Source organism: Alosa sapidissima, chromosome 11, assembly GCF_018492685.1.
Source record: "Alosa sapidissima isolate fAloSap1 chromosome 11, fAloSap1.pri, whole genome shotgun sequence".
Taxonomy (NCBI): domain Eukaryota; kingdom Metazoa; phylum Chordata; class Actinopteri; order Clupeiformes; family Clupeidae; genus Alosa; species Alosa sapidissima.
The window spans coordinates 12,031,813-12,175,991 of NC_055967.1; the positions used below are offsets into that span (position 1 = coordinate 12,031,813).

The 144,179-nt window shown below is 41.6% G+C and overlaps 6 protein-coding genes across 12 annotated transcripts in view; 1 reads left to right on the forward strand and 5 right to left on the reverse strand.

The window, feature by feature from the left end:
* Positions 1-13,503: 13,503 nt before the first annotated feature.
* LOC121723441 (transmembrane protein 17B-like) lies at positions 13,504-16,118 on the reverse strand. Its single transcript, XM_042109109.1, has 5 exons — positions 16,094-16,118; positions 14,613-14,716; positions 14,046-14,159; positions 13,819-13,962; positions 13,504-13,655 (listed from the first exon to the last, which is right to left on the reverse strand). The coding sequence occupies exons 2-5, from the start codon at positions 14,682-14,684 to the stop codon at positions 13,557-13,559; spliced, it is 429 nt and encodes a 142-aa protein (XP_041965043.1). The 5' UTR covers positions 14,685-14,716; positions 16,094-16,118; the 3' UTR covers positions 13,504-13,556.
* Positions 16,119-18,643: 2,525 nt separating this feature from the next.
* On the reverse strand, positions 18,644-22,751 carry slc15a5 (solute carrier family 15 member 5). The gene is made up of 9 exons (XM_042109066.1): positions 22,390-22,751; positions 21,591-21,813; positions 21,138-21,307; positions 20,776-20,999; positions 20,390-20,576; positions 20,051-20,239; positions 19,818-19,949; positions 19,322-19,430; positions 18,644-19,233 (listed from the first exon to the last, which is right to left on the reverse strand). Exons 1-9 carry the CDS (start codon positions 22,742-22,744, stop codon positions 19,098-19,100), a joined length of 1,725 nt encoding a protein of 574 aa, XP_041965000.1. The 5' UTR covers positions 22,745-22,751; the 3' UTR covers positions 18,644-19,097.
* Positions 22,752-45,681: 22,930 nt separating this feature from the next.
* On the forward strand, positions 45,682-92,400 carry ptprz1a (protein tyrosine phosphatase receptor type Z1a). 5 transcript variants are annotated; one of them, XM_042109058.1, is made up of 31 exons: positions 45,682-45,902; positions 63,386-63,457; positions 68,513-68,692; positions 69,155-69,306; positions 69,588-69,683; positions 71,206-71,272; positions 71,414-71,571; positions 72,775-72,925; positions 75,058-75,242; positions 75,638-75,764; positions 77,723-77,763; positions 78,048-78,615; positions 79,492-80,004; positions 83,003-83,147; positions 84,492-84,583; positions 84,758-84,843; positions 86,662-86,682; positions 86,985-87,081; positions 87,166-87,251; positions 87,386-87,520; positions 87,876-88,010; positions 88,142-88,305; positions 88,519-88,654; positions 88,826-88,972; positions 89,125-89,218; positions 89,342-89,415; positions 89,638-89,766; positions 89,865-90,017; positions 90,645-90,787; positions 90,931-91,066; positions 91,323-92,400. In XM_042109058.1, the coding sequence occupies exons 1-31, from the start codon at positions 45,839-45,841 to the stop codon at positions 91,464-91,466; spliced, it is 4,491 nt and encodes a 1,496-aa protein (XP_041964992.1). In that variant the 5' UTR covers positions 45,682-45,838; the 3' UTR covers positions 91,467-92,400. The 5 variants fall into 5 exon arrangements, with proteins under 5 accessions (XP_041964992.1, XP_041964989.1, XP_041964990.1 ...); XM_042109055.1 differs by having other exon boundaries at positions 78,048-80,004; XM_042109056.1 differs by having other exon boundaries at positions 78,048-80,004; positions 89,638-89,757.
* Positions 92,401-93,111: 711 nt separating this feature from the next.
* On the reverse strand, positions 93,112-110,733 carry aass (aminoadipate-semialdehyde synthase). The gene is made up of 24 exons (XM_042109063.1): positions 110,382-110,733; positions 109,466-109,736; positions 108,970-109,146; positions 108,423-108,507; positions 107,853-107,920; positions 107,326-107,472; positions 107,035-107,113; positions 106,773-106,900; positions 105,963-106,111; positions 104,787-104,909; positions 104,467-104,578; positions 104,162-104,221; positions 103,736-103,803; positions 100,579-100,700; positions 100,254-100,383; positions 99,652-99,762; positions 99,354-99,462; positions 96,714-96,854; positions 96,396-96,563; positions 96,109-96,204; positions 95,713-95,828; positions 95,503-95,591; positions 94,986-95,162; positions 93,112-94,893 (listed from the first exon to the last, which is right to left on the reverse strand). The coding sequence occupies exons 2-24, from the start codon at positions 109,682-109,684 to the stop codon at positions 94,775-94,777; spliced, it is 2,793 nt and encodes a 930-aa protein (XP_041964997.1). The 5' UTR covers positions 109,685-109,736; positions 110,382-110,733; the 3' UTR covers positions 93,112-94,774.
* An 11,683-nt stretch (positions 110,734-122,416) lies between these two features.
* Positions 122,417-125,224, reverse strand: fezf1 (FEZ family zinc finger 1). Its single transcript, XM_042110687.1, has 4 exons — positions 124,057-125,224; positions 123,825-123,959; positions 123,419-123,551; positions 122,417-123,185 (listed from the first exon to the last, which is right to left on the reverse strand). Exons 1-4 carry the CDS (start codon positions 124,834-124,836, stop codon positions 122,923-122,925), a joined length of 1,311 nt encoding a protein of 436 aa, XP_041966621.1. The 5' UTR covers positions 124,837-125,224; the 3' UTR covers positions 122,417-122,922.
* Positions 125,225-128,310: 3,086 nt separating this feature from the next.
* cadps2 (Ca++-dependent secretion activator 2) overlaps positions 128,311-144,179 on the reverse strand; it is a 94,606-nt gene continuing 78,737 nt past the window's right edge. For all 3 annotated transcript variants that reach the window (XM_042109771.1, XM_042109770.1, XM_042109769.1), the window contains 3 exons: positions 137,831-137,938; positions 131,310-131,414; positions 128,311-129,016 (listed from right to left, as the gene is read on the reverse strand). In XM_042109771.1, the coding sequence (XP_041965705.1) occupies positions 128,846-129,016; positions 131,310-131,414; positions 137,831-137,938 (384 nt within the window). In that variant the 3' untranslated portion in view covers positions 128,311-128,845. The remainder of the gene's footprint in view (positions 129,017-131,309; positions 131,415-137,830; positions 137,939-144,179) is intronic.

The window sequence follows — 144,179 nt, forward strand, 5'->3', positions numbered from 1 at the left end:
TGTTGGTCTCAAGGGCCCACATCAACCTGGCTCATAATCACTCATTTGTGATTTGCACCCCCCCCCCGGTAAAAAATGAAAATGCAATATTATTCTGCTTTAATCGCCCCTATCTTCAGTTAAGATGTTCAGAACTGCACCAAATTTTATGTGTATGATTGACCTGGCATTCTCTGGGGGTATGCCCAGTTTCGTAGAATTTCATCCATGGGGGGGTCTAAAAAAATTAGGTTATGTGTACATTTAGTGACTGTACACTCATTGGCCTGTAAATGGCGGTGCACACATATACACATGCACACACACAGGCACCCACATACTATCGGTATTAGAATGGCCGATACATAATTACAAATTCAGTAGGATTAAAAGAAAGCCAAAATAAATATTCATCATCATCGTCATGGCTGCATTTTCAGTATTGGCGATAAGTAGTTGTTTGTCCACTAGATGGCGCATCGTTGCAGTGAGACGTAATTTTGTTGGAAGTTAAAAGTGGGTTGGAAAAACAATGGACGCTTCCTACAAGGACTGTAATTTACCGCAGCGAACATCTAATAAGGATAGGACGATGTTCACATGAAGTGTAATTCCCATTTCTTCTTGAAGCCGAAATAAATCTGAGGATGTTTATCGGACATGCTTGGTTTTTACTGCAGGTACGTTAATCTTGTAATATCAGTAAGGACCTAGGTAATGTTACCTTTAGCGTTGGTTGAGTGATGGAGGCCCATTTGATTGATTGCATTTGTAGAAAACTATAAATGCGGTTATACCAAGCAAATTGATAGCAGCACTGTTTGTATCTTTCGACTGTCATTTATTGCACGTGCTACAAAATCATTCTGTGCAATGGAAGATTTACCAACGTTACACCGGTCTGATACAGTTTTGCCTATACATGCGTGAGACTGAGACGCCTGTTTATTTTGTTTTAAGTGCGTGCAGGGTGTGAGCGGGGAATCGATGTGCTTTGATTCTAGCTTGGTAGTTGTAGTCTGTGAAATGTGTGTGTGCGTGTGTGTGAAGTATCCAAACAATGACACCTTCATTTCATTATGGCTGCTTTAGCAACACACCTTAAGCTACTGTGTAGTGGGTCCCATTTAGAAGTGGCTAGGCCTACTTCATTCGCGCTTTCCTTGACTCATGGAGCTGCGTGAATGTTATTACAACTTTTCGCCACGATATGGCAGTTAAGTCCGCTTGATACTGTAAGGCGTAAGCCATTGGTTTCCAAAGGAGATTTTATTTGTGTCGCCAGCATAGCCTATTGACAATTTATGTTGTAAATAGGCCTACCTTATAGCCTAATCATACCTGTAGCTTAGGGAAGCTACTGTAACAGCTTTCTATTAGGGACCGTTCGTTATTTATAAACGGGGTCACCGGAGGAAAATAGGGGAGGGTCATGTCTTTTTATTCTTTGTTAAGGGGAGGGTCACCTAACTTTTTTTTGTCTAGGAGAGAGGGTCACCCATCTTTTGTATTAATGAAAACAGCAAAAAATTGTGGTGGCTTGTTTGATTGTTGATTTCTGTCGCCATATAACGTTCTCTTTCGTTTCGTTGACAGAGCTATAACATTGAACAATGAAAATAAGGGAGATTTCCCGGGTTTTTCACGCAAAATACGGAAAATGTCAACATTCGTCCCCATTAACGTTGGAAGGGTTGGAGCCACAAAGTAGCCTACTTTATTCACGCCTAACAGCCTATATCCATTTGGTCAACTTTATCCAGCCCTAAAAAACTAAATTTAACTTTGGTTTACTTGTAGTTTACCGTGTAGCCTAATTTAAACAGTGTGCATGCTTAACATACTTGTGCTTCATTCATCCACACATCCAGCTCCTAACGTTTTGACAAGCATTTCTAATACCAATTGACCTCGTTCCTGCCCATCTCTAGCTTTGCTGTCTCCATCCTTTCTGTTTTTGTTGTTTGCAAAAAAAATATATAGGCTAGTAGGCCTATTTATTGGTAACCAGCAAAAAGTGCAATTTGTTAATCGCTGTCATTCTCTCTCCTGCCAACACAAATGTGTTACGTTCCAAGTAGCAGTGCGTAATTCTGCTTCATAAAGTTGAACAAATACATTTGGTCATATAAATAGTAGCCTGGCAGGTGCGCACGTAGGCATAGCCTACGGCCGAACACTGCAAGCGCTAATGAATCGTGTTCTCACGACAACCACGTCGTTAACTTAAATAGGCCTAGGTTAACATCACACTGAGTTCGCATTCAAGCAAGCAAAACGATGATTTGAATACATCTGTTTCACTGGAAGGGCAAGGGTAACAACAGGACAACACAGAGACAGGCCAGAATGCAGGACTAATGTTATGAGAGTATTACAGTAGGGCCTAATATGGGATATTCTACGGGAAAATATTAAAACGGCAAGACAGCGGGGAAACGTTAAAATGATAAACCCGGAAAAAGTTGGCATGTTAGGTATTTTTCGGTCCCTGTGATTATTTATGAAATTGTGCAAACGGCCTTTTCAAGTCATTTGAGAAGGAAGGAGTGTAAGCTCCCAAATTGACGCTCGTCTGAGAAATTGAGTTTTGGATAATGTTCAGCTTCGGCAGCTTTACAATGACTGAGGAAGCCTAGAGACGAGTCCATAGCAACAAGTTCATGTGTTGAATTTGTTATTACCCAGTGTGCTTTGTTGAATGGTCTCAATGCTTTATTGTTTTATTTCATGTGAATACTTACTAGAGGAGTAACTTTTCTCGTTATGCTAATGCAGTTGCAGGAAGTGTGCATTTAGTTTCCATGCTTATTGTGTTTCCACAACAATGTGGGTAAATCTACTGAAATGGCCACCATCTTGGTGAAGTGTGATGTGTAAGATCAGAAAGCGAGGTTGGTTTAAGGGCGGTAGCATAAGTTGATGTGCTCTCATAGCGCGTAAGAGCGTGGGCGGAAGACATCGACAATTAGCCAGGGAGGGTCATGTCATTTTTGAAAATACTGCTGGAGGGTCGTTGGAAATTACATAGTAGACAGGGGAGGGTCATGCTACTTTTGATGGAAGCACTCAAAATCCCTCCGGTGATCCCGTTTATAAATAACGAACGGTCCCTTAGGATCTAGTTTGTATAGTTACCGTTTTGTCATAACTCCCTGAAGCATTTTTGCATTTAGAATAGCCAGAGCGTGTATATCTCAATCGGAAAATTAAACAATATCGGGTGCCTATGGACTAGGCTGGGTGAACCCAGCCTGATCTGCCCGCTATTTATTTTTTGATTTCTTAAAAGATTGAGCTTGGTCTGATGAAAGCCAGACTAGCCATGGACCTCAGTTACACAATGCAAGGGAACATGAATCAGCCTATATTTGCACGGACAAAAGCTCTTCAACTTTGGCCCGTTAAAATGTGTATGAACAGTCTAGCGATGCATTTCATCAAGGCCCATTTGGACATGTCAGTTATTTGCACCACTGGTTAGATGTAAAACAGCATTTCGTTTCAGACTACTGTTACTTAATTTGTGCATTAACAATAACGTTTCAGACTACTGTTACTTAATTTGTGCATTGACAATAAAGTATTACATGAACTAAAGATGACTAAAATCTTATGTAGAAGAAGAAACATTCACAAAAAATCCATCCATCCAAAAATGACCTTTGTTTTTGATAGCTGTTGAAAACGGCATGGAACTGACAGAGATGTTTTTGTTTATGAATACATACAAAATAAATAAATAAATAACATTATGCTGATACCTTTTGCTTTTCCCAAATACAATGTAGCCTACAGGTGTAAGTGACCTTTCATCAATCCAGTTGCAATGGATGAACTGTGATGAACTGCCCTACTTGTGATTGTTTAGAGATTTTAAAGGTTTTATAACAATGCTACATCTTCTTTGGCTATTCTACAATCTATTCACCTTTTCAGCACCAGTAGGCTACTTTCTGTGCAGCCGCACACACACACTCAGGCATGCCAAACAAGCATACACAAAAGTTTCAAGAGTGGGGGATGGAGTAAAATATGGAGACAAATTGAAGTGTGATTTATTTTCGCGGAACGGATGTACAGGACTGAGCGGCGGTCATATTTTGTACCGCTATGCGGTACATCTAGTTATTATTTTTGTAGTCAGTAAAATAGTAGTTTTGTGTGATTAAGTTCTTTATTGTTTGTTATAGCTCATTTATATTGTGTGATGTTTTGGGCAATAAATTACCTTTAAATAGCCAAAGTAGGCTAGATCAAGGTCAGTGTTCAAATTACTGCATGCAAATCACTTAATGCTATGCAGAAGAGCCTAATCATTAGGCCATCTGATGTAGGATACCCTAGGCCTTCCTGTGTTTATGGGATTTCTTTGACAGTTGCAAAGGGAAAAAAGTGAAGATAGTCTTCTTTGCTCCCAGTGTAATTTTATAAGTACGTTTCAGCCACTCTTTGGGTCTTATTCAGATAGGCCTACACCATTATTACATTACATTACATTACATTACATTTGGCTGACACATTTTTAACCAAAGCAACTAACAACATGGTAACAGGTAAGTTTTAAAGCAATTCTCTCAACAATTTTAGGACAATTTAAAAATGGTAGAGTACAGTAAGAATACTGTAAGTGCATCAGTGAGTGCTGTTTTTAAACAGTTGAGTGTCAGTTTAAGACGGGTGGTAAGTGCTAGGATCAGCAAGACTTGTTGTAAGTGGTGCTATGAAAGGAGATGTTCTCTAAAGAGCTGGGTCTTCAGTAGTTTTTTGAAAATGGAGAGGGATGACCCTGCCCTTGTAGGAACTGGCAGTGTTCCACCAACGAGGAACAACAGATGAGAAAAGTTTGGATTGGCCTGAGCATATCTGTTGCAAATATCTGTGTGCATTCCTACATTAGGTCTATTTCTTTGATAGTCAACATCATTTGCTACCACATAACAAATACCAAATAACAATACAAAAGTTTCTTACAAACTTTCCTGCATACTTCTTAAATGTGCTGCAGTCAGATGGGTGTCCTAAAGACATAACTAGATCTTGAACATCTATTACCAGTGTTGAATGAGCAGTTTTTGCAGTGATCACTACTGGACATTCCACATTGCTAGACAACACTTGAGTGAGGATAGACTTATTTCCACTTCACAAATAACCATTGCTATCTGCAATAGCTACAGTACAGGGACATTAATCAGTTCATAGCTGAGGATTTGTCCTAGGTCCACTTCCCTTTCAGTAGCACTCTTCAGCAACCCTCAAACATGCACACTCTTCCATTTTTTTTGCATGGCTGGAATTTGAATGATAGGAAAGAGCACCAGTGAGATGTTTTAACTAGGCAAGCACAGTCGCCTTTACAGTAAAAAAAAAATACAGTGTAAATCCTCTGTAAAGACTCACAACTGCAATAGTTAGTGACAAGGAACTTTCTACAGAAAAATTAGCAGTCACCTACTATTCTATCAATTTATTATCAAGGAATCTATTTTGCTTCTAAACGTCATACTGAATTTTAGCTATTACTTCAATTTATATTTTAATTTTAGCTTATTTTCATTTGCTATTTGAGGGTCATTTGGGTAATTCCTGTCCTGTCCTACAACATATCTGATACATAAAGAATATATTAATGCCTTATTGTTTGCAATTCCTATGATATCTGATGGCAAAACCAAAAAGTATGTGAATTATGCTAATTAGCAAGCTTAAAACTCAAAATTGAGCTTGGTAAACAAAATTTTGGAATTCAGCACCCTCAAATTGTGTGAAATAGCCCCTTTACCGACTTTTCCCTCAAATTTGCCAACAGGACTTTTTCTGAACGTTCGTTAGCTATCTGCTCTCCCTCTAATGGGGAATTTGCCCCTTGGAGGTCTGCACTCACCCAGTGTCCTTTTAGCTGCATTTTGTTTTGAGTGCTTTATTACTAATCGATGCTTAGTCCTAGCTTGTTATGTACAGTCATAGTTTGAGAAACATGTAGCCAATTTTGAGAGCAGTTAATTTGTGAAATTGGGGCAGCTATGGAATAACGTTTCTCCCCCATGGTAACCACACGCAAATTGTCAACATTAAAATCATAGCATTAGAATGTAGTATTTGTTTTCTCTGCTAGTGTTAACTTTGCTCTTCCATATATGCCCCATTGGGGAAGTAAAACTAATTTGTCTCCCCATGTTTTTGTAACTTTTATCTTTCTCCGAACACTGTCTCTTTCCATCAAATGACCAGGCAGGATTGGGTATGATCAAGCTGGACACAGGAAAATTGACAGACCTGAGGGGAAGCATCGGTCAGAACATTCTATGAGTAGTCCCAGCACCATCTGAGAAAAGGTACTGTCAGAGAGCTTCCTATTCATCTGTCTGTGAATAGGTCCCTGATTTGAACACACACTGAAACTGAACCCTGGCCATTGTGCTCATGTTCTTATCCAGACAAATATCACAAAAGAAACCCAGATCACTATTTGGCTAAAAACAACTCTTCCATACATAATTAAAGCAGGGAGAGTCCAGTTACTCCGCTGCCGGCCATGCAGAATGACCTTGAGCCAGTCGTGAATTGAGGCTTGTGTATACAGTAATCAATATATATAGTGCAGAGCCATGTAAAGGTACCTTTATATGGCTCTGATATAGTGTAGTTATGGGTTAAGTACTATAACAACCGCCAAATATTTCAGAGATAAATGATAAAGGGTTAGACTTAATAGACTGGCTCTGTCCTTTTGTCAGTTCATTTTCTCACTGAGATCACAGTCTGGAACACCTATTCATAGTAGATAGATAGATAGATATATACTTTATGAATCCCCAAGGGGAAATTCAAGTCCCATCATTTATGTTTGGGCTTTTTTTGGGCCTGAAACCGCTGATACATACATATCAGCGGCTTCTGGCCCAAAAAAGGCCCAAACATAAATAATCACATTCATCTAATCTTTCCTAACGATCCGCTAGCTGTCTGCCCCGATAAGCAGGCCGTCAAAAAAACGTGCCTCTGTAGGCAGCCTAGGCTCCGAGATCTGTACACAAAAACAATTGCTACCAACAAGGGTTGGCAACCACTCAAAGGCAAAATAAAGTGTTTCAACAACACCGACGAGATGCACGTTTAGGGGAGTTTTAATTGCATGGGAGGGAGGGGGAAGGAGTAGCGAGCTAGCTCTCTGTTTTTTTTTAACATCAACAGAAGTGACGTATCCCCGCTATCGCTGATACAACCTTTAAGACACCACACACAACATACACTACAACATAAACAGGATGATAAAATAACAAATCCACATGACTAAAAAGAACAGTAAAAGATACTAAAGATACTAAAACAAGGATCCACATGAATGTACTAAGGATGTATAGCATGAGGCGCTTGCAGTGACAAGGCAGGGACTGACCCTGTGTTTCAGTATGCAGTGGTAAGGTGCTCAATGAGGTGTGTGTCATGGTGGTATGGCAAATAAGTCCAGGGTTAAAGAAAATAAATATAGACAATATAAGAGACCAGCATTAAATATGGACAATATAAGAAAAAAATGTACGCATAGTAATATAACAGTTATAGTTTAATTATATGGACAATATAAGGGGAAAATGTAAACATAGTAATATAAGAATTATAGCACCAGTGCAAGGATAGGTTTGAAGTAATAGGGTATCAGCCATTGGTCAAGTATGATGGAGGGAGGGGTTGTGCATGTGGGCTAATATAGCCAGTAAACAGTGTAGACAGTGTAAGCCAGGGGTCTCAAACACCCGGCCCGCAGGCCAAATCCGGCCCGCGTCCTGCCCAATTCCGGCCCGCGACGTATGACAAAATAATAATGTAATCCGGCCCTTGAGGCTATTAATTGCGACAAACAACAATACTGATTAAAATAGACGATAGATCCAGGTACGGTGACAAATCTCATTTTGCTCTCAATCACATTTGCTCCACTATGTGCAAGACATCCAGAGCTTGATTCAAACCCAAAATCGCTGCGCAAAGTTTTCAGGAAATACTTGTATTACACGCGAGAAACACAAAGACGTGCATTTGTAATGACGCGGAAGCGATGCAGGCCATAGTGTTGCAGAAATTGAAGCAGAAATTAAGCAGAAATAGCCAGGCCTACACCAAATGTTGAAAAACGTTCACGTGTGTTGAAGTCTTAGGTAAACTATGTTATTCACCTATTCTAATTCTAATTCTGAAGGAGAATATCCTTTTGGAGATTATGATCGATCGTCTATGACAGTGATAGTCACGGTGCGTCTGTGAATGGAGGTGCGTGTATACAACGGTGTCCACTAAGCATACCATGCTTGTTTCGACACTCTGCCCAACATAGCTTGGAGGTTGCAGTGGTAATCGTGATGATAGTGTCCGTAATGGATGTGGTACAGACAGCAGGGCTAGTAGAAATAGGGCTCTAAAGAACTACAAAGTCACCCGCAATATACTTCTGGGTAGGCTACTGCAGATTACCCGCGATAGGAACTGTTTGACCAGAAAACTTTATTGTAGGCCTATATTGTAGTAATCTATTACTAAACCACAACATCTTAGGTGTTGGTATACATCTTGTGGTGTTTTTCTGTTAATTTGTTATGTGGGTAGTATGAAAAAAGGAAAGTAAACCTGCTTAAATATGTTCATCCAGTATTTACTGAAAGGTGCATAATTTGAGGTGCTTGCCATCCAGTGACAAATTAGATGGGTACATTTACCCCCTTCATAAACTTTTGTTTTACTCAAAGATTTGTACATTTACAGTATAACTTTATCTCTGACCACTTTCAAGCCATGGCCTTTTAAATTTTGATATAAAAATCCAATGGTGTTGCTTTCTTAACCCTGATGCCTAGTTTGCCAGGTTTAAAAAAGTTATGAGAGGAATTATTTTTATTTGGTGTGAAACACACACACATACCTGTTTTTTTATGTTTTTCATTTATTTTATAATTTGTATTAATATTTATTTTATCATTATTTTATTTATAAGCTAAGGTTGCTAGCACAGGTGTCTAAAACTAGATAAAAACACGTGCACTTTCTGTTTGCAGTTTTGTGTGGTATTTGAAAAAAAGAACATTGCATTTTCAGAAATAGCCGGCCCTCCAATCAGATGACGTTGGCAGAATTGGCCCCCAGCTCATTTGAGTTTGAGACCCCTGGTGTAAGCAGTAACACAGTGGGCCAGTGGACATTCAGTACACAACATTGTTATAGGAGGTAGATAGATAGATACTTTATTGATCCCCAAGGGGAAATTCAAGGTCTCAGTAGTACTCAGTAGGGTAAATATAAGTATATACACATAACAAAACTCAACTATACAATAGAGACAGTAGAAGATAAGAAAAACTAACAAAACTAAATACTAAATATACTATAGAAATTCAATTGAAAAAAAATCCACAGTGTGCTTGAGGATGATCAAGAATGAGACGCTTCCAGTGACAGGGCCGGGACTGGCCTGTAGTTCTGTATGCATGGTAAGGTGCTGAGTGAGTGTCATGGTGAAGGTGCAAAAAGCAGTCCAACAGTAGGCTAACAGTGCAACAGTGCAAGAATAAGGTCTAGAGACCAGCATAAATAATATGGACAAATAAGAGAGTAATGTGTAATGTAGACAAGGTAATATAAAAAGTATGTAAAAACTATGTCAGTGCAAGAATAGGTTGAGGTAATAGGGTTACAGCCATTCAGTATTGTAGCAGAAGCCATTGGTCATGTGTGCTAATATAGCATGAAAAACAGTGTAGCAGTAAAACAGTAGTACAACATTAGGCTGTGGACAGTAGTAAAACAGTAGTGGGCAGTCAGTACTCAAACATGGAGAGGGTGGAGAGGCAGACAGACTATGCAGAGAAGTCTATCTCTCCTCTTCCCTTAAGTGAAGCATTGAACAGTTCAATGGCCCTGGGGACAAATGACTTCCTCAGCCTTTCAGTTGTGCATGGCAGTGAACGAAGTCTCCAGCTGATCAGGCTCTTTTGCTTTATAATAGTGCTGTGGAGTGGATGACATTCATTGTCCAAGATGTTGATCTGTTTGCTCAGGGTCCTTTTATTTGATATTGAAGTGATGCACTCCAGTTCAGCTCCCACGACAGAGCCAGCTCTCCTTACCAGCCGGTCCAGTTGCCCAGCATCCCTCTTCTTAGTGCTTCCTCCCCAGCTACCACGGCATAGAAGAGGACGCTGGCAACAACAGACTGGTAAAACATCCAGAGGAGCTTGCTGCAGATGTTGAAGGACCGCAGCCTCCTCAGGAAGTGCTTCAGCGTTGACTGACTAGCCCAGTTTATTGTCCAGATATATCCCTAGATACTTGTAAGTGTTTACCACCTCCACATTGACCTCCTCAATGGTGACAGGCAGCAGAGCGGGCTTAGACCTCCGGAAATCCACCACCATCTTCTTGGTCTTAGAAGTGTTGAGTTGTAGGTGGTTGAGTTTGCACCATTGCCTCCACCAGGCTCCTGTATTCCTCCTCCTCCCCATCCCTGAAACACCCCACAATTGCAGTATTATCCGAAAACTTCTGCATGTGGCATGACTGTGTTGTAGCAGAAGTCTGACGTGTACAGAGTGAACAGGACTGGAGAGAGCACTGTTTCCTGTGGAGTCCATGCCCACTTTCTCCTGGTATGCAAACTGTAGCCGGTCTAGTGCATGGCGTACCTGTGGTCTGAGTATCCCCAAAACCAGTCACCCCATGGTCTTCATCACGTGTGATGTTAGAGCGACCGGCCTGAAGTCATTGAGCTCACTTGGGTGTGGCTTCTAGGGGACGGGGATGAGACATGATGTCTTCCACAGTGTTGGGACTCTTCCGAGACTGAGACACAGGTTAAAGATGTGCTTTAGTGGCTCCCCCAGTTCAGCAGCACAGACCCTAAGCAGCCTTGGACACAGTAGTATAGTAGCATACACACCGTCACAGTGACCGTGATTTGTTCAAGTAAGAGTTGTTCCTGGACCAACATTCTAAAGATGGTCCTGGACCAACAACTCTTTAACCAATCACAGCCTTGTGATGTCATCAATGTGAGCCTTCTGCTTCTCCCATTGCCATTTTGAAATTTCCCTCCAGAAACAACCAGTGGATCACCAACTTTTATCTCAATACAGGTAGGTCCTTGTATATTTGTGTGTAAAATAATTCTGAGTTGAATCTATATGCACCTTAGATATTTTCGTTTTAGCCGACTTTGTTCCATGTTTGTCTAATGTTAGCTGCCAGGCTAGGGACCATACATTTACTGTAATACATTAGCTTCCTAATAGGTAATTCAGTGGCTATTAACATTGTAAACACGGTGCTGGACCAAAATTCTAAAGACGGTCCCTGACCAACATTGTAAAGACGGTCCTGGACCAACATTGTAAAGACAACATTGTAAAGTCGGTCCTGGACCAACATTGTAATGACGGTCCTGGACAAACATGACAATGTCGGTCCTGAACAAACATGACAATGTGGGTCCTGGACCAACATTGTAATGACGGTCCTGGACAAACATGACAATGTGGGTCCTGGACCAACATTGTAATGACAGTCCTGGACAAACATGACAATGTGGGTCCTGGACCAACATTTTAAAGACGGTCCTGGACAAACATGACAAAAAGACGGTCCTGGTCAAACATGACAATGTGGGTCCTGGACCAACATTGTAAAGCCGGTCTTGGACCAACATTGTAATGACGGTCCTGGACTAACATGACAATGTGGGTCCTGGACCAACATTGTAAAGACGGTCCTGGACCAACATTCTAAAGTCGGTCCTGGAGCAAGGCCAACATGGCAACGTCGCTCCAGGACCACGTACAAACAAAAGCTACTGCTTTACCAAGCTACATTAGTAGTCCAAAAGTGTGCTCCTTAGCAAGTGAACTAACACCTTGGCACCTCACATAAGTGCATGTTGCACTTATTAGCAAGCTAATTTGGTAGCATAAATTTATTTTCCCTAGCCTAGCCTCTAACATAATAACAGCTGCACCAAGATTGCTAAATGAGCTTCAAAGCTACTTTAACTACTGTATCCCTTCGAAATACGTTAAGATGCATAGCCACTGAATTACCTATTAGGAAGCTAATGTATTACAGTAAATGTATGGTCCCTAGCCTGGCAGCTAACATTAGACAAACATAAAACCAAGTCAGCTAAAACGAAAATAAAAAAAATCTAATCTATATTCAGATTCAACTCAGAATTACTTTATTTTACAACTATTTTACACACAAATATGCAAGGACCTACCTGTATTGAGATACAAGTTGGTGATCCACTGGTTGTTTCTGGAGGGAAATTTCAAAATGGCAATGGGAGAAGCAGAAGGCTCACATTGATGACATCACAAGGCTGTGATTGGTTAAAGAGTTGTTGGTCCAGGACAGTCATTAGAAAGTTGGTCCAGGAACAACTCTTACTTGAACAAATCACGGTCACCACTCAGTCACCAGGATGGACAAATCAGCGACCAGTGAGGATGCCATTGCAGTGAACAGTTCACACATTCAAATCAGTGGCGGCAGTGTTAGAGCTAGACAGATCAATATAACAGTAATAGGAAGGCAAACATCAAATAACAAGAATGTGTGTAAATGTATACATTAAAAGTTAAATACATTGTTTCCTTATTGCCAATGTGGGTTATCATCAGCTTGCAAGGTTAAGTAAGAAGGAACATTTGACTGAATCCCAGACTGATCAATTTGTTTGGTTAGGCTGGTCCAATGATTTCAAACACAACTTCTTTTTCTTGCAATAAAGTAAGCAAATCATAAGTGTTATTTCTTTACACAGGTTTACCTTAAGACCTCTGGCAGATGACCATAAAACATGTCTGTTATATCAGGTGATTCTGCAGGTCTCTTCCCCAGACATATTTGCAGAGTGTGACAGACCCTATAAACTGGACAAAAATGGAGAACAGCCACTTCCCAAGGAACTTTTTGCAGCACAGATAGACAAAGTTGTTAAGTACTGAGTTGATGATCAAGTTTGCCAGCATGGTCTATCTTCAGTGTACATCTCAGTCTTAGTGGTATTTTAGGTAAGTGTGGCAGAGATGGATGTGTGTTGGTATTGCCTTTACCAAGACATAAATCATTAGAGCAGGTAGATTTTATTTTATTTAAAAATTTGGGAAAATACACATTTGTATAATACACAGGACTTGTTTGTTGAGGTATGCAGTAGACTATACATGTTTGTTAATAAACACATAACCATTGCTTTTGAGTTTGTTGGTCTGTTTATTTAACATTACTATTATTTATTTATTGTATTCAACAAATTAATTCATTTATTTTACAATATTGAATTAAGAAATAAAACCTTTGATACTTGCTGGCCACTCAGATATTTACAATATGATTTTCTTTGGAAGCCATTCTGTTCGATTCCACTGAAATTCATTGGCAATATGACCATCTTCACCAAACTAATGTAAAAGCTCTATTCAAATGTTTAATGCATTCTCCATGAATGATTTATGTAAAAATGAAGAGGACACTTAATTAGTGCAGAGTGATCGTTCTGTTAGTAAATCTCCACTGCTGATAGTTCTCAATCATGTTCTCAGCTCCTGGACACCAGCGAACTGCTGAAGATGGAAATGGCTTTCTGTGTGATGTACCATTTCTCGAAGGGCCACAAAACCTGACAGAGCCTGCACAGATAAAGGGCAAAAATAAATCAATTATCTTTTACATAAGAACATAATTATTGTTTTTTTTCTGCATGAACACCATCAATCAAAAAAGTGAGTGAAATTATAACTTCTGAAAAAACTATCAACTTTTTGAAGAGTGAACTGACAAATCGCCTGTTACCTCTGTAAGAACGAACAAGGACAGCACTATATGGACTCCTCTTTCCAGTGGCTGAACAAGGATGGACTCATTAAAAAGTTGAAACAAAATGAGAGGGAACTGCAAAAGTAGACTCAATAACCAAAAGCCAGCCAGCTCTGATACCTGTAGAGGAAGCACCAGATGTTAAATGATTTGAGTTTTATTTCATTTGACGAACAATGTTTACTCTAGAGAAAGAAATGTACCTTCTCTTGTAGGTTTCCAACATAGCCAAGGTAAAGCCTAATTTCCTCAATAAGGGTCATCAATATTAGGACAGTCACCAGAATAAACTTGTAGTAGTCAGGAAGGGCTGGATACTGCATGGGAGAAACAAAGTTAGATGAAATTCAAGTAGGCCTAACATGGAGATACATTTTGTGCAGCAGGGTTCTCAACATGGGGGTTTGACCCACAGGGGGATCTCAGGTAGCTGCAAGGGAGGCCTTGATTTGAGATTATTAATTGTAGCACCAGATGCAGTCAAGCTGTCACACAAGGAAGTAACAAATGAGACCCTTTTAGAAAATTTCAAGCAGGATAATACACATAATCATACAATAGACAATGTCGATGTGGAAATTATGTCGTGATATTTGAAGATTATTGGAACCCGGAGAAAGTTGGTTTTGAATGTTTAACTAACTATATTGGACTTCAGAGTGTGCACAGATGGAATATTTCGGTGGACACAGCTGGTGGTGGCCTTGGAAACAAAAAGGTTGTGAATCAACAGGACAGGACTAACAAACAGACAAATAGCCTATCAGTACCTTTAGGTGGAGCATGATGACTTCACATACCCACCACATAGGGAAAAACCACAGGTTAAAGTAAAGTGACATCTGAAGAGGGAGACTGGAGATAACTTCATCGTCTAAGAAGTTCAGAACATGGGGAGTGCTTATTGTTAGGGATACCAATGAGCAATGTTTATCATGCTAACCAACTAGCACTAGTATAGCTTAGCTTGCCTGGTCCATAGGCATAGCTACTAGCCGGCTGACGCTACCCAACTTAAACGTTAACGTTCAAGAGCCACGACAAATAAATCAGCAAATGTGACCGGTCACTCTCAAGTTTTACACAAATCTGCCAGCTAGCAATTGCTATTTTGCAGCCGAGGCAGCCAATCCCCTCCAAGTACACCTCGCTGCAGCCTGCGGGAAGGCGAGGCTTGACATCAAGCCCCGCCCACATCCAACTCAGCCATGTTTTCTTTGCCTACGTCACTCCCCATACGCTTTGGCTTTACTACCGACAGCCCGGTAGCGAATTATATAGTATATTGTTTCATATTAGATGATAAACTGATGATGTAGGCTAAACACAAATGACATTTCATGCAACAACAGTGAATTTTTCATGTAGGCCTAGGCTAGTTACTGTAATTGGGTTCGTGTACTTTTTCGTTTATTTGATTTCCGGTTTTTAAGCCATAGCCATAGCCTATGCACATTCAAAAAATTGAATTTTAAATATTGATGACAATGTGTTCAAACGGAAAACGAGCCAACATTCATTTAATTTAGCCCTCAAAAGTAGAATGGTGTGTTGTTTCATTATCATGGACTATCAGTTTAACAGCAAGAATTCTCCATTACAGCCAAATGTAGCCTACAAGGGGCGATTTTGCTTTATTAACAGGTGAACCAGAAGCATGCATTGTGTAACGTTAACCGGTTAGACCAAGATAGACATATCCTCATCTCAAATATAGGCTACTGCCCAGATAGCAAGCAGATATCGGACCACCGGTAGATAGGCTACTTGTCGGCCCAGCCCAGCGGACCGCGGTAGAACCAATGTGCAAAAACTCAGCGGTCCGCCGGCGGCAGCGAAACCGGTGGGCCGCCGGCAGCCTCTTGCCATCTGACGAACGAGTAGTGTGACAACGGCGTTCTTATGGAAACGTTGGTGCTGTTGCGAGTTGTTGCACTGGTTTGAATCCACAGTTTACGTGTTGAATTACACAATAAAACGTGTTTTGCAGTAAGTTGCTGGTTTGTAGAATGTAGCAGCTCGCTCAGTCTCGTTGCGAGTCCTAGCTCTCTGCTGCTGACTGCCTCCCTCTCGCCGCCAGCAATTTTAAACTGCGTGACATAATACAAAAAACATGGCTGACTTGGATGTGGGCTGGGCTTGATGTCAAGCCCCGCCTTCCTGCAGGCTGCAGCGAGATGCTCCTCGCCTATCTGCCTAAGTTAAAGCGATTGTTCGGAGTAATTTCACCCTAGGGTCCTTTGCACCTAACCTGGCAATAGCCAGATGAATTTCGCTCCGCCTAGCTCCACTCATCCATCTGGAACCGATCCATTGAAGTGTTGCTTCAGAAGGCTGGGCCTAATCAAAAAATTCTTGCATATGATTGAATAAGCCACTTGTCCGTCATCTATTGACGTGCTACTTCAACCACTCACATCGAAGCCAACCCGTGACGCTAATAACAGACTCACAGTCGCTTCTACGCTATGTCACATCTATGAAACTCCCGCCCTGCGTCCTGATTGGCTAAACCATAAAGTTGGTTGGAGAAATCACTCTCAATGGAAGAGGTCCCAGATGGATGTGAGTGAAGCTAGGCGGAGCTAAGCGGAACGACATTCATCTGGCTTGGGTCAGGTTACTTTGCACCATGACCCCGAGCCAAACACCCTCCCAGAACCTTTTTTCCCTTGGTTAAACCCTGGTCGAGTAGCGCTGTCAGAAACTAATGATTTTCTGCAGTCGTAATGGTACCAACTTTTATCTCGTAAATTACCCCACTAATAATGCCCTGAATGGTACGAAACTTCTACAGTATGTTCTTTACTCATAAAACGAGGCATTGAAAAGTTTGTATATATACCAGGAGTTTATTTAAATAAGACTTGCCTGATGGATGCTACTATCTGCCATAGACGGATTATGAACTTTTGGGCCCCTGGGCCCAGATGTATTAAGGGCCCCCCACTAATTGTTGTATATGTGGGAGGGGGGGTTTGGGGGTCCTCCCCCAGAAAATGTTTAATTTGTTTGATGTGATTTCCTGTAGTCTGGTGCATTTTGGGGATGGCCAATACTAAATTCAATCAGATTCATAGCCTACATCCTGATTTGTTGATATTGATTCCGTGCAAAGGCTTGGACTTCAGGGCCCCCTGACCCCTTGGCCCCCTGGGCCTGGGCCCGGTAGGCCCGTGCAGTAATCCATCCAGGCTATCTGCTACTATACCGCTGCGTCGCCGTTACTTCCCTGATTTGGGAAAAGCCCGTAAAAGTCCTAGCACGGACTTCACGGAAGTAACGTCGACGCAGCGGTATAGTAGCAGATAGTAGCATCCATCAGGCAAGTCTTATTTAAATAAACTCCTGGTGTATTTACAAACTTCTATGAGTAAAGAACATACTGTAGAAGTTTCGTACCATTCAGGGCATTATTAGTGGGGTAATTTACGAGATAAAGGCTGGTACCATTACGACTGCAGAAACGTATTAGTTTCTGACAGCGGTACTCGACCAAGGGAAAAAAGGTTCTGGGAGGGTGTTTGGCTCGGGGTCATGGTGCAAAGGACCCTAGGGTGAAATTACTCCGAACCATCGCTTTAACTTGCGCTCATTATGAGTCCCTCTGCTGGTGAGCTGCAGTTGACACTATGCTACTTTCTTTTTATCTTTATATCGAATTGCAGTTACCTTTACTCAGAAAAACACATTGATCTTCTGGCGTTGGTTGCGTACTATTCTGGTCAATAAACACGGTTCTTGTGAGTCCTCCCAGTCGTTGCCTTAACGGCTCAGGTAGATCCATGTTTCCATCCACAGAAACCGTGGAGACAAACTGCAGACAGTTTTGGTCCGTGTAATGCTTTGCAGCGCTTTGTTCTATTTGCTCCATCCATCTGATCCAAATAAAAAATGTGTTCATTTTCATTTTTTTAACTGGTCAGCAAAATAGATAATTGCTGCTATTTTCTACATTTGTCATTAGTCACACAAGATAAAGAAAAAAACAGAAACTGGATTGGAAACAAAAGTAAAATTCAGTTAATATTGGATTTTTGCCTTTTTTACCGTTTTTGTTGGGCTGAACCACAAGCGTGGGGGGGGGGGGGTGACCTGATAACAGAGCGTGCGGTGTTGGTGATCACATTTTATCAGTGGATGTAGAGATGGAAGGCTATCAAACACAGTTCAGCTTGCATCAAGGTGCCAAGCGATTGATAATGTCAGCTCGAGACCAGAACTTCAGATGCAGAGGGAGACATTGCTGCGTCCTGACACTTATGAGTAGGCTAGCCTACGTGTTCTACTCATACCGTGTACCTACATGAGCATTACCAAGGACTTGAGCTGTAGTAGCCTACAGGCCAATGTAGGCTATTTGCTGTTGAAATTAATAAATTGATAAATTATTCACTGTTGTGTCTTCGTTTAATGAACCTAGTCTAGTGTAAAGTGTTAAATAAGCAAAAACGCCCCATGTCAAACAGTGCTTGGGGTAGCCTATAGGCCTGTATAGCCTAAACTGACGGATGGCAAAGCATTCTGCTTTGGGGAATTGTTTGCTATGGTAGGCTATGGCATGGCCATGGTATTCAAATATACTGTTCAACATAGGTTGAAAGTTATGTTTAACGTCCCATCTCCCAAAAATCGGCGAAGTTTTATTTATTAATCTCTAAAGTAATGAGTAAAAATCACGAACAACTTCAGGCGGCGCTTTCGTCCTAGATGGTGTTCTCCCCCCGGTGCTCGTGGTTCAGTCCAACCACAAGCGCAAAAAAGGAAAATTAGAAAATTGACGCATTATTTCAATTTTTAACTTTATAACAGATTTTAAAGCCTATTTTTATAATTTTTCATGTGAATTCTGAAAATAGAACACAGCACTGCAAAACGTTACACGGACCGGTTTTCCTTCGAGCGTAGTATGGATGATGATGGGGGCGTGTAGGCAACAGACTCCAGTCAGCTAGACGGATTCTCACTTGGAATCAAAGTGCTGTTGCCCTACTGGACTGTAGCCTATCATGTAGACTAGGCCTACATTTCCAAATGTTTAGAATAGGCCTAGCAGCTAGGCTATATCAGGGAAATAGGACGCTTAGATCTGTAAGCATTATAACAATTATATATTGTAATAGATTACCTAAGAAAAATACATTCAGAAAAAATATTTAATGGACTAATAATAACTTGTCCGTGTTTGGCTTGATGTCTCTGATTTTGTGAGTGCGTAACGCCAGCGTTACAGGGTCATCAGTCTCGAAACAGGTTTAAATTTCCACAGAGGGCAGAGTTCCAAAGTGCACTGTGTCATAGAACCGGAGGCACGCTTTGTACTGCAGCAGTTTTTCAGCAAGATGACTGCTCCTCACTCCTTTTCCCAACTCCACAGATAGGTCTGAGTACCTTGGTGATGAAGATAAGGCCATTACTGTCATAAAACTGGTGAAGGATATCAAAACAGATATAGGTCATGAGAAGATAGGGAACCTACCTGTGTGACAGTTTCCAAAAGACTACGGTGTTCATTGCCATCAGTATAGACAATAGAAAGAAAAAAACCTCCAGATTTCCATCACTCAGAATATTCGGGTAAAATCCACCTAAAAATAGTTTTTTAAAACCCACAATCAATAGTCTAACTTAACTGCACATTTAAAATAAGTATAGCCTAAAGTTATTAAAGCAACTGGATAAAATTCATAAAATCTAGGCCTACCACTTTTGAGATTTGTTTTTATAGGCAACTTATCATCTTCAAATTTATTTTAATGGTATGTGAAAGACAGATAAATTATGTTCCAACCAGCCACTTTTTCAGCCACTTTTGCACTACATGGAGTTTTGTGGTCTGGGTTAGAAACACTGTCCAAATGACAGTGTCAGGTATAGCAGCCAGCAAGCATTTACCAGAAGCATTCATGACAAATATTTTAAGGTCTTCCCCAATTTGGCCAATACCCTTAAAATATAGGCTACAGGAAGCTTACCGCCAGATACTGAAAAGACCAGCTGGACAATTAAAGCACCCAAGAAACATCCTCCTCCATAGGATAGAGTCAGAAAGTGCAGAGCAATTCCACGCAAATGACTGGGAGTCAGACAGAAGGAAATGATAGAGCCTGGATGAAGTTTGACAGGGATACAATTGCAAACAGAGTTTCAGTGTTATTTGAGTGTCCATTTGGGCCTGTTTCTAAGATGAGGGAAGGAGAGGACTTACATGCTGGAGTCACTAGGGCCTCTGCAACTCCCAGTAGAATATACTGGGGTGTGAGCTGGAAGCAGGCCATGGAGGACACCTGCAACACTTTCCCTGACAAGGTCTGTTCCACCAGGGGATATTCCTTCCTGTAGATCTCTGTGATGCCAGCCACCAGTGTAGAAAGAGTGGCACATGTATGACCCAGAGCTTAAGGCAAATAAACACAGTGACCATTGAAGTAAAACAACATCACTCATAGACACCGTATTTTGATATCCTCAGTCCCCATATTTGAGTCTATTATGACAGTGAATGCCTCTGTATGTTTATTTCACAGAATAAAACTGTAAGCCTTACTTATTGCTGTGGCTGGAGAGAGGGGCTTTTTATGCATGGACAGGTGACAGGTGCTCACAAACTCAAGTAGGGGAGCAAGTAACAGTAGTGGTAAGATGCTAATCACTTTCATGGCGGCTACGGGCAGCAGAAAGCCATTCAAATTCAGATTGGAGTGCATGGTCTGGAGATAGTAGCCTGACGGAATCTGTACACACACAGTGCACACATTGGTTAAGATATTTCTTCAAGGGCATCAGCTAAACACCTTACTAACACTGTCTAAATGAATGATAACCTCTACACCTCTCTAGAATCTAGTCTTTGTAGAGATTAAATGATGTGAGACGTGACTCATGACCTCTTAAAGGACTTGCCTGTGTTATTCAGGTACTTAAAGGACTTGCCTGTGTTATGCAGGTGCGGTAGAGGAGCTGGAGGACAAAAAGAGGAAACAATTTGGACAGGATCTTGACATTCTCAACATGTGTCTCACTGTATCGGCCACCATTGTTCTCCTTCGCCCGGTCCAACCAACTGGAGACGTCCCCACTCAAGTAACGGTAATGTAAACAACACATCTTTAGTGAGTTCAGGAAGACACCCATTGTGGTCAGTAAGGAGCTTCCTCCTAGAAAGAAGCAACAAATCCATTTGTTCTCTTCTAAATATTCTCTTACAGACCATTAAAACAAATTTAGATTTTAATAATCTTGTTTAAGTGAAGAGTCCAAGAGTAATTTAGCAGAAATATAGGGCTCATAACTACCTTTCTTTGGACGGAAGGTGAGTTTGCTTCGCACCATATGTATGGCAATAAGTGCAAGTAGAACCGATGTAAATGGAATAAGGAATCCTAGATTTTTGCCCACTGACTGCTGGATATAGGCGATTCCCAAGAACACCACTGTAGAATTCAGATTGACCAGCCAATAGAACCTATAATGCAAGTGATGGTCTTACATTCTTCTATTTTAAATGTTCAGTTTTTGTATCCAGTCACTGGTGATTTTGTTGATCTAGAAGTATTTATTTGCCCTCAAAATCTATTTTCACAGCAACATTTTAAATTAGTTTGCAAAGTATAATAATAAGAAAATCATAAACCCCCAGTAACATGCATTGATTGAATGTATACAGATTTTACCATTAAAAACTGCTGTTATGAAAAGCCTTGACCATTTCTACACAGCATATCAGATAGAGTAAAGGTGAAACCCACCAGTTGAAGAAGGATAGGAGCTGATGTTGGTCGTAGCCCTGCAGGTGGTAGGCACCCAGAGGACAGAGGATGGCACGAATGCCGCCTATTCCTAGAGCTGCAGCCAGGAGGCCAATGTAGAATAGAATCTGCTGCTCCCTGGGCTCTAGGTGGTGTATTATATTGTGAGTATCCATATAAAAGTCCTCAAAAGGGAATGCCACCACTGGAAGCATAGCAGTGCCTAAAAGTTTAGTTGAAAAAAAAATGACTGATGAGATGTGGTGTTGCAGCAGCAAGTCTGAAATGGAGTCGAGATGTGAGCAATAACTAGAGCTGATCAGTCTTAAGACAGTCTAGGTGCTGGTGAAGCTTAAATTACCTTGCTTTTGTTGATGTTTGTCATTATAATAGTGCAAGAAAAATGTCTGAGAAGAATGCACTGTAGTTTGTAAATTCCTGTGTAAACTCAACCATGGCAAGAATACATTTTATTTAGACATGATACAGAAATGCTACCATCCTTTCTGAGCCTAAGCTCATTTAAAATTCACTGAGGTAAAGTGGAATGGTCATGTCGTTTGACCAATAAAAATGGTAAATTCTTTTTGGAAATGATGGACTCATCTGGGCTAAAGAGGAGAGGGACTATTCAACTATCCTACATATCCAATTTGCTTTAGTGCTCATTTCAAAACCCAGCATCCATGACAGTGTGGAGGTGCATTAGTGCCTGGGCATTTTACACATCTGGCGAAATAGCAACTGCCACTGTCTTACCTTCAGATAAAGACAACTTTGAAAAAAAAAACATTCTTACCAATGAAGTGCATGAGGGCGCACATATAGAGAACCTTGGTCCTTCCTAGGCATGTCTCTGCAAACCAGCCCACCAGGACTGGAGTGAGGGTGCTAGCTCCAACAAAGCACAAGTTGACAATGGCTGCCTGGTGGTTGTCATATCCCAGTTTGATTGTGCAGAAGAGGATCATATTACAGACTATACCAAAGAAGGTGAAGCGCTCGCACAGCTCCACCAAGAGCACACAGATAATGACCTGCAGTTTCTTGCGGGTGTGCCGGGGCTTGCTGCTGTGCGGCAGGGCCATCCCGCTTGGCCTCCGTGTGGTGGAGACCCGGCGGAGGAGGTGAGCCTCCGTGTTCTCAGCCACCATGCTGCTGCTGCAGTGCTCCCCTTCTGACTGCTGAGAAGGAGAGGTCACCCTCCCTTTGTAAAAACTCACAGCATGTGTGGTCATTCCACACTTAGCTGTTACATTTCAGGGACACTGATGACTAAAGGCTTTATCTTTACTTGGGTGTGAACCCATCTGTGACCATGTAATCAATTTCTTGAGGTGCCTCATCGTGATGGCACCAGAAGGCACTGAGATACTGAAAATACACATGAAAATGATGTATGCATGGTTCAGCCCCCTTCAGACACTATCCAGAAATATTAACCTTTTGTCTGAGGAGACAGCTGTAAAGTCAAGTTTCTTCAGATCTCTTATGATTCTGTAAGTAAACTAGACATCAAAAAAAATCTTAACCAAACATTAGATAAGCACCAATATTAGGCTGGTAAACATTGTCATGTGCACTGGCAAGTTAATACGTTTAGTGTAGCATCTGGCACTCACACTACATCCTAATGAGGATGACTCAATTGACAAGCTAGTATTAAAGAAACTCTGGCAATAAGCGCAAATAAAAATTAATTAAGTCTAGTACCAGAGAGTATATAAGAATGTCACACTCATCTGTTAAAGAGGCAGTCGGTGAGGACATAATTGTAGGCTTCTTTTAACCAACCATGTGAGTGTAGTGTGTCTCACAGCTATGACTATAGAGAATTTCAGCTCATTTCCCAGTAATGACACCTGGGAAATTCTGTTCTCACTCCCTTTGATTCAAATGAATTTGAATGTTTCTATATTCCTGAAACTGAATGTCTTATTTTCTTTTCACGGTAAGATACAAAAAGTCCTTCTTTTGTCCTACATATTGGTGTTCATACAGTAGGCTATGTGTTCAACAATTGCTCTCCATGGTCAAAATTAGGAAGACTATGTGTTGATATGTGAATATATGAAGAACATATGTGTCTAAAGTTGAAACGTATTTATCTCCTCTTTCAGGGAGAGATGAACACTGCATGATTGTGTGGTTATTCACCTTTTACTGGCATCGAATTAAATGACATGGTTCTGTGACTCTGTGATGTCCACTCACTGCTCTGAATGGCTGCAGTGGGCTGGACCACAGGATTTCTGCTTGACCCCCCCCCCCCCCCCCCCACCCACCCCCCCAATTCTGATGGATAGAATAGGCCACACAGGTGGTAGGCTACTGAACCGTCCTGAATGAAAGTCTATACAAGCTAAACTTGAGTGAACAAAAAGCAAGAGCAAATGTGTTGATGGGAGGCCTGGCAACACCAACAGAAGGCTCAGCCTGTGTGGCATTCGATTTTGCCTTATTTAAGAAAAACGAAATTGCTCCTTTTGTTTCATAAACGAACTACAAAAGAATTCACGTGACTTTACCCTTCAACGTTACTCATGGTAGCATGGTTTGTTTATTAGCCTGGTTAGCATTGACACTTAACACTACAGCTAGCTCTTCATGTGAGTAGAAGCACAACACCAGTTATCCTGACATAAAGGTTATCACCACGCGGTTTACATCACGTTCCGTTATTACAAAAATATGTTAAGCCAGTTAAGCAAATTGCGTATTGATCAGTTAGGGATTAAGCGCCCAAACATGTAACGTCACATGCAGCGTAGTTCCTTATCACCGTTGGGGTATACTACGAAGCACGTTAGACATATCTAGGCTATGTAGACATAGCGAGGCTTGACAAAGCCTTGACTCAGGGGTATACGTTAAGTGATACTACGATAGCAGTTATGTGATATATTTGTCAAACTAGGCTTTCAGCTCAGATCTATGCGCGTTCTCGGTGTTGGGATGACGTTGGCCAATCGTGAAACGTGGAGACGCACAAGACCGCCTCTATTTAAAAATTACTTCCGCATTCATGAGCGGTAGCTTAATCTACACTGCTGTGATTTTTTGTGTCTAACCTATAACATCAAATAAATCAATTGTCATCAGTTGTTGTATGGTATGCACGTCCATAGGATATTTGCACGCACCGCCCTATTAAAGCGCATTCGAGATCCAAAATGTTAGTAGAGGCGGAGCTCCACCTGTAAGATATATGACAGAATCCTACATGTGAGATAACTTCGTTTTTAAGACAATTGATTGGTCAGCGGGCGGTAGATTACATGATATGAGCTATAACTTAGCCCATAACCTCCTCCCGACCAGGTTTGGTTGACAGCATAAGATACCATGGTGATATAGTGACATTAAAACAGATCCACTTTCGTGTCACAGCATACCCTGGCTTTGAGCGCAACATACCTCACTAACCCACTAATCGAGATTCGTAGTACACCCCACGTGTTACGACAAAAACTCAAAACAATTCATCTGATCCTAAAAATAAGGTATGACCACTTGAAGCAATAGAGGTGACCCCAGTGCCTAACATATGGAAGGCATTACATTAAGATCCCAATGTGCACCGAGATATTTTTTTTTTCTAAAAATAAAATCCCACCACTCCGCTAAACTCTAGGAACGCAACCACTAGATGGCGATGAGATTACTTTCCCTCCCTATAGCTTTGTTTACATCCACCTGGGCTGTACTACGACTTTCTTAGAAGCTGTGAAATTTGGCCAGAAAGGAGTCATACATGTCTTCCCTCTGAAAGTTGACACAAAATTAAACAATATTTGATAATTTAACGTTAACTTTAACTGAACAGCGACAGGTTTTGTTAGGCAGTCAGCATTAGACAGCGTCAGCAAATTACATTTGCTTCCAGGGCTAGTCTAGCAACTCTCCGTTGGCTTGTGAGCTCGAAAAATTAAACTTCTATCAGGCCAATCAAATCGTGTATAGAGTCGTTAGGCGGGCTTAACATAATGATTGATGGCAGAGTTGCAAAGGTTTGGCTTGAATTCCCTGCTACTTGAAAACAAAGAAGATGGATGTTGCTGTTGGCCAACATTGTGACACGATTTTAGCCTGTTTTAAGATGGCAAAAGTTTGAACTAGCCAACTAGCTCCGCTGGTGGGAAAACGCATGGGACTCAGCACTGTCCTATTGCGTGCAGAGGGAATTTGAAAGACAACCGATTATCCCGCCCCTCGGACTGAGCACTGCGAACGGTGAGTGCCCAGACCCTACATTTTAATGTGGGTCTGACTCGTCATCAGTCAGCATCATGTAGCCTAACATTAACATTAATGGCGTTAAAGCCATGAATCCTGTAACATGTTATAACATATATCAACGATAGCGTATTCGAAGACGATCTGCATGGATAACCACCCAGAAAAACGCAGATTGTGTGATTGTTAAAGTTAATTAATTGTAGGCCAATTTTTTTCCAACAATGGCAGCTAAGCCTCAAATAGTTCCTGGAAGTTAACTATTAATAATAGTAGCAGTGCAGTTACAGCAGTATAGACTGTTTGTAGCCAACATTTCAGACTCAGATTTACATTCCTTTGCCTCATCCGAATAATAATAATAATAATAATAACAGTAATAATAGTAAAGTAATAGTAGGCTAATAGCCTAATTATAATAATAAACAATTTATGTATCGACTATGACTTTTCTGCTGCTCAGTCTTTGTCAGTTCCTCATCACAAAACAAATTAAAAGAGGCTAAAAGCCCAATAAATGTGCCACACGTAATAGCCGAATATAAGATAACCCTGCCTATCCCATTTCAATTAGGCAGCACTACACCACCACGAACAAGCTGTCATTAAGATTTTGCGTTTAGTAGGCCTACAACTTTTATGACGTGACGTTTCTTGGGTATTTAGCTTCACCATCACGTCAAGTTGTAACGTATGTGCAATGCTCATCTAGGCTATGGATTTAAAGGAACAGTATGTAAGATTGTGGCCAAAACTGGTACTGCAATCACTTTCAAATTACTGTAGAGCGGTGTATCCCCCCCCCCCCCCCCCCCCCCCCTTCATTCCACACTTCATTGGTAGTAGCAGCAACTGGAATCCATGGATTTCCACGGAATTATTTTTGGAATCTGATCCCTTATCATACCTGTTCATTCTTACTCGTCGCTCGACTTATCGTGACTAAATTCAAGATGGCTGCAAACGCTAAACTTCGTGAAGATACTGTCTGTATAAATCGTCTTGTGAGTAAACTACCAGTGCTTTTTCAAAGTTCTCAATGTCTCGTTTTAAATGTCAGGGCCCTCGGAAGTCTACCAATGAAGTGTGGAGATACATTGAGCCTCGTAAATGGTGTAAAACAGTGATTTATTTGCATGGCTAGCCCGATGCCGAAGCACCACCATTGAAAAAGCTGTTGGTAGCATCGGCTAACTAGCGCCAGATTTTGGAGTGCAGGGGACAAGCCGAGATGGGCTATGAGACATACGTTCACACTCGGTATCATGTTTCAACACACTTTAGGTCAATATCACACCGGAATTCTCCTTTAACTGATGTTGATGTTGTGTTTTGTCATGTCATGTTGTGCTTTGGCCTGATGCGCCACCCTCCACCTATCTAATAATCACAAAGTCAGTACTGTTTCGGCATCTGGGTTGGCAACCTCGAGTAAGGGGGGAGGGGGAGGGGATACACCACTACAGTAATTTGAAAGTGATTGCAGTACCAGTTTTGGCCACAATCTTACATATGGTTCCTTTAAGTTCAGTTGTGTGTGATCGCGAAACAATTCATAGAGTTAGCCTACTGTAACTGTACAGCACATAGGCTTATTCTGTTTTAATTTATTAGCATTTGTTGTGATTATATAATCAAATGACACTCATGATAACTTTAAATAGGACAGAAGATAGGAATGACATGTGATAGATGTCCACAAGCACGAATTTCATGAGACAAATTAGAACAAACTGTTCCGGTAAAAATATTTTTATGTTTAAATGCTGCAATATTTCCCTTAATAGCTATCTCTGGCAATTCATTTCTGGATGACTGTAGATAGTTATTTAGTCTAGCCTACGTCTTCATAGATAGGCTAGGCTAGATTATTAGGCCACAGAATAAAACACTTCACAGCTGCTAACGATCATCCTCCACAACCATGAGGATCTAATGGTAAACGGTCGTTCGTCGCCTTTTTGCTTCTTAACATTATTGTAAAACCAACTGTTAGGGCCTACACAAGTAGTCAGCATATCTCGGCCAATATTTGATATTAAAATGTCAATTTTAAAGCTATTTGTAAGTATGTGTAGCCTATGCAACCCGACTGTGGTAGGCATGTTTGCCTACCACTCTGCAGTCCCTTGCCTACCATTCTGCCTACCACTCTAGTTGTAAACAAACTGTGACGTAACATTAGAACGGAGGTGCAAAACCTTAATTGTTTCAGTCACAGCCTGCACTTGTATCTGTTGAGTTGTTGTGTACTGTTTATTGTGTCGTGTTCTGATGACGTTCAGTGGTGTATCTTTAAACTGACATGCGAGCTAAGTTTACGGTGATTAAAGTTTCCCCGAGTTCGGGCTTTTAAACATATTCGCTGCGTCCGTGTCTCCTCATAGTGTCGACTCCTTTACAGTATACTTTATTGTCCCCAGAGGAAATTTGTCTTGGGCTTCACAATCACTGCATCACAGACATACACAGCTCATGCATAAGGCAATTAAAAAACAACAGTTAGACATACAGTCCCACACCACCACAGTTACAACAAAAGACAACTCAGTCAGAGCTGCACACTGGATAACATATAGACAGCTATCTATCATTGAGCATCTTTATGGCAGTTGGAATAAAGGAGTTTTTGTATTTATTTAATCTGATCTGCAGTTTAGTACTCTAAAGTGTCTACCTGAGGGTAGGAGGGCAAACTCCTCGTGCAGGATGTGTGTGGTGTCTTCTACAATTTTCAGTGCCTCCCTGAGGACTGACTTTTCATAGATGCTGTATGCAGCCCTGGTCTGGATGACCTACAATCTTCAGTGCAGTTTTGACCAAACGCCCTAACGTGGACTTTAACTGAACTGTCAGATTGCCATACTAGTTCTGCATGCCATACTGTATCACACTCTCTAAGATCATCTGTAAAAATAAAAACAAGAGCCCGCTACTGACACCATACAGTCTTAATTTTCTCAGAAAATACATCCTCTGCTGGAGCTTAGAGCAAAGACTTTCTATATGAACATGTATTTATATGAAGAGACCTGACGTATGGGAGTGTTATGGATGCACACTGGACTTGATTCGGAAACTGCTCTAGGGTCAAAGATCATTTCCTCAGTCTTCTTTACATTCACAACTAGATGGTGAGCATCACACCAATCTACAAACTGCTTGATTTCTGAATGGTAAGATGTTGTGTCTTGATCCCTATATAATAGGCTCAAGATGGCAGTGTCATCTGAAAATTTAACAATGAGTGGGTGTTTACTCACACAATCATTTGTGTAGATGGTAAAGAGGACTGGGGAACTCACACACCCCTGGGGGGGCCCTGTGCTTATAGGCTTTAGTTGTGAGACTTCTTTATTGACTCTTACATACTGCATCCATTTGTTAAGAACGAGTGTCGCCGGCCTCAACAAGGAGCCGGCCTAGTACCCAATGACGATCCCAGACACACACACACACACACACACAGAGACGAAGTTTACAAAAATACAACTACAAGTTTATTTATCAGTTCTTCTAAAAACACACAAGGCAGCCTGCTGGGGCAAATATGGGCAGTAGATAGGGGCACTGCACTCCGGGTCAGTTACCACTACAAGTCACCCTGGTGAAGATGATAATCCCCCTTACTGGGGCACGTCAAGCCGTAATGCAACACACAAGATACGGATAATGTCTATGACACAGCACTCAATAAAAATCATGAATATCAATCACGTGGATCACACACTAAAACTAGACCCATATTGCACAATCCCCCCTATAACACCATTCCCCCTTCAACCCCATGGTTTTGCCCCTAAGTGCCTCAATACAGAGACTTAAATACACAACAAATAGGACAATAGAAAAAAAAGAAAGAAAAATAATATTGTCCGTTGGCCGGAGCCCTACCCGGCCAAAAAACAAAAAAAACAAAGAATGGTCCCACTAGAAATGTTGATCGCAGGGCACTGGTGCTTTAAGGGTCAGTCTCAGCCTTCTGGGAAATGGAGTTCAGCCGCAGCGGCCTGGTGCTTGCAGTCGCGTCACAGCAAGGCAAACGGTGCGTGATGACGTCACCTCAGTCCCAGACACGGAAGTGCACGGCCGAGCTCCAGCTGGAAGTGGAGAACAACAACAACTGATCAGGACACAATAGGCTGCGATTTAACTCTCCAGCCCTACGAGGATCACCGTCCCTTTGGCGCAATCCCAGGTGATCGTTGGATTGTGTTATGGATATCTTCTGACTTCTCCCCGTCTCCAGATGATCCAACGCGTCGTCGGCGCAGCCACCTGAGAGTCGGACAGCGAACACCACCGTAACTATAAATGAAGAATAGATAGAACGAGCAAACAAATGTCCTTCCCTGCTTAGTCTGGAACGGTTGGCGTGGCTCTTCCTCGGCGATCCCGGCGGCCTGCAGCAGCAGCAGCAGCAGCTCGAATGGCCGATCAGTCAGAGGTCCCGTCTCCCCCAGCTCCCCTCCCGTCGGATAGCTTGGACTTTTTATGCACCCCATTCGCGCTGCCATGGGAAGCATAGCCAACCAGCGGAAAGCCAGCCGATTATCCCCAGCTGCCCTAGCTGATAGGCAATCATGCACAGCCCCAGTCCAGGTCTAAGGGCAAAACACTGTCCACTGTGCATGTTTACATACAGAACAATACATGTTAAGCTTCCTTTGGCTTCCACCGTGTCCATAAAATCATGAGTCCACATATTACCATAATGTCAATCACTCCCCCACAGGTAATAGTAATCTCTCTATATTAAGACCCCCCATCTCCAGTTACACAAGCAGTACACAGTCATGCCCACAACAGCACAAATCATAAACCCCCAGGCTACATGAGTAGTACCATATACTAACTAGATGTATCGCATAGCGGTACAAAATATGACCGCCGCTCAGTCCTGTACATCCGTTCCGCGAACATAAATCACACTAATCAATTTGTATCCATCTTCTACTCCATCCCCCACTGTTGAAACTTTTGTGTATGCTTGTTTGGCATGCATGTGTGTGTGCGGGCCGCACAGCAAGTAGCCTACTGGCGCTGCGAAGGTGAATTTGTAGCACTAGCCAAAAAATTTGTAGCATTGTTATAAAACCTTTAAAATCTCTAAACAATCACAAGTAGGGCAGTTAGACATGGAGGTGGTGAAGAGGCAGACAGACTATGCGGAGAAGTCTATTTCTCCTCTTCCCTTAAGTGAAGCATTGAACAGTTCAATGGCCCTTGGGTCTGTTGTGGTCTGTTGTGCAAGGCAGTGAGCAAAGTCTCAGCTGATCAGGCTCTTCTGCTTAACAATAGTGTTGTGGAGTGGATGATACTCATTGTTAGCCTAGAAATCTAGACACATGCAATTACATTTGCTGCCAGGGCTAATCTAGCAACTCTCCGTTGGCCTGTGAGCTCCAGAAATCGAAACTTAATCAGGCCAATGAAATTGTGTATACAGTCATGCAAGGTGGGCTTAACATAATGATTGATGGCAGAGTTGCAACGGTTTGGCTTGAATTCCCTGCTACTTGAAAACAAATAAGATGGATGTTGCTGCTGGCGAACAGTGTGACACGAGTTATTAAGTTGGCAAACGTTTAAACTAGCCAACTAGCTTCGCTGTTTGGAAACGCATGGGACTCATAGCGCTGCCGCTGTCCTATTGCGTGCAGAGGGAATTTGAAAGACAACTGATTATCCCGCCCCTCGGACTGAGCACTGCGAACGGTGAGTGCCCAGACCCTACATTTTAATGTGGGTCTGGCTCGTCAGGCTAACTCATTGTCCAAGATGTTGATCAGTTTGTTCAGGGTCCTTTTGTCAGATATTGAAGTGATGCACTCCAGTTCAGCTCCCACTACAGAGCCAGCTTTCCTTACCAGCCTGTCAAGTCGCCCCGCATCCTTCTTTGTGCTTCCTCCCCAACATACCACTGCATAGAAGAGGATGCTGGCAACAACAGACTGGTAGAACATCCTGAGGAGCTTGCTGCACACATTGAAGGAGCGCAGCCTCCTCAGGAAGTACAGCCTGCTCTGCCCTGCAGTTCATCACAGTTCATCCATTGCAACTGGACTGATGAAAGGTCATGTACACCTTTAGGCTACATTGTATTTGGGGAAATCAGAAGGTATCAGTTTTACATTTATTTAGTTATTTATTTATTAACAAACAAATCAATCCCTGTCATTTCCATGCAGTTTTCAACAGCTATCAAGAGAGGTCATGCCATGGATTTTTGTGAATGTTTCTTCTTCTACATATGCAAGATTTTAGTCATCTTTAGTTCATATGATATTCAACTTTATTGTCAATGCACAAATTAAATACCAATAGTCTAAAACGAAATGCAGTTTTACATCTAACTAGTGGTAGGCTACAAATAACTATGTCCAAAAGGGGCTTCATGAAATGCGTTGCTAGACTGTTCAAATTTTAACGGGCCAAGTTGAGAGCTGCGTCCGTTATTGTTTGTGGGGAAAATACTGATTCCCACATTGCAACTACTGAATCCATGGTCAGGGACCACCAGCAATGTCCTCACAGACCACAAGTGGGCCGCGGACCACTGGTTGAACCCCCTGGCTTACAGTATCAAGCGGACTTAAGCTGCCACCTCTTGGCGAAAAGTTGTAATACATTTCACACAGCTGCGTGAATCACAGAAAGCGCGAATGAAGTGGCCACTTCTAAATGGGACCCACTGTACAGTAGCTGAAGGTCTGTGGCAAAAGCAGCCATAATGAAAGTGTTATCATTGTTTGGATACTTAACACACACATGCTTTTTAATCGCATAGACTACAACTACCAAGCTGGAATCAAAGAACATCGATTCCCCTCTCACACCCTAAACACGCAAAACTGTATCAGACGTAACGTTGGTAAATCATCCATCGCACAGAATGATTTTTGTAGCACGTGCAACAGGTAGGCCTACAGCCCTGCCCTGGATACATCTCTCAAAGTGCGCTCTAAAACATTTGGTGGAGATGTAGATCATCACTGATGCGTTAATAAATCTACATTGTGACGAGTTGACACAAATTATTGACGAATTTATGTAGGCCTAGTCTAGTCAATTATGTCGTCTCAACCCTAGTTACTTTACATTGAGCCATGTTCTTCCTTACTTGAAACACCTGGGGATTGAAGGATTGAAGGATGGGGATTGAAGGATTGAAGGAAGAGGATTGAAGTAGCGGTGTTTGGGAATGAACGTTAGCTCAGATGCTTTTTGAGACTTTTGGTCTTAATCAGACCTCTCAAGTCTCACGCATTGAGTGTGAGACACACGCATTTCAATGACTTCACACGCTCACACGCCACACATGGCATTTCTCACTCCGAGAAATTATTAAATTGCCCGCACAGAAATTTCTAAGGGCTATATTTTACAAACGTGTCACACAACGTTGCTGTCTGTGCGCTCATTCAGCTCAGAGAGCTGCTGTTCAGTTACTAACCTATCAGCCAATCAGAAAATAGGATTTCTCAACCAATCAGGAAATAGTTTTGTTTTGATGTGGGTCAGCAACGTGGAGACTGTTGGACCACGGAGTCGTGGAGTGAAATTAGGCCAGGTGCTTCGTCTGATAATTTGCTGCCAGTTGATCAAGATACCGCGGACCGACAAAAAAAGAAAACAAACGTTTCTGCTATCGATGTCATTAAACATGGAGCCATACAATAAAGTGGTGGTATGAGCGTTCATTCAATGCAGGCGTCTGTGCGAGAGAAACTGAAACTAATCGATAACGTTGGTATCAAAGCTCCGCTTCAACCTGTTGAATGCTATTTAATTGTTTAACGACACTTAAAACAACGTTGATTTTTGGAACTTCCATAGAAACAGAGCAGAGACTGTACACTGTATAGCACTTGTATTGTATTGTATAGTGAAATTTGAATATAACGAGACCAAAAGCTATTGTAGCCTTCTTTCTATCTGTTAAAGATCAACAGATCAGTGATTTACGCCTATCTGCTCGCCAAAAAAGCTGGTATTGTGTTTCCTGAATTCTTACATTCAGGCATTCAAATTAAACTTCATTAAAAAACATGTTTTCTACCAATGTATGATGCTTGCATGAGGGAAACATCCCAAAACAATAGCACCCATTGTTGCTGTTTTGAGAAGCATTTCTTTTCTTATGCAAGCATCATGCAACCATACCCTGGAAATCCAGAGTTCTCGCGAGAGCACAATTTGAATTGTGCCCGCAAGATACTCTGGCCACGAGCAATGATCCAAATTTCTTCTATCTCTCGAGTGAGAGGGACCAATCAAATCGGTGTAGGCGGGACAAAGGCGAGCTACACTGATGACTGACACTGATGAATTGTTGTGATTGGTCGTAGCGTTATCCAACTGCGTGCAGTGAGAGTTTCAAATGCATGCTTGGTGCCGCCCCTCGAATTGGGCCATTTTCATTACTCGTGGCCAGACCCTAAATCTGAAAGATTCCAGGGTCTGGTTTACCAGGCTAATGCAACCATGCAAAAGCAATGCAACTGGGTTGGGTACGTGTAAATGAGCCCTATGACCCCAAAGTCTGCCATGACTGGGCCTCAGGTCAAAGAAGTTTGCGAAAGGCTGGTCTGCATAACCTGCACCCCTGAAGGCACGGGTTGAGGACCAAGTCAGTTACGTCACAATATGCACATTTGTTTAATTTCATACCTACGTAATCACCATGACCAAAATTGTACTTTTGTTTTTTTTTACTTTGAATCTTGAAAAAAAAATATTGACCTACATGTACCTACCGACCCATTTTTTTTATTTTTTTGGCTGTTTCTGCAAACAAGAATATTTTTTAAGGATGGCCTCATGACTGTGAAAATGGCTGACATTGAACCACAGTGCTTTAAATGGGAGCCCCCAGTATCAGTTATCAAGGCATCAAAATCTGCCACAAACACTTACAACACACATCACTCATAAACACACACACACACACGGACAGAACCACCACTGTTCAAGAGACCATTTTGGGGCTAAATGTGCTTTTTCTCATATGGTTGTTTTCTGTTTGTTTAGAGCAGATTGAGCCACTGCTGTTCAAAGGGCCCATTTGGGTGAAATTATTATTATAATTTATGTTATTATTATTTATTATTATTTACTATGTGTTTGTATTTGTATTTGTATTATTTACTATGTGAATGTGTTTGTGTTGTCTGTATGCTGCTGAGACCTTGAATTTCCCCTGGGGATCAATAAAGTATCTATCTATCTATCTATCTATCTATCTATCTATCTATAGGGTTCTAGAATAAATAAAACAGTGTATTTGAAATAATGAAATTTGTGCTCTCTCATGAAGCTGGGTCGATGGGACATGGAGAGGGTGGGTCTGTTGATCGGGGGGGGGGGGCTGGGGCATGGCGCCACGAGTAGTTCAAGCAGACGTAGGACTTTCATGTACTTCGATCAGGGGGGAGAGGGCGTGGCACTGTGCCAATGCCACGCCCCCTCCCCCCTGAGAAACAAAGTCTCACTCCTTGCAAACTTCAAAACTTGAGAGCCCTGGTCTTAATGCAGCATTTTACAAAGCACTGACAGGGCCACCAAGGACTGTTAGCGAATCAACAGCAGAAAAACCTATTTTAGCAAGCAGAAATGTCCCAGCCTGTTTAGGATGCTTCATAGACAGGTTATATTTCAGGTATATTTTCCATTAGAAAACCATCGCGTTAGCGAACGCATTGTGGCTAACTCACTTAGCTCCTGTTAGTAGGCTATGGTCAGAAGAATGAGAAGACAGTCGAAAGGTACAATTACACCGCTGATATCAATTTGCTTGGTAAACACATTTATGGTTTTCTACAAATACACCAATCAAATTGGATTCCATCACTCAACCAATGCTAACGGTAGGCCTAACATGATTTTACCTAGGCTATTGATATAACTTGTATAAGATTAACGTACCTGCAGTAAAAACCAAGTATGTCCAATAAACATTCTCAGATTTATTTCGGCTTCAAGAAGAAATGGGAATTACATTTCATGTAAAAATCATCCTACCCTTATTAGATGTTCTCTGCGGTAAACTACAGTGTTGTCCTAGGAAGCATCCATTGTCTTTCCAACCCTGTTTAGATTACGTAACCATCCTTTTAGGCAAGTCACTCCACTCAGCGGCCATTTGACAACGCTTTTTGGGCACTCGTCGGGCATCCATTTCGGCAGAAATGCGCGTGCGCAAGGGTTCACGACACCAATCTTGCTCCAGCGGCGAGATCACAACAAATGATTGGCACAATGTCTTCACAACACACCATATGATTGGCTCAATGTATTCACATCACAACACATGATTACCTCAATGTATTCACATGTCGACGTTTTGCCGAGGAAGGGGTGGGATATGTGTAGACAACGGCCATATTGGGGTGACAAACTAGCCCCATGCATTTCTATGGAGTATTTTTTGAGTGCTGTGTCTCCACATTAGAAAGTCTCTGGATTAACTTCCAACAAATTTATGTCTCACTGCAATGATGCGCCATCTGGTGGACAATGCCATGTGGAACACTCTTTGCCTGATCGTCACGTCTTTCAGTGTGGATTCTTGCGTTGTCTCATGTTCTTGCTGGATTTACTGTTTTTTGACCAAGGATTGTTTTTGGACTTTGTGATTTTGCCTGAACCTTTTTGGAAACCTTTGCTTGGACTTTGCCTGCTCTTTGTTACCGACCTCTGCCTGTTCTGACACGTGAGTCTTGCCTAGCCCCTTTGCTTAACTGCCTGCGGCCTACCTGTGTACCGAACTCTGCCTATTTTTTGCCACTCTGGAGATCTGCTTGAGCCCTGCCTGTACTGCTGCCTGTGTTTTGTCTGCCTACCTGTGTACCGAACTCTGCCTGTTTTTGCCACTCTGGAGATCTGCTTGTGTTCTTCAACATTAAAACCTAATTAACCTTTAATCAGCTTCTGAGTCTGCTTTTGGTTCCACAGTCCCTTACCTGGCCTCACCAGCCCTGACATTGCCATCATGAATGGTCTCCTTTTTTCAATACCTCAGCTTTTTGCTCAATAGCTGCCATATAAGGGGTCCTAGACAACACAGATCAATACAGAACTGTTCTGCTATGGGGTACTTCTCAGACACACCTCAATATGAAAAATGATTTGGCATCTACTATTATATGGAAGGTATGGAGAAAAAACAGTTTCCATAGGAAACAAATGGGTACTATAAAATAGTATGTGCAAAAATTATATTATCTTGAGGTGTGTCTGATTAGTCCCATAAAGGATATTCTGCATTGGTTTGGTGTCCCTACGTCACTTCCCTTGGGGGGGGGGGGGGTTATAGGAATGGTTATAGGAAGAGGTGTGTCTGATGAGTCCCATATAGGATAACTATTCTGCATTGGTTTGGAGTCCCTAGGTCACATGGCTTGGGAGGTATTGAAAAAAGGAGACCATATGGGAAATAATGTATTTTCTTTAAAATATTCATATACAATACAGCGTGCAAACAGTGACTATAAAAAGAGGTGTGTCTGATGAGTCTCATAAAGGATAACTATTCTGCATTGGTTTGGAGTCACTAGGTCACATGATGTCAAAGCTATTGACAAAAAAAACTATGAAGGTAATCGATAAGGTACTTTATAGACGGTCCCTAAGTAGGTCGGCTGGGAGCAAGTAGACAGGTCATCTGTTTGTACATTGTCTGAAACCGGCTGCATTTAAAAAAATTGAATATCCGAATATCAAATATCAAACTAACTTCACCTCGGTTTTTCTTTAAAGAATTCATATAAAATACAGCGTGCATACAGTGGCTATAAAAAGAGGTGTGTCTGATGAGTCCCATATAGGATAACTATGTTGCATTGGTTTGGAGTCACTATGTCATATGGCTTGGGAGGTATTGAAAAAAAGGAGACCATTCCTTATGGGAAATAATGTATTTTCTTTAACAAATTAATATAAAATACAGCGTGCATACAGTCGCTATAAAAAGAGGTATGTCTGATGAGTCCCATATAGGATAACTATTCTGCATTGTTTTGGAGTCACTAGGTGACATGATGTCAAAGCTATTGACAAAAATGACTATGAAGGTAATTCAGAAGGTACTTTATAGACGGTCCCTAAGTAGGTTGGCTGGGAGCAAGTAGACAGGTCATCTGTTTGTACGTTGTCTGCAAACAAGGGGTGAAACCGGCCGCATTAAAAAAAATGCGAATATCAAATATCAAACTAACTTCACCTCGGTATTCAATTTAATCATACATTCTACTGAAGGTTTTGCGTCCATGATCTCCCTACCCATTCATCTCGGTGGAATACTTCACGAACCCGTCTTTTAACACATGACAAACCATATATCAGAATAAACAGCAGACCTTACCGAACACAAAGATGTAAAGCAGTCCCCTTTATAGTTAGCCGTTCCAGATTAATCCGATTTTGAATTTGCAGCAAATTTCGACATGCATGGATGTCTCCAAATTTGGGCTCTAAGCTTTACAATGTGTTTAAATTGTTCTACATGATTTCATAACTGGCCAAATACAAAATAAATGTTACAAAGAGGACAGCTGACTAAGAGTTTGTGAAAGTAGCCTTAAGGATCACAAAATGCTAAGCATGCATCTAGGATATTTGAGTTTCTTAAAGCTGAGCTGTGCTTAAATTGTTTAATACATGATTTCATAACAGGCCAAATATAAATAAAATGTTAAATATAGCCTAGATATCTGTAAATATTAAATGATCAGATGAGTTCTATGTAATATGTCATGTTTCATGTTTGTTTGATGCAGGTCTACTGCTGTGAATAGGCTTAATACAACTTTGATCATTTATATAGCCTACTATTATATAGTTAACTTTGGCCTTGGTGCCCTGACATGTGGCCTTTGTGCCCCCCACCAAATATGCCCAACTGAAGGCCAAGTGGCCTTGCCCCTAAAATGGTGAAATTCTGTGTCTCATTTCACATTGTTATTTGTACACATTGTAAATACAAATCACAGCATGTAAATAGGAAATGTTGGAATTCTTTTGTCACTATTAGGAGGTGTAGACTAATGAAGCCAGCCACTTCGAGGCACTTGTGATAAGCTAGACAAGCGGTGGGTGCGTCAGACCGAGTAGCCTAACTACACGCACAGAGATTTATCGCACGTTCGACTTATCGAACTCTGGGAAACACGGTGAATGAGTCCCAAAAAGTCGGTGTGTTCCTTTAAAGTTGCTTCATTAGCATGAAAGTCGGGACATAATATTACATAGTGAACTCATTAGAATCAAAAATCCTGTATTCACTCGTACTTTTCCTCAGTAAGAGAACAAAGGATACTTTGTCTTTGGGCTTGTGCTTATAAGTGTTTTAAAACACTTCAATATGTCAAGTATTATATATTGATAAAAATGATATATATAGAAAGCATGATTGATGACATATAAATATGCGGTAATATGATAGTGACTTGTTTAGGACTCGAAAAAATAAGGAGTTGGACTTGGACTCGACTTGGCCTTGGTAATACTTGACTTGGACTTGCTTGGGATATCTCTGTCTTGACTTGGGACTTGACTTGGACTTAAGCGTTAAGACTTGAGACTTACTTGTGACTTGCCAAACAGTGACTTAGTCCCACCTCTGGAAAAGACTATATATATATTAAGAAAAGGTATAAGTGTGGCCACAAGTTATGATTATTTAAGAACAATATCTGTTTAATAGCAAGCCTTGTTGACAATAACATACATGTAGAAGAAATGCTATGCTTCTACAACATGATCCATAGGGAGGTATTAGGGTTGCTAGCATGACTATGAAGTCCCTGTCTGTTTTTCTTCTGTTAACATGACATTGAGTTGTGTTTCATCTAAAATATGAAATGTTTATTCATTGGTAGGCTGTAACAGTAATTTAAATCATTTTATTTAACTTCAGGTGGGGGTCTGAGAGGAAAGGAAAACTAAAAATATTCAGTAATCTCCAGATTTGATGTATTTCTGTGAGAAAAAGAAAACAAAATAATCCACAGAATTGACTTACTTTAAGGCAGTGGCTCAGTCTGCCTCATATGCAATAAATGAATAAATAAATTCCAACTTAATTAATCCACATATTTGAGATAAATTGTTTCCTAGACACAATTGTTGGCCAAGTTACCTCGCACTCCCCTGCTGTGTTTTGTGTTTCAAATCCTAGAACATGCATCTGCTTGATGTGTGAGGTTGAAATTATGTCACTAGGGGGCACTGTTTGAAAATGAGTGTTAAAATAGCAAGATAAGAGCAAAATGTGAAAAAGCACTAAATAGCCTCAGAGCAGTGCAACAGCAGTCTAACTTTGGACTTTGAAATATTTTTGTGATTTATCCATCAGGGATGAAAACTTGAGGATACTTTATCTCTGCCTGTCCACCTACACCCAGTGTATTTCAAGAACCATTTTCTCTCTTGCACAATGGATGTTTCATTGTAATGGCTATTGCTATGTTAATGTATTTAAGCAAGCAGAAAGTTGGATTCGAATCACATGCAATGAATATATCAATTGACTCAGCTGAGCAGGACATGGCATCCCTTTCTGTTCCAATATTGTGCCAGTCTTACAGAGTTTTGGACCCCCTTTTGGAGTCAAGGTTCTTCCTTTCCATTGTCATCTCTATGCCTACTCTGTGGGGTTCAGGCCGTGGGCTCTATAAACCACCTTGAGACAACTTTGTTCATTTCCGAGCTATATTAATGAATGATATTGTGTATTATGCTTGCAGTCAATGTTATAAGTTAACTAAGGTCTAAGGTCTTGATTCTCGCCATGATGCCCTAATCAGAATGACTATTGCCATGAAGAGACTGATGCTGCCCCAGATAGATACACAGGAAGCTCTGACCCTCTCAAAATCAACAAACCCTATCAGGTATTGATAAGACTGGAGGACTGGACTTAGCTACTTCTTCCAAAATCAGACATTATGAAAAGATGTACATTATGAACACAATGATGATCACTACTAAATGGACAGCTACATTGTCAAATATTTGAAAGGCTGTTGCTATAAATGGAAGATGATTTGATTCAAACAATTCTTAAAGTACATCATGAGGTCCTGCTGGTACAGCCGCCAGATCATCCCACACTGATAAGTTAAGGGTGTTCAGTTGTGATGATGATTATCTTGACTTTGTCCCATAGAGCCCCACACTGCAGTACATTACTGAGTGATTGGACAAAATGTGATCTAGAGCAAAATAATGTCAATAAAATGTGATCTAGAGCAAAATAATGTCAATAAAAACTATTTTAACTATAAATATGTTTTATGTTCCCAGGTGGACAAAAGTGGATGGAGAATGGAGACTGATACGGACATGTTCCTCTTCTCAGAGCAGCAGTCTTATTTCTGAGGCAGACCATTGGTTAAAAGACTGGGGGTAATTGGCAAGGAGGCTTTTGATTTGTGGCGTAAAAACGGCCTGTGGAGATGTACAGGGCAAAAGGATTATGCCGTTCCTTCTGTTGCGTACAGCCAGGCGCTTTTTCTCTCATTGGAGCTCTTGCCATTGACGCCAGTTTGCCCCAGGGTGTTAAGCTGCTGGGGTGCCAAAGGCGCCGTTGTAGTTAGTGACAATAGGGCTCCCGCAGATCAGTCTGAGGATGTGATAGGAGAGCTAATGTACCCGGTCCCAAGGGCAGTGGGTGCACTGAGATGTTATTCTGATGATAACCACAAAGCCCTATTGGGACCTTTTTATAAAAGGGGTGTTCATTTGGACTAAGGCAATGAATGCTTTACATTGCTTCAACTGTAACACCTGGATGTTTTGTACAACCACATAGTTTTATTGTTTCAAATGAAATTACACTGCCTTATTGTTCTGGAATAAAGTTTTGTCACTTAGACATGTTACTGCAGACATGGTCATTGGCCTATATGCATACTAAGGCATCTATCCATTAAGGCATCTTATCCATACTATAGCATATGTGTCATACTTCTGTAGTACATGTTTTTCCAAGGTTACCCTAAAATGTTGGTCCAGCTGCCCAGTTGAGTATGTGAGAAGGAAAGAGAGAGTATGCATTCTGGGTGTATTGTGAGCAGGAGGCGGGATAGGAATGCCATTGAATTTGGACTTTTTTATGCACATTCAGGCTCTTTTGTATGAGTGCTGAGGAAGTCCATTGTGAGGTGGGACCCTCAGAGAAAGGCGGGCTCTTAGGCCCATTGTCTCCCTGCGCTTCTTCTCCAGCTAGCCCAATAACTGGAGGCCGTCGGAAACAGTCCCCAAAGGGACAAAAATATTAGCAGGCTTTGAAGATTGAGAACGGGACATTTACAAATACAAATGTATTAATTATGCATGCCAAATCTAGGGAATAATATCAGTGACTGAAATAGTTTTTCCACCTAATTATTGAAGTGGATAGCTATCACCACAGAGGTGCTATCAATATTCTTGTAATCCAGAGAAATGGTTGATATTGTGGGAATGTGAGTAAATGAAATTCATTTTGTAGATGGTTATTAAACTAAATGTTCTTGTGTAAACCATCTAATCAACTTTAAGGTATATGTATAGAGTAGCTTGTTAGATACTAAATGCCAACTTTTTGGGAATGAGGAAGGTACTGTAAACATCAGTTTTAATTCTCCATGTAATTCTCATTCAAACCTCTCATTATATTTTTGTCAGGGTTAAGTCTGTGAGTTTTCCCAGTCTTAGAAACAGTAAGTGTGTGTGTGTGTGTGTGTGTGTGTGTGTGTGTGTGTGTGTGTGTGTGTGTGTGTGTGTGTGTGTGTGTGTGTGTGTGTGTGTGTGTGTGTGTGTGTGTGTGTGTGTGTGTGTGTGTGTGTGTGTGTCTGTGAGTCACCTCTTTATGGGCTCACTGGCCATGGCTGACACAGAAGTCTGGGCTGGGTTCTGATGAAAGAGCCTTCAATGCTGCCTCCCATCTTTTCTTCTGACACTCAGGGAACCTGATGTCATTTGTAAGCACTTTGATTTCAACTCCAAGTTTGGGGCTCTGGAGGGGTGTTTTGTTCTGGGACTGGTATGCTGAGAGCTCCACGCTGCAGTGGATACAGCTCTCAGAGCCCAGAAAATGAGTTTGGAGACAGGCTCACAATGCTCACAGAGGAGTGGTACATTGGAAGCCCACAATGACAGTTAATCTTCATAAAACATGAATGGTAACCAAGGCTCACAGACTGTTGGCCTCAACAATAGAGCAGCAGAGCTTTGAATATTGATGGGTCATCAAAAGTATGAGAGCCAAGTGCAGGGACTCTCAATATTGTTCTGAAAGCATTTCTTTTTCATATCTTATTCCATCAGTGATTCACTATGATTTGTAATTGCAATATTTATGAATACTTGGAGAAAGTAAAGGGAAAGAGTACAAATACACTCCTTTATAAGGTAAAGAAATAACTTGATTAATATTCTGTTCATGCTGTAAAATAAATATCTATTCAGTTTCATGAAAGTTAGTACTATTAGTAAGGGAGTATTGCTGCCTTGTTTGTGTCTTCATGAAATATTGATGAGAGAACTTCAACTAGCGTTAAAATAGGAAGTGGGCCATTTAATTAATTATGCCGACACAATCTTAATTATGATGCTTTTCTTCAACATTCTAATCTAAAGCATTTTTCCATTAGTATTGCTGTCACATAACTAGTAAGTGATTTGTAGTGAATGACCAGATCTCAAAGCAGGGCATAGCAGGTGCGAGCGGTCACCATTATCACCCACAATGCAGTTTGAGCCATTGATTTGGTCTACCACTAAATTGGGATTTGGGTGACATAGGTTGTTGTCAATAAAACTGGTGTAGCAAGCTACTGTAGATTGTAATGTGAAGTAAATAATTGAGCTAAGGCAGTGAACCAAAAACAGAGTTGATGCGGAGGCAGAGGGATCAATGTCATTTGTGAGGAAATGAGGTCATGACACAAATTGTTAGAACACTGAGATCTGACTGGTTGCTAATAACAATCTATATAAAGAACTGTGCATGTAGCCTATGCAGACTTTGAGGGAGAAATTTAAAAATGAAGTCCCTTTGGAACTATCATAAATGCACACTAAAGGATGGGTGGAAATATGTTTACTAATCTTCTATTCTGAGCAGTTAATCTTGAGACTTTGTTTCAGGTGTTCAAATTAATTTATTTGCTTGTCTATTGGCCAAAATGTGTTGCAAATAAGGCCCCCGATAAACCTGCATTTGAAAAGAGAAATGATGAAATTGTTTTACTGAAGGCTAATGATTCTTCTAAAAAGGGAAAGGGGTTACTCTTAGACTTATTTTCATACTGTTGGCAATCTCTAGAAATGATACAGAGGGGTTAGTTGAAAGTGTTTTGGTTGAAAGCTACACACACACACACACACACACACACACACACACACACACACACACACACACACACACACACAGTGTTTTGGTTGAAAGCTACACACACACACACACACACACACACACACACACACACACACACACACACACACACACACAGTGTTTTGGTTGAAAGCTAGCAATCTAATAACTGAAAGACATGCACAAACCCTACAAACACAAATAACAGCCCAAGTGGAAGTAAGTTTGCACAGTAACTCATGTTTTGGTGATAAAGTTGGCAATGTAACCTTGTGACAACTTGAGGCAGTTCAGCCCAGACTACAGAGGTGAATGATGCTTATTTGCAGCCATTTGGAACAACAGATGTGTTTATCTGTCCTTCACATGACAATAGATACATGAATCTAAGTGGTTGATTGAATACCATGTGAATCAATTGATTTGAAGATAGTATCAGAAGTAGCTGCACAACAATAGTCAAAAGAAGAAACAAAACTACAAAAAGTGTTTAAAAAAGTCGAAATAGAATATCTCCTTTCTTAAATGCATCCTGAAAGAACCAAACTATTTAAGTGCTCTCTCTCTCTCTCTCTCTCTCTCTCTCTCTCTCTCTCTTTCACACATCCACACACACACACACACACACACACACACACACAGATACACAATGCCTGTAATAGATGTAGATTCAGTTTTTCAGATTTAGATTCAGATTTTTTTTTCACTGCAGAAACATACAATTCAACAAGTGAGAAGCATGTGCATACATTACAGATAATCCAGTGATCCAGTGTAAAATATGCAAATGTATTCACAGGGGTGCAAACAGGGAGCATGGCAGAACATTATTAAAGTAGAAAAACGACCCCATCAGTGGACTGGCCATAAAGCTGTTTCACTTGTATCTACCTATATATAGGGAACAAATTAAATAAAATATGAAAATACATTTGGAAAATACAAAAAAAAAGTTGTTGAATGCCAGAAATACTCTTACTCAACTGCCCATTAAGAATAATAATCATATAGCCTAATGTACATAAAATCACTGCACTAAATAATTAAGGTATTCACTAGGCACCATTATTGTAATACTCTTATGGTTAGTGTGTTGTATTGTCTGTCAGAATGTATAGATGATCATCATTAAATGCAAGATTATTTATAAAAAAAATCAGTAATTTCTCAACATTTTGTTAAACTGAATGTCTGTGTGGTGCGTCTGCATGCACAAGTAGGATTATTTCTGCCCCTTTCCTGACACACTCACATACTGGCATTATCCCAATTAACCCACATTCCACAGCGACATTATTCTCGTATTGGACATCTCGTTACCTGATAATGATAGTACTGAGCATGATTTTTTCCCCAGAGAGAAAGGCATTTTACTTTTCTCGTGTGAGCAACTTCACCTCTGTACAGAAAGTAGCGCCCAGATTGATGTGGTCTGTGGGCGGCGCACACCGTAAAGCGCAGCTCTCTGTCTTGTTAAGGCCGTGGGTTGCATTCGCAACGGGGCGAGAGTCGCCAGCGCAGTGTGGAGCGTGGTAACGTCAAAGGTTTATCGGAATGAGACAAATGTAAACTATTTCTCGCAGTGGGAGTGTTACCCCCTATAACTTAATTCAACCCATCACCCATTCTGCGAGTACAAAGTAGAGAGAACATGGAGGTTACCAGCTTAAGGAACGTTCTTTGGTTTGGTCAGCTCTTGCTTCTCTGTCAAATAGGTAAGGACTTTGGAAACCTGCTTCTTTGAGTAGTAGTTCAGCTGCAGTGTAGCAATAGGCTAGAATGTGATTTGTCTGAAATAACTTTTCATTGGCTATACAGCCAATAAAACAAGATTTAAAATACTGAATTGAGGCTGTTGTTTTGCTGTTACGCAGTAACACCGAAGTTCAAGTACAAATAGGTTCGATGGTATCTATGTTGTACATCTTATTGAGGCCAATACACTGAACTGATTTTGAAACCTAGGCTGTTTGTTAAACTGACATGGCACTTGAAATTTAGTGTTCTGCAGGTCGCGCTACAAAGGAATAAACCTATTCCTATTCACTAAATACTACTGACCAGCATCCGTCTCAGGCAAGGACTTTGGTTTGGGCTTTCATTGAATCTCTACGTTCTGCTTGATCACATTTTCTGTTTTTAAATAAAGACAGCAAACACATACTCTCAAGAGACACCATACAATTACGCACTGGTTCAATTAAATCGTTCGCCGGCATCAGGCGTAAGCTATAGCATTTATTTAGTCCATCACCACAAAAAGGGACCTGTCACGCATGAAAAGGGGCTTTCGCTACGGTAGTCGGACTAGGTCTGTGTTATTATCAAGTCAAGCGCTATGTTTGTGCACCCAAACAAGAATTGATTGGTCAAAACTCGCTACTTAAATGAATAGTCTGGCAGCTGAGGTTCGTCTGTTGCTACTGATACCAAGAGGTCTTTTCATACCAACAACTCTTTGTGTGAGGGTGTGTGTTTGAGAAGGGGAGAGTGGGTGTAGGTCTACGTAGTAGATTTAGAGGTGGTGATACTGGGATTTGGCAACATTTTGTTGGTTCTAACATTTTTTGTGATCCTCACTGGTTAATGATGATGACTAGGCTACTTTTATTACTAATAGCATAAAATACCTGACATTTAACAGCGTTTTTTTCTTTTAAAAGTTGACATCATTATTTGCTTGTGACTGGCCTTGGTATTCCCATGGAGTGAACAATCATTCTTTTTAATGTGGGAAGGCATATTGCAAGGAGGAGAATGAGATGAATGGAGAGAAAGTTTGGAATCTTATGAGAAATTGATTTCTAATAGGCCTAGTGCTAGCCTACCTGCTTCACAACATCATTTCAATTCCAGCAGGGCGTTCAATCGACAAAGGTGGCAGGCATCCCTGAACAGTTGAAAAGAGAGTGGTAAAGGCACACAGGAGTGAAAAAGTGAATGAATGAATGAATGAATGAATCACCTGTGCACTGAAGTGCATCATTGCAAATCACTGTGTGGCTCAGTGTGTGTGCCCACCCTATCACAAATCTCCAGTGTTGTTTTCCTGTGGGCTGTTGCTGACAGATGGCACTTTTAGTGCATCCACCTGTCAGTCAGACGGTCACCCAGTCAACCGACTGCAGTCATTCATACTGACATTGTGTGTATTAATTTACACCTGCCTGACATTGTGGCTTCAGACATGCTATATTATTAAGTCTGATTTAAACAACATCTTGATTCATGAGGAAAGTTGACTACACTAATGTTCTATAGACTTACATTGGATTGTTTTTGAATTCCATGTTGATCAGTGTTAATGTGATTGTGTTACTTCTTGTAAAAAGCACATATAGCATATTTTAGTAGGGTTCCAGTTTGAGAACCATTTTAGTAGCTGGTTTGGTGAACTGAAACAGTTTTTAAAGACCTTAGCTAAACCCAGAGGGAGCTAATCACTTTTACGCTCTTTCTGTTTTCCACTGTGCCAGTCTCCCTCTTTTCACTTCCTGTCTTTCAGACTTTTCCTCAGTATTCCTCTCTTTGAGTGTGCTCAGAGTGGCTTGTGGGTGCCGACCCCCTGCTCACCATCCTCAGTACTCTCTGGATGGAGTGGGCTGATGGGGCAGTGGTGGGGAGGAGGGTCTGCTGGCGGGTCAGATTTTCAGTGCATGGCAGCAGGGCTACTTGATGACCAGATTAGTCGGTATTAGGCTCAAGCGCATTCATTCAGGCATAGAGAGGAACACACTGAGCTGGTGGGTCTGCTCCTGCCTCCTCCTGAGGGGAGCGGAGAGGAGACGAGGGGGGGGGGGGGTGCAGTGGAGGGGGGCCATCCTCAATGGGCCAAGGGGAAGCCTTAAGCGGCGCGCCAGCTAAGGCCCCACTGTGAATTATGCTGTCAGCTGTGTGATTTGTTTTGTGCATTAGCTGGCTAGAGGGGGAGCAGCCAGTGTTGATGGGCTATTTGATGAGGACACATGGAGCTGGGAGTGGTGCTGGAGGATGGAGGTTGGTGGTGCTGGACTTTGGGGTGGTCACCTTTGTGCTGGGCCATGTGAGTTGGACGCACATATTCTCTGCAATTTGTTCCTATGGTGCTGTAGCGGCCTGTATCTATAATAGGGGGACCTGCAGAGAAGTGAAAGTGTGTGTGTGTGTGTGTGTGTGTGTGTGTGAGAGAGAGAGAGAGAATGGTGTGTGCATTTGTGTGCTTGTTGATGTCTGTTACCATTTGTCAAGGGCCTTCACTTTTGTGTCCGTTCCCACCGGGGTTGGTTCCTTGTACGTAGCCCGTTCTCAGAGCTGACTCGTCCCACTCCCTTCAGTGTTGGTCCATCCTCTTTATTATCTTGCTCTCTTTCCCTCTCTTGCTTTCTCTCACATGCTCACATTTGTCACTCACTTTTTTCCTCCTTCATCACTGTCATGTTTAGTGTGATGGTCTCTGTGGGTGCCCCAGTGGCTCTGTGCCAGGAGGACCTTCGCCTCTGTGCTGCCACTTAATTAATGGTATCAGCTGACAGGAGTGGCATGTCTCATGCCAGAAAGGGCTGTTGCTGGTGGAAAAGAAAAGAACAAGGTTATGTGTATGCATTACAGAGTTAAGTGCATCACAAAGGCTATGTCTATGCGTCAGAAGTTTAGGGAATTTAGTAGGATCTAATGTATAGCCTAAGAATTTTATGTTAGTATTCTGGAATCCAATTTTAATTCACCTCAACAATAAAACATACTTTCAGAGGTTTTAAGCTTTACGAGATGGGCTGTGCTTTATCATCGCTGCCTTTGTCACTTTTGGAATATCATCTCAGTATGACTGTATATTGTATGGGAAGGAAGTTCCACGGCTGCTATAGGTGCAATGTCCATTGGAACAGAAAGTATTTGAAAGGATGTTGATGTCCAATAAGTCAGCGAGGAGGGGCAGTGCAGTTGGGGGTGGCACACATATGTCAGTAGCTAAGTGCATAAGTACTATTTTGAATGTATGTATGTAAATAGTATTTTGAACTTTATTCTGGAGGCGCATATTGGATGAGAAAATGTGTAGCCTACTGTGGCTGGTTGATTTGGGACATCAATGATCCATGCTGCAGAGTTCTGGATGATTTCAAGCTAGTGAGGTTCTTTATGTACAGGATGGAATTGCAGTTGTCAGTGTGGACTGATTTCTTTAGAGGAGAATTATCTATACATACACCTCTTATATTAGTATTGACTACCTTCCACCATCTCTTTCTCGCCAGTTACTTTGACTACCATCAGCTGGTCCTGTGAACTCAAACTCAGTAATGAACCTAACTATGCCATCTTTAAATGGCACACTATGTGGGTGCACCTGCCCCCAGCTCTGCCAGTTTTGCCCATTTGCACACTGGCACCATTACACATCTGTGCTCTGGATTGGCAGCTGGCAGATGCCCTACATCTGGAGTGTTAAGACCCAGAGATCCATTTATCAAGCTAATCTATCTTGGTATGATCAGCCTGCACATAGACACCCAGCATTGTCTTCTATTGTACTTCATTTTTTGTTTAGAATCTGAATACTACATAATTAACTATTAGTGGCATTATGGGCCTCTTGTGAGTGTGCTTTATGAGTGAAACAGTTATGTATGGCTTTTCCAGCATGGAGATGCACAGTTATGTAACTCTACTAAGTGTCAAATTGAAGTTGGTCAAGCTGTGTAAAGTGTGTTAGTGTAGAACATGCAACACTGGACACTTTAATTGCACTTTAGTTCAGTTTCCCAACTCTCTGACTCACTCTGGAGCGTGTTGGTCCTCTCGGACTAGTAGACAACATTTGGGACTTCATCTGAGGGTGAGTCAAGGACAAGTCGGCCTAAAGAGGTTAACCCACAACCCTATGGCATCCCTCCTGTGAGTATTCCCCCATCTGAAAATCTGTTCCCTTTTCAATTAGGTTATCACTTTAAATAGCTGCTCAAATGGGCCCCTGAGGCCGTCAAGGAAATAAAAGGAGATCTGGTGGGTCTTTAATTAGTCTGATGCAGCTTGTTAATCTCATCCACCCTTCCTGCTCCGTATGGTCCAGAGAAAATGGCTGTAGAGAAGTGGAGGTGAAAAGCAACTGGGATTTATGCAGGCTCTTTCAATTCACATTAACTTTGTCATTTGAGGATGAACACATTTCAGCAATGAATTAAATTCCATTTCTTAAAGAATGCATAAGAATGAGGTTTTAGTTTTTGTATTTATACATGTTTCGTAAAAGCCAGTAGGCCTACTCAATTTCTCTTACACATACATAATATCATATAAATGTCAATTTATTCTGTATTGAGTCTGAGCAGATTTTAAATACTGAGGGTAGGGAAAGGCGCTGGGGTGATGAAGGAAAAAGGCCGTATGGTAAGAGGATAAGGAAACCAGACTGGCTTGGGCTGAAGAGTATGAGTATAGGATAAAGAGGCATAAGGAAGCGTTTTAAATCCAAAGATAAAAAGGTGGCAGAAGGTCTCAATACATACAATTCCTTTCTGTTGTATGTTATTCAAGTCAAGTCAAGTTCATTTATATAGCGCATTTCATACACAGAGGTCATTCAATGTGCCTTACAAAAACAAAAGCAAACAGCTATAATGAAAGCACAGAAGGGCAATAGTTAAAGAATAGTTTCAAAAGTAAAGAATAAGAAAGAAAACATAAAACACACAAGGTAGGTACATAAAAAGTAGTACATAATAATAGTACATAAAATTATGGATGCGGGCATACTGATTTCCGGTCGTCTGTCTTTATGTCTGTGCATATGTGTGTGTGTGCATCCGTGCATGTGTCTGTCCGTGCGTGTGTGGCTCTGTCCGGCATAGCACAGTGTTAGAGTGATATCGCCCATGAGGAGAGATGGGTCTTCATCAGTTTTGCACAGTTAATCACAATAAAAGCCACCATCTTGAATTTAGTCACGATAAGTCGAGCGACGAGTACGAATGAACAGGGATCAGATTCCAAAAATGACTCTGTGGAAATGCATGGATTCCAGTTACTGCTACTGGAAGCAACTGGAATCCATGCATTTCCACAGAATTATTTTTGGGATCTGATCCCTTATCATACCTGTTCATTCGTACTCGCCGCTCAACTTATCGTGACTGAATTCAAGATGCCGGTGAACGGTAAACTTCCTAAAGGTACTGTCTGTATAAATCGTCTTGTAAATAAACTACCAGTGCTTTTTCAAAGTTCTCAATGTCTCGTTTTAAATGTCAAGGCCCTCAGAAGTCTACCAATGAAGTATAGAGCTACTTTGAGCCTCGTAAATGGTGTAAAACAGTGATTTATTTGCATGGCTAGGCCGATGCCCGAGGCACCCCCATCGAAAAACTGCGCCAGGGGACAAGCCGAGATGAGCTATGAGACATACATTCACACTCGGTATCATGTTTCAACACACTTTAGGTCAATATCACACCGGAATTCTCCTTTAACCTAAACCCGCCTCAAAACCAACACTGATTAGCCGTTCGTTTGGGGAACGGCTCCAGATTTTCTATATCGCAAGAAGCCAGACTGATCTGCGAGTGGAAAAATGGAGCTGGTGAGATCAGGATGGTCTCACGAGGCTAACTGTGTGTAGATCATCAGTACAAACTCTACATGCACTGATTACTGCAATGGACTTTTCACCGGCCTTCCTAAAAAGACTATCAAACAGCTTCAGGTTCTCACAAAAACTAAAAGAACTGACCACATTACTCCAATTCTTAAGTTCCTGCACTGGCTTCCAGTAAGTCACAGAATTGACTTTAAAGCACTACTGCTTGTTTATAAATCACTTAATGGAGCAGGACCTTTTAGGAGCAGTGTCTTTTATTTTGTCTTTTTAATCATTCTCTATTTTTAAATGATTTTACCTTGTGTTTTATGTTTTCTTTTTATTATGATCTTTACCTTTTGAACTATCCTTTGACTATATTGTCCTTCTATGCTTTTATTTGTTATTATTATTTGGTTTTGTTTATGTAAAGCACATTGAATGACCTCTGTGTATGAAATTAAATATATAAATAAACTTGACTTGACTTGATTAGGTACTCATGGTTGTGAGGTCAAAGGTCATGTGATCAGAGGTCAAGGTTTAGTTCATTTTAGGGCACTGGAGGTCACAGCGGCCCGAGATACTCATCCACTTTGGTTACATATGTTTTCAGACAGCAGAAATTTAGCTTTATTTTATGGTTCTGCTACAGTTAAATAGCCTGGGTGCCAGTCCGAACTTAGTCCCGCCCACAACATTTGAGGTAGGGAAGTTCGGTCTGGCATTGCTCCATTGTGGAGCAAGTATGCTCGCCCCAGATCTGGCGGACCAATCAAATCGGGCTTTACGATGATGGACAGGTGAGCAACAGCGCCTGGTCTATCACGTCATCTGAGCACGCTTAGATTAGGCTTACAAAAACGCTGTGGCTAGAAGGAGACATGGCTTTTAAGACCCCATATGAAAATGCATACTATTTAATGAGGTTTTATCACGATTATTTCTGAAAACTTTGGCCAAAGTTGAGATGTGGGAAAACTCGTGGTTTCACTTTCATCAAAGGAAAACAGTGCTGTTGCATTGTGACATGTTGTTCCCTCGTTCGTTTAAAATCTCTGATTGACCACCTGTTCGAGGGATTTGCGACAGCCTTTCCCAGCTGTTTAACATGTTTGTAGCATATCAGTGTTCAACAGAATTATTTTTAAAAATGGAGGGGATATAGGCTATCAGTTTTTTCCTAATAGCCTACCCTACGCATCTCTTAGATTTCGCTAATGAGTGTTGTAGGAGTTATTGACGGCACTAACTTTTACAAAAGACCAGAAAACAATCTTAAGGCATTTGTGAAGAAGGATGGTTCGTGTGTTTTCTTCCTACACCTCATGGTAAGCTATTTCGTTGCTCTGATTGCTTAGGTCTATCCAATTGAGTGCAGAGGCATCCCTGCTCTTCACTGCTAATTATGCCCCTGCTGGAAGTTGTAAGTCAATGAACCTTTTCCAGATCCACTCCCAATTGTGTAACTGTGAAGGTCTGGGTGTTCCTAGGCAAATTGCACTCCTCCCTTCGTAAGCATTGATTGAAATAGTGTAGGCTCCGAGTTACTCTGTTTCCTATTTACAGAGCCAGGATTGTGTACGAATGTTTATTTCAGCGTAAACAGAACAGACAGTGAGAGGACCATGAGAGGCCATTAAATGATCTAAATGTGTATTTATCTAAATGTGTTTTGGATTACAAATTCAGAACACAGTCCTGAGAGGCATTGTGTTAAGTTCTACCATAATTGAAAAAACATCTCCTTGTTGCTATCACTCCCCACAACAGACTAGCAACAATACAGTAAACACACTTTATTCTGAATTTGTGAAGGTTGTCTTGAGAGAGGAATTTGGGTAGTAAAAACTATTAAAAGCATGATTTGTGACCCTGTTGAGATCTCTCCATTACTGTAAAATAAGAGGAGAAATTTGGTCTGCAGGTGGGTCTCAAAAAATTAGAATATTGTGGAAAAGTTTAATATGTTTTACAATCATTACATAGAGTGACATATTTCAAGCCATTTTTTGTTTAAGTGTCGATGATTATGGCGTACAGCTCATGAAGATCAAAAGTTTGTTTCTCAAGATATTAAAATAAAGAGGTTATAATACAGAAATGTTGGTTTCCTGAGCCTTTAATCTCTTAGTCTAGCTCAGTAAACACAACCACAATCATGGGAAAGACTGCAGACATGATAGTTTGTCCAGAAGACACTCATTGACACCCTCTACAAGGAAGGTAAGCCACAGACGGTCATTGCTGAAAGGCCAGGGTGTTTACAGGGTGCAATATCAAAGCATATTCATGGAAAGTTCACTGGAAGAGAGACAGTGTGGTGGGAAAAGGTGTGCAAGGAACAAGGATGACCGCTGCCTTGAGAGAATTATCAAGCAAAGCCGATTCAAGAACTTGGGGGAAGTTCACAAGGAGTGGACTGAGGCTGGAGTTTGCATCAAGAGCCACCATGCACAGACGTGTCCAGGAAATGGGCTACAAGTGGCACATTCCTAGTGTCAAGCCACTCCTGAATCAGAGACCAGGTTAGAGTGTCTTACCAGGGCTAAGGAGAGACAGAACTGGACCGTTGCTCAGGGTATAATCAATGTCCCAAGAGTCTGGAGGAAAGGAGAGGCACAGAATCCTAGTTGCTTGAAGTCCAGTATGATGTTTCCACAGTCAGTGATGATTTTTGACATGAATTATAGACACCGTTGCTAATCTATCCATTATCGTATACAGCCCATCCAGATGATTTGATTGGTCCACACAGTTCTCAACTTTTCAGTCTTCTCAATGGAACCAGTCGAGACCGAATTTCCCGACCTCTAATTTTGTGGGCGGGGTTAAATTCGGGCTGGCTTCCAGGCTAGAACCAAAGATAATTAATGCGTCGCAAGATGGGTCGTCCTAGTTCATGTCTATGAGGGCAAAGTGGAGTTCAGTCAGAGACAGGCTCTCGTTCAGTCCCCGCCTGCACAGGGGCGTGTCACTGATGTATGACTGACGTTTGAACGCCTCGGTTCCACGCCAGACAGAAGCCGGAGTACAAAACAAACTTGGTGTACACCTTCATTAATGTTGATTTTCTCCCGACTGGAGGGTCATACTGTCACAACATTCTCCTGAAATGGGGAGGAGGGTTTGGAGATCATGATACCATGTCCGAAATGTGCATCCATTGCTCAGAAAAATAAGGCTTTGACAAATTCTGGGAAATTCTTGGATTCTGCCATAGACCTCAATGTTAAAAAGGGAGTCCGATCCGATCAGTGCATAAATGGGGGATAGTGCCCCCAACCCCCCCCCCCCCCCCCCATGTGGGGCATGTACTACTGCTACCCTATTTGCATACATGTCCGGGTACAGGAAATGGCCTCTCAGAAGTATATTCGTAATCAACCATCTTTGCTAGAACATTCTCTGCATTAAGTAAGAATGACTCATTTTTAGAAAATGCTCACGTTCAACACTAAACAAAAATAATTGGTAGTCAGTAAGTAAAAGGAAACATAATTCTGGCAGGTTATACATGTAATGTAATGTGGATTTAGTAATGCCATCAACTGTTAATACTTTGAAAGTTAGTGTGCTATGATTAACTACATGTTAATGTTCCGTGCTTTGAATGACTTGATTTTAAACCTGGTTTGTAGCCTGACGTCGTCATACTCACTTCTAGTCAGAATTAGAGTCTGATACTGCTCCATTGGGATGTGATCATCGAGCGTGTTTCAACTGATACAGGGGTTCTTCTTCTCCACAAATGCCTTAACATTGTTTTCTGGTTATTGCGCTGTCAATATCTTGTACATCTTACGTGATAGCGAAATCTAAATGTCTACCTTTTAGTCCTCTGTCAAACACAGTTGCATTTTCAGCTCTGAACAAAACCGTTGAGGACTTCTGGTCCGAACCATGACTCTGAACAGCTCTGGTTCAGGCATAGGTGCTCCACAACGGAATAAATCCAGACCGAACTTCCCGACTTCAAATGTTGTGGGCGGGGCTAAGTTCGGCTGGCATCCAGGCTACCAGGTTTGTTGTGTTTTGGTAGAATTGGTGTATGTAAGAAAGGGATTTAGCATTTTGAATGTTGTTTTGAAAACAAAACTAACTCTTTGGCTAGTTGTGTGATGAAGGTATATTGCAGTGTTAAGAGTTTAGAAAAAGTAGAAAGTATTGTTAGTGTTGTATTGTTGATTGTAAAAAACTGTAGTCTGCTAGCTCCACAATAAAAACATGTAGGCCTATATTGATTTAACTTGATAGATAACTTAACCCATGAGTCTATAGTAATTAGAGGCACATGACCTGAAGTTTGGGCTTTAATCGCTGCAGATATAATGCAGCATTTTCGAACAAACTCTAAAACAAGCAAAACCTAAACATTGGACCACAGGGAATTGCACACAGATGCGAGCAGATCTTGGTGACCGTGACAGCTCCTCAGATGTGGTTTTGGTCATGAGCTATTTGTGCTGAGTGTTTGCCACATAGTGCTGTTGAGGCTCCATTTGTTAAATTAAATTAGGATCTGTCTAGACCAGCCCATGCCAGTGCAGGCGACACGAGTCGCCATGTTTAGAGCAAATGTTGTATGTTAATGCCAGTCTGCTTAAAGCAATTAGCTACAGTTCAGAGAGCCACCTCTTTGTGGAGGACATCATCACATCAACACCTCCTCTCTATTGGTTTGGGTTGGACAAGCCAGACATGTGCTTGGGGCATCTGTCCAGCTACTAAAGCATTTAGCATTCAATTCCTTTTCTGCATAAATCTAAATATATATTTTTTTCTGACAACCTTATGGCACTCTGGTACCAGTTCTCTTAAAGGTACCCTTAACAGTTTTTTGACCTTAATTATAACACTTCCAAAATCAATTTGATGACACATAACCTCATAACATGATGAACGGCACTTCTGCCATTGTCTGAGTGATTAACGACTTAGCAACTTCCTAGATTCGGGTAGGAAAACTGCCTCCGAAATTGAAACACAAAAGAGCTGCTATGCTACAGGAGTTCGGAGATCTTTTTCTACAGACTGCTGTCAGTGCATTCCCTCTATGTTGTATCAGTTATGTTCATACTTTGTTGCAAAAGACACTTATTTAGTTTGTTTATTATTGCGCTTCTCAACTAGAGGGGGACCACGAGAGCCAATCTGGTTAATAAGGGTGCCTTTAAAGCACCAGTGTGCCACTTTTACAGGTATGCTTTTTAGTGTTGTTATCACCTTCAAATTAATTTTGATCGTCGTCTTTCATTCCACCATCTTAGTTCTGGTCCAAGATGGGCCATCCCATTAAAATGTAAGAAAATCTTCCACAGATAGACATGCCCAAATATTTCACCAATATTTCACTTATTCTAAGTAGTGAACAATATGGCTTGCTTACACTGTCTTGTTACCTCTTGATTCTTGACTCAATATGTATCTTAAAAGGAACACATACTTAATGTTCTTTTACCATAAAAATAATGATTTCACACTCATTCTGATGGTACACTGACTTGAAGTCTCTGACATTGCCAATGCACACCCAATGTTTGATATTGCATCATGTAACATGGTTGATTGGCTAGGATTGTGACCCTTTTTTTAGTATTTCACTTTCACTTCCATATTAAAGTTTGTGAGAGATAAATTGTATATGAAAGGCTGCAATATTTTTTTAATGGCTAAAAGATTTCAGTATTGGAAGCTTGGATACTACTGCATTTGTATTACATCTGTGAAAATCTCCTGAGTACAATACAAACACACTGAAGAGGAAAATCAGGACCCCATACTGGTGGTTTAGAAAAGTATAGTAAAATAGGACAGATCTCCTGAAATAGCTTGCTTCATCTAAACACTTGGCTCAAGTGAACTCCATGTTTAAACTCTCCTTTGAGTACACTGTAAATGTTTACTGATGTTTAACTGAGAGGGTCATGACTAAGCAAAAGAGTGGCATTGAAGTTGGACCTCAGTCACTGGCAATGGTGACTGTTGATTCCTTAAAACATTTTGTATTCATTGAAGTGCTGGGTTATGTTTAGCTGTTGCATGGTCAGAAAAAAGATGAAAGTGTGGATGAGAAACGGATATGTGGAAATGAAACTAATGTAAGACTGTAGCAGCACTGTGAGAACAGACGGCCTGTAGCTGTGTCCATGGTAATGGCTGCTAGATGGGGAGAAGTCAGTATGGCTGGAGGCCACAAGGAGAGCTGCTTGTTTTCTGGGCTCTGATGCCTCCTGCATGCTGATTCGCTGTAGCAGGGTTCCTGTCTGGACTAAAGGCATGCCCACTGATGGCTAATCGAGCTGATGGGAGAGATAGGGCCCTCAGGTGTAGACCAGGTTAAGGAGGGGCTTCACTCTGACCACAAAGTCTTGACTGTGATTTCCCAAGCCTGTGTTATGAGGAAAGAACAAGCCAAGACAGCCTAGACTGCCTTTCATTCATGTCTGTTTGGATTTTGGATGAAAATGCATTATGTAATAGAAGAAGATGAATCTGTCTTTTGTACCAAACCAAATATTCATGAAGTCTACCTATCACCTATCAAAATGCAAAGGTGTGTTATTACTGCAGCTCTTTGCTACCAAATGCATACATGCCCATACTCATATACATGTATATGTGTTTTTAACCAAACACTCATCGTCAAAGACAAACAATCTTGAGGCTTGTGTTTACTCAGGCATATTCAGATACAGTGTGATGTGATGTTAAATAGGCTGCTTGCTGATTGGCCACTGTGGGAAATCCAGGGCTTAAATTTCACTGCGGGATTGCGGGTATTGCGCATAATTTGTTCAAATCCCGCAACTCTAGCCATCATAATGCGAGAAATTCCCGCATACACTTTTACAGCCTGTCTGATGACGTTAATATAGCCTAATCATTAAGTGGCGTGAATGCGGTGCTATTGACCGGACTGATCAACTAACGAGTTGAATTGAACATAGCCTCATGCAGACGCACACACACACGGAGAGAGAGAGAGAGAGAGAGAGAGAGAACCACTTTGCGCTTACGCAAATAGGCTACGCTACCATGGCAAACTTTTACATCTGGAAAGAGCTCCTTGGTAACTATCCTGCTAGCTCAGGTCACGTCAACACTTGATCCCAGAAAGATTGTCTTCGACATGTCAACATTTATTGTATCTAATGACATAGAAAACACAATGATTTGCATACACATACCGCACTATGCACAACTTTTATTCACTAGCGACTACAGCCTAAAACCGTCAGGTTGAAGGGGGGCTAATTACTCCATAGAATTACTCTCAGGTATTTTCTTAAAGTGACAGGCACTCAATTACACCTACTCATCACCAATGTGCACTCAATTGGACCTACACACCACATTAAAGATATGCCTAAGTGTTATAGGTTAAACGTCAATATGAGGCATTCAAATGACTAAATATGTTTAGCTAGTAGTAATTACTAGTAAAATGCTATACTTTAAAAAATGCATTATTAAATAAATACACTCTATATGAATTCAAAAATATATGATAGAAACATATCACATAAGCTATCATTTTCAGTGTGTGTTTGTGTGTGTGGAGAGAGTCAAGCAGAATCTAGGATGTCCACTGTTGTGAACGATCCCACTACAGTATATATTACTGATGACGTCAGGGTGGTGGGGGCCCCAAAATCAAACACTTTTTCGTAGTATTGAAGTATTTTCGAAGTATTGAAATCGCAATTCTTGACTTGGTATCAGAATCGACCCCCCCTCCCCCCCAAATTGTGTAAATCCCCCCTACATGAATAACCTAAGGGGGGAATTCCCCCCCATTTTGAAAAATGAATTTTAAGCCCTGAAATCCCATACCTACAGCACAATAAATGTAACATCATTCCTGTGTATATCTGAAATATGTTTTTATATGTATTCATTATTAAGACTTTTATCAGGGTTGGTTTTATGTTCATCATAAGTTCAGCTTTAAGGACTAATTTATCTAATGTAATGCATTTCTCTGAAGCGTCTTTGTGATCCATATCCCAGAGGATTGAAGATCTCAGGCTTCTGGCCATGGGTGTGGTAATCTCTGTTGTGGCTGGCACAAATGATACATTAGTATATTAGTGTGAACAAAGACTCTCAACAAAGAACCTCTCTGGTGACCAATCACTTTCTCCCTCCTCCTCCCTAATTTCTAGGCCACTGGTAATACTTTGTCATAAGTGGATATTAAGAGTGGCAGATCACAATTCAGTGCAAAGAAGTCAAAGAAAGAGTACAGGAAAATATAGGAAAATCACAATAACTTTAACTCAACCTACCCGCCTCAGGACAATGTTCAAATCATATAGGCCATGTAGCTAAACACAGTATCATGAAGTAAAATATAATTTCCAGTTTCAGTGCTCAACAACTGGTGTGAAAGAAGACAATTACTGTGTTCATCTAGTAGAGCATCAAGGTTTTTTTTCCTGACCAGAGGCATACATCAATCAAATAGTTGACATGTGAAACTATGGTAAACTGGGTCACAATATCAGTAGACAGAGAAAGAGAACAGCATTCCTGATGAGGAATTTTAGCAAGGATCATGAGATGAGGCATTACACTTGCCATTTCAGAGCTTCTCCATCACCCACTAAATCCCAGTTTAACCCTTTGGCTGTAACCCAGTTCCATAATAATAGCTCATCTGACACTTACTGTAGCAACTTGGTTTGAACCGTTGTTTGTTTGTTTGTTTGTTTGTTTCTTTCTTTCTTTCTTTCTTTTTTTCTTCTTTCCATTTTGTTTCTTGTCATCAATTACAATGGGCTGATTCCTAACCCTTCAGAAGATCACCATTCAAGGTTAACCTGACTGCTCCTCTTCTGTTTGTGTGCTTGCACTGTCAGTGCGCTACCTCTCAGAAAGCCTGAGTAATCCTCTTACTCTGCCTGCAGTCTGTATGCCATACAGATGCAGGCTCCTTATTTATAAGACAAACAGATGTACAGTAAGCCTTATTGTATGTGTATAGACATGTTAACTGTATATCAGAATGTTTTTGACCAGTTCAGACAAAACAGACCCGTGACAGGAGACAATGTAAACAACAAAATAAACAGGAGAAAGTCATTGGAATGTATATTGAGTTTGTATAATTAGAGTTTGTAGCATTTTAGTAGTATCAGTTAGTGTAGCAACTGCCTGGTTAAGCCACAGAAAGGTGACAATTATATGTTAAGCTTTACAAACATGTCGGTGCCTTCAATATGTGTGTGTGTGTGTGTGTGTGTGTGTGTGTTGGTGCCTCTTTGATCACCTGGCATTACACAGGAAACCAGACCCCTTTCAGCAGCAGCGGTTCTAGCAGCACTGCAGGGCCAGCCTACTGATTGGATGAAACCCAATATCTTAGGTTTACATGAAAGAGGCCCAAGCAGCCTGTTCCTAAGATGGGCTGTGTTCTAGTGTTACCCAGTACTCCTCCTGGGTTAAGATCACTTCAGCTTGGTCCCTGCTACTGCTTAAAGAGGCACTAGAGATTGTTTAAAAACATAGTGAGACCTAATTTTGCATCAAAAACATGACAGTTAGCACTGTTTGCGTTTGGTGATAAATTGAACCAAATCTTGTTGTAAATGCTTAGATTTTTTTTAAATCACAAAACAATGGTATAATGAAAGTGTTTAAATCACAGAACTAGGGTGTAATGAAAGTGTTTAAATCACAAAACTAGGGTGTAATGAAAGGGGTTGGGTGGATGGAGCAGAGCCAGTGGCAGGTATGGAGCCCATTTCTCCCTCTCATGACCATATACTACCTTTCAGGTGAATTTGAGGAAGCTATCTTAAAGCATGTCTTTAAAAAACTCTTTAAAGAAAATTAAGGAAATTAAACGATCGGTGTTGCTGAGACTTCTTGAAACTTGAGCAAAATGTTCATCTTTTGGGATTCATCAGCATTTGTAACAGACACAGGGAGTAACAGACTTAGTTACAGCCTCTGCACATCTTTCTCCTAAGACTAGTTATAATCGCTAACTGAACAGTGTCTGCATCATTGTTTACGTGTACAAAAACTTCATGATGTTTGCTCAGGTGGGGTAGTCAATATGAGACTTCAAAGCTGAACTAACATGTTTCCCACCAGGTGCATTTCTGAAGATAATGTCATGTGATGTAGACAAAAGCCAGACAAAGCTATAGTAAGCTGACTCCAAGATGTAGTCCTCCATTGATACTGAATAGTGAAGAGCAGCTTTCTGTGTCCATCTCCCAGCAGGGAAACATATCCTCACCTCTTGAACTGGCATTGCAAATGGAAAAGGTTTTCATGTCATTGCTATTGTGCTTTACATCTTTCTCACTGATCCTAGAAGAGAAGAAACCCCATTTACCAATTGCACGTTAGTGTTGAAGGAAGCCAGATACAGTAGCATGGTAAATAAATGAAGAAAAAAAAACCGGATCCACGTGGAAACAAATAAAAGCGCAGTGAAGTGAACTTGAACTAACACTGATGTGTGTGATCTCTCAAGGAAGTAAGGCACAAAGATGTTTGGGCAGTAATGAATATGAACATTTGCAATCAGATGACTCAGATCATGTTTTTGTTTAATGATTATCATGGAGTAGGACAATAGGCTAGATGATTCTACTATAATGCCACTTAAGACCTCTAAGAAGGTTATGATCCCCCTCACCCATGAGCCACCCTATCATAAAAGCTTGACAAAAATAGTGGTGTTTTGTTTTTGAAAAGAAGGGTTCAAGTTCATGTCTGAGTTTTCTTGGAACATTGGCCCATTAAAACAAGTGCATGATCAGTGCAGCTCCACACCCAGTTAAGTGGTTCGGTTAACCTCTCCCTGGGGCTATTTATTAAGGCAATACGGCATTACCTCTCTTCCCTATGTCTCCTTTGTCAGCTATTGTTGTACGTCAAGTCAAGTCAAGTTTATTTATATAGCGTATTTCATAAAAGCATCGAGAGGAAATAGTCATAGAATAGTTTAAAAGGTAAAGATCATGATAAAAAAGAAAACATAACATTATTTAAAAATAAAGAATAATTAAAAAGACAAAATAAAAGACACAAGGTAGAATAATTTTAAAGGCATATTCAGAATTTTAACTCAGTGCAGTAGCAGAAAGCATCTGAGAACAGTTTGGTCTAGATTTAAAACTACAATTAGGGCATTTTTGATGTCATCCGAATGTTGGTTCCAGAGCAGAGCTGCATAGCAGCTAAAAGCTGCTTTACCATGTTTAGTTCTAACAGCAGGTTTTACTAACAGGTTTTTCTCCTGGGACCTGAGAGGATGAGAATTTGTGTACTACTGAAGCATGTCTGATAGGCATTTAGGACATGCTCCATTTACTGATTTATAAACAAGCAGTAGGCCTAGTGCTTTAAAGTCAATTTTGTGACTTACTGGAAGCCAGTACAGGGACTAAGAATTGGAGTAATGTGGTCAGTTCTTTTTGAACCCCAGCTGCTGCATTTTGTATCACCTGAAGCTGTTTAATAGTCTTTTGAGGAAGGCCTGTAAAAAGCCCATTGCAGTAGTCAACCCTGCTGGAGATAAATGCATTATGAGTTTTTCTAAATCATGTTTTATGTAAAAAATTAAATTACCCACTCAATAAAACAGTTAAAAGAGTTCTTAATAATATTTATTATGTTTTCCAGCTGACCTGGTGCAAGGATATGGCTTTAGATCACAGAAAAAATTCACAGAGAACATAGACTGGTCTTATGCAGGTGAGTGTTTCATTTATATTCCATGCAAAGTGAAACTCTTTTTTACAGATATTTTGAATGAGCAAATATCTGTAAGTGTTGTGATATTGTAATTAAACCATACTTCAAATCACTCCAGTAAAGGTGGAGTATTATTATTAGAAATATGATCAGGAGTTAAATGCCTATCATTATATAGCACAGGTCCTGAATCCTCCCCTTTCCTGATATTTTATACCAGCATATTATGATAGGTTCTTTTAATGCACACCTCTAGATGATAGAAACAGCTGTAAAATTCATAATTGTTAGGATAAGTCATTTGTCTTAAATGCCATTGTGAACTCACAAATTATACTTTAATAGAAGAAAAAGCAATGTATTTTAAAGTGTGCAGAGATACCATAGCATATTGTGTTTGACACAGATGTACAAACATTACAGTAAAAATGTCATGATTGAGATAAGGGTTTTGAGTTTCAATTTGTTGTGATTATGTATCAAGCTCAGTGTCAGTATTTAAGAGTGAGTGCTAACAGCTTTATCTAGCAAAGGTGCTGAGTGGTGATGTGTTGGTAAAGAGTTATCCACATGCATCCATTCTGCGCTGAGAAGGTCTATCACTGAGGGAGTGTGTGTGTGTGTGTGTGTGTGTGTGTGTGTGTGTGTGTGTGTGTGTGTGTGTGTGTGTGTGTGTGTGTGTGCTGCACTGAGAGGGTCTATCACTGAGGGAGGGTGTGTGTGTGTGTGTGTGTGTGTGTGTGTGTGTGTGTGTGTGTGCTGCGCTGAGAGGGTCTATCACTGAGGGAGGGTGTGTGGGTGGCCATGGAGGAACTGAAAGGACCTGAAAGTGTCTGTGTGAGCTGCACTCCATTAGTGGGAATATTTTCATCCAATTGTGTCTCCATGTGCAATGTGTCCAGGGTGGGCTCACAGCAGAACGTTTTGTAGAGGTATGTGAGGTTGCTGGTATGATGTGTGCTTTGCTCAGTGCTACTTAGTTATTATGAGCGTCCTGTTATTGTGAGCATACCCCTCAGCCACTACGTTCCTCCAAAGAACGCCATCTGGCCACCTACACACACTGCAACGTAGGACATCTCAGCATCTCAACATCTCAGCATTTCAGCTCTCCACCAAACCTTCATCATTTAAATTGAGCTAATATCCACTCAGTGCAAAATCCTTGACTTGACTCATCTTGTCCTTGTGTGCCTTTGTGTCAGGTGGGATTGCTACTGTGGTGAATTAATAGCATACAGTACATACATTTAACGGCAATGTCTGTAATATGTGATGAAATAAAAACGGCTGAAGTTTGGATTGTTGTATTTTCTACTATGCCTAGTCATAGTAATCCTTTAAAATACCCTAGTTATTTCATACGTCCCTCTGTAAATGAGTTTAAATGAGACGATGTTAGCAGTGCTCAAGAGAGTTGAGAGAGTTTTGAGGCTGGCTTTTCAGAGTGAAGGCTGTTGAGAGAGTTTTGAGGTTGGCTTTTCAGAGTGAAGGCTTTGGAGAGAGTTTTGAGGCTGGCTTTTCAGAGTGAAGGCTGTTGAGAGAGTTTTGAGGCTGGCTTTTCAGAGTGAAGGCTGTTGAGAGAGTTTTGAGGGGGTGGAGCCATGTCCAGCAGAGTAAAGTGTTTATTTACATTTTTCTATACCCCCTCAGGAAATCAAAGTGCTATTATGGTCCAAACGGTGCTTGGTGGTGACATTCAAAAGCATTTTCTAAATATTTGCAGTTGCTAAACATATATCAGTCGCATAATATTAGCGAGATTAAATATTGGATAATTATTTACTGTGTTATGACGGTTTGTGACACACTCAATATGGTCACCACCAACCTCTGTCATTAAATGCAGAATCCATGACAATTATGCATCAGAAAATATCTGACACATTTTTCTTCTGTGTATTTCCCCAAAGTTCTGTAAGTACCATGGAGAATTTCCTGAGTCTTCAGGCAGCTCTTTTCAGAAAGTAGGCCAGATTCGGTGCTGGCTCTTCGTTTGGCACACTGGTTAGTCACTGGTGTAATGCTTAGGGGTACCTTTTGCCAAGGCTGTTGCAAGAAATGTGCACATTAATAGAGGATGTGTTATTTAGTACTATTATACTAGTACTAGTAATGAAGGTGGAACATTCTAAAAGCTACTTGATAAAGAAATAACTAGATGATAGGAGGTGAACTGCCCCTTTCTTTCTTTCTTTCTTTCTTTTTTCTTTCTTTCTCACAGTCATTCATAAATTCCACTACTCCCTCCCTCCATGCCCCCCTCCTTCCCTCATTCAGTCTAACCTCCCTCAGCTTGCCTGCCCTTGCGTCACAACAAACCAAATCTGGGTGACACATGAGACTGGCAAAACAAAAGGGGCATTATAGGGCCAGGCTGCCTGCAGACGGGCGGGCACAGGGTGGCAGATGGGGCATTGTTCCTAACCTGTGCTTTGAATGCCAATTCCACCCCTGTTCCTCTCTACCCTGGCCCTTCTCAATGATATTGAATGAGTTCTGCAATGAAATATTGACTGGCGTTCCAGTGCTACTGTAACTCTGTTGGCTTTATTAGGATGAGTCATGTGAGGTCAACTCTGCTGTGCGTCTGAAATGGATGTGTGAGTCAAATGAAGCCAATGTAGCACGGAACATGAGTCACACCTCCTGGTCTTTAAGATATGTGAGATTTTTGTGGGGGGTGGGGGATGATGGAGTGGCCATCAGAGCTCGGCCAGGGGCTTGAGGTGTTTGTGGGGCTTGTGGCGTGCTGTCAGTTTTCCCTTCTCTAATTGGGGAGGAAATGTGACATCTGGAAAGGGCTTGCTTGTCATATTCTGTTCATTGCTGTGTGTGTGTGTGTGTGTGTGTGTGTGTGTGTGTGTGTGTGTGTGTGTGTGTGTGTGTGTGTGTGTGTGTGTGTGTGAGAGAGAGAGAGAGAATGTGTGTGTGTGTGTGTGTGTGTGTGTGTGTGTGTGTGTGTGTGTGTGTGTGTGTGTGTTAAAAAAGGCAGTGAGGCATGAGTAACTGAATTTCCATGTGAAAGAACACACTTCAGCATGAGAGCTGAGAGCGGCTACTTTAAAAGCAGAGAGGAGGAGCAGGAGGACAGAGTGAGAGGAGAGGAGGAGGAGAGAGACAGATGAAGAGAGGCCTTCTCTACTGACACTACTTCTGCACTTGATGATTTGACCCCTGTTTTGTAGAATGGTCACAGGTTACTTTTTCACCAGGTCAGCCTCAAGCTTATAAGTACTTTTGCTTTTAAAAGGTCTTTTAGGTCTTACAGCCTAAATAAAGAGATTTTCACACTGATTCTCTGAAGAGAAATTACACACTGTAAATGTAAATCTTATATATATATATATATATATATATATATATATATATTATGAAGAATAAGATATATAATAGATATAAATCTTTATTGTTGTTCTTCACCATTATCGATTTATCAAATGGAGGATATCCATAAAGGGACTTTCATCAAATAGAAAATGTTTAAATCATCTCATCAAATGGCTAACATCCATCAAGTCAAATCGAAAATGTGCAAAATAATCTCTTATGATGTTAAAAGGCTACGAAACTACTGAAGGTCACATGAGGACAGTCAGTTGGATTTGGTGTTATGCCTCTTATCTTAGCATTCCAGCTCCACCTGCTCTTTTACATAGATGTTATGGCTGTAATATGTATGTAATTTCTGTTTTTCCTCAGCCAGAGACACAGTTTTCTTGTTTGCTATCCATTTGAGCACAAGTACAACACTTCCTCTATACTGATACATGGTGCATGGTGACTTAAAATACCTTTTCTCATTCAGTGCCATAATTTCAGTTATATGTGACATCATACATTATGTGTATGTTTAAATTCTACTTTGGTATAAATGCTCTGGACATTTAGCTGTCCCTGTTCACATAAGAGCTTACCTAGATGTTGTTGCTCATGCAGTATTCTATTGTGGTTATGCCTACAGTGCTTATGCATTTCACTGATCCGGTGCATATCAGAGACAGAAACTAAAGACAGAGTTCTTTTTTCAGTGAAATGTATTAGAACTTGGAATGCAGAACTTGTATTTGCTTTTAAATATCGTCATTAATATTTTAAATCAACATTTCTTGAGTGTTATGAATATGTGTGTGTCATTTGAAACTAATTAGAGATTTGATTATGTGGTGTACCTTTTCATGTAGTATACTGACAGATGTGTGTGTTGCTTGGTGCAATTGTGGTGCAATGTTGTCTGGTTTTAGATGTATTGCCAACGGTAAAAAATAATTCATGTTGAGTGTCTCTCTTTCTCTGTCTATTTCCCTCCTACCCTCGTGCGCACGCACACACACACACACACACACACACACACACACACACACACACACACACACACATACACAGGCACGCGCGCCCACGCACACTCACACGATACACACACACACACACACACACACACACACACACACACACACACACACACACACACACACACACACACATACAGTACATAGGCAAGGTCTCTCACATCACCCTGCTCTTCAGAGAGCAGCTGGCACAGTGGCAGATAATGTATGTGTAATATCTAACATTACATCCCAGCCTCCTCTGCTTCACCCAACTGGAACTCTCTGAGGGCAATTGACATGCTAATGGCCTCGACCTAGAACTGAGAATGACCTCATTCATCTCAATTGTCTTTGGCTAAAGAAGCGTCCCTCGAGAGGACCCCCGGATTAAGCGTCCATTGTACCAGTAAATCTATCTAATAATGTACCTGTCATAGTGTGTGCGTTTGTTTGTGGATGTACAAGTGTGTATGTGAGTCTACGACTGTGTGTGGTTTAAGTACTTGAGGAACCAGATCTGTTGCTGCATTCAGTGTGTTGTTTTGTGATTTAAAGTAGTGGTGAGGTGACTCCTGTTACCCAGAACATTTATTTTGTTCGGGTTTTTACTTTTCCACTCTGCACTAACATCGCTTTCAACTTCTCTAAGTAGTTCATCGTGGCTCTCAAAACAAAACAGAAGTTACACTGAAGTTACAATGCAATGCACATTCTTATGTTCCAGGAACTCTGAACCAAAACAACTGGGCAAAGAAGTACCCATCATGCAACAATGCCAAGCAGTCACCCATTAACATCGATGAGAGCTTGGCACAGGTCAAAGTTCAGTTCCAAAAGCTAAACCTTCAGGATTGGGATCAGATGACGTCCAGCAGGACAACCGTTAAGAACGACGGGAAGACTGGTACTAGCTGTTCTCTATTCAGTGCTTCCTAACATCTTCCCACGGGAAGACTGGTACTAGCTGTTCTCTATTCAGTGCTTCCTCACCTCTTCCCACAAATCACTTGACAAAACAGATCCACAGAGGACCACATGGAGCCATTTGTCTAACATGTGAAGAGTGGTGTAGGGAGGGACAGTGTTACATAAGTCCTTGTTTACTAGTTCCAGTAAGATCCATCTACTCCCTTCCCATTCCTCCTTCTCTTTATCTCCTCTCCTCGTCTCTTCTGAATGAGGGCACAGACATGCCTGCTGTTTAGCCAGTTATCTGAAATGTGGCCACTGAAGAAATGTCTCCCCAGTCTCCATATTCCAATTACGGATGGTTTCATTTATTATTGTTCAAGCAGTTTTTCTCTGCTTGCCTTTCATATATTTGCCAAAATAGCTCAGCTGCACCATGCACTCTCTATCCTCACAGTGGCCATAGAAGTTGATGGAAATTTCCTCATCAGTGGAGGAGGCCTGCGATCCACATTTAAAGTGGGGAGGATCACCTTCCACTGGGGCCGATGCAACGCCACCTCAGACGGCTCAGAGCACAGTCTAAATGGCATCAAGTTTCCCCTGGAGGTACAGTACGCACACCCCCAGCCATGCACTGTATGGCTGTCAGATTAGGTTTCATCAGAGCACAGAGGAGCTTTAATGTGCCAGGTGTGAGAGGTATTATACACTCTGCACTCCATGATTATGACATGAGTGATGTTGACTCAACTCCCCATTCTGCCATGTCATCACTGTTAATAAATAAAGGTGTTAAATCTGTCTGTCACCAACAATGAGCATCACTGACAAGGCAGTAGCCCTGATATGTCTGTCCAGATCCTAACAGCTTTGTGTGGGTGGTGCAGATGCAGATCTACAGCTATGAGGAGGGGAGCTATAAATCCTTGGACCAGGCCCTGAGGGAAGGAGGCAGAATCACCGCCTTGGCCGTCATGTTTGAGGTTAGTGAGGCTGGGCTCCGTCTCCCAAGTGTAGTTGCTCACTACCATGCATTTAACGTGGGAGCGCCACTGCCAAATGTGAGCCGACCGTATTTGAGTCACCCCTACATGATGCAGAAATACGGTGTTGATATTCGGTAGTATTCCAGTCATATTTTAGTAAGAGCTAATAAATATGCTCTTATTTTTTAATTTTCCAAAATTACACTAGTGACACTACCAAGGTAGTTGCTATCATAGTTAGCAACTATGCTTTGGGGAAACGGACCCCAGATTAATGTGACTTCATTCATTCATTCATTCATTCATGGCCATGCTGATTTTTTATAGGCTAGTAATGTAAGACAAAAGAAATCCACCAATCCATTCAACAAATCCAAGAATGATAAATCCATCATTCTTCAGTCATTGAAAACAGTGTGTGTGTGTGTGTGTGTGTGTGTGTGTGTGTGTGTGTGTGTGTGTGTGTGTGTGTGTGTCGATGGTAGATGAGCTAATTAATGAAATCACCTGTGTTAAATGCACAGGTAACCAATGCATGGTAGGTCTGTTACTTTCTGAAGCCGTATTTGTACACCTCTGTGTGTGTGTGTGTGTGTGTGTATTTGTGAGAGAGAGTGAGAAAGAGCACAAATAGACTCCAGACCTGTCTGTACTAGCTCAGAGAGGTTAGGCACACCCTGCTTTCATGATCAGTATAGTTACCGGAGGCTACTGCTTAGTAATGTGTCACAATCTACAGTTAGCTGACCTATGCTGACCATGCAAACCTCTGCTGATGTCTGTGAATGTCTGCATGTAGCGTTGTCTGCCTGTGTCATTGTACAGTAAATATTTCTTAGGTCACTCATGCCTATTGATTGCTTTACTATACTTTTACACATTTATTTGGAACTGCCATTTCTGCAGTTTGTGGGTTCCAAGTTATATTGTAAGAACACTATTTGTAGACACAATGGCAAAGCATGTGTGTCCGGCTTTCTGAAACACTAATGATAATCTGAAAATGAAGAATGTGGACAAGAAGGATGACTTTTTAAGGTCAAAACTCAAGCTTAGTTATGTCTGGATTTGGAGGACATTTGGCCTCAGTCCCAGGTCTTTTGGCTGCCTCGGTAAGAAAGTGAGGGACATGCTTCTGCCTGTGACTGGGGGATTTGATGGAGTTAGACATGGATGAAGGCATGACTGCCCATACAAAAAAACTAACTTTACTGAGGAAGTTTCCCATATTTTCTGGGGTAGAATTCCTCTTTCATTGCAATTAAGTAAAACATCCTGCTGCCAGAAGCATTATGAAGCTTGGCATATTAACAACCTAAAATCACCATGCAGCATGCATTATAGTTTTGGACATTTAAAGAAACATTTTCTATTTGCTATGCTAATTACAACTTCGCAGCTGGAACAATAAGACATTCATAGTGTAGTGGCTTAACTTCAACCCAAACTTCAAACACCTCTCTCCTTTCAGTGGCCGGCCACTTGTGTTAATTGAAAAATGATCTGCTTATCCTCACAGACAAGTGTTGAAGACAACGACAACTATGTGGCTATAATAGAAGGTGTCAACAGTGTTAGCCGCTATGGTACGTGAAAATATGTTTGCACTCAGAATGCCTCTGTTTAATAAGAGATTAAAGTTAACTTAAATGTAATTAATTTATTTAATGTATTATGCATCTGTTTGTGGTTGGTGTTGTGATTCTCTTTTGGGTTTGCCTCCCCAGGTAAAAGTAGTGAGCTTAGCCCCTTCTCTCTGCTGGGCCTCCTGCCTAACTCCACAGAGAAGTACTTCATTTACAACGGCTCTCTCACTACACCGCCCTGCTCAGAGACAGTAGAGTGGATTGTCTTTAAAAACACCGTCGCCATCTCTGACATACAGGTTCAACAATAACACTTGTTTTCACTCAAGCTGTCTGTCACTCTTCTCCTACTTCTTTCAGTGTGTGTGTTTCGTGTCACGTGTGTGTGTTTGTGTGTTTTTTGTGTGTATGACTACCTGTCTCTGTGTGGATCATTTATTTGTATGTGTGAAAAGGTTGTGATCTGACAGGTCTTACATTGTGTCTGTACAGGAGTCAGTGTTTGCATTATTCTTTGTGCTTGCTCTGTCTGTCCTGGTCATGTTTGGGTATGGGATCTGTTTGTGTGAGGGGCCACCTGTGTTTGAGAGTCTTGTCAGGAGTATTTGTAGAATGTAATGACAACCTGTGGAGACTTGTCAGTCATCAGTGGAGAACTGCCCATGGCCTGACGAATGAGCACACCCACTCACTCACTCATCTCTCCACAAAGCCATTTGCCAGTCACGTCCTATTGATGCTAGTAACCGCAAGCTACCAGTCACGATAACATGTGTGCTAATGAGCAGGTGGTATGATACTCTCTCAGCCATTATTGTCAAAAAGGCAATTCAAAAAGAGCTAGTTTCTGTAAGTGTACAGTATGCCTATATGTTGGGACTTGTTGGGAAGCCAGTTGCACAATTGCTTGCTCTTATTTGAAAGTGCTCAAAGCACTCAGAGATTACGTCACATAACTTTACGTGTCATACTTCAAAGCAGACTAAACTCCTTAATTGTGTGAGTCAGAGGTAAACACACCACGTAATACTATGTCAGGCAGGTGAGGTTAGCCTGGGGTCCTTTTGGCATCTAAGCACTTAGGCAAAGAGTTTCATTAGTCACAGGCCGTCAGAGAGAGACAGGAAGAAGGGAATGGTGTCAGGAGACACACTTGTCACCCAACCTCTCTCACATCTTTGGGTGCATGCTAACGTGTGTTTGTTTCCAGTTCAGTTTGTTTCCTGATGTGTAAATGTTTAAGTAATAATTACAAAACTCTAGAGCAGTTATTAAGTCAGTGATGATAGATACATACTTGGCTAGCTCTGTATTGTTTCTCTGTGGAACTTGTTCCCCCAGTTCTCCCTGTACCAGTTCAGGTGTTCTGTGTTTCAACATGAGTTAGTCCCAGTTTGCATTTAGCCAACTTGTGTGTGTGTGTGTGTGTGTGTGTGTGTGTGTGTGTGTGTGTGTGTGTGTGTGTGTGTGTGTGTGTGTGTGTGTGTGTGTGTGTGTTGCAGCTGGAGGCCTTCTGTGAGGTGATGACTATGCAACAGGCGGGGTATGTAATGCTGATGGACTACCTGCAAAACAACTTCAGAGAGCAGCAGGAGCAGTTCATGGGACAGGTGTTCTCTTCTTACACTGGCACAGAGGAGGTGCCCACGCCCAGTATGTACCGCAACTACACCCCCCCCCCCCCCCCCCCCCCCCCCCACAGACACACACACACACACACACACACACATACACACATGCACCACATCATGGCATACAGCTCTGTGGACATGGTCACATTAGAAACTGACCGTATACTGAGTTGAATTGTGCGTGAAATGTGCCTTATTGTCCTCGTTCAACCTCACTCACGACTCTTTACAGTATGGAAGTCACATGAGCAAATCTTACCCATAATTGCCTTTGTCTACACAAATGCCCATGAAACCGTTTTTCTGTCTGTGCATTCATTATTCTGCAGCCCCCCTCTGGGCACTTTTGCAGTGTGTAAATAGCACAGGCTGTTTTGACCCACTTCCAGCATGCCACACGCAGAGTTGGGCTGGCCAGGCTACTCCCGCTGCACACGTCATGTTAAAGCTGCAGTGCAACATTGATAGGTCAATTTCAGTGCAGGTCAATATCATGTCATTACTCCTCTGATGTAGCGGATTATGGGCATGTGTATCTATGGAGGGAACTAGTCCCTTGCCCTAAAGCTAGCTGTGTGCGTGCCTTACTAACCCTGCCACCTGATTGACTGTTTGGCTGGTGCTTAGACTGGAAACTGTCACTGTGAACTAGTTTACTTAGAGCTTTTCCACTCCACATCCACTAATTCAGAAGAAGTTCATGCTGTCCTTCCACCAAAAGGCAAATGCTACTTTTTCCTGGGCTCAGGTGTTCCCCTCTTTCAGATTGCCTTGTATTTGTTGCATTTTGTTGTTGTGCATATATTGGCCTACATTTGACAACTGCCTCTGTTTTGGAGACTAGAGAAGTAGAGTAGTAGTAGTAAAGCACTTAAAACATGGCATATAAACATGGCATATACGTGTGACTTCTGTGATTCCTCATTGCTCTCCATTAGAGATGGCTGTTGGGAATCTTCAAAAAACGTCTACAGACTTATTATTCTGTTTAATTCTATTTGAACTGTTAATAATGTTGATATGTTTGGCTGTTAATTTGAATGTTTATTCTATTATTTAAAATGTTATTGATATGAGTTGTGATGTGATGTCTGATTTAGTGCACTACTGTCTACACTTCCATGGCTAATATTTGTACACTTTGATTGCTTTATATCTCTTGAGATGACAACAGTTTATATTGCTGCCAATCGGCTCCTGTCCCATCAGTCATCACCCGGATGGACACGTACAGTATCTCTGACATGCAAGGAAGGGGATTTTCCATGTAGACTTTCTCGCTGCCCTATTTTCTCAGGGGTCATGTTGTTCTGCTCTGAGTTAGTGGAACACGCAAACACAGATCTGTGGAGCATGTATACACAAAGTCTGTTGGCTTTGAGCCTCCTGCATCCTCCTGTAGAATTGAAGTCTGATTTGTCGGAGTGCCTGTGTCAAGGCCACACCCTCTGGTGGCCTGCACTGCCCTCCTGTGTTGAAAGAGGGAGGGTCATGTAATGTGTGTTTTAGGACCATTTATCAAAATCATGACCATGTAATGAGAGGATCCCTCAACAAGTTGACACATTTTCTTTTGCTCTTATTCAAAAAGCACTCCACTTCACTCACGCTTACATTTGCCACTTACTCATTCACAGGGCTTTTGACCAATCGCCCCTGAAATGTAGTTGGTCAGAGACAGCAGACACACACAAAGTGAATTTCCTCTTGGGGATCAATAAAGTATCTATCTAACTATCTATCTATCTATCTATCTATCTATCTATCTATTTATCTATCTATCTATCTATCTATCTATCTATCTATCTATCTAACTGCTATGGAGCAGGAATTGAAGTGAGCTGATAATGTACCAACCTTTTGCAGTGTGAGTCAGACTCCCAAGTGTTTTTCTGACTCATAGTGACCAGCCAGAAAAATACAGGTTGTTTGCAGATTATTGATCTTTTACACATGAAAATTATCAATGGGATTTGAACACATTAATCTCTACCTGACATGCCCTGTAGCACAAACTTCATATCATAGAACTAGAGAAAACTCTTCCCCTGGTCTTACTCAAACACAACACCACTGAGTACTCTCCCCCTGGTCTTACTCAAACACAAGCCCACTGAGTACTCTGAGGTTCTAATGGCTCTTGCTCCTCTCCAGTCTGCAGCTCAGAGCCCGAGAACGTCCAGGCGGAACCGCACAACTACACCAGCCTGCTGGTGATCTGGGAGCGGCCGCGAGCTGTGTATGATGCCAACATTGAGAGGTACTCTGTCACCTACCGCATGACACAGAGGGATGACACACCCGGCATAGAGTACCTGACCGATGGAGACCAGGATGTGGTAAGCATGTTATCTCCGGCTCTCACAACTATTCACACTTATTCCATGGTTTATGTGCTTAGATATTGTAACAACAATTATTGTAACAACATTACAAACAACAACAAACTACAAGCACACTGGGTAGAGCTCTAGTCAGTAACTCAGAAGAGTCCACAAAAGTATATAGTACCACTTCACGTGACTACCAAATTGATAAGTCAATAATTAAAGCAGGCAGTCCATAAATGCAGCATGTACAATGTAGTGTACTTCATGTTCACATGCTGTCATACCTGTGGCATGTACTGTATTCATCAGACAGGAAACTGTAGATGTTTTTGGTGGGGTGCCCTCTGTAATGTAGATGTTTTTGGTGGGGTTTCCTCTCTAAACTTTCTTCCGAATGCCACTAGGGGGCGATTCTCCAGGACCTGATGGCCAACACCAGCTATGTGATACAGGTTGTGGCGGTGTGCACCAATGGTCTATACGGCCGCATGAGCGACCAGCTGATCGTGGACATGCCTGTGGATGACCCTGGTAAGACTGACTGAGCCCACCAATGCTGTCTCAGTGGAGACTGATTTCATAACCCCTGCCTCTTTCCCAAAACCTTTCTTTGTGTTCAACTCTAAAGCAATATCTTGCAGTTAAGCATCATTACTCATAGGATTATCTGTTGCAAACAGTCTCTGTACCTTAGATCATGACTCCTGAAACTGACGAGCCAATGAATTTTAGAAAGCAGTTCAATGAGTGCCTCAAAGTTGAAAGTTTCATAAATACCTTTCATATGATCAGAAAAGGTATATGGCCAGATGGCTTTGATCCTTTGACCAAGCAAATGATATAATTGAAGACTACTAACTAGTTGGGGGGATCAAATTGAATGATGTGGTTCCCCGACTAGCACTAAGCATGTGAGATGTGCCCTGTGATTGCTGTCTCTAATTGAGCACAGACACCTCTTCTTTCACTCTCTTTTCTCCTCTGTTATCGAGTGCCACGTAGACTCACAGGTGCATGTGTACATTGCACTTGTTCTCGTACTGTATTCAGTCCTCCGTACTGTTTGCCTTTCAGTGTTGGTTTGCTCTGTAGTTCTTCCATGCGGGGCAGCACGCTTTCTGTAGCTTCTATGAAGAAAATATTGCATGCCCTTTATTACTGCTTTTTAAGAAATAAGGTTATTTTGAGCTAATCATGCCAATGGCTGTTTGCTTATTGTTTGCTTATATGTAGCATCTGTTTAAGTTGGGATTTGGTCAAATATTCTGTAATTTCTGTCTATTGCTGATAATAAACTAATATGACTTGGTAAAACTGCTGTGCATCCTATTTCAGTGTCCATGTGCATGGGTGTGGTGTTTCTCACCAGATCTTGTGGAGCATATTTTCTTTCGGTTCTAAGAAAGTTTGGCAGATGGTGGATGGGGTAGGTGTGCCTCTTGTGCACTGATAGGTTCCCCTCAGGCGTTGAGAACGTGGTCGTGTGCCATGGCACCTCCCTCCCTCAGACAGATATCTCCTGGAACTCTCGTCAGTCCATTTTGAGCGTGTCCTCCAACCTGATGCCATTTCACGGTCTCAGTCCCTCTCGCCCCGTGCTTCATAAACTCATCCGTCCGTCCACCATGACCCCCATTCTGTGTAACCTCTGTCACCCGTCCAGCAGGTAAGCGCCGCTGAGTGGCCCTCAGCTCTCTGCGTGGTGTGTGTGGACAGCCGTGGGCTTGCATGAGGGTTTCCACGCTCCTCCCGTACTGCTCTTGTGTGACCTCAACCAAGCCTGCACTGACCCAGTCACACCTCCTCACTGTGTGTTTCACCCACTCACCCCGTGGGACCCCCACTCACAACATGCTGTGCAGAATGCCTCCCTGTCCAGATCTAAAGCTGTCTGTCAGAATATAGATCTCTCTCCCTCTCTCTCTCTCTCTCTCTCTCTCTCTCTCTCTCTCTCTGTCTCCTTTTTTCTGTTTCTCTTTCTTCCTTTCACCTGATGTTTGAACCAACAACATATTCCATATTCACAAAGACCTTTTCCATTTAAACACAAGTTGGAATATGACCTATATTAAGTCCCTGGAAACAAAAGTAGTGTTAAATGTTGACCCTAATGATCAGTCTGTGAATAAAGAGCACTAAAATGACTCTAAGTGCTTTTGCACCTATTTAAATCTGTTCCTGACACAAGTGATTTCTCATAAACACAAAATGGTGGACTCTTCTCGGAGGTTTTGTTTGTATGTGTACGTGTGCTGCTCTGTGTGGATGCATACACACAGTTTTCCATGATCTCTCCCAAAATTCTGTTTCCATAAACTATCCTGCTGTTATAACATATAATCTGTGTTTGTAGTAATACTGTTTCCTTTTGTGTTAGGGTATGGTAATGGATATTAACATTAACATTAACATTAACTTTAGTTCTTATTAAATATTAATATATATTCATTAAATATTGAGTATTTTAACAGTTCTACATTTTCTTTCAGAGACAGACCCTGATCCTGATGAATCATTTGACTTTGAAGAGGTAAACATGAAATTCTAAATTGGTTTGTAATGGTAGGTAGAACAGGTAGAAATGAGCAGAAATCAATATGCAGCATATTCTGCACTGGTCTCTCTGCAAATCAGTCAAATTAGCATGAGTAACATGAAAGAATGAAGAGCATGAAGATTGATCAGATAGAGTTTAAACTGAAGAAGAAGTATAATAAAATATCAAGCCCATGTGCTTAAATCTCCATTATTCTATGAATACATATGATGTATATCTTCTCCTTTCTCCTCTGTCTATGTGTGTGTGTTCTCAAGGACTACCAGCCCAACCCATTTGGGGTCAAGCCCAGTGATGTGCCTGTCAGAATCATTACAACCTCTCCCTCACTGACCACAACACCCAGTCAGGCCACCACCCCACAGCTCACTGGACTCAGTGTCCAAGGAGAGGGGCGCAGGGGCCAGAGCTCTCCAAAGCGACCCGACCTACAGCCCATCCTCACCACCGCCCCACCAGCAGAGGGCAGTAGCAGCCCTGGAGACCCAGAGGTCCCCGTCGTTGAGATCCTTAGTTCTAGCACGCGTGCTTACACTCCAGTGACCACATCTACTTCCAACATGTTTGAAGTTACGACTACAACTGCCACTGTGGACGTGAAAGAAGCGGCTGTCCCGGTTACTGCTTCCGGAGGAGGCAGCGGTCAGCACACCACAGTGATTCCACTAGAGATTCCAATGGTGGTCACTCCCATGTCCTCGTACCCTGATGTCTCTCTCCGGCCCACTAGCCGTGGTGCATATCTCCCCACCACCACCACCACCACCACCACCACTGCTGCCTTCGGCCGCGTCCCCCTGAGGAGCACCCAGCCGGTGTTTAATGGTGAGAGCCCAGCTCCTGCACTGCCCTCTCTGTGTGGCCCCTCGGCCCCCTCCCCCTGTCTGCATGCCAGCCCTGTGTCTGCGCCGCCTCCCCCCAGTACTGTGCCAGTCTTGTCCAAGTCCCCTCCCAGTCAGGAGCTCCTGCATGACCTCTCTGTGCTGCTGTCCCGTGACGCCACTGTCCCCTCCACCTCCACCACTGCCCACCCCCTCCTACCCTCCAACCCCTCCCCCCCTCCTTCTTCCCCCCCCGTGTCTCTCGGGTCAACAGGCCTGATTTCCAGCTGTAGTTGTGGTGATGACAGAGGTGGTGCTGTTAAGGAAGGGGATGATGTTTGTGGTGAGGCCATGTCTCTGGGTTCCTCTACGCTGCTCCTGGGTGTTCCGCCGGTAACGTATCACGAGACTCTCCCACTCCACACGTCACTCGACCCCTCTGCCGTGGGGGCGCAGTGGCCTGACTCAGACAGGCTTTCTCTTCTTCCCTCTTCGCCTCTGGCCACTGCATTCGCACTGAGCTCTCTCACGTCCCTCCAGCCGTCCCTCCCACTGTCCAGTGACTCCCTGGCGGAGGCTGCGTCCCTCTCCGGCAGCCTGGGGGACTCGATGGCGGAGTGGGCGGACTCGTCCGTGCTAGCCCTGCATGCCCCCAGTGGGAGCCCTCTGCATGCCTCCTCTCTCTTCCAGCTGCTCTCCAGCCTGCCTGCAGGCGGCGACTCGAGTGGCCCGCCGCTCTACTCCTCCACTAGTCTTCTAGAACCTTCTTCTCTGTCTTTCTCTTCGGCCTCCGGCGCTGAGCCCCAGCTGCTGTCTCTGTCCACTGCTGCTCCTCTCTGTGGCTCCCAGGCCTGTAGTGACCCGCTTGTTTCTGTTGCAGCCACCAGCCCTGTGTACAGCCAGACCCCCCCACCCCTGGGCGCCTCCTCCACACCTCCCACCCCCTCAGCCCCGCTCCCCCCCGCCTCGCCCTCTCAGGCTCTGGGCCCGGGGGCCCCGCTGGCCACGGAGGGGCCGCTGGAGAGCAGCGCTTCTGGCTGGGCCCCCGTGGACCAGGAGTGGGAGCGGGGCCAGGCCTCGGCCTCAGCCTCAGGTGAGGAGAGCACGCTTCCCTACCCCTTCCCCTCCGCACCTCCCTCCCCTGCCAGCGCCCACGAGGAGCCGGACGACAGCGACGACGGCCACTCCTCCTCGTTCTACTTCGAGAACGAGAGCGTGACCGAGAGTGCCATCACCACGGTGATGAGTGGGCAGGCTTGGGCCGCGGGGGTGGGGGACGAGGAGAGCGGCTCGGGGCAGGAGAGCCTGACCGACAGCGAGACGTCCTCGGATTTCAGCATTCCCGAGCGAATCGAGAGGGACTCAGAGGAGGAGGAGGAGGAGCCAGTAGCAGGTAAAAATCATGCAGCTCTGACCAGCACAGGTCCTTATCTCATCAAGAGGGCCCCTGTGTCCGAGGGGCAGTGCAGATGACCAAGTGAAGACGTCAGCATCCTGGTCAGACTGCTTCCCTGTCCAGTGAACCACACAGAAATACTCAGGAGCTTTTGGGTAACAGAAAGCAACTAACCAATCATAAATGCCTGTTCAACCAGCTTAATTTCAACTTTCTGCTAAAGCACGGTGGCCGTAGAGGAAGGTCAACTCATCTAAACATGGAGACCTGCAACAGGATCATTTTTGCTTTTTTAGTCCTCATACAAAAAAAGCACAACTTCTGTGAAGAAGCATTTTATCATAATCATCTTTCCTTGGTCTGTTTTTTTTTGTATTAACATTTTATATTACCATCAAACGCAATCTAATCCAGCATGTCTGTACCTTTGTCATCATGCAATCCTGGTTGCAAGGGCAGGTATTCCGTTTTCCATCGTCCACTCATGCATCAGTGTTGATACAGCATTCTTTATACAGTCACTTTATTCATCTGCATCACTATGGTTTGGAATGCCAGTGATATGAATGAGCACTGACTAAACAAACAGCTTTTTCCATCATACTCATGGGTACATATGGGATAAAACGAGTTCATATTCATATTGTCTCATACTCATAAGGTTTGAGAAATGTGGTTATTACATATTATTTCGAATGACAGCATTGTATTGCAGTTATCAACCTTTCACATGGGCCCAAACAATTCTTTTCCTGCCCTAGTCTGCTAAAATTTTTAAAAGACAAAAAAAAAACTTTGAAAATAAGCTCTGATTAAGTGGAACATCATTCAAATTAATGAAGTAGCTTTCTAAGATTTACCCTCATATTGTACTGTGTGTTCTGGCATGCTCTGTGATGTGGTGAAACACATTTTTAAGAATGTCCAGCAGGTGGCAGGAGAACTCCATCTGTACACATGGAATAGAGCATTCAGTAACTCTAAATTTAGTTTGGTCATTAAGAGAACTAATGATTCACACTGGGAATAGAGGAACTTGATCAATTAGATGTTATCCTTGTTAGATTGTTTTTGCCTCCGCAATGAAGATTTTTTGAGTTTTGCTATGAGGGCTTAGGTAGACAGATCCTGTGATTTGATGTCAGAACGGGATGACAGCTGGTCGTGCTGTTTGTTGGTTGGTTTATGACAGATACAGTGTCTTAATCTGAGAAATGAAATCGCTGGGATGATTGATGACCTCTGCTCCATCTTATATCAGGCAGGGGCCACTAGCAGATGAGAGGTTAAACAAACAGATTACAATAACCTATTGGCAGCTTTTAACATCCTGTAGATAATGAGAAATGGCCTAAGAGTATTGGTTTAGATTGATGCTGTATGTTCTACTTACAGTTGTAAAAATATTCCCACTGGTGCCTGATGCCAGATTTATTTTTGAACTAAATGTAATTTTTCTAGAAGGAAAATCTTTTAATTGCAACGTCACAATACAGGCCAGTTAGAGTTCAAGTAGATTTAATGTGTGATATTACTATTGTACAATGACAACATGGAAATGGGAAGGTTCAGCATGTGAAAAGTGCAGTTTGTTCAAATGAGTGCCTTAGTGATGGCAAATGCTCTGTTTTACACCTTCCGAGGAGTTCTCATGTTAAGTTAGTTACGACATAGGGGATGGTCTTCCTGTCCCCCTCAAACAGTATCTCTGCACTACTACCAGTGGCGTGTACATTAGGGGCTTGCATGTCTGATAGTGTGCACTGTCACAGGGGCAGTCAGGTGTAGTCTGTGTCTAAAGGCCCATTGGTAACTCAGGAGAGGATTGTTTCTGTGCTCCTATGTTCCCTCATACCCTCTATACCCCCCAGCATTTCCCCTCAGCCAGCTCGCTCCCTTTCCCCTATTCTCCCACCCCAGCATGTGTGACATGTCCAGCAAGGTCACTGTGGTAGAAACAGGGTCTCTAAAAGTTTCTGAATTTACTATAGCAACAGTTCGCTGAGCTTGTGAGGTGATATCTTGAATTTCCCCTTGGGGATCAATAAAGTATCTATCTATCTATCTATCTATCTATCTATCTATCTATCTATCTATCTATCTATCTATCTATAAGGCAGCATTGGAGACATTCAGACGTTCAAGCACCCTTGTTGTGAGATGTTCAAAAAAATAGCCACATACTGCATAATTACCAAACTGAGTAGAAAAAACTATGATGAGACAATGATTTATAAAATACCCGGCATGCATTCTTATAGCAGTTATTTGAGTGAGATGCATATACACTGTGTCTGTTCACCAGACTACCATTGTTTTCCTTCTTGTTATACATTTCGTCTGAGTGAATAGCGTTACAAGAAATATAGTGTATAGTGTAATTACACTTTGTGTATTTAGTTACAAGGTGTCTCAGATGTAGTTAAGATGCAGTTATGTTTAAGATTAGTATTTTGAAATATCCTCTGTTCTCTATTGCTCTGAGCAACTGCATATGTGAGCTAGTAAGAGACTAGGTGTCTGTATTTTTGTCATGTCATAAGCTGTTTCAAGCACAACTGGCAATTCACTATGTACATAAGTTAACATAACATATGTGTATACTGGTAACACCAAGGGTAACAACTGATAAGATGAAGGGTGTCTACTTTACTTTTAAGTTGAGGTGGTTAGTGTATTGGCTAAGGGTAGAGGGGTCTAAATCATACTTAGAAATCATAGGGGTTAGAAAGACAAGGAGCTGACGGTAATCTATTTAGGGATGATCAACTTTCATTTGTAAAGAGTTCTCCTGTTTGGTAAATTGATAACATTTATGATTCTGTCTAATATTTTGCTTGCTGTTCTTTCCCTGTTTCAGTGTAGTGGTTAGGTAAACGGTACAGAAAGGGTTTGCATGTACCAACACCGCATATCTTACTGTACCTCCCTCTCTCTCTCCCTCCCTCTCTCTCTTTCTCTCTCTCTCTTTCTCTCTGCCTCTGTCTGTTTTAAGAGGCCAGTAACAGTAGCCATGAGTCTCGGGTGGCTTTGGCAGGCAGTTTGGATCGCCAAAGGAAAGCAGTGGTGCCATTGGCTGTGGTGTCCACCCTCACACTGGTTGGGTTAATTGTACTTGTGGGCATCCTCATCTACTGGAGGTGAGAACACACACACACACACACACACACACACACACACACACACACACAAACACACACACACACAATCACACTGTGGGTGGGGTGGGGGGTGGTGGTCGTGGTGGTCGTGGTGGTGGTGGTGGTGGTGGGGGGGGGGGGGGGGGTTGAAGGGTCACCCAGCCTCTTAAAACACTGATATTTGTCTGTCTTCCTGGGATTCCTAATCTCTTAAATCCCAGGGCCAATCCACTCCTGTGGCCCCAAGTGAGGACACCAACAAAATCCTTGACAAACAACACCTACTGTACGCCTACCAGCAGAATGATGCTTCAGATCTCACAGTGTGGCAGAATAGCTTATGTCTAACATACAGGCTGTATAGCAGGGGACCACTTTTCAAACATGTACAAAACATTACGAGTAAAATTAATGTAGCAAAATCAACATGTAAACTTTTAGTGGTTAGAATAATAATATTGATGTGGTGTTTTTATCTTAACATTTATAGATGCATTTAAGCTGTTATTGACTGAAGCAGCCATGTTTTCCATGGTTGCTGGGCATATTCTCAAATCCAACTGTGAAATAAGCAACTTTGGAAATCCTATCAAAAGGCTAGTATTTAGAGTGTAAGTGAGCAAGCCCCACGGGATTGTACATTTTCATTCTGTCCTTACACGTTGAGCTTGGAAACATGTCTTGCCCTGTCTCACGTTTGTTGTTGAACTGTGAAGACTGTTAACGTTAAGCTGGTAATCTTGGAGCTGGGAGATTAAGACCCAGCTTGATTTGTTTGTGTCTTGGCGTTGGACTGAGGGAACTGAAGCGTGCGCTGAAAAAGGGGCCACACTAGATTGCATCCGAGACATGTTGTAGCCATGTAAGATGCTGTGGATTTCAGTAATATGCTTCATGTTCTTGCCTTGTTCCTGACAGTAGACACGGTGCTCATTTGGGGACTCTGCAGCTGTGCTTTTGATGTGAGCTCCAGTTGTGTCTTAAAACGCCTACATTTAATCTGTGGGACAATTTTGTGGTGTTTAATCCTTAAGACGAAGTTGTTCACCAAAATATATTATGGTTGATGCTTTAAAAAAGCTATTGGGGATTTAATAAAAACATCTTTTTTGCATTTGTGTTTTTTCCTGATTAAAGCATACATATTGGGTGTATGCTTTTTAATTTCACAAAACAGTGATGTTTCACCTCAGTTTTCAAGGGCCCTCTGTCATGACTGTAAATAATGTCAAGATACAGTTCCATGCCAGGCTGAGAGAGGGGAAGGGAAAGGCAGAGACTGGATGGACATGTGTGGACACTAGCTCCCTCAGATCTTCTGAATGCTGCCGTTTCTCTTTGCAGGAAGTGTTTTCAGACCGCTCATTTTTACATAGAAGACAGCACATCACCAAGAGTTGTGTCCACACCACCTTCACCCTTAATGACCCCCACAGGTAAAACACAGACAGTGCTTTCAGGCACACATATGCATCCCCGCGCAATACGAATGCAAACTACAGGAAGTATGTGTTGTATTGATGTCACTGATGTTTGCAGCTTTTAAAAACCTACCTTCTTATCAATCTCAGACATTTTTTGCTAGATGACTAAATGTATTTGTTCCTCAGATGAGCACCAGGCACTCTCAGTGAAGGATTTTGTCAAACATGTAGAAGAGCTTCACAATACAAATTCTTTTTCTCGTGAATTTGAGGTGGGTTCTCATTGTGGTTTATACACACACACACACACACACACACACACACACACACACTCTCTCTCTCTCTCTCTCTCTCTCTTTCTCTCTCTCGCTCTCTCACACACACACACACACACACACACACACACACACACACACACACACACACACACACTATCCAAGATGATATTAGGTGAAGAATCAAGTGGTCTGATTTGTGAGAAAACTACAGTCAATTAGACACAGTGGTTAATTATGTGTTAGGGTGTACTCACACTGGGCACGGTTCACTTGTACCATGGCAGAGTACGGTTCTCTCCCGTTCTTGGTCTGCACTCACACTGCATACTATCAAACTGTACCCAGGAAAACGTACTTGGGTATGGCGTAGTGTGAGTACGCCCTTACTGCATTCTCAACTTAAGTAAGAGTGTCTCACAATTATCTCATCTTGTGGGTCATAATGTTTGAGGTTGTATAGCTTCAACCTTTAAAGGACACTGTAACTAATAAGCATTGAGTACATACAGTAGGGCACAGAGCTGTAGTGCAATATACACTTGAATTACTTTCCAACCATTTGAGGGGAAGCTTTTTGGAAGGAAATATAAGTTACAGATCATCACATCAGTGTACCATTTTACTAGCCTGATGTAGCCATACTCAATTCTAGTCAGAGTATGAGTCTGATACTGCTCCATTGGGATGTAATTATGGGGCGTGTTTCAACCGATACAGGGGGGAAATGCCTCTGCACTCAATTGGATATACCTAACCAATCAGAGCAACGAAATAGCTTACCGTGAGATGTAGGAAGAAAACACAAACCATCCTTCTTCTCCACAAATGCCTTAACATTGTTTTCTGGTCTTTTGTAAAAGTTATTGTGTTGTCAATATCTCCTACAACACTCATTAGCGAAATCTAAGAGATACATAGTAGGGTAGGCTATTAGGAAAAAACTGATGGCCTATATCCCCTCCGTAAAAATAATTCTGTTGAACAGTGATATGCTACAAACATGTTATAAACAGCTGGGAAAGGCTGTCGCAAATCCCTCGAACAGGTGGTCAATCAGAGATTTCAAACAAACGAGGGAACAACATGTCACAATGCAACACGCTGGTTTCCCTTGATGAAAGTGAAACCATGTTTAGACGAGGCGCTGTTGCTCACCTGTCCATCATCGTAAAGCCCGATTTGATTGGTCCACCAGATCTAGGGCGAGCATAGTTTCTCCACAACGGAGCAATGCCAGACCAAACTTCCCGACCTCAAATGTTGTGGGCGGGACTAAGTTCAGCTGGCACCCAGGCTACCATTTTACAAGAACTGATCTTTGATAAAAAAAAATAAAAAAAACTCATTGGTGTGAGGTTCATTACCCATTATTGGTCTATTTTTTGTTGACTCAAGCATGTTTAATAAACTACACAGCATGTAACCACACAACTTTCAATGTTAATTTCCTTCAGGTCCGACTTTGTTTTTGCTCATTATGTGTCCCATAAGTTGTATAATTATCAGTCTCTTTGTAAGTAGTGACTTGAACTTGAATTTTCATTCGTTTTAAAATGAACTAAATTGTCTTAAATAAGTCAAGTAACTACTTATGCTTAAGACTGGCCAGTGATATGATAGTTAAACATGTTGCATGAAATGATACAAGTTGCACGCACTGTATATTGCCATGTGGCACCCACTAAATGCATGATGTCATATTTATATGTGCTTGTGTGCTGATGCGTATGTATAATTTTGCACTCTGTTGTTGTGTGCCATGTATGTTCATCACTCTGCTTTCTGCATTCTCAACTCACCTCTTACCGGTAGATACTGAAAGAGTATTTTGAGGTAAGACAAAGTTCCCCCACCCCTTTCTTGTGTGTTTCTGCCTTGCACCCGACACCCTGGTTTTATTTCTGAAATTTACTTTGAGGGATTTTCTAGGAAATCACAGCAAAATGACCAACTCAAACATTATATAAGCATGACAAAACCATATGTTATGTCATAAAGGAGGTATAACAGTAAAGAAGATGGTTGAACACCCCCTGTGTTGTGTGTGTCTTATTTGGTTGGTTAAAAGTTCAGTGAAGCGTTCAGAAGTGTGTTTTCTATTTAAGGTGATTTATGACCGACATGCTTTTTTACAGGAAGTCCAGGCATGCTGTGTAGATCTGGGAACAACGGCAGACAGCTCAACCCACCCAGACAACAGGAATAAGAATAGATACATCAACATCATAGCCTGTAAGAGACTAAACATCTTAATACAAGATACAGGAGGCATACACAGGCACGTGAAGATGACTGATCAATTTGTCATTGTTTCAGATGACCACAGCCGTGTCAGATTATCACCTCAACCTGATAAGGATGGGAAGACTGCTGGGGATTATATCAATGCTAATTTTGTGGATGTGAGTTACATGAATGTTTCACACTCTTGCTGACTATCTCGACAAGCTATGATACTTTATTTCTTGTGCCTTTACCCATCACAAAGAAAGCTGCTATATTCTAATGAAGGGCTCTTAACTACTCCGTTTTATAGGGGTTCAACAAGCCAAGAGTCTACATTGCTGCTCAAGGCCCACTAAAGTCCAGTACGGAGGACTTCTGGAGGATGGTATGGGAGCAGAATGTAGGGGTTATTGTCATGATTACCAATCTGGTGGAGAAGGGTCGGGTGAGTTTTCAATAACTATGAACAGTCTTTGAGAATAATTGTTTATTTATTGGTGTCTTTCTGTCTTCTGGATCAAAGCTAGCTCAAAAGAGTGCTATTGAGTGTGTTCTCAGAGTGTGGTATTTTGGTATCATTCATGTCAGTTGTGATATTTAGGTAAACTAAAAAGTAATGTAACTTAAGTAATTTTAAACCTAGGTCTCCATTTTGTTTAAATTGCAATCACTACTTCGGTACAAAGAGAGCATAGAACCTTCTACAGTGTAGATAAATTTGGTTGTGTGCTGGACTATGGGTTACAGCAGGTGCATCTAGAGAACTCTTGTGAGGTGTAATAGAGGTCTGTCCATTTCAGAGGAAGTGTGATCAGTACTGGCCAGTGGAGAGTCAGGAGGAATATGGCTGTTTCTTGGTGACTGTGAAGAGCACCAAAGTCCTGGCCTACTACACAGTCAGAACCTTCACACTGAGGAACACAACCGTCAAGAAGGTCAGAACGAAATCATCAGGCAGTCATTGAACTCACTGACATACTGCAGACACTTATTCATTTGCACTAAACTCATCAGCCTTGATTACTGCCCTGTTTTAGATGTGATTCTTAGCTCTTCTTCTCCACAGGGTTCCCAGAGGGGCCGCTCCAATGAGAGGGTGGTAGTACAGTACCATTACACTCAGTGGCCTGACATGGGAGTCCCCGAATACTGCCTGCCTCTCCTCTCTTTTGTCCGAAGGTCTTCCCAGGCGTGGAGAAAGGACATGGGGCCTGTGCTGGTGCACTGTAGGTGGGTGGCATCTTTTTTAAATTATATTTTTGGGTCTTTTTTATGTCTTAAATCAGACAGGACAATGAAGAGAGAGACAGGAAGTGAGTTGGAGAGAGAGATGGGGTGTGGAAGTGATGTGGGGGTGCAACAGCACTGAACAGTAGAGATGGCTAATAGCACTAATTCCATGTTTCTCTCGCTCTCTATCTGTGTCCTTTTGTTTGTGTGCAGTGCTGGGGTGGGAAGGACAGGAACGTACATAGTCCTGGACAGCATGCTGAAACAGATCAAAGAGCAGGGGACTGTCAATGTCATGGGATTCCTGAAACACATCCGAACCCAAAGGAACTACTTGGTGCAGACTGAGGTGATTCCTTGGAAAGCAGTCATACCCTTTAACAGCTGTGTGTCATTGATGAGGCACAAGGAGAGGTCCTCATGGCCACAGTTATTATGTTGAGGATGGATGCTTCTTTTACAGTGTGGCATTACTGATGATGGACAATAAGTCTTGAATGCGCTGTATTTTTCCCCACAGGAGCAGTACGTGTTTATTCATGATGCTCTGATGGAGGCCATCTGGAGCAAAGACACTGAGGTGCCCAGCAGCTGCATCCATAACTACGTCAACGAGCTCCTGACGCCCGGGCCCTCAGGCAAGACACAGCTCGAGAGGCAGTTTAAGGTGAGGCCTGATTATGTCTGAGCCAGCAGACAACAGTAGTTTTATATTTTTGTAATGTAATAATGTTGCGTATGCAGTTCCCATTAAGCATTTGTGGTAGTGCAAGACTATACAGATGGGGTGCATTTTTACACAGTATTGCTCTTTTATAGCTGGTGAGCCAGTCATGTGCCAAGCAGTGTGACTACACGACAGCCCTGAACCAGGGGAACAGGGAGAAAAACAGAAGCTCCTCTTTAATCCCCAGTGAGTGTTTGCATGCTCATATCTTTAATTAGAGTAGTACTGGATGAATGAACCTTTTTTGTTTTATGGATGTCCACTGAAAAGCACACTGTTGTCTAATTACACCACAATTGTTCCCTGTAGTTGAAAGATCCAGAGTGTGTCTCAGTACAGCAGCTGGAGAAACTTCAGAGTACATCAATGCCTCGTATATCATGGTAAGAGCAGAGTAGTGTTGCAATACAAACTTTTGATAGGCATGAAGGCTTTCAATTGCAAACACTGCTTCATTGTCTGTGCTATAAGAATTCTTCCAATAGTTACGAAGAGCTATAAATTCTCAAATATAAATGGGCATGTAATGTAATGAAATAACAGTATATGTGGAAATGTAAATATCTACTCAGGCTGGACCTCACACCTTTAATTAAATATTTTAGGGGTATCGCCGGAGCAATGAATTCATTGTGACCCAGAATCCCCTGCCTGCTACCGTAAAGGACTTCTGGAAGATGATTTGGGATCATAATGCCCAGGTCATCGTTACACTGCCCAATATGGTGAGCTTTGTAAGTGCTCAGGATCCCCATGTCTCGCAGGGCTTGTCCATCTGCAGGCCACTGTGAGTGGACACTCTTCTAACATGCCCCTCCTCTCTCACTTGCAGACACAAGAAGCTGAGCCGTTCATTTACTGGCCCCGCCGAGACCAACCAATCAGTTATGATACATTCACGGTCACCTTCAGGGGGGAGAACCATGTCTGCTTGTCCAATGAGGAGATGCTTATAGTGCAGGAGTACAGCCTGGAGGCCACGCAGGTGAGTCTCACAGTGTTCATATGTGCTCAGCTATCTCAGTTCACACAAACAGAGGGGCTGATGCTTCATATGAACACAAAGGCATGCTACGCACCGAAGAGCTTAGTTTCACAGCTCATATTGGTTTCCATCCCATGCATAGCTGTGAAGCCGTATTCTCTAGCAATCTACAGGCTTAGTCAGTAAAGTGTGCCTTCCCTCATTCCCTGCTTAGCACCTTTGTTGGGAGCCTGTAGTATTAGCATATCACTGACCAATAAACAAGAAATGATAATAGACTACATAGCGTTAAATAAATGGACCTTATCCTCATCTTAATTGACATATGCTCATTGTGAGAAACTGTTAAGTATTTCAAGAAACAAAGAAGTGCTGAAAGCAGTGAAAATAGAACTTGGGAAATGCTTGGCACATTTTGCTGCAACACATCTGTTGGTCTTCACTCAGCTGATGTGGTGCCATCTGTGCCAACAAGCAGCGTTAGTGTGGACACACATCCTTTCTTTCAGTCAGTGCATGTGTTGTGTTGTGTTGTGTTGTGTTGTGTTGTGTTGTGTTGTGTGTGTAGGATAATTCTGTGGTGGAGGTGAATCACTACTGTTGTGTTGTGTTGTGTTGTGTGTGTAGGATGATTATGTGGTGGAGGTGAAGCACTACAGTTGTCCTCACTGGCCCAACCCAGACAGCCCCATCAGCAACACGTTGGAGCTGATCAGCATCGTGAGAGAGGAGAGCAACTCCAAAGATGGCCCTGTGGTCGTGCATGATGAGTAGGTCTCACATCTGATCCTCTTGACAATGCCAGAGTTTGCCAATATCAGATTGTTCATTGTTCACATGAGATAAAATGCATGATGAACATCAATATACAATAGGTAGGTGTTTTTCACATGGTTCTCAATGTATCCTGCAGGTGTGGTGGTGTGACTGCCGGAACCTTCTGTGCGCTGTCTTCTCTGGTGAGACAGCAGGAAGCAGAGGAGTCTGTGGATGTGTACCAGGTGGCCCGGATGACCAACCTCATGAGACCTGGTGTATTCACTGAGATTGTATGACTTCTCCTGTTTTTTATAGTATATTTTTTTAGAGAATCACAACCTGAATATATTGCACTTTTAATGTTAGCAACATATACTTAAAATTAAAATGTATGTAGGAATTAAACTAGTTGTATAATGAAAAAGAAAAGTTTTGTTTTTAACATTTATGGACATGGATACTACTACAGGGGCATATTGTTGTTGACGGCCATGGTGGCATATGACTGACTGAGTGTTTCTCTGCCGACTGTCTGGTGTTTGGCAGGAGCAGTACCAGTTTCTGTACAAAGCCATCCTGAATCTGGTGAGCACCCAGGACGACGAGAAGATGCTCCAGTCTGCTGACAACAACGGGACAGTCCCAGGAGGCTTGGCCTGTGCTGCCGAGAGTCTGGAGTCCCTTGTGTAACCATGGTAACCAGCCTACACTCCTGAGATAGATCTTTTTTTCTCCCCTCCCCCTGAAGCCCCCGTCCCTCAACCAACTTCCATGACTGTGCTCCACAGATGGATGGGAAGCAGTCTTGGAGTGTGTGCCTTGTATATTTACCTTGTGCTTGTAATGGCCGATACATTTTTTTTTGTTACAAAAGACTAAACCCCCCAAAACGTGATGTTTTTCCTGTTAACTTCTTACTAACTATTTCTAGATTTTCACACTTACTGGCTTTCATCTTAATAAAAAAGGGAAAACAGGATTTTTACAGAGAATTATTTTGTTAGTCTATTTTGTAGTGACCACGGATGAGCCACAGCTTTTTCACACAAAAAATTGTAAATACAAAGTGGTTATGTTGCTTTATGTTTGAAAGTGGATTAAGATAAGGAGGAATAATGTTCTAATATGTAAATAGTACCATAGAAACCAATAAACGGACCAAATTTCTATTTATATGTTAGATTTTTATATTTTACGACTGTAAAACCTCTAGTGATTTGCCATATGGTGAAGTTCTAATACTTTAGTTGAAATCATTTGAACTATGTTGACATGTTTCTGACATTACAAGATTTTGTACTTTGTTTAAGACTTGACATGGTGTACTGACACTTAGTTCTATGTCAATACAATGGCACTGCCTATGAAATGTGGCAGATAGGTAGAATTAAACAAACAAAAAAAGAAAGAAAGAAAAATAAAAACAAAACCAGCTATGGCTTGGCTGTCTTTTTTATATATTTCTAACACACACAACAAATATGAAACATGAACAGCTATGGAAACATCGATGGTGAAAGTAATGAAAAATGTAACATTTTTGTAACGTAACATTTTGCATGTTTCAACCCCCCTCAAAAGAACCCTAAAATCATAATAAACAGACTTCCTTGCTTTGCATTCATCACTTTGTTTAATTGTAACAATTAAATAATGACGCATGTATTCAATCCGTCTACTATTGTGCAGATGTAGCAGAAAGGGATGAATTTTTCCAATTAAGACCATCTCAATCATTTCTCTCTGTCCCCACCCCTAAGACGCCAAAGGCACGCTTGAGGAGAAAATGACTGACCTCATGTCTGACTGCAGGTCGCACTTGGCTATTGTTACACGGCTGGACTCAAGAAACTGACACAGGATTATGTCTTGGTGACAAAGATGACAGGTCCATGAAGTTGCGGTATAATCCCTCCCAAGACTGGTTATTGTAAATTATTTCCTAGTTTCTAATCCAGTCTAAGAAGCAAAAGGTTATGCTTTTTAGAAGAAAGTAGGTCAAATGTCCAGACACAGTTTGGACAGCAGGCATATCGTTAGCTTCATTTGCATTTTTGACTTTTCATAATTACAGGTCCAATTATCCTTGGCTTGGTGGCCTACTTACATCTTGGATCTTCCCTATGTCTGGAGCTAAAGCTTGTTATTCCAAGAGAGACAAGCAACACAACTAAGACCAAATTAATATTACAAACTCACTCATGTATTAACGGTGTATATATTAGAAGAGCTCAAAATGCCACTTTGTAATGACTTTAACAAGGTACAACAGTGCTGGGATATATCCAAAAACATATACTGTACAAGAAATGCAATCCAAACACAAAGTCTATAATGATTTTCGATAGGTAACCAAATATAAATACTTTATTTATACATTTCACTAAACAACACTTATGAGAGAGCAAATGATCGATTGTCAACACCTTGAATAACAGCAGTAGTAGTAGGATGGGGGATTATTGTACTTGTTGCAATAATTAACATAAAGCCAGATGGCCACAGTGGCCTTGTGAAGGGAACTTTCAGTGTGATAAAGGAGGGACCCTCTGGTTCATTGTTCTCTTGGTAATGGCTATTTCATCTGTCCCATCACAGTCTAGTGGGACACACTGTATGGTTTACTTTTACAGTTGCATGCTTACTACCAGTCAAGTCTACATCCATTCACCCCCTGACAATACATACAGCTCTGGAAAAAAATGAAGAGACCACTGCACATTTTTCTGATGTCATCCTATGGTTGCTGTATGCTGAGTAACATTCAAATGAGTTGATGGTCATATTCAACATTTAGAGACTACTGCAAATTTAAATATGACCGTCAACTCATTCAAATGTCAGTCAGCAACCGTAGGATGACATCAGAAAAATGTGCAAATTGTGGCAATTTTTTCCAGCGCTGTAACCAGTAAATTAGTAACCAGTCTGTCATTTCCAGTGTCAAAATTCTGTGATTTTTGATTTCACATGCCTGTGCGAACACATGGTTTTTCTGACCACCATTGTTGCATTAAGTGCTCAAAAACATTGAAAGGTTTAACAATGGCAGGATGCCAAGAAGAATGGCTGCTTATGCCACTAATTATCACCATACAACACAATCCAATTATATTTTACATTGTAAAAGGTTTAAAATGCTTGAATTTCATTTTAACTGTAAATTCAAATATGGTGTCAAAAATGCTTATTCTAAACTTACTTCAGATAAATGTAAAGAAGAGCCTTGATTTAAAATCTCTTTGCACAAACACTTTGAGCTTGAGTTTTTGACCTTCAACTTGGAAAATTCACCCTGACAAAATACAAAGATACAGACATATCTGATCTGTAGAGGTTAAACTATTGGAGAGAAAATTTTAAATGAATGTCAAACTGAAACGCCTGCTCAACAGGGGCTTGGCATCTTACTAGCTTATGTTTAATCAGATCTGCTTGGTTAATAAAACAGGGCCACCAGTGTAAATCCTATTTAATGCAGAATTTAGTCTGTCTGATTAGAGGGATACAACCAGAAAACATTGATTTTGCTTTTCACTACAAGTACTGTATGTTTCCAGTCTAACTATTTTAATTGACAAGTAGTGTCTGGATTTGACTCAAAAGGCTTCATTATTAATTTGATAAATAACGCATGTTCATGACTGGAAACATACAGTACTTGTAGTGAAAAGCAAAATCAATGTTTTCTGGTTGTATCCCTCTAATCAGACAGACTAAATTCTGTAAAGCCATTTTTCAGTCTCCCAGTGTGCTAGCCATTCCTCTGTCTCTACGGCATCGTGTACAGGTCTGTGGTGTCTTTTCTATTTGTCTGTTTGGGTCAAACTCAAAGAAGGCAGCATGGAAATGAATATGTCTGAGTTCCCAAGAGGGACAAGGCTGACATAACGTTTTCTTATGTGGCTGTGTGCTGAAAGGAACAATATACTGGGTGTGTGGTCTGTCTCCCCCTCTGATGCAGACGTGCGTGCTAATGAGAGTGGCTTCACACAGGGCTACTCTATGAGGGTGGTTTTGGTGGTGAACTGGAGGCCCTCTTCCTTCAGTCTGGTGAGAACAGGGCCGTAGATATCCTTGGTCATCGGCACGACAAGCCCTTTTGTTGTGATTTCACCTGTAAACATGAAATACAATACAGTAAGACCACAGAAAATCAACACTGCCCGGCATTTCCATCAGAGCAACCGTGGAAACAAGATCACTGACCATTAAGAACCATCTGAGCAGCGATGGCAGCAGGATAGCCCACGGTTTTAGCCATGGCAGAGAAGCCGTTCGGCTCCCCATAAACCACCAGGCCGATGTGCTTGGTCTCCAGCTCTCCTGAAGAGTGCCTGATACCCACGTCATTCCTCATGATGATCATGTCCCTCTCACCTTGGTCTAGGGAGAGAGAGCAGGGAGACATGTTACACTGGATGTGATATTGCTGTTACATGGCCATGAATATAATAGGGATGAGAATGGGGAAAATGAGAAATGATCATAGAAATAGAGATGTGCTTCTCTCACACCAACTTCAACAAAATGTATAATAGGACTTTATTAACTTGCACAATTCCACTTTATTGAGATGTAAACTTGGACTGCACTGTAAACTTGGTTTTCATATACTAAATAAAAGTGTCTGATGAATTCCCATAACCATGGGAGCAGAAAGTTCAATAAGATCCATGTACAATAAGATTTGCTCAGTTCTAGGCTTTAGGGACAAAGTGCTCACCAAAAGCCAGCCTGGCCTCCAGGTGCTTAGCCACTGCTCCCAGGATGCTGTCAGCATGGGGCACTGCTTCTTCACTTAACATTCCAAACCTGAGCAGACAAATAGTCAACTAGTCAAGGGCATCAGCTCCTTTGAATGCTAGTGCGCGCAAAGACTACACAAAAAAACAGAAGCAGATATTTCTTTACTGTCTCTCAGTTGGGCCCTCACCATTTCAGCATTTCCATGCGGAAGTCGTCCTTGTCGATGTGCTCGTACACAGCCTCCTGAAAGGCATCATCCCCAACAGAGCAGGGCAGCCCAATCTGCTGGCACAGCAAGGCTTTCTGTTGGAGGGACAACAAAGTCAAGATCAAGTAGGGCTCAGTCCAGCAGACCCATCCTGTGATGCACACAGTGCTAATACACATGGTATGGTGTTACAGAACACCTTCAGAGGCAAGCCAGTCAGCAGTAGTAGAACAGAGCAGAGTAGGCCACTTCACCAAGTGATGTCACACAAAGTCAGTGTTATGGTGCCCGAGTCCCTGTCAGCCTGTATTGATAGGTCAGTATCATGGACTGGCCTTAGACCCAAGACAATGACAGAGTTTGAGGCAGGCTTACCCATGACACCGGGACAGCAGTGTGGTGCAGCATGGGGCACGGCTCTGTGTTGATCAGGCCCAGCTTCACAAAACCACTCATCGCACGCGAGAAGCCCTGCAGAAACACACACACAAACACACAGACACACACACAGTTGACTATCACAGCTCATTAAATCACTACCGCTTGGATTATGATTGACACATTACAATGTCCAGTCCACTACACCACTACAATGTCCAGTCGGAGCTCCGGAGCCAGAGCAGAGGGGATGGCCTGAGTGGCCCTGAGCTGAGCTGGCTCACCCTGAAGCGCAATGTTCCCCTGACCAGCGTGTGGGCGGACTGGATGCCGTAGGGCTCGGCATACTTGGTGCTGTCGCGGTTGGGGAAGCCCTCCAGGTTGAAGCCTGGCAAGAAGTCCATCGGCACAGTGGACTCCATCAGGGAACCTCCTGCTGGGATATTGATCACCTGAGCAGCACAGAGAGGAGAGAGAGAAAGCGCTGGGACCATCTCAACTCCACAAGAGCTGTGCCATTCATTGTGTGATCCAAGTTTTGAAGCTATCAATGTGTTGGGTTGGTGGAGAGCTGCCCCCAAACCGGCGTATCAAACTTGTACCTCATTGTCCTTGAGAAAGATGGCTGGGCTGATGGTGTTGAGGAGAACGCCGTAGGGACTCCAGCTGAACTTGTAACGCAGCGGGTTGTCTGAGCACTCTGGGGCTGGGAGACCCCCACAGAAAGAGGTGTAGTATTCCACCTGTAATACACACATGCACAAATGGTACACAAACAAAGGACCAGCTGATGTTTGAATGCTTTTCCTTGTGAGTGAGTACAGCTAGGGGAATAAATGCTGTTTAGGAACTGAGCTATAGGACCAGACAGTGTGTGTTTCCCTCACGGGATCAAAAGAGTATATACAGCGGGGAAAATAAGTATTAAACACGTCAACATTTTTTTCAGTAAGGATGAATCCAATGAGGCTATTTGCATGAAATTTTCATCAGACATTAGTATTAACTCAGATAATCCACCCATATAAAAAAATCCAATCATTAAAGTCCATAAATTGAGTTATGTGTAATAAAGTGGAATGACACAGGAAAAAAGTATTGAACACGCTTGCTGAAATTTCTTAAATACTTTGGGGAAGAGACTTTATTTGAAATGACAGCTTCAAGGCATTTCCTGTATGACGAAACTAATCAGTCGCAGTATTCCGGTGTGATTTTGGCCCATTTTTTTAAACAGATAGTCTTTTAATATTGAAGATTCTAGGGGTCCCTCTTGTGAATCCTGATCTTTAGTTAACTTCCTAAACTATTTAATTGGATTGAAGTCAGGGCCTTGATTTCCTTTCTATGAGTTTCCTTTGCTGAATGCTTTGGATCATTGTCTTGCTGGAAGGTCTAGCCATGTCTCATCCTCATCATCCTGGTGAATGGCAAGGTTCTCCCGGAACAAAAGGGCTCCATTCATCATTCCTTTAACTGTAAGAAGTCCGCCAGTACCATGATATGAAAAACAGCCCCACACCGTGATACCACCACCTCCAAACCTCACTGTTGGTATGGTATTTTTAGGGTGATGCACAGTGCCATTTCTCCTCCAAATATGGTGTGTAGTATGACATCCGAAAAGTTCAATTTTGCTCTTGCCTGAACAGAATACATTCTCTCAGTATTTCATAGGCTTGTCCAAATGTTGTGTAGCAAACTTTCAACGAGCTTCGACATGTTTTTCTTCAGTAATAGAGTCATGCGGGGTGAGTGTGCATAGAGGCCATGGCGGTGGAGTGCATTACCTATGATTTTCTCTGTAATAATTGTACCTGCTGCATCCAAGTCTTTCTGGAGCTTTCTCCAAGTGGTCCTTAGCTCTTGGCCTACTCTTCTGACAATCCTTCCGACTTCTTGGTTCGAAATCTTGCAAGGAGATCCTGTGCATGGCCGGTTAATGATGCAGTGATGTTCCTTCCACTTGCAGATAATGGCTCCAATACTGCTTATTGAAGGATTCTGAAGTTTTGAAATGCATCTGTAACTAGTTCCATTGATATGTTTTGCAACAATAAGGTTGCAAAGGTCTTGCGAGAGCTCTTTGCTTTAACCCATCATGAAATGTTTCTTGTGTGACACCTTGGTAACGAAAAACCTTTTTATAGCCCATCAGTATGTACTAAGCCAGCTTATATTAATTTGCACAGATAGGAGGGATAATTACTCTCTAACTACTTATAGATTCCAGCTTGTTCCTTGCCATTCCTTGCCTTTGTGTACTGCTTTTTCTTAGCATGTTCAATACTTTTTTCCTGTGCCATTCCACTTTTTTACTCATAACTCCACTTATGGATATTAATGTTTGGATTTTTTAATATGTGGATTACCTAAGTTAATACTAATGTCTGGTGAAAATGTCATGCGAATAGCCTCACTGGAAGTATACTTACTGAAAAAAATGTTGACGTGTTCAATACTTATTTTCCCCGCTGTATATACATACTGTTGTGTGCTTGGAACTTCCTGTTAGAGCTATAGGAACAGACAGTGTGTGTTGTGTGGTTGGGACTTCCCGTTAGAGCTATAGGAACAGACAGTGTGTGTTGTGTGGTTGGGACTTCCCGTTAGAGCTATAGGAACAGACAGTGTGTGGTGTGTGGTTGGGACTTCCCGTTAGAGCTATAGGAACAGACAGTGTGTGTTGTGTGGTTGGGACTTCCCGTTAGAGCTATAGGAACAGACAGTGTGTGTTGTGTGGTTGGGACTTCCCGTTAGAGCTATAGGAACAGACAGTGTGTGTTGTGTGCTGTAAGAGCTACAGTATAGGAACAGACAGTGTGTGTTGTGTGCTGTTAGAGCTATAGGAACAGACAGTGTGTGTTGTGTGCCGTTAGAGCTATAGGAACAGACAGTGTGTGTTGTGTGCTGTTAGAGCTATAGGAACAGACAGTGTGTGTTGTGTGCTGTTAGAGCTATAGGAACAGACAGTGTGTGTTGTGTGCTTGTGAAAGCTGTGGGGGGTGAAATGAACATACAGGGGGACACATGGAAAACCAATATGACGAGTCTGCAGTCAATATGCCAACTGCACACAACATGCCAACTGTACACAACATCATTCAGTCATCCAACATATTCCCACACAGCCCACAACTGTGTAGGGTCATGGCTACTGTAGGTGTGAACAAACACAGCACTGTATGGGTCCCCATATGTTCCCCCACAGACGCTCACGCATGCCCACACATGGTACCTACAGTGGCTCCGTCTGCCTTGGCCTGGTCAATGCACTCCATAGCCAACATGTGATCGATGCCAGGGTCCAGTCCCATCTCATTCACTATGGTGATACCAGCCTCCTCAGCACTAGAACACAACATCACCAATCACCAACAGCAGACTCATGCCCCAAACAATCTCCTGGTGAACAGCATGTTTGCACTTAGACAGCACTACTAGCGATGGTGAACGCATGCACAGAAAGGAGGAGTGGCCTGGTGAGATGTGATGAGCACTGCTGCTGAACGGAGGTGTGGGAGGGGGGCGCTGACATACCTCTTCTGCAGCTCCTTCATGGCTGGGCTCAGGTAGCTGGCTGTGACCAGGTTCACCTTCTTATGGATGCAGTGCTTGGCCACCACCGGGTGATACCCATACGGCAGCATGCTGCACACACAAACAGATGAAGGTGCAGCCCATACACATGTGCTGTCTCAGACTCTGCTGCGCACACAAACAGATGAAGGTGCAGCCCATACACATGTGCCGTCTCAGACTCTGCTGCGCACACAAACAGATGAAGGTGCAGCCCATACACATGTGCTGTCTCAGACTCTGACCATTCTTGTCATATGAATTATTTCAAAGAATACTACGGGACAGCATTTAATAAGAGAAGAAAAATTATAAGATCACTAACAAAACTTGAACAAAAAAAAAAATACACAAAATGAATGCTTAGAGTTCTGTACATTAAACTGAACTCAGATCTCCATTCTTGATTTGATCTTGTTGACTCAAATATTTTATTTTAATTCCATTAGTACTGTTTTTACTATCAGTCAGTGTTTGCATTTTGACATATCTAAGCAAACAGTGAGTTTAAGTAAGTTTGCGTGTGTTAGCAGTACGTGCATTCCCACACAGGGCTGTGATACCTGATCACTAGGTCATGGTCTTTGATGAGGGACTCCATGTGGCCCTCCTGACTGGTCACATCCAGCATGACGGGAATGGTGTTGGGGTATTTACTGGCCAGCTCCTCAGCTTGGCTCAACAGCACCGAGGCTAGCAGCACAACCAGAGAGAGGAGCAACACATATCACACGTAAACCAAAGAGAACAAACTCCTTTTGGGGGCATTACAACACAAGATTACGCTCACGACTGAGCTACTAGGACAGCAGAGTAACCGACAGGAACCAACTACCTCTCATTCAAATGACAGCAAAACTATTGTGCAGATAAAGAGAGATCTCTTACCTACAGTGACCTGAATGCCAGGGTTCCGGGTCAGGTACTCAATGACCGGTCCAGACACATATCCGGACCCAAGCAACAGAACACGCTTCATTCCACCTTTCTTCAGGATCTGCTCCGATTCCCTGCAAGACATCACACAGCTTACTTATAGTTTATGGCCACTTCAAAACTTCAAAAACACTACTTACAACACTACACCTTTTGTACCACACACACGCTCATAGGCAATGGATTTGTACCAAGTTATATGAATCATGAATAAGTGATGGAAAACCTAACAAATGCAGTCCATGATCTGATCAAAACCACTTGATTTACAAAAAAGCACAGCTGAATATGGCAATGATGAGATGACTCGGTGAATCCCCAATAAACAGCACCAGTCTCAGAATCAGCATCAGCTCTAGGCTCCCAGCCATTTAGCTCAGCACTGCGGCTAGAGACTGATCACAGATCATTAGCAGCAATGGCATCTAAATCCCCATTTTAATGCAGGGGATGCCAGATCAGCAATTCACAGCCAGACTCTGTGCACAGAGTCTCCAGCAGCCCATCACGCGTGCCTGGACTTAACTGGATCTGACATGGCACCTGTGCACAAGCGTAGCACTAAGCCCCCAACCACAGACTGGAGGTCTTTCAAAATCTAGTTTGCACTGGAAATATGCGTGCAGATCTAACTGTGCATTACACAGCACCCTCAACATCTACTGGCACCCCTGTAAAGAGGAGAAGAGATAAAAAAATCATGTTTTCACAGTGAAAACATTGAGGGGAAAAACTAATCCTGAAGGGAGGCAAATTCGTTCTGAGGAGAAAAAAATTTCATAATCAACATGTCAAATACAGGCACCCCTGTATCTAATTCTTTGTAAAGCCTCCCTTTGCCAATAAAAGAGCTCTTAGTTTTCTATAAAATCTCATAAAGATAGAGAATACAAAGCAGAGAATATGAGCACATTTCTCTTTGCAGAATATCTCTGGATCATCAAGATTCCTCTTGTGCATTCTTCTCTTAAGCTAACCCCACTGGTTTCTATAGAGTTCAGATCAGCGAACTGAGAGAAACATGGAATAAACTTGATTTTGTGTTAAGTAAACCTCTTTTGAGTTAGTAAACCTCATTTTACACATCTTTACCAGGAGTGCCAATAACTGTAGAGGGTATGTATGCATGTATACAGTATACACTTAGGTATCCATGATGAAAATATAAATAATGTTAGTATTTGTACCTTTGAAGGTGTCGCTGAAATTATTATAATTCAAGCTTATTATAAAAGAAGGGTGGTTGAAAGAATTGAATTGAATTGAAATGTCAACTGTGAATAGTTGCATGAATGGTCACTAAAATGTGAGTAATACAGATTGTAATTCATCAAAATGATAGCACATGTTGTGAAAATAAAAAATAAAAACAGTTTACAACTGTTCTTAGTCAACAGTGGCAAGGTTTTTAATAATAAGTTTTTTTTAGATCAAGTAAATTAGGTCTATGCAACAGACAAAACAACTTGTGTACAGTCAATCATGTCAATGCGACATGTCAACAAGCTATTGATCTACCATAACAGCCTTAAAAGACAGAGATGGGACCAACGCAGAAGCCTTCCTGCAGATTTAGACTACATAATAACATGCAAATGAATAGATGAACCAAGGTGATAAAAAAGCGTGTATGGATCACTACTGTAGTCACTAATTAGTATGTCTCAGACTCTGTGATAAGCTGAACCATGAGATATCACTAGGATTGATAATAGCATGTTAGCATGTTAATTTGTCTTGACTTGTGAGTGCAAATATAAGATGCAATCGATTAGGCACAAAAAGCAGTCTGGAGGACATTTCGAGGGCAGAAAATGTGTGTGAAAACAAGTGAAGATTGTTTGATGGGAGGATTGCATGATTGATTGTAGGGGATGAAAAAAGGCGTGAAAAAGGAGTGAATGGAGGAAGGTGATGACGACATTGGGAGAGAGTGAGAGACAGTCTACCCACAAGAGAGCAGATAGACGCAGAGCCTCAGCGATGCCGTGTGCTAGCCATGCAACATGTTAGCCTGGCAGAGGGTGAGGGGAAGGTTGGCACACCACCACACCGTGACTGCACTGTGCAGGGAGACAACAAGGGCAGGGGTTAGTAGTCAGGGCTCCCTACTGCATCGTGACCTGGCTGCTCAAAGGCTACTGTGGAGAGCATCAAACAGCTCCTCCAACAGACATGAGGACACTATTTATTACAAATCACTAGTCTAGATGCAAACTGGCTCAATGGAACCACATTTAGGAAGTGATCCAAGAGTTATTTCAAGCATCATTAGCCATGCAATCTACATATGCCGAAGCGTCTATTAACGGTGTCCATAAATAGATATATAAATAGTTTTATGCTACTTGATAACACATTCTGTATTTTTGTGCTTGACAAGCTAGTGGTCAAAAGCAAAATGCTTTACCTGATAAGCAATCTGTAGCAATATCATCCTTAGAAAAGTCACACCCATCCATGAGGTGACAAGTACCATTTCCAAAGCAATTTTATTACATTTCTTTGTTAACAATGACAAAAGGTAGGGAGAAGAAATCTGCAGCATAAGCTAGTAGTTTAAAGGAACCATATGTAAGAAATGTATTTCAATTAATCATAAAATGGCCCTGATACGTCACTAGACATTAAGAAATCATGTTAATTTCAAATACTTATATCACTGACAACAGTAGTCCGGCCAGGATATTTGTCATTTAAAAAGTGAAGTTGCAACCCTCAACTGATGTTGATGTTGTGTTTTGTCATGTCATGTTGTGTTGAGTTTTGGCCTGATGCGCCACCCTCCACCTATCTACTAATCACAAAGTCAGTAGTGTTTCGGCATCCGGGTTGGCAACCTCGAGTCAGTCAAGGGGAGGGGGAGGGGATACACCACTCTACAGTAATTTGAAAGTGATTGTAGTACCAGTTTTGGCCACAATCTTACATATAGTTCCTTTAAAATATTGTTTATATCTATTCAAAACTTTAAATACAAAGGAAAACACTTTTTAAATAGTAAAAACAAATAAAATATATTTTTTATCATGTGTATATTTGAACTACAACATACTGAAACAAGTATGTTTTAATTTCACAATCCAGGGTTACAAAGATGAAACCTTACCTTCTTTCCCTAAGTTTCTCAATGTATTCAAACTTTGGAGCTAGTTTCCCGTTAGATGTTATCACTGCCTGTAACAACAACAAAACATAAATGTCACATATTATAAAAATGGCCTATATGCAGAGTTAAGGTGTCCCAAGCCTGGTCAGGAGACCAGCAAGAATTTAACAATCCCACTGCCATTTCATCAATGGGATTTTAATTGAAGATTGCTAATTTTCTCAGTCACAGAAGTACTGAGAAGGCATAGATGACCAAAATGCATGGTGTGTATGTCTGTGTAAAGTTTGGAAAACTGGAAATGTGAAAAACATCCCATAAATCTGTGAAGACCACATGCCATTTACACCATCAAAGTACAGAAATTCAGAGCAAAAAGTTCAATGATGCAGGTTTCTACCAACAAACTGAACACCAGAAACTCACATCTTTCACTTGTGGGGAAAAGTCCTCTTCATCAAGTGGTCTATTTGCATCTGACGGGAGCTGTTAGAACAAAACCAGGCAAAAGGGATGAAGGAACATCTCATAAAGCACAAAACATGGAGTCGGAGAATACAAAACAAGGTGGCCACAAAGACACAGAAACACTATAGTCTGCTGCTCAAAACAACTCTCTTACCGGGCAACCCAACTGAAGGCTTCTTTAAGTTCACACACATAAAAGCCAATCACGAGGCTCAGACAAATGTTCACACTTCATGGTGTGTCTTACCCGGTGTTTGTCTTACCATCTCCCAAATGTAGGGGAACAATCGGTCTCCAAAGTACTCTGTAGCCTCAATAGGCAGTTGAGCAGGTAAGTTATCAATGGAGCACATAAGGATGCCGCTGCCTTCCACACTGCCAAGAGTAAGGATTAAGCCATAAGAACTATGCCAGTGTCAAGAGGGTACAACAAAGGCATCAGTCAACACGCAACTCTCCCAGAAATGAGTTGTGAGCAAAGATTTAAGCAAATGTTTGAAATATTGAACCCAGTAGTTGTCAGGAAGTCGAAAAAAGAAATTGATTACAGTGTTGGTAAATTGGCTGGGTGTGTGTTTTTTACCTGTCACGGTCTATATGTTGGTCTGGGTCATACATACAGAATGGCTTATCAATGGTGGTGCACTCTGTCATGAACTCGATGGAGCCTCCTGTGTCTGCGGAGATGTCACAGATGGCCAGCAGCCTGTGGACCAGAGCAAACACGGCTACTCAGACTGCTACGCCTTTCATTTTCACTCGCATTTTGGCCAAAAATTGGCATCAATTCAGAAATACTCATCTGTTCCTATGGTCAATTAATATGTTGAGACAGACATAGTACTTGCTATAATGAGAACATTCAGATCATTTCAATAAATGGCTATCAAAATTAAAATAATTATTTCAACAAATAATGCAAAAATCTATATCCCAATGGCTTAATGCACAGAGGAATAGAACCAGGACAAAGACAAAGAAAGACAACTGTATGTCTGTTATGGTGGGTGGAAATTAATTAGTGGGTATCTATGTTTAGCTAATAACTATAAACTGATCAGACCCACTGATTCAGTATGGTGCTGAGACAGACATCATTAAATGTATATTGATATGATTACATTCTTACATTCAATATGCAATATAAGTTTTGCTCTCTGTGATCTGTTGATTGGAAAAAATTCTAATAATGTATAGTGCAGAGATTTTTTAAAGATACCGAGAAGCTAGAACTCATAATGAGAAGATAGGACTCATATTCATCCAAGGTTGAGGAAAATATCAGCAATTGCCTGAAGCCTGAAGAGAAAGCTGAAGTTCATGGCAGGATTCAAAATGTCCACAAACTAGACGCAATATAGCTCCACTCCACAAGGTAATGTTTGAGCAGGGGTCTAGTTTAAACACTACAGAAGATAAGATTATCCCACTAAGTGGCGGCGCTCTTACCATCTGACCTCTGGACAAACTCAGTAGTGTTGTACTACTACTGTGTCTACATAAACTACCCTGTCCTTGCTCAGAACATAGTTATGTCTTCTTAAAGTTATTCTACCGTAAACTGGAAAAATGCCAAAAAAACGCTGACAAAACAATTCACACTGTTATAAGAGTAACCATAAAAAATATACATAAAATCCACAAGGGCAGCCCTCTCTAAGGCAGTTTTACTTCCATGAAGGGGCCATTGTGGGTCACTGATTAGAACCGAGAGCAGAGAGTGTAAATAAGAAAGACTAGAGAGGGGGATCTGACTCACTTGTGGGGCAGACCAGGTGAGCCCTCAGTTGCATGGGCTGAAAGCTTGATGGGTCGCATGAGCCGCTGGGCATCGAGCCGGCGGAGCAACCTGGGGGTATGGGGGTCCCAGTAGATCCCATTTATCAGACAAGTGGCATAAGGGGCCACCTGTGAACACCCACCAGAAGAGAACAATGCGTTTTAGAGGTGCAACAAGTGCCAAGCCTACTGTGTACGAATTGTCTTCCACCTGATCTCAAAGTTAAACACAAAAATAAATTAATAAATAAAAGTCACCAAAGAAAACACTGAAATAGTCATGCAAAGTAATACATCACAAGTGTGTTTAATCTTGAAATGGCAGTATTCCAATCAATAAGGCTTGTAGCATAAAAGTATAGACTAAATGTTGTTAAGATACTCTTCACACCTTGTACAATAAATGTCAAAAATAAAATGTCTGATGTGATAAAAAGATTTTTACGGTGAAGTTAAAACACAGGATATTTATGGACAGAATGAGAGTGTTTTCTCACAGCACAAACACTAACAAGATTACATAAGGAAAGACAAAACAAGGGGAAATGGGAAGGAGGACTGGGAAGTCCCCATTTACCCCACATGTGCACTTGGTTTAAAATGGTTGCCTCATATGACTCCACAAAACCATGTGGCTTGACCTTACTGCCACCTTACCCTGTGGACATGCTGCAGAGACTGAGCCAATCAGCTCAAGTCAATAGAGGTCTGAAACTGGCCCGGCCAATAGACTGACAAGAACACATGAGTGGCAGCAGCAGCTGTAACTCTGCCCAGCAGAGATACTCACGCTGACTCTGAAGTGGGAGGTGTAGAGCTCAGGGTGATGTTCATATTCCAGTGGGTCATAAAGTCCATCGCTTTTCCTGATCAGGTGATGGTGTCGACTGAGAACTGTGGCGTACACTTTGGTCATGTCTGAAATCAAACATAATCAACAAACCACAAACTGAGCATCATTCACATGTAATTTCCCACAATTTCCAAAGGCAACAATATTGAGAGGGTTTTGAGCACTTGTTGAACATGGCACATGGAAAACCACTCTATACCTCCTGATAAAGAGACATCCTTCAGTTCATGGGGCTCCACAAATTCACAGGGAAGCTCGTTTATGATTTCTTGTGCACCCTACAATGACAAACATTGTGATGAAGAGTGGCTTAAAATTGTCACTGCTGATTCATCATCGCAACATCACTGAAACATTTTTTCAATAATCCTCAATGTACTTTGCATATAGGCAAATAAATCCCATATACATAACATCTCAACCAGAAATTACCCAATCAAACATAAGAAATGGATGCAGGTGTGTGCTCTATGTGGTTCTTATACCTCACCTTGGAGACATTGCCTGTTCCAGTAAAAACAAATGTAAGAGGGCCAATCGACTTGGGCATGAGACCGAGAGATATCTCGTACCCACAGTCCCTCACAGCTTGTACAGCCTGACTGACATTTCTGTAGTTGTGTGCCATCCCAATGTGCTGTTGAAATTGGACAGAGGATTGAGATAAGACACAATAGTGACAAAACAGTTCTTGATAAATAAATAAATAAATAAATGAAACTCCTTTGATTTCCAATAATGAAAATGACTTCCTTATTAAACTCTTAATTCTCAACTTTTAGGTTTGCTGATGAAAATTCCTCAGAACTCCCCAGACCTTGTGACTGATTTTATTTTGACAAATTTGTACAGCATAGTACATCTGGGTCTTTATAAGCTAAAATGTCTTTGGCAAACTATTCTGTAATAAAAGGAAAGCGCTGAAAACATGTTGGTGCTGGTGAAACATTTTTTTGCAGCAGTTGAAACTATGTGATGACCAGGTCCAAGATAAGAAGAAAGTGACAAAGCCTCTACCATAAACGGTGTGTGATGTCCCAAGGCAAGGAAGCGCAGTCCAAGGCCATGTAGGATGTTAATCATACCTGCCAACAAAGGAGAGAAAACACCATATGCTAGATGTGGAACAGGCTCAAACAAACTTTCTCAGTGAGGATGTGTTTTATGTATGACAACAGGTGCTACCAAAGTCTTACAGATTGAAAAATGCCTGGGTACAATGAGAAAATGTTATGACAAAAATGTGACGTGGTGCCTTTGCACATCTGTCTGGCATACATGAACAAAGATATGGTAAAATCTCTGAACTGATTATTTAGATATTAGCTTCCTGAATTTACAATTCACTTCAAACTCCATGACCTATGTTTGCGATTTCGTCAGCCTGGAATCATAAAAGTTTGCAATAATAAAGGTTTAGCTAGCTTGGTGGTATATTTCTGACACAGATTTCGAACAAATACCACAGCAACTACTGTACATCTACAAATTAACTATTTAACTACACACAAACAAAAACGCCAATACTGTAAAAACCTGCATATTGTGCATATTTTTCTCAAAAATGGCAAAGTTAACACTACCTACCTGCTACACCTGCCCACTGACCAAAGGCAACAATGCGGAAGCCGTTGGGATCCACCATCTTCTCATAGTCAATCAGGCGGACTTCCTAGAGAGGCATACGAGTCGAAGAGCAGTGCGTGCCACATCAAAATAGATTCAAAATAGATTTTGACTTGAAATCCAAAATCTGTTATCTTTAACACTCCCTAAACTCTACTAACAACAATATCTTCTTACAATAATCGCTTACAGAAACTCTGATTTCTATAAACATCAACAGTACTGTTTAATTAAATGGCACATTAATATTGGTGTTATTCTGTCACAAAGTATGCAAACACTATTTCTGTACTTTGCATTTAAAACATAAATGAAAACATAAATAAGGCATTCAAAAACTGAATTTCTTCACACACCCTCTATAAATGAGTATCAATCATGATTTAACATGATGATCATGATTTGAAAGGTTTAACTGAATCTTATTGCACTCATGCATCTTGGTTCTATGTTTAAAGTTATTCCCATAACACTCACCAAAAGTCTGGGCAAATATTCTGCAGCATACCTTTTTGAGAAGGTCATCAAGAAGGCCCATGTTTGCCTCTTGTGCTTTGATGGTATGAGAGAAGAAAGCATACGTCTTATGAGGGTACACCTTCTCCTCAGGTGGTCTCTTGACCCCGATGATAAGGGATGCCTCAGAGATGTCCTCCTGAATGACGGCTCCAGCTCTTTCGTAGTACTATGAAAACCCCACAAAAGGTCAGTAGGCACCTATAACACCTCACCACTGTACTCAAGCAACAGCTTCTCTCACTTCTTCACCAAGCCTCTGACAATCTTATTAAACTGTATTATGTATAAATGCAGTCTGTCTAATCAAATTCCAAGTCCATATGGACTCTGAGAGATGGACTCATCATATAGCCTATTCTTTATCAAACTATTAGCAAATATTACACTTTCAGATGCTAGTTCCAAGGAATAATGCTTTATAGGGGATTCTGGTGAACACAAATAATCCATATAGTCACCAAGTGCTCCAGCCTTGATCAACTCACTTTCTCATGGATGGCCCGTCTATTGGAGGGCTGTACAAGCACTTTGTGTCCTGCGGCAGTAATCTCCTTCACATGCCGTGGGGCAAAGGGTGCCCGCCGCTCCCATACATTGATGTCCTCACGGCGGATGGCCATCACATATTTGCGGTGATGGTAACGTTTCTGACTACAAGACCAGCCCCTCAAGCTCTGGTTCTGGGGTCTAATGAGCCGTAACATGGTATCCCCAGATTACAGCAAACTATGTAATGATTATCAGTGTACCTGTGAGCTGGTGAGAGATAACCAGGTGACAGATGACAATTTTCATAGTTGAGCAAAAGTTTAAGACAAACAAGCAAAACAGGTCATTCATGCACAAAGAGTTGCCCGGAAAGAGGATTTAAGGTAAGGATTTAATATGCAGACCTCTCCGAATTTATGCAGTTGTGCATGTCAAGTGGGAACATATTAGGTTATTCACGTTCATATATTTACGTTGCATTATTGAAGTTGTTAAAGGCAACAATGACTATTGATGTTTTGTCTCATTAGACAAGTATTTGAAATATTGCATGTGGTAGCCTACGTCAAAAGAAGTGTCACCAGAATGTCTTTAAAACAACCTTGAACCTGAAGTATTCCTCGTTCAACTCAAGGCAAGATCATTCGAAAATGAAACAACAGTCATGGATGATATTCTGCAGAAATAAAGTTAGGTGCCACGAAAAAGTTTCTACGCATGGCAAGTGCACATCGATGGGAATGAAGCAGTCACAAATCAGAGGCATTGCACAAGGCTGAAGCAAATAAGTTAGCGAACAAAACACAGTCGTCTGAGGAACTGTTCCCACGAAGCTGTGGACAATGCATGCAAAGGGATCAACAGGTGGAAACAAAAATCGAATTCTGCAAACAAGAGGGAACATTTTCTTACCTTTGTGGTAAACTTAATTCAGTTTCCCAGTTGATGTGGCCTGAACTCCGCCAACTTGCTAACGTTAGCTTGTTTGCAGTGTTTGTATGAGTGTGTGACAGACAGATATTGCAACTCTAACGTTAACGTTAGAACTTCTGTGACATGACAGGGGAAATGCGAACAGTTAACACCGCGTTAGTTTCTTCAAATTAGGATTCCGCGACCATATGAAATCAAACCGTAATTACAGAATATGTGATTGAGTGAAACAACGAGGTAGCTGCTTGCAGTCGGCTGTACAAGTAAAGTATCTTGCGTCAGAGCAGACGGAACTGAAGCCCTCCGACAAGCCTCTCAAGCTTCCACCAATCCCACTACGAGGAGAAAATCGGCCTTTCTTTTCCTGTCCTTGACGTAGAAGCTAGCCGTCGCAATGTTATGACGACCTGTCGTGGTGTGTCTGGTTACAGGTGTTATGGTATATAGACATAATATACATATTATGTTATGGTAGGCCTATCTGTAAAATGTCTATGGTCTTGTAGTTCCATTGTTTTGTCTATGTTAATCACTTGATAGTCTTTGTGTGCCATAGATCTTTCCTCACTTAACTTATTCTGTAGGCCAGAGGCTCTAGGGCTCTGCTGTAGGAAATGTTAAAGGTTGAAAAACCTACAAATTAAATATTGATGAGTTTGGGCACTGTGGTAGGGTAGCCTAAGCCAGGATATCTCACTAAACTCTCTCACTCAACTCTGGCTTCAGTAAACATGTCATCCAGGCTAAGCCTAGAACTTTTTCATAATTTTAGGATTTCCTAGTTCATAGGCAGGAGATACAGTATATCATAAAAGTGAGTACACCCCTCACATTTTTGTAAATATTATATATTTTTCATGGGACAACACTGTGAAGAAATGACACTTTGCTATAATGTAAAGTTTATTTGGACACTGGATACAAAGAGTCCACACTCTGTTCACGCCATGAGAACTCGTTGGCCGTTGGTTAGGCCTATAGAAAGAGGGGTTGAGCTTAACTGAGCTTAATTCTTGCACAGGGTTAGATTAAGCAATAACTTCAGATGCTTAATGCTAAATAAAGGCAGAGCCTAATTAAAATGGCCTGCCTCCACCGTGACAACGGCAATAATAAACTATGTGTTCTATCCGTATAGCCAACATAAAGATGTGCCTTGTGCACAGAGATCCATCTGGAAAGGAACCCATTGACGCCCATTTACAAATCACCAAAAATTCAGGATCTGCTCCATGCCAGATAGCTATGGATCCTGGATTTTATATGATGACAGATAGAGTGGTGCATTCATCACAACGGCTGAAGTCCAATCTCTCCCCTCCCGGACTCACAGAATTGATGCGCGTTCCGGCAAACTTCGTGATGACTTAGGGCTGTCCCACTGCAAAATTGTGAAGTGCTTGAGGGCCCACTCACACCCTTTTTTGTGCCCTTTCTGTAAGTTGCCATCTATGCAGACTTCACGCAATTGAATTACCAAAAATTCATAGCGTTGTGACGCTTGAAAAAACATCAGTAAACAACTGCCATGAAATGGAAAGGGCAACATGTTTGCAACACATTTTTGGTGTTGTCAATTTAGGTCACAGGTGCTGTCCCATTTCTTTATTAGCGTTTTGAACTCTTACACCCTCGCAAACTTGATCACATATCAACAGATGTCAGTTAAGTGTTTGAAGGTTCAGGGCTTAGACCTTAGGGATGAGATCTGGATTCAGCCAACCAATGGCTGCGCTGATGGCGACAGAGTTAAACAGACGTGTATTTTCTTTGGAATTGAGTAAACTGCATTTGAAACCTTTGTTTACAAGAAACATTTGATCGTTGCACATCTGATATTATTTGTTTAGAGTTTAATGATAACTGATCAACATTTTGGAAAATGAGTGTCATCCACTCCACAGCACTATTACAAAGCAGAAGAGTTTGATCAGCTGGAGCCTTCGCTCACTGCCTTGCACAACAGACAGACTGAAGAAGTCATTTGTCCCCAGGGCCATTGAACTGTTTAGTGCTTCCCTTAAGGGAAGAGGAGAGATAGACTTCTCCGCATAGTCTGTCTGCCTCTCCACCCTCTCCATGTTTGTGTACTGTTTGTCCACTAGCCACTTTTTACCACTGTCTTACTGCTTCACTGTTTGCATGCTATATTAGCACATAACCCCTCCCTCCATCCCACAGCCAGATTGTGGCCGCACTTATACCTATACTTAATACTTTATAATAAAATGCTTTATAATCAATACTTGTATAATGGCTGTAACCCTATTACGTCAACCCATTTTTGCACTGATATAGTTTTTCTATAGCTGTTTTACATTACCTTACTCTCTGATATGTCCATATTTATTTTATGCTGGTCTCTAGACTTTATTCTTGCACTGTTGCACTGTTGGACTTACTCACCATCACATGACACTCACTCTCACAGAGCACCTTACCTTACTATGCACAGAGAATCACAGGCTCAATCTCTGCCTCAGTTATTGCAAGCTCATGCTTAATCACCCCTAAGCACACTATGTGGATACTGCTTTAGACTTGATTTAGATTTAGTGTTATTTAGTATAAATTGTATATTTCTTTATCTTATACTGTCCTTATTGCTTAGTTGTGTTTTTTATATTATATACTTTTATTACTTTTTCTGCTGTTAGTGCATGTTGTATGTGATGTCTGTATGCTACTGAGACCTTGAATTTCCCCTTGGGGATCAATAAAGTATCTATCTATCTGTCTGTCTGTCTGTCTGTCTATCTATTTATTGCACCAATTTTAATTTCATTACGCCCCTTCAAGTCCGAAGTCCTCTCTATGTGACTTCTGTCTCTAGGTTTTGTCATTCTTTACCATTGTTCAGGCACTGGCATAGCCTATACTATCGAAATACTCATGTTGCTATTCTCAGGCTTGCTTCTGTGTTGACTCTATTGCAGTGAAATTAGTTTATATCTTAAAGCAACACCAAAGGGTTTTTTGTACCTTAAAATAATGTTTCCAAAATCGTTTCAGTGGTTCATCAACTCGTAACAGGGTGAACGGCAATTCTGCATTCGCTTCGCGGCCCTCTATCGGCTATAACCGCACTATGTAAGTTTGCCAAATGGGGTAGCGGATCTGTAGTTCGATGGAATGAGACATAAGAAACTACAAATTTGACTTGCATCTGATGTCGCAATACATTGTACTTTTATAAGTCATGCAAAATATTCTACATTGTCTGTGGACATCGTTATTTGCAAAGCCGGTGCTGGATAAACAAGTATCGTGCGTGCGACAGAGGGAAAGTTCTTTGGTGTTGCTTTAAGCTTTTTTGAAGATGTCTGAAAGTTTGGAATCCAGACTTACAGTATAAGAATCCTAATAAGAATAATTATTCTCTTAGGTATTTGTATAACTGAATTATTTTAGTATTTAAAATATACAAACATTTGCGGTAAAATTTAACTTAAACTGATACTCTAAACCCTTACCCAGTATTTTTGGAGTGTACAGCAAACACATCTTTCTTGTAAACAAAAGTGTTGAATGCAGTTCTTTACTCAATTCTAAAGAAAACACATGTCCCTGTAGGCCTATAACACTGACACCATCTTCGCAGCTATTGGCTGTGTTGAAAAGTGCTGTACTCTGTACTCTGTCATCAGATTTGTAATCAGGTTCATCTGGGTTCAATCAGTCTATTTTCCATGTGTAGGCTATTTACACATTTACTCTCCCTGTACACATCTGACTTCAGGTATAATCCTGAGTCATGCCACCTCCAGAAGTTTTCTGATGACTCATCCATCGACCTAGCCTGACGAGCCAGACCCACATTAAAATGTAGGGTCCGGACACTCACCGTTCGCAGTACTCAGTCCGAGGGGCGGGATAATCAGTTGTCTTTCAAATTCCTTCTGCATGCAATAGGACAGCTAACCTGGCAATAGCCAGATGAATTTCGCTCCGCCTAGCTCCACTCATCCACCTGGAACTGATCCATTGAAGTGTTGCTTCAGAAGGCTGGGCCTAATCAAAAAATGCTTGCATATGATTGAATAAGCCACTTGTCCGTCATCTATTGACGTGCTACTTCAACCACTCACATCGAAGCCAACCCGTCTATGAAATCTATGAAACTCCCGCCCTGCGTCCTGATTGGCTAAACCATAAAGTTGGTTGGAGAAATCACTCTCAATGGAAGAGGTCCCAGATGGATGTGAGTGAAGCTAGGCGGAGCTAAGCGGAACGACATTCATCTGGCTAGGGTCAGGTTATAGGACAGCGGCAGCGCTATGAGTCCCATGCGTTTCCCACCAGCAGAGCTAGTTGGCTAGTTCAAACGTTTGCCAACTTAATAAAAGCTTAACTCGTGTCACACTGTTCGCCAACAGCAACATCCATCTTATTTGTTTTCAAGTGGCAGGGAATTCAAGCCAAACCGTTGCAACTCTGCCATCAATCATTATGTTAAGCACACCTAACGACTCTATACACGATTTCATTGGCCTGATTAAGTTTCGATTTCTGGAGCTCACAAGCCAACGGAGAGTTGCTAGACTAGCCCTGGCAGCAAAAGTAATTTGCTGCCGCTAGGGGCGCGTCTAGATTTCTAGGCTACCATCGACCGACAAGAGGAGACAGAATCTGATAGATAAGTGTGTTGAGTGGTGCAGCCTGAATCATCTGCAGCTGAATGTTAACAAGATGAAAGAGCTGGTAGTGGACTTCCGGAGGAAAAAGCCCTTTCTGACCCCTATCTCAACAGAGTAGATGTGGAGGTAGTAGCCTACACTCTTACAAATACCTTGGAGTAGGGGTCGACCAATTATCGGCCTGGCCGATTATTAGGGCCGATATTTAGCATTTTTATAATAATCTGTATCGGTCATTTTTTCCGCCGATAAGCCGATATTGAAATTGATAAATAATGAAACGCGCTACTTTGTCTGTAAAGCGTCTCTCAATCCCTGCATTTGCTACTCTGTGGTCAAGAGCATTGTCCCGCCTACTACACCGTCTGATTTGTTAGTTAGCACGAATGCAGCCAATCAGGATCGAAGACTGAACACAGAGAAAGTTTAGGATTCTAGATGTTGTAGACTGGGCTTCAGCTGTACGGAGCTATTTTTCAAAAGTAAGGAAGGTAGCCTACATTGCTGAAGTTGCAATGAATCACAATCATCTACACTGAAGTTACAAAAACACCACTTTGTAAGCTATTGTCTCTTTGATCCGGATCAATAAGTAAAGCACCCACTTCCTTCATTTAGCGAATTCCCGATTGATGCACGTTAGTGATATGCTGTTTAGGCTACTAGTTAGCAAACCCGGGTGCTGCGCGTCGGGAGTTCTCTGCCTCCGCCTTGCCCGTTAATTGTGAATAACGGGACACCTCGGCGAACATAGTAGGCCTACAGACAAGTCCTAAATTATGCGATAGCGAACGTCAAAATGTCTAACTGCTCCTTTTTGAAACGGACTGTCAGAAAAGACTACATGCACCCAGGGCCAGCCGTAATTTAATCCGACCTGAACTAAATCGCGTTATGAGCTGGCTGTTAACGTGCCTTTTAGGCTCACAAAAGTGTAGTTTATAGCATATGGACACAAATTGCATGCTTAAATAGCCTACGAACTATTTTAAAACTGTTTTGTTAAACTATACCCTAACACTTGCCATCACGCATGCACCTCTTCCTCTCCCTCTCTCGTGCACTCACACACACGATGGCAAAGCATCCTTTGTAACAGGTCCCTTAACAAGCACATAGCCCATTGTGTAGGCCTATTCTATGAAAATAATTGCTCAGCTCTTGGATTAACATGATACACAGGATATACACTTGCAAGTGATGCAAGTTGATAGACAAATGTGTATCAAAAGAAGAAAGAAAAGTTTGCATAATTAAATGCTTTTTTTAATGACATTTTTGCAGCATATCGCCTTTACTATCTACCCCTCTTTTTGACAACTGACATATCGGTTTTACATATCGGTTATCGGCCTCCTGTTTTGGTAATAATTGATATCGGTATCGGCCTTGAAAAAACCATATCGGTCGATCTCTACCTTGGAGATGACAGACTGGGCTGGTCTAAGAAAATGGAGGCTCTTTACAAGAAAGGACAAAGCTGGTTTCACTTCCGACGGTGACTAAGATCCTTTAATATCTGTAACAAGATGCTGCAGATGTTCTACCAGTCTGTAGTGCCATCTTTTTTATGTGATGAGCTGATGTGGCTTATGTGCTGGGGATGTGGCATGAAAGTGTGTGATGCTAACAGACTGAACAGGCTTATTAAGAAAGCCTGACTTGGCATAGGGGGTGGAATTCAGTTGGACATTGGAGGTGGAGGAGAGGAGGATGCATCACAAGATGATGAGCAACCTGAGCAACACCTTATGCCCTAAAATCCCCCAATAAATAACAGGCTTGTTGATCTTAAGAGTACCTTCAGTGCCAGGCCAATCTCCCTCAAATGTTCCTCTGAGACACAGAAGATCATTCCCACAAATGGTCATCAAACTACATAACTCTTCCCCTCTTTGCCACAGTCATATGGCTGATGATTGATGTTATATATTTTACTTTTATGTGTGTGTTTGTTTACATGTGCTGTTTTCACAGTCAAATTTCCTTTGGGATGAATTAAGTATTCCTCATGTTATTTCCTGAAATTATGACATTAGTCTGAGCAAATTAGGATGGAGAGATTAGAACCATCTTTTAAGGAGAGTAAGAATACCAGGTAGCTCCAACACAATTTTTCGCAGAAAATAGTTAAAGAGCTTTCAATGAACCACGATAAAATCAATATTGGGCCACTATCATCATTATTCAATATTTCCAGAGCTGGTTGAACTTGACATATTACCCGCTCGATGGTGTTTTAAGCCTCCACCGTCGACTTTAAGGCAGGGCTGCTTAAGGCACCTAACCCTAACTCTTGCCTAACTCTAGTGCCTTATATGCAGCACTGCCGGGAAGACAACGTTGGGGGTGTCGTGGAAAATTAACCACTTTCTCGAACCTCCAATCTCAATAAGCACTCTGATGTCAAAGGACCCGAAGGAGAACACCAAGACGAGAGATGCTGAAGACTGTTGATTCTTTATTTGCTGTCTTGCAGTGAAGATACAATTCTAACAGCGTCAGGACTGGACCATCAGGCAAGAGAGCGATGGGTAACAGCTGCTTCCCCGATGAGATCTGATCTGAATGTGCCTGCGCTCTGCCTTTTATGCTTCTAGGGGCCTGGGAGATGTCTCTTTCTCCTAAGAACCCAGGCCCCCTTTTAGCCAATCAAAACGTTTCTCGAACTTGGGATATTGGTGGAAACTCCTCCTCATTTAGACATTAAAAATATGTATTGGCCAGGTTCTATGTGTAATTACTTGTTGCTAGGTAGGGCATGTATTTGTTTTTGGCTCTGTGTGTCACTGTCACCTAATTTTACTTCCCATTTACCTGCCTTGACATTTCAATCTTATGACTTCCAGACAGTCCAGTCTTATGACTTAGTCTCAATAATTTTCAGCAAATGTTGCATGACATTGTACAAACAGTATTACATCAATTTTCTGGTAAATCAATCAGCATACACACACATGTATATGATCAAATAAAATCACCACAGGGGCTTAAAACACCAAGTAACTACTTACACACTATAAGGGCCAGATGATCTGATTAGGTACTCAATGTTGGGAGGTCAAAGGTCAAGGTCGCATGGAGGTCACACTTCAAAGGCAGGGTGAGAGATCGTCATCAAAATGAAGCGCAGTTAATCACTATAAAGGCTACATGAACTGATTAGATGTGATATAAAATGAACTGAGACATGTCCCACCTTCCTCCATACTTTGTGGCACCATGACCTGTACATTGTCCTGTATTAGATATTGTTACTCCTGTTGGGTGTTCCCGGTCTGCAGAAGTCAGTACCTATCAAAAGTGGCCCAAGGAAGGAAAAGCGCTGAACCCGCGACAGGGTCATGGGTGACCAAGGCTTATTGGTGCACGTGGGGAGTGAAGGCTGGTTCGTGTGGTCCGATCCAACAGACGAGCTACTGTAGCTCAGATTGCTGAAAAAGTGAATGCTGGTTTTGATAGAAAGGTGTCAGAACACACAGTGCATCACAGTTTGTTGCATATGGGGCAGCTGCACAGCTGCAGCCCAGTCAAGATGATCCCTGTCCACTGCCCAAAGTGCCAACAATGCATGAGCATCAGAACTGGACCAGGGGGTTAGAACTGGAAGAATGGGGCCTGATCTGATGAATCACATTTTCTTTTACATGTGGATGGCCGGATAACATATGGCACCAGGATGCACTACGGAAAGCAGACAAGCCAGCAAGAGGCAGTGTGATGCTTTGGCCAATGTTCTGCTAGGGTCCTGCTATTCATGTGGATGTCACTTTGACACATACCACCTCCATAAGCATTGTTACAGACCATGTGCGCCCTTTCATGGAAACAGTATTCCCTGATGGCATGCAGTGGCCTATAATGGTTTGAAGAACACAACAAGTTCAAGATATGGACTTGGCCTCCAAATTCCCAAGATCTCAATCCATGTGCTGGACAAACAAGTCTGATGCACAGAGGCCCCACCACACAACTTACAGGTCTTAAAGGATCTGCTGCTAACGTCTTGGTGCAGATACCACCTTCAGAGGTCTAGGGAGTCCATGCCTTGATGGGTTAGGGCTAGCCTGACGTACTGTAGCCATACTCAACTTCTGGTCAGAATATGAGTCTGATACTGCTCCATTGGGACGTAATTATGGGGCGTGTTTCAACCGATACAGGGGGGAAATGCCTCTGCACTTAATTGGATAGACCTAACCAATCAGAGCAACGAAATAGCTTACTGTGAGGTGTAGGAAGAAAACACACAAACCATCCTTCTTCTCCACAAATGCCTTAACATTGTTTTCTGGTCTTTTGTAAAAGTTAGTCCCGTCAATAACTCCTACAACACTCATTAGCGAAATCTAAGAGATACGTAGTAGGGTAGGCTATTAGGAAAAAACTGATAGCCTATATCCCCTCTGTTAAAAAATGTAACACTGATTTGCTACAAACATGTTAAACAGCTGGGAAAGGCTGTCGCAAATCCCTCGAACAGGTGGTCAATCAGAGATTTCAAACAAACGAGAGAACAACATGTCACAATGCAACAGCGCTGTTTTCCCTTGAAAGTGAAACCACGAGTTTTCCCACATCTCAACTTTGGCCAAAGTTTTTAGAAATAATCGTTTTCAGTCATAAAACCTCATAAAATAATATACATTTTCCATATGGGGTCTTAAAAGCCATGTCTCCTTCTAGCCACAGCGTTTTTGTTTCAAACATAGGCCTAATCTAAGCGTGCTCAGATGACGTTATAGACCATGTGCTGTTGCTCACCTGTCCATCATTGTAAATCCCGATTTGATTGGTCCGCCCGATCTAGGGCGAGCATAGTTGTTCCACAATGGAGCAATGCCAGCCCGAACTTCCCGACCTCAAATGTTGTCGGCGGGACTAAGTTCGGACTGGCACCCAGGCTAGGTTAGGGCTGTTTTGGTGGAAAAAGGGGGAACTACACAATATTAAGCAGGTGGTCATGTTATGGCTGATCATTGTATGTTCATGTGTGGTATCACATGTCATCAGCACACAATTTATCACTCATAATGAGCATAGCTCTAGTTCAGGCAGACCACATTACTCTAGAGCTCATCAACTTGTTGTACTGCATGTACATAATATATACAGTTGTGTGCAGAATAATAGCAGTGTGTTTTAAAAAATTAAATAAAGCTCAAAATCCTTAGAATAGCTGTTAATTCCATAATATCAATGCATTGGGAACACTGCACATTCAATTTCAAATCAAAACATGACCTGTATCAAGTTTGTGTTACCTTTACAGAAAGTGAAGAAAAAGGAATGTTAGGCAGTTAAAAAAATAGAAGTGTTTGCATTTTCTTTACAAACTCAAACATTTACTGTATAAACTAAAACATGTCTCAAGATTTTGATTTACTTTGAATCACTGCGTTAATATCTAGTTGCATTATTTCTGAGAATTGCTTCACATCTGTGTTGCATGGAGTCAACCAACTACTGGCACCTGTGAACAGGTATTCCAGCCCAGGACGATTGAACTACATTCCACAATTCCTCTGCATTTCTGGGTTTTGCCTCAGAAACAGCATTTTTGATGTCACCCCACAAGTTTTCTATAGGATTGAGGTCTGGGGATCGGGCTGGCCCCTCCATAACATCAATCTTGTAGATAGATAGATAGATAGATAGATAGATAGATAGATAGATCAAGAGATTGTTAGTCTGGAACCAAGACCTTGCTCGTTTACTGGTGTGTTTTGGGTCATTGTCAAGTTGGAACACCCATTTCAAAGGCATTTCCTCTTCAGCATAAGACAACATGACCTCTTCAAATATTTTGATGTATTGAAACTGATCCATGATCTCTGGTGTGCCATAAATAGGTCCAACACCACAGTATGAGAAACATATAACAAATAACATGAATTGTGCACCACCATGCTTTACTGCCTTCACAGTGTACTGTGGCTTGAATTCAGTGCATGGGGGCCGCAGACAGTTTGTCCAACGACCCAAATGCACCCAATTCAAGCCACAGTACACTGAATCTAAGGATTTTGAGCTTTATTCAATTTTTTAAAACACACTGCTATTATTCTGCACATAGCTGTATATTGTATTACATATACATGGTATACATCTAAATTGAGTAATACCAAACAGAAACATGTGCTTCTTGAATGTATTATAGTAAGTAATTCTTTAAGGCTGAATTACAAATTTACTTATGGCTTCACTATTAAATGTTGATCATCGCCTCCAGTCTGTCTCCCAAAAGTGTTGCCAATTTCAATTCAAAGATTCAACCAATATTCAACCTTTTATAGACTTAAATGTACCATTCTCCTTTACATTTTATGAAGAACAACTGGAAATATCAGGAATCCAGCATAACATTGTTATTGTTCAATATCCAATCTTGGCCTCTAGCATTAGGTCTTCTTGAACAGAACAGTGTATTCTGGGTCTGTTGTTTGAAAACACAAAAATATTTGTTAGAGAGCTGTAAAATTGAATACACATGTGACATGGCAGAAAGCAGAAAGACTTATTTCTAAAAAATGAATAGGCCACATCATGGGATTGTATACCATTTTCTTATAATGTCTTAAAAAAACTTTTACATATTGGCTTTTTTTCACCTGTTTACAATGACTTAAATAACCACTGCTGAATTTTGTTTAGGCCTATAGATTAATATCCAGTTTGGGAAATTTAGGTGCAATTGGCCTATAACAACAGTGGTTTCCAAACACAGACTTAACCACTGGACTGCTTTTGGAACCATTCAGGCTACTTCTGATTTATACCCCTCTAACACTAAGGAAAGTGTTTCTAAGGAAATATAACAATATTCTTCCTTACAAAGATGCAACTCAGACTCAGACATATTGCAGGAACAATCAGGAACATGAACAATTTCTTCTATCTATCTATCTATCTATCTATCTATCTATCTATATAAACCACGCGTAATTTCACGATTGGCATAAGTCATCATCGCCGTTTTAAATTATTACGGCTAATTCCGGCGGCTGCATTTTAGATAGGCTAAACTCGATGAACACTTTTGTGTAGGCCTATTAAAGATTCTGTCCACACATGCAGTTGTGTTAAGTTTCCGCAGGAGGGGGGTATTTCTCATTACCGGGCAGTGGGCACATACAATTGTCTGCGGCGGGTATACCAAAATACCGAGATTGTAGACTAATTATTTCTCTGTTTGACGAGACAGCATAAGTTGATTGTTTGTTTTAAAATGCTACAACAATTAGATTGCCTATTTTATCACTGACTGTGTGCTGTTGACTAATAACCCTTACCCTACCACATCCTTTGCGGGAATTAAGAAATGTTCAGAGTAGCCCTACGCTATATTCGAAATCTGAACAAAATACAGACACAAAATGACATATATAAGCTTTTATTCATTTTCTTGCAACTGGTGTAATTAGGCTATTTAAAATCATTTGTTATTAAATTGCGGTATGTCACTGACATAGATTTTTTTTAATACAGCAATAATCTTGCATATAATTACACACTTTAAATCAGAGGTTGCCAATGCCATGGAATCAAAGGTATAAATAATAAAGGCCATATAAAATTGGGAGACATAACACAAATACCACAGGAACGAATCTTCTCGGTATAGCCACAGTTTAAATTGTTTAAAATATTATTTTAGAATTACAGTCACAGTTTTAAATAAATAGTTTCAGACCTTTAAAATAATATCATCCTGAGGGGAGGTCAGAATGCCAGTCATGAGCTGCGCGTATGCGTAATGTCCACAGGTGAGTTCTACCAGAACATGTAAACCACAAAAGTCTACACCTTACCCTATTATACAGTGGAAAGACGTTGCACTTCTTAAAGAGGCGTATTGTTCATGCGAAAATCAAGGTGAAGTCTCAGTGACTCTCTGCACTGATGCTTGGGAGTGCACAAGGCGATTGTGGGCCGGGGGACATGTCGTGAAGTTTCCTAATATGTTTTTTCAGGTCAAAGTTCCTGCAGAAGCCTTTGCCGCATGTGGGGCAGGTGAAGGGCTTCTTGTCGTTGTGTGTGTGCATATGGAATGTCAGGTTGTACACTTGATGGAAAGCTTTGTTGCAGATATTGCACTTGAACTGTTTCTCACCGCTGTGCGTCAACTTGTGGTTCTTGTAGTTACCTTCAGAATAAAAAGCGTGTGTCATTCTCCACAGTGAAAAGTTAATGCGATAGCCACTTTAATTTGCTAAAACAACTTTAATTTGCTAAAACTAAAACATTTGCTAAAATATGTGTTGCGTTGATATTAAACAGTGAGCCTTGAGCTGTCTAAAGATTAATGATATAAAGATGGCTGTCGCCAGAAAAAATGGTCTGGTGTAGTTTGTAATTTTAAAATAAACTGTACCCCACCTTTTTGATGGAAGCCTTTACCACAGAATTCGCAGACGAAAGGCTTGTAACCTGCGTGAATCCGTGCGTGTGTGTTGAGCGTTGAACTTCGGTTGAAGGCTTTCCCGCACTGGTTACACTTATGTGGTTTTTCCTGAAATGTACATATGAAGTTGACAATATGCAAGTAATACATAGCCTAAGTTAATATAATACTATAATTAATACAGGTTATATGTCGCCTGGTAGGCCTAAATTGTAGATACAAACAGTCGATTAGGACGAAGACCCATAAAATGCTTAATAAATAGGCTACATAAACCGAAAACAAAGTAGTTGTGAAGAGGTTGTCTCTGATAACTATTGAAATAATAAAACAACTAATGGCACCAACAACAATTAAATAATTGTGACTATTGGGTCTTACCTGAGTATGTATGATTTTGTGGCGACAGAGCGTGCTGGCTTGACGAAATCCTTTGCCACACACCTTGCATACAAAAGGTCTGGCACCCGTGTGCACAGGCATGTGGCGCGTCAGATTATAGTGAGCATTGAACACCTGCAACAAACAAAAAAGTGGTACATATTTTCTATGACCAATGCCTTTATATTGGGTAGGGAAAAGAACAAAAAGAACATGGAAAAATAAGCCTTACCTTTCCGCATACTTCACATGTAAACACTTTAGGCTTGCTCTGTGGAGCGCCGTTGAGTTTTGAGGATGTTTTAAATAGTTTCTCCGTAAGAATCTGTGCACTTTCTTTCATGTATTGGTGCAGCTGAGTTTGAGACAGGTCTTTGAAAGACATTCCAGACTGGTACCCATCGGCACCGTGACTCGTCTTGGTCTTCTCCGAAAGGCAAGCCTTCTGACGACCTTGCAGAGGAGAGTTGAAAAAATAAGAGGCCATTGGGTGGATATTTACTATGCCCGTTGGAGGTGGGCACGAACTCTCGCCACAGTTCAGGTAACATATAGCCCCCATCGCGTGGAAAGAAGCCTGATTCACCACGCGCGGCCGGAAAAGTTTATATTGTCCTACTGTTTGGGTCGCGTCCGAATGCTCATTCTTATAATTCAAACCTATGCTCACCAAATCGTTTGAGTTACATGAGGAAGCATCGAAGTGGTTTACATCTAGTCCGTTGATATGAAGTTTGTGCGCCGGTTCGTAGGCAAGTGGCACGAATGGAATCATACAGTGCAGTGAGGATGGATTCACGCTGAGCGTTTGCTTTGGGTCCGCTTTCCCCCCGGGAGCATGGAACACGTTGGGGAGCTGCATTGACTTCGGTTCAGGTGTCCTGGCCATAATCCGTTCGATTGAGAAAGCGAGTGGCTTGGCCGTGGCGATCATGTTTCCTCCCGCAGTTAAGCTTCCAGAAGCCGATGGTGAGCCGAATAATCCCGCTGAGTGGTACAGCGCACTGTTCATGACTCTTCTGCAACACCTATGTTGTATGGCGTGATACGGCGTTGTTGCGCACGGATAAATCTGATTCCCCTCACTGACCTGCGAGAGAGGTCATCATCGGCCGCTGGCTGCCTGGCTTGAAGCGAAAGTCCTTCCGCCGCTACGTTGCACGCTGAGGACGTGACAAGTGGAACTTATCAGTCGGGTGCTCAATAAACCCTTTACGGTCAATAACTCTGTCTGCACCAAACGAATCGTTAGTTTCCAAGCGGGTTGAGTAAAGTGGATTATTCTCTACTTAGATCAATCAACGGAGACAACTTTCCCATCGGTCTTGGTTCTCAGCCGCTATGGGTGACTGCAATTCACCCACGTCTTGAAGGAGGTGCTTCTTAGAAGCGTGCGTCTTGTTGAAATGGCAAGTCGTTTGGCAAATCTCAGGTCCCCTCTCGGCTTTGTGTGACATCATTTTAAGTCGCTTAAGATGACAGGCGCTCAATTGGGTCAGCGGACTGTCGATGTTTGTCAACATTTGACATGTCAGGATTCGACGAATTATTTCGCGCAATGCGCTATGTCTTTCTGCCGAGGTTAAAAACATCAAGAATGTGCTCCCTTGTTTTTTCTTGAAAAATGATTGATATTCAACACGGACGCAGAACATGCAGCAGTAGGCCAAGGCACTTTTGTGGTAGGACTGTGTTTGACAGAACAAACAACAACTAAACTATAGCCTAAATGTTATTTTTAAAAATCTATTTATTTAATTAATTGTATGTGCAGATGAGACGAAATCAGTTTAATCTGTCGTGGGTTATGTTTTGCTGAGAATTATTTTACTGGAAGCTTACAGTGATATTGAATGACTATTAATCTTGTGCTTTCACGCAATGGACATGGGACTGAAGCTTTAAGACTAGCCTATTTGATATTTAATATGTTGGATGCGATAGGCTACCTTAATAAATTAACAACTTTTCTTCTTTTTTTTAACAAATCCACGGGGAAATCTTATCTGAGCTCTCTCAGCTAGAGATCTCAGCAGATAAACAGCTGAATCCTCAAGGACCGAATCCTACCAGAAGGCATCGCCTCTTTGCGCGTAAACGCCAGTAAGTGTTTGGTGTGTGTGAGATGACATTGACAGTGATGCGATGTGTTGCATTCTGCCGCAATCACGAGAGGGAGAAAGTTAAATATAATAGCCCTATAACCATCGAAGGTAGAATTTGCTCTGAAAAATGCATGTTGCACGCAAATAACACCTTGTTAAGATCTGTCTCAAAATAGACACAAAATTCTTAGCCTTCTTAGCCTAATATTATTAGCCTAGTATTATTATTATTAGTAGTAGTAGTAGCCTAATATTATTAGCCGTTTAGGCTATCACCATCATCAGGCCTACTAGCCTACTCTTAACCTTTTAATATTCCTGGTAGGTTAGTAGCCTAGTAGTAATTTTGTTGTTGCTGTAGTATTGTTGCTTATGTTTGTAATTTTTGTATTAGTCTATATTATTATTTTGTTTAATTTATATATTTCTATATAGTTTAATATATTTTTTCCACGCTTCTGACAATTTAAGAATTTAACAACACACATTAAGTTATGCAGGCCTATGTCTATTTATTTTTCAAACATGTAGGCTTAAGCCTAGCCTAAATGTAAAAGCCAATGCCTCTAGAAAATACGTTAACTTAGCTCAATTAATTTCTGTACACGACTAACTTCCTGATGATCATTAAAAAAAAAAAAAAAACCTTAAACAATTATTGATGTAAGCCTAATTGTTGGACTAATTAAATACAATGTTACATGGAGCCAATTTCAGGGTCCTTACATGAAAAATAACCGTTTACAGAAGTGGGAAAACATAACTTAATAGGCTATTTTATGTCTCGGACTGGGTTGCCTGATCCTATAATACCAATGGAAAATTTCTATTTCATCATTTAATGTAGGCTTGTGTTATTTGAAATGCATTGCTCTAATTTTGTGAATCTCTCCCAACCGGTGACAATTAATGTCTCGTTGTAGGCTAGGCTAGGCTATAGGCTTTTGTTTTAGACTATTTTAGGGTGAGAACGTAATGGGACAGGTTATTGTGAAGTATGCGTAATTTAATTTCAAATTATATTATTTTAGAAATTGTGAATTTATAGACTATGTTAAGTTTAACTAATAGGCAATTGGGCTAGACCAGAGCAGCTTTGCGTATATCATCGTGTCTGTATATGATTTAAGTGGCCTATAGGCCTACATGTACAGAAATAGATGGCATACTCTCTGTACTTTAATTGAAATAATTTTTCAATAATCAATGGTTTTAACCAACATCCATATTAAACTTTTGGGCGTCTCATTTCATCTTAGAAACGGCGTGTGGCATAGCCTAGAGCCTAACTATTGCTCAGTGAATTTCATCCTGCAAAACATGCACTATAATCTGTAAATCGCATTTTTAACCACATGTATACTCTGGCTTCAACCGAATGAAATGAGCTGCATGTGTTTTAAAATGTCAAATTACTGGAATCATCAATGGGCAGACAAAGTGAGAGGCTCTCGTTAAAGGCGCCAGAAAGCATGTGGCCGCACAGACGGACAGATGGACGGTGGGCGGAGGTTGCCTGATGCTCATTTCTCCAGACTCACATACCCTCTTGAACATTTGACAAACAACACATGATCAAAACCGAAGTGAGTAGCGATGTGCACGACGTTTAAACAAATCGTGTGCACGGTCCGGTCCTTATCATTCTGGGAGCTATAGAGAGAAATACAATATTTATTATTTTTTTACAGAGACCAAGTTTACAGAGACCATCTGACTCTAGCAATCACAAGGCTCGGATAAAGGAGAAAATAATGAAATGAATCAGATTTGGAATGTGTAAATATCTCTACAGATTTGGTGGTGAGATTTTAATTTCAGGCAATGTAGGCTATGCAAAGGAAAGATAATCAGACAACTCACGCATGATATGCGATTTTTTTACCAGAGCAAATATACTTTATTAGGCAAAGCAAAGTTTTTGCTGAAATTTAATGTTGGGTGACACACACACACACACACACACTATATATATATATATATATATATATATATATATATATATATATTTTTATTAGTATATATATATATATATATACTAATGATTCTGTTGCCTGCTCTATTGTCCTTAGGATAGCTTATGTTATGTACAGTGTATGGTGCAGAATAATGCCATATTTCCCTAATTACATTCATAATTAAGTAACAATAATCACCAATAAAGTGGTCTTATATATTAATAATTAATATAATATAATGTAATAAATAATAATTACCACAAGACAGCTTACATTTTAAACTGTTTGTGATTAACTAACACAATATCATGTTGTAATTTTCTAAAAAATAAAATAAAAACCCCAATCTACATTAAGCAATGATTCGATGATAATGCCCCATGCGTGCAACCACTGTGTAAGGAACAAGGATGCAACATGAAATCTAGATTAAAAGGACTTTAATAATTACATTTAAATACACCTGAACTAATACAGGTGGACAATGGACAATAGAAATACTTTACAAAACCTCCTATGCACTTTACGATTGACTTTACCCAGATTGTGCAGACATCAAAACAGCATAAACAAACACCAAATTGATTGGCAGTACAGACATATACTTTGAATTCCTACAGCAGATACTGTATATTAAATGCCACCACCACTTGTGCAAGCATACAATGAACAAAACCCCCATGTCAATAAGAGCACAAGCCAGTGCATGTAGTGAAGCCTACAGACACAAAATGTTACAGGCATGGTGACAGTCTTAACCATGTGCCCAATTAAATGCACTACTACGTTTGTCCAGCATTTGTCTCTCACTGTCAGCAATCCAGAGTAAGAAAGTCCCTGTCGGATGTTCACCGCCCATTTCAACATAACAGTACAGTGGAACACAGACACAAACAGGTCTGCTGGTGGGCAGTCCAATCCTGTCTCCTTCCCAGGACACTCCGATGAGAGATGGGCTCTAGCTGTCCTCTTCATCGCTGTCCCTCATCGAGATGCCTTGGAGTCCTTCACTGCCAGACACAGAGACAGTTGCCTCCTCCACAGTCAGACGGTTGTAGATAGTCTCGTAGCTTTTATTGTTCAGTGTGCCATCTAGGACACCCTGAAGCCTGAAATCCCGATATGACTTCTGTGACAAGGAAGGCACAAGACGAGAGTCCACATTACAGAGAGTAGAGAATGCCTCAGAGTGGACCGAGACAACACACACAGAAATGACTCATGGGTTTCTAAAGCCTGGCGCACTGTATATTCCATGTGAAGGTCATTCATTCTGAGTGATATTTAAAAGAACAGGAGAAACGTAATGAAATGTAAGACTATTTTGGCGATCACAAGCGTAAAGTTTATAGATGTTATAGGCGTGGCCAGTCCACATTCACTAATTTAATGGCACGATTATGTGGTCAAATGTCGGGTGCTTGGCGCAAAGAGGTTGTTCTTATGTTTCCTAATCAGTCATGGGTTTGTCTTGGGCATAACACCCTTTAAACCATTGAGTGACATCTGTCATTCCCTTTAACAGGAAGCAGTGCAACTTCAAACAGCGCATCGGTATTTTGATAGTCAGCAGTGCATTTGAAGGAATCTGCTTGCACGAGACCGTATGGAACAGGGATTCCACTAAACCATGCTTTATACAAAACCTTTGTTGCTGCTTACAGAGTTGCTGCTTACATCTCGTGACAGTGCATCTTCAGCTGTGCTTTATATGCCTTTCACTATAGACCAGGTTTTTCTTGGTCAGTGGCGTAATGATTTTTAGAAGGTGTAAGATAGCGATGTTTGGATCATGCGCCAGACCGCACCTTATGTTGCTAATTACCACACGCCTGGGTGCAAGGTTTAATAAAAGTGGAGCGCATGGCGAAAAATCATCACATTATTGAGTGTAAGATGAGAATAAGCTTTGCGTCGCGCTTCGCGCCACCTTGCGCCGGGGCCAGAGTGTCTGAAGAGCTACACAAATCGACAAAGCAATTTGAAGCGAAATGCAGAAATAATTGATTTTGAAAAAAAAAAAAATTACCACAAGGCTACTGCTTATCCACACTTTCTACTTTGTGTGTGTGATTTGGTTAATATTCCTAGTGGCATAGAGGTATATTGTATTGGGAGTGATGGCATTAAAATCCTTGCATTAATTTCCATATTTTATAAATATGATGAACACACCACTCCTTTTATGATTTTGTGGAGTGATTTGTCAAGCCAATGCAGAGATTCATTGAGTAGTGTCACCATGTAGATGCTGACAGTCATTTAACATGACATCATTAAGAGTGAATAAAAAGTGCATGAAGGTGGATGTAAATGAAAGCATATTACTATCACACAAATAATTTCACACTAAATGCTTTTGTAAGGATTTGTAAAATAAACTGTGGGTCACTTCAAGATGCATACATCATAAATTAGGCTATTAAATAACATATTTGCACAATTTAATTAATACAGATAATGTTGGCAGTATTATAATTGTAATCAATTTTGTGTTGATGAATACAAAGGAAGCTTACAACATTAAGCCGACACGGTGGTCTGTTCACAGAAGTTAATGCACGGTCGAGGTTGTAAAACGGCCCCGACGCAAAGCGGAGGGCCGTTTAAACCTCGTAAGTAACTTCTGTGAACAGACCACCGTGGACTCCATTATCCCGCTTATTCTACTGTTGCCACTTGCGTTGTGCTAATTTCCCGTTACAATTTAAATGTTTTAATCGCTAAAACTTGTCTTGTTTGTAGAACTACTTTCTTCCAACAAATATCAACTAATTTCTCAACTTGCAGGACAAACTGCCGTTACTAGTTCTAAATGGATGGTTGCTACGGCCAAAGGCCAGTCGTTAGTTCTATCTCTTCCGTTGTCAAGCGGGTGTATCCTAAGATTCTGATGAACTTTAGCTTTGAAACATCGCTATTTTACTTAGCCTGCTGTCATCCATCTACCTCCGTCATATGCTACAATGTTGCCATGTTCTGAACGTCTGCATTTTACAGCTCAGATGCAACGTGACCGTTCATTTAAACTTCACAACGAGTTCGGCGAATTAATATACAAGTGTGATACGGCCAAAAAAATGGATCTTCTTCATAGGTGTGCAAATAACATACGGTTAATGGTCGTTCTAAATTATGTAGGACAATGGGAAATTCAACCAAGCAGTGGAATAAATTATTATATGGAAGCTCGCCCATATGTCAGTGCTGATGCTGGGTCAGTGTGTGCCAATTCAGTGTGTGTTGAGAGTATGCATTATGACATATGCGCTGATCTGAGTACTGCTGATATGGTCAAATATACACAGATAGTACCAGAATATTGATGAGTTGGTTACCAAACAATATCCTACCAAGGAAAACAAATAAGCGCTATGTGTTTGTCAATATCCTTTAGACTTCACAACTGAAGCCGTGCTCACCTTCACAATCTTGATGAGTGTTTTGAGCTGGTACACATGCAGCTGTAGGTCCAGTCTGTCGGTTAACCATACACACACAGCCTTCATGGAGGTGGTGTACCATTGCTGTAGGAACACAAAGGGAACAGGTCATCACACAGGTCATCTGGTGCTGAGATGCTGAGCACTGGTGAGGGCACAACAAATCTATAGCACTGCTCAACTTCATGGCAGATGTGCAAACATTTAAAAGCATTTAAAAAGCATTTCAAAGATTGAAGTTTCAATTTTATATCAACAACATTCACCACTGTCACTATAGAATACAAATCCTTGATTCATTAAGACAAGAAACAGCTGTTTCTATACATGAAAATCGACCTGCATTGATGTGAACTTGCATGTAATGGAATCCTTTGTAGTATAACTCAGAGATGCTTGTCAAAGCTTTGATTTGTGTGATGTTCAATTTTTTGTTGATAAGTGATACGGAATTTACTGTCCAAAAGTACATCAGCAAATCTCTGTGTCACTGAGGCATTGTCTTAGGTAAGTGCATCAGATCTTTGCTATATATTTTGCTATTCTGTCTATTAACGTGTTTTGGCACCATCACTTTTCATTACACCAACTGCATAATAAAAGCTGTAAGCAATTTCTCTATTTACTTCAGGTTACTTTAAACCAATCTTTATGTGAAATACAAGCAATTATGAGGAGTCGAGGACAGACTTATAGCATATGTTTGTGCCAATATACTAATTGTCACACTGGCAACAATTAATGCAACATACAATCCTAATAATAAGATAATAAAATGATTTGTGCAAACATGTTGTGCTGGTGTGTCTTTTACATTGTACAGATAAAGTATATGTTGCCATCATCTGCAATGGACACATAAGGCACAGAACAGCAAACAGCTGGAACAGGGCTGATGCTACTGGGTGCACGGCCTGGTTGCTCTACATTAACTGTGAAGTGTGAAGAGTGAATTCAGCTGACTATTAAAGAAAGAGATGGTTTGATAAGAACAGTTTTCATATATTTTTGATAGACATCTCACTGATAGCATTCTACGTGGAATACACCATTGTTAGAATGTCATATCATTTTCCTGTTTTCCCTATTTTGTGAACGTTTTAATGTGTGAAAAGTAAATAGTTTGCTCTAATTTGTCCTCGCTCTTTGAAATACCTTAATATTTGTCTCATTGTAGAGAATGTTTAGCACCATCCTGATGACAAACTAATTACAGCACCTGAGAGATGATGCTGTTATCTCTCCCACTTCACACCTCTCCCAGTGTGCCCACCTCAGTGTGTTGCAGCATGAGCTGGCCTCCCTGCTTTTGCACCTTCTTTAGTCTTATAAACCAGAGGAAGAAAAACAACAGCAAAGCGCTCTCAAAGTCTGCATCTCAGCACTTCTATGAAGTCTGCCTGCAATATGCCCCTCTCTCACCAAGGCCTGTAAGGGCACTACCACTCCTGCAATATGCCCCTCTCTCACTGAGGCCTGTAAGGGCACTACCACTCCTGCAATATGCCCCTCTCTCACTGAGGCCTGTAAGGGCACTACCACTCCTGATGGCAAGGCTGTGGTGGCATGAGCAGGTGGCTGCAGTAAGGCGTAGAAAACATATTTATCTTCAGCACTCTGTGTAGTTTAAGTGTTTGGAACTGCTCCCTGAGCTACAACAAAAGAGGCGAGGGGCTATTTTACATTTTGTGTTTCTTTAAGAGGCACACATAAAATCATGAATTGAAGGGAAAGATTCATTCTAGTCATTCTAATCCAATTCAATTCAGAGTCCAACAACAGCATGGTGTCCATACACAGTCCTGGCCATAGACATATGAAGAGTTTAGTTCCAAACTGCTATATCTCCATTTTTAAAAGTCATGTTATTTAATTGTGTAAATTTTAGGTAATATCAATGAAATTGCATTTGTGTTGTTTTGTTGAGTGAAAATTAATCAAATAACAATACCCAATTACCGTTCTACTGAAATTACTTTTTGGAACAGCATTTTGGAACCAAACTCCATACCTATATACCGGTACCTATATATATATTATGGTCCTATAAATAGGAAACAAAATAAATTACTTTAGCCTATCAAGCCGTGTAATGTGCTGTTGAGCTAAAAAAACCCATCAAAAACCTCTCACCAGAATCGTGGCCTGTTCGTCCAAGTTTTGAGCATATATCATACCAAAGGCTATGACGAATCAAACTGGCACAGAGACTGAAAAACGGGGCTACAATTGACAAATTCTTTGTTACTTCAACACTTAATGTGTCTGAAACCATCACAGTAACAGAGCACACTTCAAGTACCGCAGGTGAATAGATTTGTTTATCTAAATGCGAGAGCCATGCTATGCTTTCCTGCCTTATTCAGTCTCACTCCAATCAGACAAATATTTGGACTGGACACAGACGGCCTATGCGAGCTGAGCAGTGGAAATGCTTTTTAATTGAGGAAGTTAGCCGTGGGGGGGAAACAGATGGACTGGCTGTTTGAGCTCTGGTGGCGCAGGCATGAGTGGAGGGGCGCTCATTGTTTCTGTACATCACTATTTATCCTCTGACACGCGGGCACTGTGGATGCCTCTCCGCCGCGCCTGGGTAATCATGGCCTTAAGTGTCCTCTTGTCAGCACCACATTAAGGCCTCAGTGGAGAGCGGCTCCACACACCTGTGGCCGGCTGGAGTGGCCGCTGCCCTGCTGAGCGGACCTCATCAGCCGCCTAATCACTCCCATCTCCATTCACCACACATGCAGGCTGCTGTCTGCAAGGGCATGCATTAGCTTCCTCATTTCCTCACCCTGCTCCCATTACACACACACAAATATTCACACACACACACACACACACACACACACACACAGGTAAACAATAAGGTTAAAAAATGGAACACACAGAGACATAATAATAGAGATACTTGCCACAGAGATACCCATTAGCCTTTGCAGACATTTATACAGAGCACACAGATGACCACACACACACACACACACACACACACACACACACACACACACACACACACACGGGTGAGGAAGTGTTTGTGGGAACACAGGGAGAGCTCCTTGTGCATGACTGTGTGTGCGCGTGGAGCATTAGTACTCCATGCCACTCATCTGGTGGCCCTTGCTGAAGGTTCAACAAATCAACGGGAGCACCACAAACACAACATCACTTCAATCTGGACCTCTGCTGCAAGATTTCCAGCCCAATCTAGCACATACAGATGGGGAGATGGCTGCTTACGTGTCAGTGTGTGTATGTCTGTATATGTTTGTGTGTTTTTCTGTCAAAAGTAAATTGTGATGCTTGTAATCACGCATGTTGTGTATGTATATATTGTTGTTCAGTCCAGTCTAGATTTTACATCCATATTATATATATATATATATATATATATATATATGGAGGGTAAAAGTAAGGGGGCTGCTCAAACAGACAGCCCAGCAAAGATGTTCAGCTCAGGGGTGCCTGAACCACCTCTTGGGTTCTCCAAGAGCCCTACACTATGCAATGGCCAATGTTAAAAGGTGCTATAATTTAAAAACAATTTAGCTTTAAACAATAAAAAAAATACATTATTCATTTTGTAAGTGTGTTGTGTGGGTGCAGACATGCAGTAGATACAGTATGTTAGGGTTCTGTGGTTTTCAATCAACCAAAAAGGGCACATGTTACCCCGCTGTTCATTCAGGCTACCCTGAGCCACCACCCCAGCCAGCCACACCACGTCTGCTGCCACTAACTGAAGTGCTGTCACAAAGGCTTACTGTATGTTACCCCTCGCTTGCTGCACTCCTCCAAGGAATGTCATGTGGCACAGCCCACACAGCATTCCAGACTAGTTTCATTTGTTGTTACCTGTTGGTGGGACAAGCGACCGAGTGCTACCAGGGCAGGGGCGTCCCTCTCTGTCTTCAAGAAGCTCTAGAAGACCCAACTCTTCCGAGAGTACCTCCTCTCCTGACACACCCAACACACCAAACAAGCACTTACCATGCTCTCTCCTTTCAACTCCCTTCTTTCTTCTTTTCCTTCAGCCACTATCTCCTTCCATCACACTTTGCCTGCTACTTAAACTTCTGTACGCTCATCCTCTGGTAGAAGCATTTATTGTAGTATTATTCATTGTTATCTCTGAAGATCTCTGTTTTTCTCGAGTACTGTCGGTATGAACCCCCCCCCAATCGGTTCTACCCATAGACAGTAAAAGGTTCTACCTAGCTCGAGTTGCAGCAGCCAACAGCTAGAGCTGCCAGGCACCGACAGTCCTCAATGACCTTGAGAAACAGAGATCTATGTGAAGGTCTCCTTTGCAATGTAGCTTGAATGTTCGATTTAGATAAAAGCGTCTGCTAAATGAAGAAAGGTAAATGTATGTACACTACAGCTATGCACTGTATCAAACATTAATAGGCATACTAACCTGCATACTCAGGGCTGGCTGCACCAAGTAGGCCTACTGCCAGGATTAGATGAAAAATAATACAAAAGTAGATAAATGCAATGGTATCATTCAGCATTTGTGACAAATTCATCCTTTGCATTATCTGCTAATGTTCTTACTTCACTGTCTAACTCGATGCTATCTGTGTTGACTTAACAACAACAAATCTGCAACTGAAGCCTCTTTAAGAAACATTAGTGTGAGCCCATGGGGCCTGTGTGTCAAAGAGAAAGAATGGATTATCTTTCTCTGAGGGGGTTAGCCTGAGGGAATATGTACATACTTAAATAACAACAAGCACAGCCAGAACTCTCTCTCTCTCTCTCTCTCTCTCACACACACACACACACACACACACTCACAATATTGTGTTCAGAACGCCATTTTTTGTTTCAAAGCAGACGAATAACACGAAGGCCCCAGCTCTGGCTCTTTCCAGAGGGATGTTATTTGTGGCACTAGCAACACAGATAAACCGACCACTGTGCTGCATCGATTGAGGCAGGGCTGCACAGAGGAATCAGCGTGGTTGTCATTACAAAAGAGCAGTTCCCTCTCCTCCAGGATGCAGGCGTTAATTTCAGATGGTGCTTCTCTAGCATGCCTGCCTAGGAGAGGAGGAGTGGGGAACCATCAGACAGCCAGACAGGTGCCAAAAGGCCAAGGAAAGCGGTAGGGAGCCTGCATAGGGTAGAAATGACGAGGCTCCCAAACTTTAACAGTATTTTCTTTCTCTTTTTATAAATGTCGGTATGCTGTATACATATATAGTGGCTGGCAAAAAAAAAAAAATCGTCTGAAAGTTATGACCATTTTTACAATTCCAAAAGATCAGTATTTATACTGTGAGCATTTTAGACTCTTGTTTATTTCCAAAAACAGCGTTCAGCATAAATAGGAAAAGAATATAAAAGTCATCAGCCAGGTTGAAACAACACAGGGTATGGAGACGACATGAGACAAGTTGATTTAAATTCTTAAGTTAGGAAAAGAGTCCAAAAAATACCCAAGTGATTTGATGTCCAATATACGTTATACGTCTATACATTTAATTAGGGTCTATTAGGCCCATTAGGGTCACTGGAGGTTGCATCAGACCACCCAGATGTTTTGTAGAATAGGCAGTCTCCCAAACCTTCAGATATTAACCAGCAAGGAGGGACACCACAGTCCAGCCACACATATTGAAATGGTATGGGGTGCAGGGGCTGGAGTTACAGTAGGAGTTATCCATAAAACTGGATTCTACTGGATGTTCTGGATGTAGAACATCCAGTAGAATCGAGTTTTATGGATAACTCCTACTGCAACTCCAGCCCCTGCACCCCATACCCATACCTACTCCTAGAACAATGGAAAAAAACACTGCAGAGCAATGTGCTGGTGGTGTCTCAGCTGAAAAGACTGGCTGCTACAGTAAAGTGTCTCTCTTAATTAATTACTTTTATTTTATGTTTATCTTATAAACATACTAAACCATAAATGTTAACAATGAAAATACTAATTGAGAACATAATGTGTCAATATCCTCTGCAAAGCAGGAAATAGTGCTAAACCTGAGGAACAGTATGGTACAAGCTATAGTATAGCTTGAATACAGACTTTAAGAACATATTTAATGATCAAGTGATAATGAAATGAGCCTTATTAGTCTGATTGCTTACTGTAACTTATCTTAACTGTAACTTCTCAAAGTCTAAAGCTATTAGATGTCAAATTAATTTCCTTGATAGTGACAAATCAAACCAGCTTCTGCTTCTGGATGAATTAACAGACACTCCTACACATACAGTAGATTTCCTTGGCAATCCTCCAAATCAGTAAGTGACATATATGCTAATGCAAACATAAAAGCTTAACAATAGCTTTTAAAGGTATTTAGCAGCTCAAATGATTTCTCTCCTTCCTTCCTTCAACAGATGATAGGACCATACCGTGTGTGTGTGTGTGTGTGTGTGTGTGTGTGTGTGTGTGTGTGTGTGTGTCTCTGTGTGTGTGTGTGTGTGTGTGTGTGTGTGTGTGTGTGTGTGTGTGTGTGTGTGTGTGGTAAAACACTTACATCAAACACTTTCTCTGTGTACACTTCATCATTCACATGGTCCCTCAGTATATCCTGGTTCTGCCGTACAAATGTGATGTACGTGTCCACTAGATCCATGCCAGGTGTCTGTATGGAGGAAGGGAAGAGAAGAGGGAATGTAGACCATGTAATATTCCAGTGCATCGGAAAAAGGGCTTCAAATGAACTGAAAGGATAGGTAGGTTATTGTGTGCAACAGCTTCTTCAGTTATTTTAACTTCTTTAGAGATGTTTTGACATAATCATCAAACATATAGATATCACAGGCAGGGTAGGAATTTCAAGGTGACCACGACAGCCATGGCCGTCGTTGCCCCTTGGGTTGGCCGTGAAGCCCCTTTGATAATCATAGGTTTATAGGCCATGGTGGCCTTGGTGCCCCCTTCTTTCAATATTCTGCTTTGCGTCCTACTAATAGCGATTTTTATTTAGCCTGTGGCCTGTCAAAATAATCTTAGCATTCACAGCGCAAATTAATTTAGTCTTTTACGCAGTGGAGAAAGTGACAGCGCAAGAAAGAAAGTGCGTCCAAATTCACCCATTCTTCTCAGTTGAACTACTCGCGAAGTAGCCTATTCATCACACAGACATCACAAGTATCACATGAAAGAGCTTTTTCTCAGCTTTTAAACGATGTTAGCCAATAATTGCTGTGTTGAACGGTTCGCGAGAAAAGTAAATAATATAATTCAATTTAATCATACATTCTACTGAAGGTTTTGCGTCCATGATCTCCCTTCATCTCGGTGGAATACTTCACAAACCCGTCTTTTAACACATGACAAACCATATATCAGAATAAACAGCAGACCTTACCGAACACAAAGGTGTAAAGCAGTCCCCTGTACAGTTAGCCGTTCCAGAGTAATCCAGTTTTGAATTTGCAGTAAATTTCGACATGCATGGATGTCTCCAAATTTAGGCTTTAAGTTTTACAATGTGTTTAAATTGTTCCACATGATTTCATAACGGGCCAAATACAAAATAAATGTTACAAATATCGCCTAGATATTGGTAAATCAGAGGACAGCTGACTAAGAGTTTGTGAAAGTAGCCTTAATGATCACAAAATGCTAAGCATGCATCTAGGCTATTTGAGTTTCTTAAAGCTGAATTTATTGAATTTAAATTGTTCAATACATGATTTCATAACAGGCCAAATATAAAATAAATGTTACATATAGCCTAGATATCTGTAATTATTAGATGATCAGATGATTTACAGTTCTATGTAATATGCAGAGCCGGACAGTAACGGAGTACATTTACTTGAGTACAATTTTGAGGGATCTGTACTTTACTCGAGTATCATTTTTGGGGAGTACTCATGACTTTACTCAAGTACATTTGAGAGGCAAATATTGTACTCTTTACTCCACTACATTATCCATAACCGTGAGTACCCGTTACTACTTCTAAAAAAAAAGGAAAAAATAAAAATCTCGGAAACCCTCAATTTCTTGTTTCCCTCTCAAACATGATTGGATTGTGCAGGCGCCACTGATTGGGACAGCCTATCAGCAATCACCTTCAGCTTTCCGCCAAAGTCAACTCCATGGCCAGATTTAGATAAGAGACGAAACCATGGACGAAACAATGGATGAAGAAGCAGCAGGTCCATTCCGGGAATGTGCCAACATGTGGCCCCACCTCGCCAGACTACTTAAATTTTCTGAACAAGTTAATGATAGTTTTCGCTTCAAGTGTTTCAATTACAAAATAGTATTTTGTATTTGAAATACGTATTTTAAATACATGTATTAGAAATACTGCCCATCCCTGGCAACATGGTAAAAAGATGAAAATGACTTTTTGAAATTACTTCCAATTCATTTTACATTCTCCAAGGTATTAACATTAGCATTTTTCATAACTCCATGTAGGACGTTTCTGTACATAAATGTAAGCACTGTGGCAGTAGTAATGCAATATTTAGAAAATGTAGGCTACTCTTGTACTCTTGATACTCAAGTACTTTTAAAAACAAGTACTTCAGTACTTTTACTTAAGTAGACATCTGACTGTTGTACTTTTACTTGTAATTGAGGAAAATTTAGCAAAGGGTATCTGTACTTTTACTCAAGTAATGAAGCTGTGTACTCTGTCCGCCTCTGGTAATATGTCATGTTTCATGTTTTTGTAATGTTTCATACAGGGATGCAGGTCTACTGCAGTGAATAGGCTAAATACAACGTTGATCATTTTTATAGCCTACTACTGTATAGTTAACTTTGGCCTTGGTGCCCTGACATGTGGCCTTTGTGCCCCCCACCAAATATGCCCAACTGAAGGCAAAGTGGCCTTGCCCCCAGAATGGTAAAATTCCAAGCCTGATCACAGGACAACAATCTTACATCGATTCAAGTATAAATGTATAAATGTATAGACGTATTTGGGCAGCTAGGCTATTACAAACAAAATCAAGGCATTCACAAAGGGAAATGGATGAAGTAAACGTGTGATGTTAAGACATACAAAGGTGAACAAAAGAAAAGGTTGCTTTCAATATGGCACAAGTAAAAACGGTGCTCAGACTACAGCTGCGTACCGTCCTTTAACATCTAAAAATAAAGACCTAAAACAGAGGTTGTCAATAGGCAGACAGCGGTCCGAGTCCGGACCCTGATGTGATCCTATAGGCACATTCTGTGGGCATGAACATGGGGGCTCACGAACATGCCCCCAGAGTGTAGCACTGTAGCTGAACATGGGGGCTCATGAACATGCCCCCAGAGTGTAGCTCTGTAGCTGCCTAGCAGCTCTAGCTGTTGGCTGCAGCAACTCAAGCTACAGTAAGTAGAACTGATTGTTTTTGTTTTATTCTGTACCGACAGTTCTCGGTGACCTCGAAAAACATCTATGTGATCGCCGGAATTCTCCTTTAACCAATGGTAATATGACCTATGACATATTTTCAGTCATGCAAATAATGTTTTTAGAGTGTGCCTATACAAGATTGCTGTCTTAATTAAATGCTATTTCTTATTTCACACAGGAAATATAATATGTTACGTTACATCAAGTCATATTAATTAATTGTGTTTATAAACAAAGTCAGTTGCCTGGGCAATTACATATACATCTCATGTGGGGTGTGTAACATATACTATGTAATCTTATATGCTCTCTTAATATACTATTCCTAGATGTTTTTTCCTAAATGCACAATGTCAGTCACTCAGCCTATCTTCTACATTAGATCCACTCCAGTTTGCCTATAGGCCAAACAGGTCCACAGACGATGCAATAGCATTTGCTTTGAACACTGCTCTCTCACCTGGATAAGAAAAACACCTATGTACTGATGCTCCTCATCGACTACAGCCCCGCTTTTAACACCATAGTTCCATCCAGGCTTATTAATGAACTGAGAGGCCTGAACATCAGTTCCTCCCTGTGCAGTTGGATCCTTGACTTCCTGACTGACAGGACACAGGCAGTACGGCTGGGTAACATCATCTCCTCCACTCTAACACTCAGCATTGGTGCACCACAGGGATGTGTAAAGCTCCCTGTTGTACTCGTACACTCATGACTGTATGGCAACTCACACCTCAAACACCATCATTAAGTTTGCTGATGACACCACCATAATCGGCTGTATCACGAGAGATGATGAGTCTGCTTACAGAGCAGAGGTGGCAACCCTGACATCCTGGTGCCAGGACAACAGCCTGCTGCTTAACGTCAGCAAAACCAAGGAGCTGATAGTTGACTACAGGAGACTGCAGGAAGAGCACACACCCATCTACATTGAAGGCTTAGCAGTAGAGAGAGTCAGCTGCTATAGATTCCTTGGAACAAACATCAGCGAGGATCCGAGCTGGTCACACCATATAGGTATGGTCACAAAGATAGCAAGACAGAGGCTTTCTGTTTTCAGTTGCTGCGGAAGTTTGGTATTGACGGTGAAATACTGACCAACTTCTACCACTGTACCATTGAGAGTATCCTGACAACAACATCACAGCATGATATGGTAACAGCACCGCCCATGACCGCAAAGCTCTGCAAAGGGTGGTCAGGTCAGTGCAGCGCATTACAAGGACTGAGTTACCAACATTCAGGACCTTTCCAGCCAGCGCTGCAGGAGAAAGACCAAGCGGATCCTCGCTAACCCCAGTCATCCCGGCCACAGTCTCTTCACCCTCCTACCATCTGGTAGAAGGCACAAGAGTAACAGTAAAGAGTATGCGTAAGAGTAAAACTCCTAAGGATATTTATGGACGGTGCTATTACCATACTATGCTATTACCACACACACACACACACACACACACACACACACAGGTACACCCCCCCCATACCTAACCCCCATACATACACACCATTTCATCACCCCCACACACACTCCATTACCCCACACACACACACACAGGTACCCCCTCCACCTAACCCCCATACATACACACCATTTCATCACCCCCCCCCATTTCATTAACCCCCCCACCCACACACACAGGTACACCCCCCTCCATCACACAGCCCATTAATCCCCCCCGACACACATATATAACCCCCCCCAACACACACACCATTGCCAACACACAACATTTCATCACCGCCCCCCCCCCCCCACACACACACACAACACTTTATCATCCCCAGTTCATATCCCCCTCCTACTTACCCTATTACACCCCCCTACACACACACACAATATACCTTTTAAATTACTACTTTTCATTTATTCTTTAAAGCTGAGCTGGCACTTGAGCACAATAATTTCATTAGGGTACTTACAATACCTTTTATGAGTACATGTCAATAAACTACTTGATCTTGAACTTGAATGAATAAATGTATACAACAACTTCAGATGCTCACTGAAAGGTAACCATTACTAGAATCAAAATCTGTTGTTAACCTTTATCAGCTTTTAGAGTGTTGTAGTTCTGTTAAACAAAAGGGAAGAGAGGATAAGCACTATTTTCAAAAAGAAAAGAGGTTACCTTGGAGCCATTAGTCAATCTTATGTATCAAACAACTTTTGAGCTAACTTTTTGATACTACATCGGTAAAACGGTCGTCGTCACCTCCAGACACAAAAGCATATAGTGTATGCTAATGTGAAGACTAGCCTGTGAGCGCTAGCGTTTAAGTGCTGTCAGGGTGATCCGTGTGGCTGCTGTGAGGGGCAGCTGGGACGGAGGGATGGACATGAGGCCTGTGCTGCTGCTGCTGCTATAATTGCTCTGACAACGTTTACACCCCTCTGCCCCTGTAGCAATGGCTGGAGGCTCTCTGACCGGGCTACGCTTCACTCGTCCTAAGGAGCAGTGATGGAGCGTGAGAGCAACTGGACAGGAGTGTGTGTGTGTGTGTGTGTGTGTGTGTGTGTGTGTGTGTCTGTGTGTGTGTGTGTGTCTGTGTGTGTCTGTGTGTGTGTGAGAAAAGTCTTCATGTTTAGTGCAGAGTGACATTTAAAGGCTATCACCGTGACAAAGGAGCTCAAAGGATGCCTTTGTGCTGGGGGTGGTGACCAATAGGCTATTGCACCTGGTGTGAGTGAACATGTTCCCTTTGCCTGGACAAGATTCAGCTAATAGACATCAACGTCTGTTCTGTATGGAGAACAAACACGTCTATCATTAGAATAAATACACTGAATCTATGAATCAATCAGATGGGTGTTGCACCATGTGTGTGCACTGGAGCTTAGCTCCACAGAGAGAGATGGAGAGAACAGCAGAGGACACAATAACCATGGCAGTCGCAGACTCATCCTTTAACTTAGCAAAGCACCACATAGCAAACTAATCCACTCATATTTTGGTCAAAAATGGAAAGAAACCTGCAAGGAGCTCTCTCTTGGCATGGCAACAACAAAGCCATGCGAAAATGCACTCTATGTACAGGAAAGAATATGGCTCAAAATACTCTGAATAAGACGTATGAAACAATGATAAACAGTGAGGCAGAACACAATAAGGTTAGCAAATAAAATGGTAAAATTAAACAAACGTGAAGTGAACAACAATGAAAAGGTCTGATGACAATTTGATGAATAAGGGTAAGGAATCAAGGGAATTATATCTTAATACCTTAAAAACTTAAAATATGATATCTTGTCAAAGTATAAGTGGCAGTATATGACGTCTTGAAATGATTCTGTCTAAATTTACAAAAGGTCTGTCATAAATTTGATCATGAATATTCGGCTGCTTTGGTTTTCAGGTGGACAACCTTGGTGTTTCTAACATCACAATCTTGCAATTAGAGCTACAGTACACAGCTTTCTTTTTCATAGGCCGCGATCAATGTGTTCTCTCTCTCTCTCTCTTTCTGTGCCCAGTGATGGGATCATAGTGAGCGCTGGGTCTGTCAG

Excerpts from the sequence above, each read along its gene's own strand:
- LOC121723441 (XM_042109109.1), bottom strand. The coding sequence starts at position 14,684 with ATGTCACTTTACTTTAACCTGTGGTTTTTCCCTATGTGGTGGGTATGT. Across the intron at positions 14,160-14,612 it reads TCATCATGCTCCACCTAAAG|TATCCAGCCCTTCCTGACTA; the intron begins GTACTGATAGGC and ends TCTCCCATGCAG. Across the intron at positions 13,656-13,818 it reads CCTTGTTCGTTCTTACAGAG|GCTCTGTCAGGTTTTGTGGC; the intron begins GTAACAGGCGAT and ends TTATCTGTGCAG.
- ptprz1a (XM_042109055.1), top strand. The coding sequence starts at position 45,839 with ATGGAGGTTACCAGCTTAAGGAACGTTCTTTGGTTTGGTCAGCTCTTG. Across the intron at positions 71,273-71,413 it reads CAACAGTGTTAGCCGCTATG|GTAAAAGTAGTGAGCTTAGC; the intron begins GTACGTGAAAAT and ends TTGCCTCCCCAG. Across the intron at positions 80,005-83,002 it reads GGAGGAGGAGCCAGTAGCAG|AGGCCAGTAACAGTAGCCAT; the intron begins GTAAAAATCATG and ends GTCTGTTTTAAG.
- slc15a5 (XM_042109066.1), bottom strand. The coding sequence starts at position 22,744 with ATGGTGGCTGAGAACACGGAGGCTCACCTCCTCCGCCGGGTCTCCACC. Across the intron at positions 20,577-20,775 it reads ACCGCACCTGCATAACACAG|ATTCCGTCAGGCTACTATCT; the intron begins GCAAGTCCTTTA and ends GTGTGTGTACAG. Across the intron at positions 19,950-20,050 it reads GGCCCTAGTGACTCCAGCAT|GCTCTATCATTTCCTTCTGT; the intron begins GTAAGTCCTCTC and ends AACTTCATCCAG.
- aass (XM_042109063.1), bottom strand. The coding sequence starts at position 109,684 with ATGTTACGGCTCATTAGACCCCAGAACCAGAGCTTGAGGGGCTGGTCT. Across the intron at positions 107,114-107,325 it reads GAACAGGCAATGTCTCCAAG|GGTGCACAAGAAATCATAAA; the intron begins GTGAGGTATAAG and ends TTGTCATTGTAG. Across the intron at positions 95,829-96,108 it reads CTGCTGTCCCGGTGTCATGG|AAAGCCTTGCTGTGCCAGCA; the intron begins GTAAGCCTGCCT and ends TCCCTCCAACAG.
- fezf1 (XM_042110687.1), bottom strand. The coding sequence starts at position 124,836 with ATGAACAGTGCGCTGTACCACTCAGCGGGATTATTCGGCTCACCATCG. Across the intron at positions 123,960-124,056 it reads CATGTGAAGTATGCGGAAAG|GTGTTCAATGCTCACTATAA; the intron begins GTAAGGCTTATT and ends TGTTTGTTGCAG. Across the intron at positions 123,552-123,824 it reads ACAAAATCATACATACTCAG|GAAAAACCACATAAGTGTAA; the intron begins GTAAGACCCAAT and ends TGTACATTTCAG.